The sequence below is a fragment of the Taudactylus pleione genome, unplaced genomic scaffold (assembly GCF_031769625.1).
Source record: "Taudactylus pleione unplaced genomic scaffold, aTauple2 ptg000012l, whole genome shotgun sequence".
Taxonomy (NCBI): domain Eukaryota; kingdom Metazoa; phylum Chordata; class Amphibia; order Anura; family Myobatrachidae; genus Taudactylus; species Taudactylus pleione.
The window spans coordinates 9,071,331-9,198,820 of record NW_028284415.1 but is presented as its reverse complement, the minus strand read 5'-3'; the positions used below and the strand labels follow the sequence as shown (position 1 = coordinate 9,198,820).

The following is a 127,490-nucleotide window of genomic DNA, read 5'->3' as shown; positions in this document are numbered from 1 at the left end:
GGAATGGGGAGAAGGGTGATATACTTATGGTATATCATTCCTGTCTCCTCGTCCAAGTTAAGTCCTGCAGCTTCAGGATTCTCCTCAAATCCACTATGAGCAGGAAAGATTGCCATCTGACTTCAGGCGCCTGTGAAGTGAGGTCTGCAATTCTATATGTTCCTCACACATATATGTATTATATACACACACCAAAGTGACAAAAATCATGGAATAGATATCTAGTATTGCGTAGGATCCACTCTAGCCCGGCAAAGCAACTCCAAGTGGCATCGATTCCACAAGTAGAAGGAAGATCTCTGGAGAGATATTGGGCCTGATTCAGACCCACTCGCGAGCGGCTGTCCGCTCGCAAGTGGGTCGATGGTATGCACTGAGCATGCGCACGACGGAGGGAGCTCCGTCGTGCGCATGCGCCAGACGCGACGAGCGAAGGAAAGTCCTTCGCTCGTTGTGTCCGATCAAAGGGGGCGTGCTGTCAATGTTGATTGACAGCACGCCCCCTTTGGTGGGCGTGCCGGGGGCGTGCCTCCCTGACGGGGGCGTTCCCACGGGAACGCCTCCCGTCAGAAGCCGGCCCACTGACATCACTAGTGATGTCAGTGGGAGTGATTTTGGCTCTGATAGAGCCAAAATCACTCCGGAGCTTGCGGTTGAAAACCTCAACCGCAGGCTCTGGCTCGCAGTTTCGATGGTCGCGATGGTCTCGACCATCGCGGCCATCAAAAAGCACGCTCGTATAGCCTGTGGGTGGTGACCCACAGCTATACGAGCGTCCAGGAGGACGCTCCATGAAAATGGAGCCCGGCCCTCATTCAGAGCGTGCGCTCTGCTCAGAGCGTACGGCTCTGAATGAGGGCCTTTGACCCATGCCAACTGGATAGCTTCCCACAGCTCCCTGATAGCTCTAGGTGCAGGATTTTGGGTGCAAATGGTCCTCTCCACCACATCCCCTAAATGCTTGTTTGGGTTCACATTTGGCAAACATGGTGGCCACACCATTCGTTGGAATGCTCCTCAATCCAATTCTGGACAACTTGGGACTGATGACATGGTGCATTATCCTGCTGGAATATTCCATCATTGGTACATGAATTCCACGAAGTGCTGTAAATAGTCATTAAGGAATGCATCGTAGCGGTTACCGATCAAATATATGTTCAGACAGACCAGTGAACCCAACCCATGTCATGTGAACACACCCCACACCATTATGGAACCACCACCAGCCTGTATGGTGCCTTGTTGGAAACTGGGGTCCATGCCACAACCAAACCCTACCATCAGCCAAAAACAACTGGAACCATGACTCATTGGACCACACCACATGTTGCCAGTCCTTCATGGTCCGATGTCATGAGCCCAGGTGAAGAGCTGCACACATGCCCCAGAACCAGACAGTAATGTGACGACTTTACTGAGGAACAAGCTCCTGTCCCTAGATGTGAACATTGGTAAGGCCTACAATCTTTAATGTCTTATTGCCCAGATAAGCAGCAATAATAAATTATAATTTTCTGAACTGTCTACCGCTAATATATATGCCACATAATCCTGGTTGAGACAAGGGAATGAAAAACCGGGAACATTTTCTTTTAGAAAATTGTCAAATGCCGTATTTTAAAAATCCACGGCTTCTTGTTTTTGTGTTCTTCTGAATTACATATCAAAAGGTATCAATCATCATGAGATCTCCTCAATCAGGGGTCATGCCAGATGTGGAGAAGTGTGATGGCATATAAAGAGAATATAAAGGATTGTGGTAGTTTACAGGACATGTGGGGATAGACCTTTGACATAAAGAGAAGCATGTGTAGCATAAGAGGGACATGTAGACTAATGTGGTGGCATACTAGGGGTCTCCAGCATAAAAGGGGCTTGTGGAGGAGTCTGGTGGCATGAAAGGATCATGTGGACGAGTGTGATAGCATACTAGGGGCATATGGAGGAGACTGGTGGCATAAAAGAGGCATATGAAGCAGTGTGATGGCAACCTAGGGGCATGTGGAAGAGAGTGATGGCATAAAAGAGGCATTTGGAGGAGTTTAATGGTACACTAGGTGTAGTGGCATAAATTAATATCCACTGTCTATTAAAGTGTTATGCTGTTATTCTATGATATATGCATTACAATTTAACCTATGTATGTTGTATAATAACATACAGTGGTATTCTCTTAGTCCAGTGGTTCTCTGTCCTCAGGACCCCACACAGGTCATGTTTTCCAGGTCACCCAGCAGGAGCACATGTGTAGTCATTACTCACTAACACATTTTAAGATCCACAGGTGGAGCTAATTATTTCTCTTGTATATCCCTGAGGAGACCTGGAAAACATGCACTGTTTGGGGTCCTGAGGACCGAGTTTGAGAACCTGTGTTCTAGTTAATAAGTGATACCTAGATTGTAACAAATCGTACACTATGTACAGGAAATGAACTACCAGCGGTGCAGCAAGAGTAACGCACCAATGCCTCAGGGATCTGTAACCTGGTATAACCATGAACTGAAAAGAGGGTCTGTAGAACATTTATCATTTCGTATTCCATTTAAAAGTAGCCTAACACGCCTGCAACACTGCCTTTGGTGAATTTAAGTACAGGAAAAGGTGCACTGCTGCATAGGTATGCTCCGGACACTACTGCTCCATGCTACATCTCTGGTACCAACACATACAGAGGAGACAGAAAAATGTACACGCATAAACACACATACTATGTGTGCGCTGTAACATGTCAACATCTGCCGAATATCAACAAAACGCAAATATTTTGCATGAACCGGCAGTGAAAGGTTTGGCAAACTTACCGCTGGAAGTCATCAGAATGTCACCGCCAGACCAAAATCACCAATAGACCACCAGAGTCGTTTTCGGCGACATTCTAATCATGTCAACATTTCATCAGTGTCGGCATTATGAATGTTGATGTGGTCAATGTTGACACTCATGTCAACATTACGAATGTTGACAAAATATATCACACCTGAACAGAAAACCTTATAAATATATCTAATATGTGTTCATTTTGGCATTAATAAGTAGCATTTCCTTAGGAATTATGATTAGTAGGGATGTGTGTCGCTGGAGGTACATTGAGAGACAGGCAAACATAAAGGACAGATAAAGACCAGGGGTAATAGATAGAGAAACGTAGGGGAGGGGGGGGAGAAGAGAGAGAGAGATTAAGGGATGCAAATAGCATCTATAAATAAAATAGCCTGTCGGCACCATGTGGCTACATGCACAGAACATTCATGCTCCACTGAGGCACCCCAGCAAGCTGCCCAAGAAGTACCTATCGAACTGGTGGAATGAGTCGTCACCACGGCCGGTGCAGGGAGGTCTGCCACCGCATACACGTGGAGGATGGTGAAACGCAGCGGACTAATGAATATCCCTAGTGCGGTCTACATAGATCTGGAGGGCCCTCACCATATCCAATGAGGCCTCCTCCAGAATTAGGTGACTCAAAAGCAGGAACCACAATCTCCTGGTTGATGTGGAACCGAGAAACTACCTTCGGATGGTAGCTTAAGTGTCCAGTGTCCAAAGAACAGCCCAGTCCAAGTAAAAGACCAGAAATGGAGAGCGACATGACATCGCACTCAAGTCCGACATTCTCCAGGCCAACGCATTGGCCAGGAGAAAGAGTTTTCCACGTGAGCCAGCAAATATCCACAGACTCTAAAGGCTCTAAAGGACTGAAGAGCCCTAAGCACTAAAGACAAGTCCCATGGAGCCACTGGAGAAACAAAGGGGGGTTGGCAACAACGCAATCAGTCTCTGAAACAGTACAGAGAGGGCTGAAACCTGAACCTTCAGGGACGAAAGGCAAAGATCCAAATCCAGGCCAGCTTGCAGGAAGGAGAGAATCCAGAAGGGACGAAAGGACCTAGTGTTAAGGCCCCTGACCGAACACCAAGAGAAGTAAATCCTCAAAACCCAGTGATAAATCTTAGCTGAAGTGGGTTTCCGGACACTGAAAATGGTACGAATGACTGACCTCAGGTAATGACTGACCTCAGGATGGATGTCTTAAGAGCCACCCAGTCAAAGCGAGATGGGCCAGACCCTCAAGGAAGCATGGGCCCTGAGACAGTAGATCCAGCCGCAGTGAAAGACGCAGAGGAGAGTCCTTGAAGATTCACATAACAAGCTCCATTCAGCCAAGCAGGAGCTGCTTTCAATTTGCGGAGCACATTCTGATTAAGCAAGATCGAGCTGCTAAGAAATCCACCAGAAGAGCTCGTGGATCCCTGGTGCAAGAACAGTATGTCGGCAGCTTGTGGTTGCGTCAAGACGTCATCAAGTCGACATCTGGTAGGTCCCAGCGATGATCCAGAAGATGAAAGACATCCGGATGAAGAGCCCACTCGCCCGAGTGAACGTCTTGGTGGCTTAGGAATTCCACTTTCCAATTCTGGACCCCTGGAATGAAGACCACCAACAGAGCCAGAACATGAAGCTCTGCCCAGCTGAGAATCAAACTCACCTCCTTCATGGCGCCACAACCGCCTCCCTGATGGTTGATGTTGGAAACTGCGGTTACATTGTTGGATTGATTATACCAATGGCTGTTTAGCCGCTGGTTTAAATCCCTACAAGGCTAGTCTGGCAGGACGTAATCCCAACAGTGGAGGTAAGTAACCCTAACCCTCCCCCCTAACCCACCCTTAGGGGTGCCTAACCCTAACCCCCCTCCCTGCTCCCTAAAACTATCCATCCTGGGTGGGTGCTTAACCATAACCTCCCCCCTAGTGCCTAAACCTAACCCCCCCTTCCCCTAGCCTAACACTAACCTTTGCCGGGGGTGCACATAAACCTAAATTCTCCCGGGGTGCCCTAAACCTAACCCCCCCATCCCTAGGCTAAGTGAATACTTACCCCGTCCACGAAAATCGAGATGGCGGGGGTCATGGCTCTGGCGTCGGGATGACAGGCGTCGGTATCTCAATGCCTGTCATGAATCCCTAGCTGGCATTCTGCCATCGAGATTGTGACCAGCGGCGCATCCCATGCTAGACACAGAGCCCGGAAGACCACACAGAGATTCAGAATGTTGATCAGAAGGCAGCTCTCCTGATCCATCCAGTGATCCTGAAAGGACTGCTGGCAGATCACTGTCCCCCACCCACGCAGACTGGCATCGGTGGTGAGCAGAACCCAATCCTGAATCCAAAAAGGGTAGCCCTTGTCCAAGTGGGACACCTGAAGCCACCACAAGAGGAAGAGCCGAACCTCCCAAGAGAGGATGATGGTCTGCGTCTTGATCTGGAGATTGCATCCAAGCAGGTCGGAACTTCCCTCTGAAGCGGCCGGATGTGAAACTGGGCATACTCCACCATGTCAAAGGTGGAGACAAGCCCAGGATTCGCATGCAGGAGTGAATGGACACTCAGCGGTGATGCAAGAATCTGTGCATCTTGTCCTGAAGTTTATGCGGGATGGTGGTCTAGCGCACCTTATGTAAATAACGTGGACTTCAATGGAAAAAGTGTGCTGCTGCCCTGGGGGATGTCTGACCTCATCCAATGAATAGCAATATAGAAAAAAAGCCAGAGGCTGCGCACAACCCTTATACTAAATTGACGTATGCTAATGAGATGTCAAAAAAACATGGAAATTCGTAAAGGAATCGTGTTTAATGTTGCTAACCACAAGGTCCTAAATATCAAAATGGTCTAATCAATCATTGATTACATAAATCAACGGTAATTTAGATCATGTATATAAAATGAAAAAATAGCAAAAATAGAAAAATAGATGTCCTGTTGAGGATATCCTGCATATAAATGAATGAAAAACGATAGTAGTGTTCAATAAACATAAATAAGTATAGGAACAAAAAAAGTCACATATGCCGTTTAAGCACCTATATCTTCCCACTGGCAGTCTGTATTCCAATAAGAAGGTAAAATGCTGGGGGAGTAGAGACTTATGAGATCTAGCGGCGTCCCGTTAGTCTCAAAACACAGTACCTTTGAATCAGTCTTTTTGCGCGTTGCCCGGGGGGATTCTTCTTATGGTCCGGGGACATCCAGCTGGAGCTGACAGCGGGGATCTCTCTGTGCTGCGGTGCACTGTGCCGCACACTCACGGACACTGTCCCTGCAACCAGGGTCAGGACCGCGAGCATGCCCAAAGTGCGCCAGCAAGCAGGGGGGACGCGGCATCGGTCTTGGCTCGTCCGAGGCCCCCAACATCTGTTGAGATGGGGTTAAAGTACTTTCTCCTATTGATGATCCACCCATGAGATTGGAGAAGATCTACTGCCAGACGATGTTCCCTGAAACATCCAGAGATAAGAAGATCGTCCAGGCAAGGGAGAATACTGACATTTCATGAAGACAGAAGGAGCCCTGGAAAGACCAAATGGCAAAGCCCAAAATTGGTAACAGTCCCCCCAAAACCGCAAACCAGAGGAAGCGCTGGTGACTGAGCCAGATAGGAACATGTAAGTAAGCATCCTGAATGTCCAGGGAGGTCATGAAATCCCCCAGTTCCAGCACCAGAATGATAGAATGCAGAGATTCCACGCGGAACTTGGGGATCCGCAAGAAATGTTTGAGTGCCTTAAGGTTGAGTATTGGCCAAAAAGGACCCGTTCGGCTTCTAAACCAAGAACAGTTTGCCATAGAAGCCAGTGCCTCTCTGAGCCCGGGGTACTGGAATAATTACCTAGGGGGCCAGAAGGGAGTGAATGGATGTCAGCAGTGTTTTTGCTTTTCCTGGATCCGCTGGAAGGCTTATGGAAAAAAAACGGCCCAGAGGACGCCTTCGGAAGGTTAGAGGGTAGCCCTGAGAAACCACCTCCTGTACCCAGGTGTCCGATGTGGTCGCCAACCAGGTCTCTGAGAAATACAGAAGCCAGCCATCCACGCTGGGGTCCCCCAGATGGAGGCCCACACAGTCAGGCTATTGGCAGGCTTGGTGGCAGTCTTGGTGGTAGGACATCTGGCATCCCAGGGTTGTTGGCTTCAGCGCTTGGGAGCTCTTGGAGGAAGAAACCTGGAACTTGGAGAAAGACTGGCCCATGGCCTTTCCTTGCGAACTAAAGGAGCGAAAATTAGATGCTCGTGACCTAGGGGCCGCCGCAGAAGGTAGAAGCGGAGTCTTTGATTCAGTTACCGTGGCAATAATCATGTCCAATTCCTGACCACAAAGAATGTCCCCAGAATAAGGAAGAGCCTCCAGAGCCTTCTTAGAATATGAGTCGGCGCACCAGGATTGAAGCCAGAGGGACAGAGGAAGCTGACATTTTGGAGGTTAGGATACTAGTGTCAAGGGCCACCTTGTCCAGTTAGGAGGCAGCCACTAGAGACAATAACTGGTTCCTGGTTCTTCTAGGGCATCCAACTGCCGATGGCCTTAGCCACTCAAGCGGAACCCATAACTGGATGTGCGATAGCAACTGCATGGGAATAAATAGTCTTAAGAAAGATTTTCAACTTTCTATCCCACGGATTATTAAGGGAAGCGATATTAGGGATAGGAAGGGTAGATTTCTTAACGAGGCGGGCAATATGTGCGTCAACCGGAGGAGGAAACTCCCATTTGTGACACTGCTCTGCGGGAAGCAGATAAAAGGCCGCAATGTGCTTAGATACCTGGAAGAGTCTATTAGGAATGGTCCCAGTCTCCTTTAAGAGATCCTCAAGTTCTGATTTATGGAGCTCTACTGAAATGCGCTTTTGCCGCTTGAAAACCAGAGCCTTTGATCTATGGGCCGATTCCTCATCCTTGATTTGCAGGACTAGTTTAACTGCCTTAATCAAGGCCGCTACATCTACCAGAGATGAGGATTCCTCCTGGACAGAGGTGATCTTCACATCTGAAGCAATGGATCCGATCTCAAGGTCTGAGGAAACCTCAGAGTCCGAAGCATAAGCAGACTGGCAAGGGTAGTGCCTTCCTGCCTGGATGGTCCACGTTTGGAAGCATGGACACATGCGCTAACCCCTGAACTGACTGGAAGGAGGAACTCATCCAAGTTGGTTCCAAAGCAGGTGTCTGCAGATTACACTGCAGACTGCTGAGGAGCACTGATTTCCATCCAATGAATCAGAACCAAAGAACGTGTGGCTGACAGCCACAATAACCAATTAGAAGACATGACCAGAAACCAATCAAACCAGGGACAAACCAGTGCTCATAACTTCACCATATCATTCACCTCATTACCATCTCTCCCAGAGGAAGACCCTAACGGGTTGAAACGCGTTGGGTACCCAAACTCAATATTTACACACTGAACCAACATAGACAAATAGTCAAACACTTCAGGATCTTCTGCGTCCCCCAAACCTATATCTTTTTCAAGATAACAGAGACCGGACCCGATCATGTGAGGACGAGATTGGAGAGTACTGAGAAGCCGGATCCCACACAGCAGGAGACACAGACAGCGGACAGGAGGAGGAGGGATCCAGCCACTTAGAGCGACGAGAGGCAAGTGAGTCTTTTGTAGTGGAGGGAGAGTTGGATAAGATCGCAAGCGGTCAACCCGGCGTTCCCCTCCCCAGACAGAGGATTGCATGACTGGATTGCCACAGTCACAGGGCACTAGATGGTGCTCGTGTCCAGGTACCAGCACACGTATATTCCGATCCAGAGCTCCTTAGTCCAAGTGGTCTCCTCTGACCTGATCTGAAGGTATCCCAGGCAACAATATTCATCTATACAACAACAATCAGGACTCTGCTGAGGCAACAGCGGGACGCTGCTCGCCACCTCTATGAGACCCAAGTGACTGAATTGGCAGCACAGCACCCTTACCCACGGAGCTGGACACAGACTCTATAGAGACTTAGAAATTAAGGATTGAAGGCATGGCCTTCATAGAGGACAAGGAAGTTGACGGCCTTACATTATCATGATGACTGCTGGCAGCAGCTACAACATGTGGTTCTTGGCCTTGCTCTCCTGTCATGTGGCAGCCCTCCATATTTTCTGCGGTCTTGAAGCAGTGTCACATGCACCAATAGCGTAGCCAAGGTGCGGTTACAAAATTCACACACATGCAGTCGTGCGCACACAGAAAAAAAATATACAAAAGACACTTTGACGCTATGTTTTTTTTTTGTCAGGTCCAGAACTTGGGCCCAGAGCACAGATTGGCGACGACTGGAGTCGGGCAGCACTAGGTTGCGTTGCTGTATCTTGTGTGGCTAAGCCTAACACGCACACACAGAGAAAATAGATAGACAAAAGACACTATTTTTTTTGGGGGGGGGGGGGTTCGGGTCCAGAACTTGGGCCCAGATCACAGATTGATCACGACTGGAGTCAGGTAGCACTAACTTGCAACTTGCGTTGCTGGCTGGATCTTGTGCGGTTACTGCGGTTAAGCCTAACACGCACGCACACACAGAAAAATATAAAAGACACTTTGATTGATTTTTTTTTTTTACTATATATTTTTTTTTATTGTTTTTTTTTTGGGGTCCAGAACTTGGGCCCAGATGGACACAGCAGACATGAAAAACACCAGCCCAGGACACAGCAGACAGCACAGACAGCCCAGATGGACAAAGCAGACAGCACAGTGACAGCTGTCAAAGGCACCAGCCCAAAATGGATCAGCAGTCACCAGCCCAGGACACAGCAGACAGCACCAGCACCTCTCCCAGCCCTACACTACCCACCCTCCCTGTTCAGTCTCCACAGGCAGAGTGAAATGGCGTCCGTCGCGTGGTCACTTATATACTACATTGATCATAGAGATGAAAGCTTGTGAACAGCGAGAATTCGTCTCTATTGTTTTGCCTCGATTTGAGAGAAAGGCGGGAACATCCGAGCCTGCTTGGATCCGACTCGGATATGTTAAATTCGGGTGGGTTCGGATCTCTGGAAACCGAACCCAATCATCTCTAGTTTGTAGGAAGAGGCATTCGTAGATGCAACATAGTGACATATTGTTTCATATGCATGCTTATTGATTTTATATTATTTGCAATAGTAAAGTTATGTTCTATACCTTTGCCCCAGCAGTCTGGTATAATGGGTTCGGAAGACCGGCAGCAGTGAAGGTCCCGACAGCTCTAAAGGAAAGTATTTACTAACCCTACTTCCCCCCCTTAACCCTTCTTTTCTTCCCTGCAGCATAAACCTAAGTCTCCCGGGGGAGTGCCTAACCCTAACCTCCCCCAGGGGGTGCCTAACCCTAGCCCCCCTTCCCTAGCCTAAACCTAACCCTCCCGGGGGGGTGCCTAACCCTAAGTCCCCCCGGGAGCCCTAAAACCTAAACCACGGCTGTCCGCGCCCGGCTTACCTTCGTTCGGTATGCCGGCGTCAGGCTCCCGGTGTAGGTCTAATGACAGGCGGGATTTGACAGTTGGGAAGCCAGTGGTCGGCATTTCTACCATCAGCTTCCTGACTGCATCCCGTTATAATCATTATCCAACATATAGACAATAGAGACACAATTACAGATCAGCACACACCTATTTATAGAGGTTTGAGCGATGAGTACAGTAGTATTTTCTATACTGTGTGTTTGGGAAGGGAGGACACCCTTCATACCCAGCAGCTCACTTCGCACCATTAGAGATTCCCAGTGCGCAGTGTTGAGCCTTTTAATTACCTGCGACAGAGAGGCAGCCCAAGCCGGTTGGAGGCTGTGGATGGGACCTCTGGCTGCACATCTGTGCAGCACCAGATAGAGAGAGTCCTCGACTGGATCCTGCAGGGAGACACCAACAGAACATGATACCACTACATGTGTGCACTGTAGGTGCTTTGCCTCTGGAAGACATGGTAGAATCCAAAGCATTCCCCACACACAAAGCTGTAGCAACAGATATGCGCAATAAGGGTACGGTGCAATAAATGTAAGGCAGCACAAGTGGGGTGTAATAAGAGGGGGGCACAGTGAACCCCTCACCCTGTTAACACAAGGGTTGACTGCCAAGTAAGCAAAGACTATATAGTGTTAAACAGGTCAGAAAAATTAACAGGCAGAAGGAAAGAAAATACCTTTCAATGAAGACAAGCACACAGTACATTCAATGTAATATAGATATAATGGGGAGTGCTCAACATTCCAAACCCCAGTCAGCTGGAAGGAGCTTAACTGTATAACCTAACCTGAGAGTGAGGGATACAGAGAGACCCAGTCACCGACATCGGGGGTTGGAGCGGCAACGCTGAGCATCCTATAGGACGCTCAGCACTGCTCACTCAAAACAAAAGTTTAAATAAAATAGATAAACATTGAGGCTGCATAAGCAGCTCCCTGTTAGAAGTATACCCAGCTCCTGCCAGTACCACACGAGAACGGGCCTGCCTGGGGATTGGTATAGGAGAGGAGGCTGGGCTGCTGTGATGTCAAAGATGTTAACTGTTTGGTGCCCAGTCCTTCCCAGCCCTATACCCAGCTTTCTCCCTGTGTCCCCTATGAAGAAGAAAAGGTGTTTGCACTACTTTATATATGCAAAGTATTAAGTCAGTGGCTTTCAAACTCGGTCCTCAGGACCCCCACACAGTTCATGTTTTCCAGGTTACCCAGCAGGTGCACAGGTGTAGTCATTACTCACTGACTCCGTTTAAAAGATTCACACGTGGAGCCAATTATTTCATTTGTGATTCCGTGGAGACTTGGAAAACATGGACTGTTTGGGGTCCTAAGGACCGAGTTTGAGAACCTGTGTATTAAGTAATAATCTGGTACAATGGGCCTGATCGCAGTTTCCCAATAATCGGGAATGCGCATGTGCGCAGGACCCATTCGGTGACAGTGCTGAATGCGTCCTACGTAGTCGCACGCAGACCCTTTGATGCCTCTGTCTGATTGACAGGCAGAGACATTTAAGGTGCGGTGCGGGGGTGGACAGCGTCAGGGCCGGCCCTAGCCCAAATTTGTTGGTAAGCGAGGTTTTTTGGCGCCCCCCCTATGCAGTGCCCGCGGTAGTGGTCCCCCCTGTGCAGTGCCCCTTGTGCCCCCATTAGTAAGCTTATACAGTGCCCCCAGTAGTAGTCCCCCCTCTTGTAGTGCCCCTAGTAGTCCCCCCTTGTAGTAGTCCCCTCATTGTTGTGCCCCCAGTGGAGGTTTCCCCCCCATGTAGTGCCCCCAGTAGTAGTCCCCCCCAGTAGTAATCCTCCCTTCAAGTGCCCCCAGTAGTAGTGCCCCCAATAGTAATCCCCCCTTCAAGTACCCCCAGTAGTAATCCCCCCTTCAAGTGCCCCAGTAGTAATCCCCCTTCATGTGCCCCCAGTAGTAATCCCCCTTCATGTGCCCCCAGTAGTAATCCCCCCTTCATGTGCCCCCAGTAGTAATCCCCCCTTCATGTGCCCCCAGTAGTAATCCCCCCTTCCTGTGCCCCCAGTAGTAATCCCCCCCTTCAAGTGCCCCAGTAGTAATCCCCCCTTCCTGTGCCCCCAGTAGTAATCCCCCCTTCAAGTGCCCCCAGTAGTAATCCCCCCTTCCTGTGCCCCCAGTAATAATCCCCCCCTTCAAGTGCCCCCAGTAGTAATCCCCCCTTCAAGTGCCCCCAGTAGTAATCCCCCCCAGTAGAGAGACACGTTATAAAAAACAAAACAAAACTGAATCAGCCAATGGTCCTGCTCTGGCACATTTTGTCAGAAACACTCTCCCCTCTCTACTTGGCATAGCAGATTCCTGCCGTGACTTGGTAAAGGAAAGGGTACCCAGGGTGGGCCCGAACCCTAAACCATCTGACACTCGTCCCAGAGTTATTATATTTAGATGTCTCAACTACCTGCACAAGGTTGCGTTTTGGACTGCCTCTAGATCTAACAAAACCATCATGTGGGAAGGAAAAAGATTATTCATATATTAGGATTATTCTGTAGAGCTGACAAGAGTCCGAAAGGCCTTTTCTCCCATATGCACCCAGCTCATTAAAGATAATCGCAAGTTTGCCTCATCTACCCGGCAAGACTTCGTCTTTTCAGCGGTGACTCCTATAAAGACTTCTTTACCCCAGTAGATGCCGCATGTTACCTGAAAGAAGAAACCTACTTCCTAGCAGCCGATATCTCAGATCCTCCATCAACATTTACCTGAGTATTACATAGAGTACCCACTACATTATTTGAGATACATGTTTTACCATGTTGGACTTAAGGTTTCTAACCTTTTTATTTGCCAACCTTCATTTAATTGCAAATTACTATGTTTTATATTATGACATTGTTTAAGCTCTCTGTCATATTAACTAATTATATTGTTAGAATATATATAACAAAATGACAATATGGTAATAATGCTAATAGCTTTTTTTGGAACTTCTCCTACTCCTTCACGGTTTTTAAAATATGCCTGTGTTTTATTTATTTAGAAATCTAGTTATGTGTTATGGTTCGGCCTGCACTTTCTATTCTGCTTTGTAGTGCAGACGGAGATCTAATCTGGATATTTAGGGTTTTTTTTGTGTATAATCTGTTTTTATTGAAATAAAAAAATAGCATAGTACATATATGGCCTACAACGGCCTGTATAAACACCAAATAAGTACAAATAACAATACAAATTCAATGGACCAATATAGTCACAAAACATGGAGTAAAAAAGAGAAAGAAAAAAGTCCCAGATCGACTAGAATTTAATCGTATTTTCGAACATTACTAAATAAAATAAAAAGAAACATAATTGATAAAGTAAAATATATAAAAATTGTGAAGGAAAAAGTATATAAAAAAAAAAAAAAAAAAAAGGGAGAAGTAAAGAGAAGAAGGTCGCTATGTCCTAAGAGGCGTTGAGATATATGTTTTGTATTCAGAAGACTCTTTAAAGTTCAGCCAATCATGCCAAGTAGTTGTAAAATCTGAGGGGGATGATTTCAAAGAGGAGAGATCTTCCATAAACATGTATTGATCTATTCTCTGAAACCATCGAGAGATAGGGGGACAAATCAAAGATCTCCAATAACATGGTACAGTAGCCCTTGCAGCATTCACCAGATGACATAACAAGGATTTTTTGTATATGGAAACAGGAAGGTCTGATAAAGTTAGTAACCAAAACTCCGGTTTATCAGACAAAGGAAGACCAGTGATCAACTCCGATATCTGTCGAACCTTCCTCCAAAAGTCAGCTATTATTGGGCATTGCCACCAAATATGGAAAGGAGTGCCTACTGCTTGATTACAACGCCAGCATAAATTAGATAGATTTGGGAACATCCGGTGAATGTGAACAGGGCACCTATACCACCTAGCCAAAATCTTGTATTGAGTTTCCAAAACTTGGAGTGAGGAGGAACTAGCGAAAGTAAAACTAAATATTCGTGACCACTGGTCTTCCGTTAGTTCTCTTCCCAATTCATCATGCCAAGCAGAAACATAGGAAGGTATAGATGGATTGGAACATTCAAGACATAATTGATATATTAAAGAAATATGATGTCATGGCAGATCTTCTGTCATACATAGAGCTTCAAACTTAGTCGGGATCCAGCGAGAACCACTAGTATTAAGAGAAGTAATATAGTGTCTTAATTGGAGATAAACCCAAAATGAACGGGATGGGAGTTGATACAGTTGTTGGAGATCTGTAAAGGATCGCATTCCATCAGTTGAAACTAAGTGGGATAGACGTGTAATACCCACTGTGGACCAACTAGATAAATTAGAGGCCGTAAGACCTGGGGGAAAATCCGGGTTACCTACCAGTGGAGTAGGTAATGAAGTGCATGGGCTAAACAAAGGGGAGTTCCTAAATTTGTTCCAACAACGAAGAGTGGGACCTAGTGTCGGGTGAAATAGGGACGGACATTTGACAATCCAAGGGAGTACATGGGAAGGTTTACCGACTGTATGACCCACTATAAGCGTCCATTGTTTAATGTCAGATATTCTATACATTTCAACAATCCTGGCCAGGTGTACCGCATAGTAATAATTAAGAAAATGAGGTAGCTGAAGACCACCTTTTGAGCGACTTTGAGTCAATACAGCTTGTGACAGTCTGGGGCAACCTGAACCCCAAACAAAGTGACCCACTAGGCTTTGTAATTCCTTAAAAAAGGAGACTGGTATTGTAATAGGTAACACTTGCAACAAATATAAGACCTTAGGTAAAATAGTCATCTTAACCGTGTTAATCCTACCCAACCAGGACAGTTTCAATTGAGACTATCTTTGAAAATCCGCCTTAAATTGTTTAATAAGAGGGGGAAAATTTAGTTGGTACAAATTATTATTTGAAGGGGATAGAAGAACACCCAAATATTTAAGACAAGAAGAAGTCCAAATAAAGGGAAATGCGTTCCTAAGACCTGTCACAGTACTGTCGGGGGATGATATATTCATGGCAATAGACTTGGAGTAATTGATTTTAAAATTAGAGACCTCACTGAATCTATTAAACTCATGCATGAGGGCAGGGAGAGAGGTCACCGGCGCAGAGATAGTAGCAAGGAGATCGTCGGCAAATAGTGCCAGTTTGTATTCATGGTCTCCAATCTGCACACCCTTAATATCCTTGTTACACCGGATAGCCCTCGCCAATGCCTCCATGCAGAGCACAAAAATAAGGGGAGATAGTGGGCATACTTGCCGCGTGCCATTGTTAATCGGAAAAGGATCTGAGAGGGCCCCATTGACCCGCACTCTGGCAGTAGGAAAATGATAAAGGGCCAAAATATGGTGGAGACAGTGAGAGCCTAACCCCATATACCGAAGAAGACCTTCCATGAACTGCCAATCCACCCTGTCAAAGGCATTCTCTGCATCCGTTGATAGAAGGATAACAGGGGACCCAGTACCTCAGACATGGTGGATTATATCAATGATCTTAGAGGTATTGTCTTTGGCTTCCCTACTCCGAACAAATCCCACTTAGTCTCCATGTATCAAACCAGGGAGAAGGAAACTCAACCTATTTGCCAGCATTTTAGCATATAATTTTGAGTCATTATTTAATAAAGAAATAGGCCTACAGCTTGCACATTGGGCTGGGTCTTTTCCCTCTTTGGGGATTATTGAAATATGGGCCTCAAGAGTCTGAGGAGAAAAACCCACCCCGTCGGACACCTCATTACAAGCTTTCAAAAAAAGTGGCAAAAGTATAGATTGAAACGCCTTATAATAGCTCACAGGGAAGCCATCTGGGCCAGGGCTTTTTCCAAGTGGGGTATTTTACAGAGCTAAATCTAGTTCCTCGTAAGTAAAGGGGCGATCAAGAGAGGTCAGATCACTCTCCTCAATTTGTGGAAAGTCGACCGAGGATAGATAGTTTCTGACCGCCTCCTGATGTGTTAAGGGATTATTAGGTGATTGTTCCTGTCGTAAATTATAAAGTTTCATGTAATAATTTTGAAAGGCGGCTGCAATTTGGGGAAATGTATGGACAGAGTTCCCCCCAGAGTCCCGTACAGTAGAGACATATGATTGTAACCTTTGAGTTTTTAGTGCTCTGGCAAGCATTTTGCCAGGTTTATTTCCCCATTGGTAAAATTTAAGTCTGCATTTCTGTCGATCTAATTTAGTTTCATCTTGGAGAAGCTGATTAAGGGCCTGTCTCGCATCAGTAAGATCTCGTAATGTAGACTCATCTAAAGAAGATTTATGGGATGTTTCCAGGGACTTAATATGGGCCAAAAGTTGTTGCCGTTGAGCCATCTTTTCCTTTTTTAGTCTGGAGCCTAACTAGATACAATGTCCTCTAATCACACACTTATGTGCCTCCCACACCATTATTTTCGATACATCTGGAGCATCATTGATAACATATTCAGTAATGGCTTTAAGATGATCTGTTTTGGTACGAGAATCACTAAGTAAATATTCATTGAAGCACCATGTCCATGGTCTAGGAGTCATGTTAGGAAAAAATATATTTGCAAAAATTGGGGCATGATCAGACCATGTGATATGACCTATTTGACTATGAGGAAAATATTGAAGGTTTCTATGATCTATAAGAAAGTAGTCAATACGTGAATATATAGAATGTGGGTTGGAATAGAACGTATAATCTTTAACCGTTGGGTGTTGAGTCCTCCATAAATCTATGAATTGATACTCAGAGAAAAGTTGACGTATTCTACGGTGGTCTCGCAATGAGACTCTGCGCGATCCCGAAGAACAATCTAACACAGGGTCTAAAGCCCAGTTGAAATCCCCACCTAATAATACGCATCCCTCCCTCAATGGTTCCAAAAGTTTCAAGATCTTATTAAAAAATTGCCTCTGTTTTCAATTAGGGGAATAAATATTCACAATAGTATATATTTGACTGTATATCTTGCATTTCAATATCCGACATCTACCTTTCACTAGAATGTGATGAGATATGTCTGAGACGGCAAGCCGACGAGAGAGGAATATAGCCACTCCTAGGGACTTACTCTGAGAATTATTACTGCAAAACACATGAGGATAATAGTAATTCCCAAGCTTAGGGGCAACTAATTGTTTAAAATGTGTTTCTTGCACAAAAGCCACATCTACCTTTTCTAAACGAAGTTCTCTCAACAAGGTGGAACGTTTCTCAGGAATATTAAGGCCCTTCACATTAAAGGAGCATAATTTTATATTTTCTGGTTTAAGGGGGGCCATGGGAGTATCGGTGTGGAAGGTTAGTTATGTATAAAGAGAAAAGCATTATAGGAGTCTTATAAAGATGTACAAGGGCAGTAAGGACATAGCGACTAGGAAAGGAGAAAATAAAAATAAAAAAATTAAAATAAAATAAAGTAGTAAAAAAAAAAAACTAATAATTTTGATAGAATATACAGAAAAATATATCCATAGGAAAAGATTACCGCTGTTGGAGCAGGTAGAAGACAACAGTCGACCCATGCTCCAAGGACAAAATGCGGAACGACCCAACTGGGGTAGGGCAGCTACAACCACACCCCGGGATTAAAGAAATTACATATATCTAGTAAACGGCAATATAAAAAAAAAAAAAAAAAAAAAAAAAAGTCATCTAGTTAATAAGAACAATAATACCATTCACATCGTTATCATAAATAGAAGAGGCATATTCATGAAACAACTTTGAAAAAATTTGTAAAAAAAACCACCTTACAAAATCTGCTGTGTGTCTAGAACATAAAAAATAAATTTTTTCCTCTGAAAATCGTTAGACAAGAACAATTATGTAAATCTCTGATCAGCACATGGTCAATAAACGAGCTAACCACCAACGATATGAAAAGGATACGCTTCCAGACAAAATCTATGTCCAAGCTCATAATAGATACAAATAGTCACGTCAAGAAATTTTAGTTGATCAAGTGCCAGAATCCATCCTCCCAACTCGCGGAGAGGTCGAACTACGTCTCTGCCCGCCCACTGTCGTCCAAGTAGCTCTTGCGGCAAGTGGATCAGGCGGATCTAGACGTGAGAACAATTGGATCCAAATCATTAAGAGGTGGTATAGGAATGGAGAGTGCGTCACAGAACTTATCCAGGTCCTCTGGTGTCTGTAAGATGAGTTGGCGACCGTCATGCATTACTTGGATACTGAAAGGAAATCCAACGGAAACGGACACCTTTCTGTTTGAGAATGTCAGTGAGCGGCTTAAGGAGGCGTCTCTGTAGGAGAGTGTTCCAAGAGAGATCAGGGAAAATTAGAATTTTATTGCCGTTGAATTCAATACCATCTAGTTTGCGTGCTTTGCTGAGGATCTCTTCTTTATTATGATGGTAGTGGAGACGACAAATAATGTCTCTGGGAGCCTCAGATTGGAGATCCTTTGGACGAAGGGCCCGGTGAGCACGATCAAAGAGAATTGTATTATCCGGCTCTGCATCTATAAGTTCATTAAACATTTTTGTAAGTGCACCAATGATACCCGGACCTTGAACGTCTTCCGGGATTCCCCGGATACATAGATTATTGCGACGACCTCTGTTATCGAGGTCGTCTAATCTTCGCTGCATCATTCTCATCTCTTGTGCATGCGTAGAGACAACGTCCCGGAGCTTTTGTTGGAAACAACTTACTTCTTCCATGTGTGTCTCCATGTCAGATAACCGGTGTGTGACGTGAGAAATGTCTTTTTGAAGGGTAGCAATTTCCGCTTTGACTGTAGCCCCAATTTTCCTATCGAGGTCTAGAAAGTCCTGTTTTGTGGGAAGAGAGCGCAAGTGCGCCAGGACGTCACCCATAGTGGTGTCTGCCATATCTCCTGTACTAGTATGAGTTGGTGACGCCATAAGTCCAGTATTATCAGATGATGTAGACGGGATAGAATCAGAACATGCGTTATCTCCAAAAGCACCACCGTCAGGAGTGAGGTAGCGAAAGAGGTTGGGTTGTGATGACGTATCTACGGTCTTCTTAATTTTTCCCATCAGAGAAATAAAGATAAGAGAAACAAAGGGAAAACCACACACAGAGAAAGGAAAAGGAGCAATCACAGCAGATATGTTGGTCAAAAATATTAATACATGTATAGCCTCAGGAGATACATTCCCGAGGTGTAATCACCACGTACCTCTCCCCATAGTATACGGGTGAGTCAGGGGATCATGGCCATCTTGCCACACATATGTCAGCCCATATAAACTAACAGTTATCCACACATAAATATGTGGGAGATTGAATAGTAATATTAGGCAATATAAAATATTAAAGCTGTTGTAAAATAAAGGAAAGTGACTTTTCTAAATAGGAAAGTGTGGAGTTACAAACGTGACCACATGGGGGAGCTCCAAGCCCAGAAATGTTAGAATATCAATATCCACTCACAGCAATGATGGGCAATATATTGTAAGAAAATAAAAATATATATATATTCCCCATAATACACTTTTAGCTATAGACAGTTGGTTATAGGAGTATAGGGTGTCAGAGGAAGCAGTAAGCGAAATAATTTTTATAAAGCAGACTGGCACTGTACTTTCTGTATATCTTCACTTGTGACAGTCAGTCACAGCCATTGAAGTGTTGACAGCGAGGGTGCAGATATCTCTTCACCTGTGAAGGATCATGCAGAGTTAATGTAGACAGCAGTCCCAGTGATCGGCGTTGGATGCAGAGACTGCGGGAGGGCAAAGGCGCGTGCCGACACCGCTACAGCGCTCCCGCCGGCAGACACCACCAGACAAGCAGAGAGGATGCGGTAAGTAAGGGTGAGCGTTTACAAGCTCTATAGGCTGTGGGTCACACAGGAGGGAGTACCTCAAGTGTTCAGCCACCGTCCGCGGCGATGGTACAGGCGGCGGCGGGTGACGGCCAAAATCGAGGCTGCGACTTTTTGGAGCAGACCAGGCCTCAGGTCTTTGTGAGCTGATTTTATGCCAGCGGGGTCCCCAACTACCCTATGGGAGGGTCCGTGAGGGACAGTGAGCTGGTGGCTAAGTGGTAAGTCGCCAATGTCCCTGTCTGGAGGCTATAATTGGGCTTTTTCTGGGCTATATAGCCGGAGCCCTCATGAGCCACGTCCTTCCTAGGTTGTAGTCAGGCCACGTACCCCGATATTTAGGGTTTAAGCTGTGTTATGCAGCTGTCACTTTTATTGTCTATATACTAATCGGAAGTCTCATATATACAAATATTTACCATGTTTCCCTCCTGGGACTCTTTACATTACATTCATTTTTCTTGTACTTTAACTTTCTGATCTTGAAAGTTATGAGGGGACATGCAAAGACAAAATAAACAATATATGTTTCCCTCATGTGTCTTCCTGCCCTTCCCCCACTCATATTTCTACAGTCACAGAACCTTGCTAATGATATGTATCATCACATTTCTATTGGAACATGACGTTTGGATCGTGGAACATTGGGAGGGGGGATCAACTCTCCTGCTAATAGACGTAAAGTACTCCTATATCTCACCAAACTAAATATTGACCTTGCTTTCCTCCAAGAGACCCATCTTGTTCCAACAGAAATGGCCAAACTCCAAAGAATTAATTGGTCTATTGTTGCTCTGCACCATACAACTCTAAAGCTAGAGGCGTAGTTATTCTTTGCAAAAAGTCCTTAAACATAGGTTTCTTCAAAGATTGCAGATCCAGAAGATAGATGTCATCGCCTCTATAACATATAACACAATTAACTTTATGTAATGTTTATGTCCCTAATAGGTACACTAAATCTTTCTTTTAATCTTGAATTGCTAAACTATCTTCGTATAATCCCTCCTACCTACTTGTTTGCGGAGACTTTAATTTAATCTCCTCAACCTTCCTTGACAGGGCCTACACCTCTCCGAACACCCCATCTCCCTAACCTAGGCATGCCGCTACTTGCCAAGTGTCTCCAGCTGATCGATGTGTGGACAGCATTACACCGTACAGAAAAAGACTACTTCTCTATCAGCTCACAAATCCCTGACAAGAATTGATTACTTACTAATATTCTTCCATTTCCCAAAGATCTCCAATGCCACCACCCAGCCAATATGGCTCTTGGACCATGCTCTGGTCTGGTTTACCCTCCACCTATCTACTGATCATGGCCCCTGTAAGCAATGGTGGTTCCCTTCCTTAAATTCCGACGTAAATTGGAATCTGTCTGGGATAAATATAAAATTCACAAGTCCTCTCACACTAACCCCCCCTTATCTTGCCAATCAGCTAAATCAGTCCTTAGAGGAGACGTACGAGATTATAGATCCCCTGTTACTAAGGAATATGCATCTACCTACATTACTCTTCAGAATAAACTTAATTCTTTTTAAAAAAATTAAACTCAAATGCATCTACTAAACAAAATTATTATGGTGCTACGATTCATTTTGACGAATATTTACAAGTATTAGGGGGACGGGTGGTGTTCTCACTAACCTTCTTAATGGAAATTGCCCCCCCCCCCCATGGTTTGCCCACCCTGCTGGTGACTTCAGATGGCTCTCTTATCAAGTCAAATACCCAGGTGGCTGAGGTCATTAAGACCTTTTATGAAATGCTCTATTCCAATGGTGATCCACTCCATGGATCCACTCCCCATCTAGATCATAATGAGCCAATCAATTGGGAATCCCTTTAATTTCCCCAGGTCCCATGTGACCTAATACCTATGTTGACTGCTCCCATTACGACTGAGGAAGTCATTAAGGTAATAACTCAACTTAAATCCATGAAAGCCCCAGGTGACTTGAGTGAAGATTTTTGCAAAATCCTTGCTCCTAGGATAAGTGAAACCCTAGCATTGGTCTTTAATCATGTAATTTCCCAGAAATCCCTCCCACTTTACTATAAGTCTGCTATTAAAATTCTCACAAAACCTGGGAGACACTTATCCCTGGCTGGTTCCTACAGACCTATTTCTTTGTTAATTCAGGATTATAAAATTTTGACAAATTTTAGCTGATAGACAAACTCATTTACCCCATATCTGTCACCCTGACCAGACTGGATTTATTATAGGTCGTCATTCTTCTATAAATGTCCGTAGGGTCTTCTCAGCTCTCCAGGCCAAACTACATAATTCAGATAATTTGAAAGTTATTCTTTCATTAGATGCCGAAAAGGCATTCGACCTGATCAAATGGTCTCACCTTTACCAAACGCTAAATAAATTCAGATTTCCATCCTCTTTTATGTCTATCATCCAAACTCTGTATACACACTCCCAATCTCAGATTTCCTGCAACGGCCATCTATCCAACCCTTTTTCTATTGAACGAGGAACCAGGCAGGGATGCCCCCTTTCCCCTCTCCTGTTTGCCATCGCCATTTAGCCATTGGCAATTGCTCTACGCCTTTCTCCCCATTTTAAAAAGGTATAGATGTTGGTCCTGTAACCCTCAAGGTAGCCCTATTTGCAGACGACATGCTGCTATTTCTGTCGAATTCAAAATCTTCCATTCCAAATGATTTTTATTAATTCTTTTGGCACCTTTTCAGGTTACAGGATCAACTTCAAAAAGTCGGAGATCTTGATCCCTGCTAATAAACTTATTCCCCATGATATTTCATCCACTCTCACAGTTTTCAAAAATACATCTTCACAAACCAAATACTCAAGGTGCCTACACACTTGGCGATTTTTTTTTAACGATCTGGCCAATTGCGACGCATTGGAACGACAGATCGTGTAAAATATGCCCAAATCGTGAGTCCCCACTCACAATCATGATGTGATGCACGTCCCCGCTGGTCGTACATCACAGTGAAATCTGCCATGCTGTAAGGCAGATCTGCCAATCAGGAACACAATGCACTGGAAAAAGTCTGGATGCACGATACATCATTTGTACATTGGACACTTTGACAGCAAATCTTGTGCAGAGCTACCGGGGAGGAGTTTCAAGGGAAAGCATACACATCATGGGATCGTTTGCAGATTGCCAAGTGTGTAGGTACCTTTAGGTATACAAATACCCTCTGACCTTTCCCTGCTATATAAATCCAATTTTTCCCAACATATTTCAAAAATCGCTTCCCCTTTCTTTACTGGGTCGCATAGCTATTCTAAAAAAGTATAATCTATCCAAAAATTTCATATTATTGCAAATGATCCCTATTGTAATATCTGCATCTGATGTTAAACATCTAAATACTATTTTCTCTCGTTTCTTATGGCAAAACAAAAAACCTTGCATAGCCTTAAAACAAATGATGTTGACCAGTGAGAGGGGTGGAATGGGCGTTCCAGATCTGACTTTCTACTCTCTAGCTATTTTCCACCGATATATACATGATTGGCTTTTGGTCTCCTCTACATACACGGACTTGGGTTTAAATGAAGCCATCTTTTCTCCTTATTTCCCTGGTGCCCTCCTGCACACAAAACTTTCTGATATTCCACAGCATATTTTATCTAACATTCTTTTCAAAGAGGTTTACAATACATAGATCAAAATAAATAAAAAAATTGTATAGAAATCAATCATACAGTATATTCCCCTCTGGGGCAATTCATCTTTCCCTCCCTCGTTATCCAATACACATTTTTTTTTACATGGAAAGACAAGGGGTTGCAAATTACATCTAAAGTCTTTGACCCTGGTGGTTGTATATTTCAATTCTCTGACCTCCAACAGACTTTTAACCTTCCTAATCAACATTTCTATATGTACCTCCAAACACGTCACTATATTTCATCACTCCCTTTCTGCAACAGACTACCTCGAAGCCTAACTTAAATTCGTTTCTCACAACCCTTACCGACTAAAATATATATACTGCGAGTTTGCAAACTCGTCCTCAGAGCCTCACAAAATCACACTCTTTACATCCTGAATAAAAGACATTCCTTCTTTCCCCTCACCTGATGACATTTTTGGACACCATGCAAAGATTATGAAGATTTTACAATCTTCATATCTCCAAGAGGTCCATTTGCGCACACTTTACAGAGCTTACATTTCACCAGCTCAATGTAAGTACTTTACTGTACTCAGAGCTACACTTTGGGCATCTGCCAGAATCAAACTCAGCAAAATTTTGACATTGCTTTTGGGAATGCGTCAAAAAACTTGGGCGCAAAATACTCTCATATTTAAATAATACTTTCTCTCTCCCTCCTCCTGGACCCCTTAGCTTGCCTATTAGCAAAGTTCAAAAATTGGCATCTAGACTTCACAGAAAAAACTCATCCCTTTTCTTAGAATATTAAATCACAGTTACAAAAAAGGTCATCCTAATACACTTCTTGTACTAGGACTTCTTGCTCTCCCCCCTCATTAAGAGAAGTTCATCACAAATCACTGTAATTGTTATATTTTGACAGAAGATTCACTCTACCTAATATTCATAAAAGGGGTTGAAAGATTTTATAAGAAATGGGGTCCTTACATAGAAAACTTAGATACTCCCACCCATTCGCATATATTTAAGCTATTCCAATCTACTGACTGGTACCTCCACAGACGTCTACTATCAAATACCTGAAATTTCAGACTAACTTAGCAGGGGAAATTCATCATAAGATTTGTTGTTTATACTCTGTTTATATAATACTTGGTATCCGCACTGTCGCTCGATCTGCTATGATGTGATGTACTCATGACATGTATTGACCCTATAATGTCCCTCCTCCTTTCCTATTGTATCTTTGTCCTTGTGATGTCTTAACCCTCTCACCATTATTATTCTGACATTGGCTTTTATTGTTAAACTTGCTCATTCTAGTGGTCATTTACACCTAGTCGTATGATATTTCTGTTAAACCACACTTGCTTATGTACAACTTGTACTTTGAACTTTTCATTTGTAAAAACCCAATAAAAATTAATATCAAAACAAAACAAAAAACAGTGAGATTAGTTATTAAATGGACATTAAAGCACTGGCTTTGGTGCTCTCCGCACATTAGAATGTCCTTTCAATTAGTGGCCCTAATAATGCACCTTTGCTACAGCAGGTCCATACCTGGTGCGGTTTGGGAATCAATTCCTAAGACAGTTTTTGCTTAGTATTTCTCTGCAAAATAACTCTTATAAATATCCCCTGGTGTGTTCTGTCCTGCAGCACGCTGCTTTGTGTGTCTACTTCATTCCAGTAACATCTACAATTTCAAGTGACAATATAAATCTGGCCAGGATTCAGCTTTTATCCAGCAAAATAAAAAAACACATGAAATGATGGCTTGCAAATGGTATACTGCTGCTTTGCTGTATTCAAAATTTCCTCCGATGTTCCTCAGTATGGGGCACAAAGAAAAACAAAAATGATGCAGGTATGAGTATTGGGATGATTGCATATTTATAGGTAAACCCCCTTTTATTTTTGAAGAAACACTGAAAAATCAAAGAGTCATTTATCGGAAGTCCTACAGGAATGACGTACAGCGTGAATAAGCACTGAAATTATTTCACAATTCAGTAAACACACAAACCACAAAGTTGCAACCAATATGTTATCTTTATTGCGCTTATTTGTGAGCAAGTTTCCAAATGCTTTTAGATTCAGGACCTCCACAAAAATTATATGAAGAATTTACATTATTCTGGAAAAATAAATGACTCTCTGCTGCTTATATAGGTCACTGGTTTGTACAAACACAATAAAATGTAACTTTATGGTACATCTGCTGGCTGTCCTTGCACTTCCATTCTGGAAAGAAATGACAGCAAGTGACAGGTGTGCTTTGTAATCTGACATTACAGTCACACAGAACTCAAAATTAAATTAAAATAAAAAGTTCTGGGGTTATGTGGGCATTGGGTTCACAATCATTGTGAAAATATATTAAATAGCTTTCAGAGCTGAATGAGCTTTAATAATTTCACTAGCTCCTTTTCTTTTAAATAAAGGGAGGAAATCATGTTTATAACTAATAATTTTTGCCCCCAGTTGCTAGAGACAATTATCAAAGCTCTCAAGTTTCTGTTGGTAAGACGTGTACTGCCATTAAAACAACTGGACTTCCCACAGTAGCCTCATTTAAGGAACCCTTGGCTCAGGGATCTCCTCACTGTTCTGCCCAGGAGGCATGCCCAGTCAGGTGTCTGACCATCCCACTGCATCAGAGTACTTAGTACTTGCTCAATTGGCTTTTAACCTCTTAACACTTTCGGCCTTGCTGGCATCTTCCAGGTCACTCTTGATGCATTGAGCTGCTTTGGCGTTGTCCTGTGGGGTCTCCGATTCCTGGTGACGCAGTTGCCTTTTCTCTCTCCGTTCCTCCAACTCTTCCAGATCTTCAGCAAACAGAGCTTTAATAGGGCCCATTAGCTTGGGGATGGTTTTGAAGTCACTCCACCGAACCTTATGAATGAGTAATAATAATTACCAGAGGAGCAAAGTCAACACATAACAGTGGAGCATATTTGAAGGGTTGTTTAAAATCTAATTTCAGCATACTGTAACTACTTTCTCAAGCATTTAGAATGATTACTAGTCAAAGACTATGCACATTACTATTAAACCAGACATTTTATTTGAGCACAAAATATGGTATCAAATTAGTTAGCTGAAAACTATCAATACTTCACTGAGAGAGCAAATATTTGATATAAGTTGTGGTCAGGGGGAAGATAGTTTCTGCTGCACAGTGGACTTCCCACTTCTACACCAATGCGTGGACATCAGTTATTTTAGTCTTAAAACAGCTGATCAAATAAAAATAAAATAACTTGCAGCCATCTGCACAAAGCACGAATTCATACCTTAGGTTTCTCATGGTAAGAAAATGTTCATTGAGAATTTCATACAACACTTAACTTTTTCCACCCAAAGCATATTTTTGTTAACGAATGTGAAATAAATATCACTTACCTGCAGACCCTGTGATGCCTCCAAGTCTGGATCACGTGCATGGACCATTTGAGCCAGAAAACATGATATTTACTTTCCATTGAAAACTAAAATTATCCTTAAAGTCACTTACACTAATATTGGCAAACTAGCAGATATGGGTGCACATTGATGATGACTGGTATACTCGACAACCATGTGATGGAAAATAACATATCGATTTGGTGGGCAAGTCTATAAATTGACAGTAGCTTACAAGATCTTGAGTAACCCAATTGGTTTGGCTCAAGTGCCACGATGGAAATGGTGTTCAGCTATTGTATGCCCAGCATTACCCATATATTTGTGAATAATTTAAACTTGCATTCAGAGAAAATTGTTACCCTATAATCTTGAGAAATGTACTATATACGACTATTACTAAGAAGGCCTGATGCGTTGGGTTCCAGTCTTAAGGAACACAAATTAGTGGCATTAGGTTAGTTGTTCTCACCATACAGGGTAATACAAGTCACCGCAGAGACCGCAGACATAACTTACCCTCATGTGATCAAATGAGATTCCAACCTTGTCACTGATAGCATTGTCCAGGATAGGCAGCTTGGAATATCTCTGGCTGAAATGATTCAGCATTGTGTATTTTGCATTCATGCTCATTCCAACAGCAATTGCTTGAGAGACTGTGCTATATATTCACAAACAAAAAAAAAGTTCATAATAAATACAATTATTATATACACTGGGTCAAACTACCTGAATTGCACAATCTATTTGGAGAAAAAGAAACTATACAAAATAAATTTTTTTGGTGTTTGCTTTTAATGCTTATCTTGTTAAGTATTTTAAATAATAATGTAGAAAAACACATTTGTTATGTTCACTCCAGGATCTCTCTCTTGCTCCTGGGCATGTCCTTAAGGTGCACTAGGGTGGCTGCCCCCCACCTCAGCCTTTTGCAAGACTATACACTGTATGTGAGTTTGGAACTGTGGATAAATTGTTCTTCTGCTTATGATGGAAGGCTGAGTGGTGATATCCTGATTGATATAATGCCCATGCCATATCTACTATGCTGAAGATATTGTTATGGAACATCCATAGCCTTAATGAGAAGGTTAAACGTTCCTTAGTCCTCAGACAAATTAAGGCCCAGTCTCCTGATGTTTGTTTTTGAGACTCATCTGATGAGTGGTAGAATATTGTGTACTGGACTTTTCACTCCACCTTTCATACCCATTATATAGGTTTTTACGGCATGTAGGGTACGAGTGGACCGTTTATGTTCATTAGTGGATTGATTCATGCCTCTCGCTTTGTCCTGTTGGCAGTTTATTACAATACCCACCTTACTCCTCTGGAATTCTTGCTAGGGCCTGTTATCTTTCCCCCTCAGTTCCAGTAATGTGTGTGGGTGACTTCAACAATGTATTAGATAATGATTTGAATAGGTGGCTGCATCTCTTGCCTCTTGGATTGGCCTAGTTCAGTGGTTTCCAAACTGTGCCAGGGATGCCGTGGCACTGTCACCAGGGTGCCGCGGGCTGGAGGAAAGCTGCTGGCAGTTTTTTCTCTAATCTGCATCGCACCTGGAGCCGGAGTGGAGGTGGGACGGCGATTAGGCGCTGTCATTGGGGGGGCGCAGTCGGAGGGAAGCGGTCATCACTATTTGTGCAGGAGGTGGGACGGAGCGGTGCGGGGGGGCGGCGGTTAGATGTGATTGGAAAGGAGCAGGCAGTGGGCTGGGCTGCCTGTTTTGACGCTTCGGCTGGAGGATCTGAGGGAACGGCTGCGGTGCTGGAGCTCTGTAGTAAAGGTAAGTAACTGTAGCTCCTGTGAAAACAGCTATTAGTGGCACTGGCTGTATACTAACTATAGTGAGGGGGAGGGGGGGACAGCTATGAGTGGTGCTGGCACTGTATACTGAGTACAGGGAGGGGATCAGGGGTGGGGGGGGGCAACTGTGAGTGGTACTGGCTGTATACTAACTATGGGGGGGGAGAACAGCTATGAGTGGCACTGTATACTAACTATAGGGAGGGGGGGAAACAGCTACGAGTGGCACTGGCACTGTCTGTATACTAACTATAGGTAGGGGGGTGGGGGAAACAGCCATAAGTGGCACTGGCTGTATACTAACTATAGGGAGGGAGAGTGTGTGTGTGTGTGGGGGGGGAAACAGCTATGAGTGGCACTGGCAGTATACTATATACTAATTACGTAATTTTGACCCAACTACTTGGGTCACAAAGGTACGGCTCGGTAAGTAATTTGGCTTAGGGATGCCTTGAAAAAAAATGAAGGCGACCCTAAGGGTGCCTTGAACTGACAAAGTTTGAGAACCACTGGCCTAGTTAATACAAGTGTGTCCCATGAGAAGCTTATATACACCAAAATGCACTTCTAAATATGATCATATATGGTGCCTCTGGCAGTCTACCAGGCAAGCTTTGGATCTAGACTCCTCTCCTGAGTAATTTTAATCTTGTGTGTCGTATGGGTGTTCCTGTCACCCTATTGTGTATGCTAATGATGTTATGTCCTGTATTAGATAGCTATACTGTGTTTTATCTAATACTATGCTTGCTCACAGTTCTGCTCTTGCCAAGCCTGTTCCTCTTATGCTCTCCTAAAAGGTGATGAGAGGCTGGAGTTTACAAAACCCAAGGAAGCTACTGTAAATATTCTGAAGATATCACCCAAAACCTGTGGGTTGCAAAATAATGTGCCAAACTCTGTTATTGAAGGACACATAAAAAGTCAGTTAGTACCTGTGTGCTTTCTCAACTGCATCTTTCTCTAAACCATCTTCAAGAGTGGCTTCATGGATGAGAAGAGTAGCATCTTTCCCTGATAAAATAAAATTCCACATTTGTAAAACTGTAAATCCATATAATAATCTGCTAAGGTCTGTTCCATCTCCAACAAGCATGTGCAGTAGGAGCCAGGGCACGTGTCCAAACTGCTAGGGAGACAGGACAGACCCAAGTCCTAGCAGGAAGAGGACGGAACAGAGTGGGGGTCGAGCATCGGGCAAACATTAAAGGTGACCCGGGTCCCTTCACTAGTACATAATACAACATTTTGTTTGCACTGGATTGTAAAAGTGTAAATATTAAAAGAGACCTGATACAATATCATTCAAGTAACCAAACACGGAGAAGCTGTGGAAATAAATTGGATGTGTGAACTTTATTTATAAGACGAGCACAATAATCTTTGCTGTGTGCTTAAACATATCTGAAAGTGAGAAGCGCAGGACACAAAAAAAAAAAAGGAGATATGGTAAGAACTTACCTTTGTTATCTCTCTTTCTACGAAGTCCATAGGGTCCACAGGATACCTTGGGGTATAAGCGATGATGGAAGTCATTGGACACCACACAGTTAAATCTGTCTTCCCAGGATGCACCGGGACACTCTCCTATACCCCACCCCCAGGCCAAGGCACCTCAGTTACGTAACAAGTCATAGGCCGGAGGAGAAAAAGAGAGAAGAAAGTCTGGAACACTCAAGAATCACATTCTCACACAGAAGACGACAGAAAACCGGTGACCAGAGCGAAGCCCATATGAAGCACAGGTGCGACAGGGTGGGGAGTCATGTGGACCCTATGGACTTCGTAGAAAGAGATAACAAAGGTAAGTTCTCACCATCTCTCTACTTTTCTACATCAGGGTCCATAGGGATCAACAGGATACCTTGGGGATGTCCCAAAGCAGTCCCTTTAAGGGTGGGGTTGTTCCTGTGCAAAAAGAATTTGCCGCCCGAAGGAAGCATCCTGAGAGGCGAAGGTATAAAAAGCATAATACCTCAAAGACCACGTGGCCGCCTTGCAAAGCTGAACAGCCGAAGCGCCAGGGCGAGCTGCTCATGAAGGACCCACAGACAGTAGAATGACCAGTAACAGAGGGCAGGACTGGGAAGCCCTCATGAGTGCAAACCTCAGAGATAGTCATGCAAATCAACCTAGCCAAAGTTTGCTTATTGGCTGGCCATCGCTTCTTGTGGAATCCATAAAGTACAAACAAGGAGTCTGACTTCCGAAGGGAACTGGTACGGTCCACATAACTTCTGAGAGCACGTACCACATCCAATGGAGAATTAAAGGCTAGTACTAGAATTTCCTCATTAATGTGGAAACTAGACACCACCTTAGAAAGGAACCCAGGGCGAGTTTGAAGCACCGCCCTGTCCTGGTGAAAAATCAGAAACTGAGGGCGACAAGAAAGAGCCCCTAAGTCTGACACCCTTCTGGTGGAAGCAATAGCCAGAAGAAATACAGTCTTAGTCGTAGGCCATTTGAAATCAACTGTGCTCAGGGGTTCAAATGGAGGTCCTTGGAGAGCCCTCAAGACCACAGCCAAATCCCAAGGAGCCACTGGAGGGACAAAGGGAGGCTGAATGCGAAGGACACCTTACATAAAAGAGTGGATATCAGGGAGAGGAACAATCCTACTCTGGAGCCACTGCGCCCCAACCGTGGAGACAGGCGTCCATTGTCAGGAGGACCCAGTCCGGAATCCAAAAGGGGCGCCCCTTGGTGAGATGACCCGTCTGAAGCCAAGCAAGAGACAGACGCACCTCCGGAGAGAGCTCCATCGTTTGTGCTTTTATCCGATGTGGTAATCCGTCCCACCTGGAGAGGATCAAGCTCTGCAGAGGCCGGGAGTGAACTGGGCAAACTCCACCATGTCGAACGTCGAAACAATGGAGCCCAGTAACTGCATTGCAGAGTGAATGGACACTCGGCGACTGTGTAGGCACTTGCGTACCCGCGTCTGCAAATTGGAGATCTTGTCTGTCGTTAGAACGATCCTCTGTTGAATCCAATAGAGCCCTGAGATGGAGCATCCTCTGGGAAGGAGTTAGGGAGGACTTCTTCCAGTTGATCAGCAGCACAGAGATCGTAAGCTGTAGATGGTGAAGTACCTCTGGAGACCCGGCTAGCAGCAGAAGGTCATCCAGGTAGGGTATCAGGCAGACCCCCTGCAGCCACAGATGGGCTGCCATTACCGCCATAATTTTCGTTAACACCCGAGGTGCAGTAGAAAGGCCAAACAACAGGGTCTGAAACTGGAAATGCTGTTTTAGTACGGCAAACCTGAGAAAACGTTTGTGAGCCGAAGTAATCGGAATATGCAGGTATGCATCCGAATATCCAGAGAGACTATAAAAATCCCCAGGTTACATAGCCAGTATAATTGATCGTAGGGTTTCCATCTTGAACCGAGGCACACTGAGGAATTTGTTCAGGGACTTGAGGTTGAGGATAGGTTGATATGAACTGTTCGGTTTTTGAACCAGAAAGAGGTTTGCATAACCCGTTCCTCTCTGGGGTAACGGGACAGGCACTATGACCCCTCCTTGGAGCATAGAACATACCACTTCCTGGATTGGGATGCCCTTGTCCTGGTTTGACTGGAGGCCTGTGCTGAAGAACTGATGGGGAGGACTTCTGCGAAAGGAGAGGGTGTATCCGTGAGAGACCACTTCTCTTACCCAAGTGTCTGTGGTGGTCTGACCCCAGCACTGGGCAAACTAAAGTCAGCCTCCCACCCTGGGGTCACCGTCCCGTCAGGCTGAGGGCTCATAGTTAGTCTTGGCAGCCGGACGTCTGGTACTCTAAGCCTGCTTCTTGGCGCCTGACGGTCTAGGGAAGGACTGAGCCTTAGGTTTGTCCTCAGGGCCGAGGTCCCAGACCTCGAAGGAGCAGGAGCCGAGGGGAAACAAGCAGATTTTGCACCTGCCAAAGTGTCCACAATTTTATCCAAATCCGGATCAAACAAGACTTGTTCGTTGGAAGGTAAACACTCCAGCCCTTTCTTAGATTCAGCATCCGCTCTCCAAGAGCGCAACCATAGGGAGCGACACGCTAAAATAGCCGCCACTGACATCCTGAAATGTGAACAGGCTGATGTCTAAAGCAGCCTCATTAATATAAGTAGCTGAATCCCTGAGATTGCCTACCAGCTCTACTTGCTCACTGGTAGCATCCAGGGGAAACAACGCCTCTTGAGAATCCACTCTGGCAACCAAGCAGATGGCCATGGCCGGCCTGGAGGCCCCTCCTGAAAGGGAATAAATGGACTTTAAGCATACTTCCCCTTTCCTGTCCGTAACATCTTTCAAAGAGGACATGGACAGCATGGGCAGAGTCGCACTCTTAACCAGGCGTGTCACATGCAAATCCACCTGAGGAGTAGTCTCCCATTTATTGAAAAAATCCCCCACAAAGGATAAGCGTGAGCCAGACGTCTTTGAGGCTGGAAGCGCTTCCCAGGAAATTTCCAAGTCTCCTCCAAATGATCCACTAGTTAATCAGACAGAGGAAATATGGCAGCGGTAACCTTTAATATCCTTGAAAAAGGCATGTTTGAACTTAGTTGCTGGAGGTTCCTCGTCCTCAATCACCATGGCCACACGTACCGCCCGTATTAGGCCGGAGACATATTTTTGACTTAGGGCTATTTCACACATGCCGGAGCAGGGACGGCACGGCACCGTCCTGCATAGTACTTTTTTCTGGCTATAACACGGCGACCGTGCCGTGACCTTGTCGTGTGAAAAGAGCCTGTCCTTTCCCTGCAGTACTATATTTCAGCTTTTTGCCGCCAGGTCAAAACCAGCATGTGTGAAATAGCTCTTAGGCTCTACATCCCGATGGGGGGGGGTTCAGTCAGACAAGACATTAATCTCACAGTCGTCCGACATCATGTCATCATCCTAATGAGTAGACTGAGATGACAGTGGTCTCTTGGCAGGCTGAAAAACGGTGATTCACCCTGTAAAATCTATGTCAGATTTTGCACCGTGGTAGACAGAGAATTTACCCAAATAGGCTCCGGAGAAACCTAAGGAGGTGCTGTCTGCTGAGGAAGGCCTTGCGCCACCATCATCTGCCGGGGAAACCCCTGTACGTGAGATGGGGCCAACACCTGCTGCGTGAACCCCAACTGGGGAAATGCAGGGGGAGCCGCCAAACATCCCACAATGGTTTGTAATGCCTGAGCAAAACAAGCTCAGGGAGGTTCCTGCGCAGAGGTAGAGACAGTAGGTGGACCCGAGAGGGCATAACATGTTGCGCATGTTAGCCCCCAGTAACCATATCCCCTTCCCCTATCCCTACCTTACATTTGGAGCAGGAAAGCAGGACAGGGGCAACAATTTGCACAGACTCCTCACTACCAGACATGGTAAGGATAGCGTGCACACTATGTGACCCACCACACAGAAACAAAGGTTGCAACTGTGAGGTAAATTCCCACCCTGACAGCACTGGTACCGTGAGGGTTGGTGAGAAGAGGAAGTATAGGGAAAGTAAAATGGCTGACAGAGAAAAGAAAGTACAGTCAGACAGTGCTAGCATAAGTCACACACAATGCAGAAGAATTCCACCTGCACTAATGGCCCTACCATCAACTACACAGTCTGGTAGGAATAGTGCTACATACACTGACCTTCTTGAGGAGAGGTATGCAGGGGGACCCAGGCACAGCACCACTGATGAGACCAGCCCTAGTGCCAGAGAAAATGGCCGCAGAAGAGCTCAGAGGAGGCGGACCCGGGGAAGGAGCGCTGTCACAGCCCACCAGACAGCGGGGGGAGTCTTCTGTAAGACAGGGAAGGCATCCCTGCTCTGGCCTGCAATTAACCCCTGGGACGCTGGAGCATTCCTGAAAACTCCAGCCGCGACATCCCTGGTGGTCTAGTGGAAGCGCAGGACTCAGTGCCTGGCTCCACTCGCGGCCGTCCCCAGAGAGCCCCCAACCCTGGGGACAAAATGGACTGCATCAGTGGGCACTCACCTCTTCCCTGAATCCCCGTCATGCCCGGCCACAGTCCAGGGATCCTCCGGGGTCCCTGCTAGCCGAGACCCCAGAAGCCCGCCGAGATCCCTGGATCAGTACTGGCATCTCGGCGCCGGCGGGGTGGTGGAGCAGCAGCACAGACGTCCGTTGGACTGTCCGCTACTGATGTAAATTTTAGTCATTCCAACATTTATGTGACATTTCCATTTAGGTCTCCAAGGTGGCAGTTATCCTATGAATGTGAAAATGTGGTATTTGTAATTAGGATAAATCTCTATCTGTATGCAATGGAATACTGGGGGTATAGAATGGAGAGGAGGAAGCGTGGGAATTTATTGGCAAAAGCTCAAGCTCCTCCCTCTCTATACCATGACTAACGGTCAGGGACTTGAGTCTTCTATAAAAGAGCCAACGGATAAAGCCAAGATTATAGTACAGGAGGCGAGAATCAGAATCTTACCAATGATAATTTTAAGAAAGCATGAACAAGAATAGAAATGCGAAAAAAAGCATAAAAAAGCAATGTGCCCTCCCACTGGATTCAGAGAAAAGGTTTTGGCTTAAGTACAAGATACAGTACCATTTTCTCATTCACCTTGTCCTAAACCGGCATTCAACGCAAAAGTAAGAAATCTGTAGAGTTCCATGAAGTTGTGCACCAAACGCCACGTGGCCACCTAACCACTGTTCAACAGGATTCAAAACTCCCTCACTGATCTCAAGTGACATTTTCTGGCTCCAATGTAAGTCAGCGAAGGAGCAGATTTATCCACCTGATAAAGGTCTGGTTAGAAGTTGGCCAGCCTCTTTTGTAAACATCTTGGAGGACCAACTGTTCATCCATCCTGTGCAATTCCTTGATCCTACAAACACAGATCACTATGTGCGAGCAATGTCCAGAGAGCAAATAGAACACTTCTGCCGGATGTTTATCCGGATGTTTAAGCCAAAATTAAAATGTCCTGATTCAGAAGGAACCTGGAAACCATTCTAGTCTGAAAAGACGACTTGAGGAGAATGCAGAATGTACTAGAAAAATGCCAACTAGAAGCCGATTGGTTTCTATGAGAAACTTCTGAACTCTTGGCTTGAAACATCTCCACCAATATTCTAAAAACAGACACTGTCCTCATCGTAGCTGAGGAAAGGAGGCCTACAAGAGAGGGGATGATTCAGAGTTAGACGCTATTTTGATATTTACACGGTTGGCCAATGGTTATGTATTTGTGCAAGAGCCGCACTACGCATGTGCAGATCTGGGTATGTGATGTCGCTCGCAGCGCCAAAAAAGCCGCAACATGATTGACAACAGGGGTGTGGGTCGGTTCAGTTTTCTGGGCGTGGCAAAGCTAGAGAATACATCCTGGGATGCAGCTTCACTGGACCCAGGAGTGTGATTTCACTGGACACTTTGAGGGTTACTCAGATGCCGGATGCTCACACAGTTGAACCGATGGCTGCGTCTTCAGACACAGCAGTGGCTCAGAGAAGCCGGCAGCTGGCGTCTTTTCAGTAAAGACGCCTCCTGCGGCTTTAGCATAATTTTGCACAGCTGCAGCATAGAAAGGCTGTGCTATAGCGTCCGCCTCTAAATCAGCTCCAGAGTCCCAAGTTCTGAAACTCGGAAAGGGAAATAGTCAACAGAAAAGTAGTTTTGCAGGTAAGGCACTAACTCCACTGAATCCAAAGTGTCGAAAGGAGGGTGCTGTAAGGCTGTCAGTATTAGACTGACACCCCAAAGAAACTGATATATAGCATCTACCAGAAACCACCACAGATTTCCTATGCTGGAACAGAAGCTTTCCATCATATAAAAATATCATTGCCCACAATCTACTGGAAGATCTTTGGCTGAAAGGATTATTCCCCGGGGTGAATATAGTGCCTGCATAAGAAATCTGCTGGCCAGTATCTTACCCCCCGGAATGATAACTGCTGCGATGGCTGAAACATTCTGCTTCACCCATTGCATGAGTTGCTCTCATGGCCAAGGCACTCTTGGTGACTCTATAGTAATTATGTACAGCTGTGGCACGACCCTACTGAATCACAAAATACTACACCCTCTGACTAGTGTTAAATAGCTTTCTGAGCTCCTCCAGAACGATGGACCCCCAAAGCCTTGCTTTGGAAAAATCAAATAACTGCACCTGTTGTCACAATAATTTTGTTTCAGATGACCTATACCTTGGTAGTCGCATCTATCAGCGGAGTAATATATGCACCTCTGAAAGCAGGCTGGCATGGTAATGGTAAAACTTGCTCCATTTAAAAATCAGCTCAATTTGGAAAAAATTAACAGAAAATAGAAGAAACTACAGAAACCATGTAGAACCTTAAAAATAAAATATTATAATAACTATCCAAATAGAATCACCTGGAAGGTGGAATTAATGGCAAGAATCTAAGTAAACATCCTTGGCCTTAAGCCAAATCAAAAGGCAGAGGCCAAAATGGAAAGAGAAATCTGAGGCGGCACTTTGGCTCCACATTTGGAACATGTACAGAGGTGTCCTCACTAACCTAGCGTTTTTGCATTATATGGTATTTGGTGCCTAGATGTCGCAGCACAGATATCCAATTTCTTACTTTCACACTTTTGCATCTTTTTCACTTTGCAGTCGCAAACCAACAGAGTTGCTGTGTAATGGGGACTTAGGATTTCTACTATTCGCACAATCGTGGCAGTGTAAATTCACATGATGCCATGTTTCAGGATGCATGGCATTGCTCAGAAGAAAGGCATGAGGTCAGGGACAGATATGACCAAGATTGGAGTCTTACAGGGTACATCAACCTTGTGCTTTTAAAGCATTAGTAGTATGAAAAAGATGCAAAGTAAACTATTGAGTACAAAAAGACGCATGTGTGTCTTGGTTGCCTATTTCATGAAACACCAAAACAGGCGTGATTTGAAGATCAGTGTAAGTGGACACATCTGTCTATACAAATCATTGCTGTGCATGGACACCATGACCATGCCCTGTTCCATATGGCGGTTACTGACCAAGGACTCCGTCTTGAGCCTGTCCGCACGCGGTTTGTATGCAAATTGGATCAAATTGATCTATTCTTCTGAGACAAGAAAGTATACCCAAAAAATTACTTCCTTTAGGGCAAAACAATGTTTTTGACTCCAGGAATACAAGAGAAAGAGTCGAGGTAGAAACTACAGGAGATTTAATAATAATCCCCCACTTAAAAGTAACTCTTATCAAGGTGACAATGGTTAAATTAACTACTCACTAGGGGACATCCCGGGTGGCAGCCTTCCAGTCATGCCAGCTGCTTCTGATAAGGTTTGGGAGCCGAACACTTCTAAAAGATTTTTCCTGCTGACCTCCATGAGGAGTGGAAAACTATACTCTGGGGCCTGAATCCATTTGCCTTGTCTGAGGGACTAAACAAGTGAACCCAAAGCCACTTGGTGTAGGAGCTTATACAGTTATAAACTAACTCTATTCTTGTGTGTATAGGTTAATCATCATCTAGATCTGGCCCTAAGAAACTCCTAGAGAGGAAACAAATATAGAGAATTGACTATGTAGATCTTTCAGGCCCCAAGCTTGAACACACGGTGTGTCGTTACTGCGGATGCTGAATAGGAGCCACTCTGAGCTCAGTATCCAGAGCAGTGTCTCTAAAGGTACCTAGATTCAACATGGATGTACTCAGCTAAAAAACAGCACCTCTGAACTGGGCCTCTGCATGCAAACAATCTACCAGTGCACAGACCAAAATCAGTCCAGGTTTACTAACCCAAACCAAAAGTTAAGATGTGTCTAAGGCTGAGGTGGGCAATAAGCGGCCCTCCAGCTGTTGTTGAACTACAAATCCCAGCATGACTTGCAATAGTTTTAGAATGGCAAAATAGCAAAACTGTGGCAGGGCATGATGGGTTGTGTAGTTCTACAATAGCTGGGGTGCCGATAATTGCCCACCCCTAGCTAAGGAATGATCCCACCACAAGAAAATCCAGACTTAAGGGCTCTTTCAACATAGCTAAACTTTCTGGAAATCACGTCTGTGTTCTTTGCAGGGGCAGAAAACACTGAGATTACCTCAGATACAGAAGAGGGAGGAGATTAAACAGTCTGAAGACATTTAAAAAGTACTAAGATAGTAATGGAGGCTTTAGTGAAGTTAGAGAAAAGGATTTAACTAAAGTCTAAAAAAAAAAAATCGCACTTTGCCTTCCATAATACCCTCTTAGTGCGATATACAGTGCATCTAGGTAAGCCAAAAAAGCTAGACAGGATGAAAGTTTTTTTTAATCATTTTATTCTAGATGTATAACTACGTTTCGGTTCCGAAGAACCTTCAAACTATGAAACATTATCGCTTGTCAGATTTTCTTCTTAGCAACATATACATACACACACACACACACACACACACACACACACACACTAGAATGCCACTAAATGGGAAGACAAAATGAGCAGAAAAAATTACCCCACCCACATAAAAAAAAGAAAAGAAAAACATAAAAATATACTCAAATCAATCTTACTTACCCATCTTAATGAGTGCATCACAAGGCATGGTGTCACCAGAAAATACCAGTTTCCAGCCAGATTTATGGACAATAGCACAACCAAAAGCGTTGTTACAATGCTTGACCAAACAGGTTTCAAACTAAGAGGAATAAAACAAACAGTCTTGAAATAAATGATTGCTTCTCAACTATATAGGCAAGTCTATGAATGTTTTTCACGTACCAAAACTTACCTTTTCCAGCTGGTAGGTCTTCAGAATGGAAGCAATGAGATCTTTAATATTGGGAGAGTCAACCTTTGAGTCTTCCATCAAAGCCCTTGATGGAATAAAGCTGAAACAGGACACAAAAAAGAATTAAGTATCAGATGTGCTAACAGCTTAAGGTTTAGCCTAAAAGTGGATGAATTGCTTAACCCAAGAATTTTGTATTATAAGTATGCTGTAGTGTTATATTGTTATCTTTTTTGTGGCTGTGATGTTCTGAAGCAACATCTTATATAGCAGTCAGCTGTTTCAGAAGATCCAAAATTCACAATTAATGGAGCGTACACACGGTCAGATTTGTCAGACTTGTCAGATTTGTCAGATGAACGATCGAACGATTAAACGATTTGAACGATTTTACCAAAGTTTTGAACGATTTGAACGATTGAACGATTTTTGACTGCATTAAAATGAATGGAATCGTCCAAGTCTGACTGCAAACCCATCAGATGTCAGATATCGTTATCTGACAAACGGGAACGCGCATCGTTGATCGTCCATCGTTCAGGCATGTCAGATATGAACGATTTTCCTTCAGATATGAACGACTGAACGATTTTTAAATCGTTATCGTCCATATCTGAAGAAAAAATCTGATCGTGTGTATGCACCATAAGTGACAATATAGTTTTAAAAAAATTGGATTTTTGTACTTACTGTTAAATCCTTTTCTCTGAATCCATCTGGTGGACACTGCTTACCATGGGTTGTCAGCGCAGTCCAAAGAAGCGGGCACTTATTAGACTACTATAACGTTAAGACAGAAGCTCCTCCCCTCGGTAATCACTAATCTACATTACAGATTAAAACTAGCCCAAAACCAAAACAAAACTGAGTACAAGGACAGGAACGCAGCGTCTCACAGATAAATTCAAAGGATTTAACAGAAAGTACAATAATCCCATTTTCACAGACATAAAACACCAGAGAGCTAGGAGAATAATAAAAAAATAAAAAAAGGGTTGAACCTGTAGGAACATGTAGTTGCCCAGTACAGCTAGACCACAGAAGAATCGTGCCACACAGTCCAAAAACAATCTGCCGTGGTAGAGCAGGCTGACCCACTTTCTGGAACCAGCCTACCCAAACCGGTAGAGGCTGGGATGATAACTGAGGAAACCCATCAAGCAACATACAGTGGCCCAACTAGTCAACCTCATACAGTAACAGACAACACAAGCAGAGAATTTGTGTGACGAACCAAGGCAGCACAAGCTAAATATCATACCATATCCACGATAGCCAAACCATCTTGGTTCCTGGAAGAGCCAAAAGACAAAACTGAAAGGAAAAAACTGAAGCCCAAAAGTTTCTAACTGCTAAAAGTAAGCCATCGAAAAAACAGACAGTACCAGAATAATATTCCACAGAGCACGGAAGGAACAAAAGGGGACTACCTCCAGTACTAGGGGTAACCGCCAGTAAAAGTAAAACCACAAAGGGCAGAACTGAGGCAGGACACTCCTGTCCCTCACACCACAATGCAAAAGTAAAGTATCCACACTCTAAGGTGTCTAGCTGAAATAGGGTTTCTTGAGTCCAACCTAGAACAAAGACATCTAGCATTCAATATATTGGCATTAACTGGCACGCCAAGAAAGCCAGGTGAAGACTATCAAAAGCCGCGGAATGGAGACTCCACACACTACCCCAGGATCACATTCTTGTGGAGTCCAGGTCACCATCGTCCAGTAGAAAGACACAGCCTAGGTCAAGAACTGTGCCACCGTATCCACCCTGGGCTCCTCACAGGTGGATGACATGCCACCGCTGGAGCATTGTCTTGGTGGATTACAACCAGGTAGCCCGCTAAAGACATGGCACCCAACAAAACGAGAATATGGACTTGAGAACCAGAATGTGTATAGAAAGAAGCCTCCTCTGGAGACCAGAACCATATAGATGGAGGAGCAAAATAACAGTGCCTTTAACGCAGAAGGCTTGCATTCGAGGCCACAATAATCCAGGACGAAGTGGCCGATACAGGTGTTGTCACAATGACCCAGAACAGAGCGGCCAAGGACCTGTACTGGAGATTCCACAGAAATCAGCCACTAGCACAGGAGCAGACAGCATGTGGCCATGGACAGAGCAGACAGGAGACTAGCTGATTATTGGACTTTACCAATCTGTCAGAAAATCTCACTGAAACACCCAAGAGTGGAACCTGGCCCACTGATTGGCTATGAAAGGGGAGAACTTCTTCCCAATCAACATCATACACAGCAATGCCAATGTACAACCAGGAACCCAAGCCTATAGAGATCAGACCCTGTAATCCAGAAGGAACACCTTCTGGATACTTGGGTAGATTAACAAACCCAGCAACAGCACGTGTTGAGTGGGTACGAGTGTGGATGTTGCGAAATTAAGGATCCAGCCACAATCTTCCGACAACTGAAATTTGAGGTATAACGTAACTGGGAAGTGAAGCCCAGCTGTATGAGGAAGTTCTCCAAAGAAGATATTATGGATATACATACCATGCACAACAAGACTACAGAACCAAATGGAAGATCTCTGAAAAGAAAATTTGTGGGACCAATGGCGAAACAGAGGAGTGAATAAAGCTCCTCCCAGAGAGGGGACCTGAAGATACTGACCTGGATATTCACGGAGGCTATGAATTCATAGACCTTAATATGGCAGATCACAAACCGTGAGGACACTATCCAGAGCCGATCCACCCATGGGCCTGGTGTGTTAAAGCTCTGAGAGTGGGGAGAAGATAAAATTGACTGGTCCAGTTTCCGTACAAGGAAGGCACATGACGGAAAAAACCCCTGGACCTCCGATCTGCTGGTACCGGCATCATTGCCCCATCTGCAAAGGAGAGAAGCTACGACCCTAACTAGGGCCACCCATCTATCCTCCTCTCTTAAAAGAATAGTGGAGAAAAAACACTCAGGGTGTGAGTTGCTAACAGAATCACATGCCCTAATTGCAGACATACAGTAAACTGGTCCACGAAGGACTTTATCTCCCTGTCCTCAAACTAGAACTGATAACTCTTCCATCTTGTCCCTGACAGGTGGGGATGTGCCCTGTAAGGCTGCGTACACACCTATAGATATATCTGTCTGGTGGGATGGAAAATCTAGTCCATATTTCAGTGTTTGGGAGCACATTTCTATTATTTGCTCCAATGCATTACCAGATTTTTCTTCCCACCAGACAGATATCTATAGGTGTGTACGAAGCCTTAGGCACTAGAAGGCCTACCAGATCAGGCAGCACTTACCCAGGGACTCAGTTTTCTTAGAGTGTCAGCCCCCTAGGAGCGCAGCTGAAAGCTCACCTGGTGGAGCTAGCCGTACAATACAAAAGCCTTGGAAGCCCACTTGGGCTCCCACCTGCTAGTACTCAGTCAACACAGATTGACTATGTAACATAAGATCGAGTACTGACTTCCTCATTCATGTGTTCGGTCATATTTTTCTGTCTACCCAGGTTAAAAGAGTAGAATGACATAATGTGACATAGAAAAGTCAGCACTCAATCTAATTTAGAGAAATAGTGACCTAACATATGAGAGAAAGAATAGTGTGACAGGATGTGTGAGCCAAGTAGACTTACCACGGAGCATGACAAAAGCTTAGCACTTATGCAAACAAAGTCATGACTTAACTACATAAATACAAGCTAAATTTTTTTTTTATGAGAACTCCATAAACAATACCCCATCTATAGTTAGAATAGTATGACAAAACCTGTGTGTAAAATATTTAAAACAGAGTATAATAAAATGGAGGGAGTAACTGACAAGCTTAAAAAGTCAGTAAACAAATCTACCACATAGGAAGGTGGTGAGATAGCACAGAAAAAAAAAAAACTTCTTGCCACTGTGTACTAACAACCATATGTTGCAGGGTCTAAACTGCAAAGACTAAAGTTGAAGAGCCACTAGTAAAACATCATCCATGGAGAATTATTATGGAAAACACTCCACCTGGTGGCAGCATAGAACAGCAGCAAGTCAATCACGGGTGAAAATTGGCTGCCAGAGGAAATTTGGCAGAGGACAGTTAGGAATACCACTTCCCCGTGGGTCTAAGCCAGACTGCAGGGATACAGCCGGGCACAACCAGTGTGTTGGTCCTGCACCGACCCTGGCATCCAAGTACCTACATCATGGTATAACACATGGGAGTTGGGAGGGTATGGGACAGCTGCTAGCCCCATTTCAATCTCAGTGAGAAAGACAGGGCTGCACTACAGTACAGTTCTGGTCGCTGCTCCCAACGCATTGTCTCTGGTGTGGGCAGCAGGCATGGCGGTCAGTGGCTGTAAACTGGAGGTGCTCAGTTACCAAAAGCAGCAGATTCTAAGACACCCCTCCACCTGAAGCCAGATAATACAGGTTAGGCACGGTGGAGGGGGCACAGATGAGCACCTCTGTCTCTCACTCAAGAGTTCTCAGAGAACTCTGCAAATTGCTAAATAAAAGAAAAGTAATGCTGCTTTTGCAGCCCACAGAAAAAGCACCCACTCCTGTGAGGCACAAAAGTAAAACTGAAGCCCCATGGCAGCTCTGGCCACTGGGAAACTCACATAAAAACCAAAACATTTTTTACTCCCTAGTCTGCACTTTATTCTGCCCTATGACGATTGATTTTTCGTATTCTTGCTACATATGGTGAGAAAAACAGTTGAGAGCGGTTCGCATTACTGCTTCACAGTGCTGAGGTCAGGAGTTCAATTTCTGACCAATGTCCTATGTGGAGTTTGTATGTTCTACTCTTGTTTGCATTGGTGTCCTCTAGGTTCTCCGGTTTCCTCCCACAATCCAAAAACATGATGTAGGTTAAATTGGATTCTGACAAAATAGAACCATAGTGTATATGTGTATCCATGTGATAGAGAATAGAGACTGTATGCTCCACTGGGACAGGGACTGATATGAGTGACTGACTGAAAGTAGCTCTGTAAAGCTCTGTATAAGATGTGGGAGCTATATAATTAACGGTTAATAAATATTGGCAAACTGTGATTGTGAATGTCGACTGGTATTTCAACGCACATACCTATATCTAAGCTGCAAATGTAAAGACAGAATATAAAAAGCCTAAGCACAGACAATGTGCACTGTAGGGAGCTTACTTGATGCTATGAAGAAACTCTTGGCAGTTGTTGTTGTATTGATATAACCAGGACATCAAAGTTGTTGGTCCAATAACCAGTAAAGGACTGAATGGCTTCCCCAGTGATATCTGATGTAAAACATAACATTAAACACATTGTGGCACCAAACAAAAAAATAACTAGATAATAGTGCATTACACTTGTACACTTACCAGTGCCCTTTCTCTTTCCAATACTATGCGGATGAGGCCCTGAATGGAAGCCAGAGACAGAATATCATCAGGTGTAATATAAGATAGAAAGCTCCTCATACAGATAAGATGTTTGGTACTTAAGGTACTGTAAATCCATTTCTTTAAATTAATCTGGAGGACGCTGCTAACTCTGGTGTATAGAGGTTTATGAAGTAGCACTAATACTGAACTACAAATGTATTTATTTGTACTCAAGCTCCTCACTTTTCCCTTCGTCTAAGCTGCTTAGATTTTAATTAACCACTTAACTGGCTAATATCTCCAAAAATGTCGCCAAAACTGTTGATATGATAATAAAAACATTGTAAATAATAAATATTTAAAACTTGTCCGGTATAATTTTTCAACACATATGCAGATTTGGTAACAGACAGACAAGCACGGTTATAAAGCTATAATTTACATTATTTAATAATTTAAAAAAATAATGAGAGTTATGGTAGAACTTACCTCTCTTACGCTCTTTCTTCGAAGCCCATAGAAGCCAGGTGCGTCAGGGCGGGTGCCCTGTGGACTTTGAAGAAAGAGTTAACAAAAGGTAAATGTTACCATAACTCATTTTCTTCTTCAGGGTCCATAGGTCTCCACAGGGAGACATTGGGGATGTCCCAAAGCAGCGTTTCAAGAGCAGGAACACTCCTGCGCTGATAGAAGAACCCTACGCCTGAAGGAAGAATCCTGAGAGGCAAATGTATCATAGGCATAAAACCTAAGAAAGGTGTGGACAGAAGACCAGGTGGCCATCTTGCATAGCTGTTCAGCTGAGGCGCCGCGCCGGGTTGCCCACGAGGGACCCACAGAGCGAGTAGAATGAGCAGAGACTGTAGTCGACACAGGAAGGCCCATCTGCATGTAAGCCTGTGAGATAGTCATGCGAATCCATCTGGCCAGAGTATGTTTGTTAGCTGGCCATCCCTCTTGTGGAATCCATATAGGACAAAGAGGGAGTCAGATTTCCTTATGGAAGTAGTACGGTCCATGTAGAACTTTAGAACACGGACCACATCCAAAAATGCCTCACCTGCTGAGAGGTCTAGTGAATTAAAGGGCGGAACCACAATTTCTGCATTCAGGTGGAAGATAGAAACCACCTTGGGAAGGAAGCCTGGGCGTGTTCGAAGAACAACCCTATCCTGATGAAATATCAAAAATAGGGCATGAAAGCGCCTCTCAATCAGATACCCTACGGGCAGATGCTATAGCCAGAACAAAGTCTTCGCAGTGAGCCATTTGATATCCACCGATTCCAGAGGTTCAAAAGGAGGTTTCTAAAATGCTTTGAGCACCACTGACATATCCCATGGAGCCACAGAAACAGAGATCACAGGTGCACAACTCCAAATTACTGATTATATATAAATACATTATGCAATAAAATTTTGCAATAAATAGAGGTTTTTAGCATAATCATGGCCAAGGTTATGGGCCTACCCACCATATCCAGGTAACCTCTAGGGTTCAAATCCAGAGTGCAGGACACCCCTAAACCACCTCAGCTGAGCCACCCCAGGGCATTTCTCTAATGACAAAAGTGAATAATAGTCTCAACAGGTAGCACCTCCCATTATATATATATTCAGGGTGTGCAGTCCAGGACCCTTTCTTATAAAATCCCATGGAGCCACAGGAGGGACAAAGGGAGGTTGTATCTGTAGAACACCTTGCATGAAGGTGTGGACATCCGGTATAGAAGTAATCTTGCACTGAAACCATATAGACAAAGCAGAAACATGCAGTTTGAGAGATCCAGTCCAGCCTGAAGAAAGGGAAGAAGAAACTTTAAAGACCTGAGGGTCATGGTTTTGTGGAGTACACCATTGGAAATATGAATGCCAAATTCTGTGGTAAATCCTGGCTGAGGCCGGTTTACGTGCTTTCAGCATGGTCTGGACCACAGAGTTGGAGAATCCCTTAGCCATTAGGAGGGATCTCTCAAGAGCCAAGCTGTTAAAAGACAGACGGGCTAGGTCCAGATGTACACATGGACCCTGAGACTACAGGTCTACACGTAGAGGAAGTTGAAGAGTAACGTCTAGAGAGAGTCTTCGAAGTTCCTAGTACGAATGACGTCTGGGCCAAGCTGAAGCTATTAACAGGACGGTGCCTCCCTCCTGCCTGAATTTCTGAAGCACTCGAGGAAGCAGGGCTATTGGAGGGAAGAGATATGCTAACTGGAATGTCCATGTCACAGACAAGGCGCATCGGGGTCCTTTGTTCATGCTCCGTAAACTGGAAGTTTGTTGTTGTGTCTTGGGGCCATGAGATCCACTTCTGGAAGACCCCATTTGTCCACCAGAAGCTGAAAGACTTCTGGATGTAGAGACGATTCTCCTGCAGGGAAACAATCGGGAAGCGTACGGTCGAAATCCCGACTGCTGGCTTCCCGACTGTCTAATACCGGCAAGGTACAAATGACAGGCGTCGAAATCCCGACGCCTGTCATTAGACCTATGCCGGGAGCCCAACACCCGACTCCGCGGAGGAGGGAGGGGTTCGGTTAGGGGCTCCCGGGGGGAACTTAGGGTTAGGCACCCCGGCCGGCGGTAAATCATACGGATTCCCTCCTGCATGCACATCGTGACGGCTGAGGAAATCCGGTTCCCAATTGAGAATCCCCAGGATGCGGGATGGGACACTTCTGTCATTGCCGATTGACTTCGAGTGCCCCCTTGATGATTTAGGTAGGCCACAGCCGTGGCATTGTCGGACTGTACTTGTACTGGCCTGTTTTTCAGAATATTCTGAGCCAGAGTGAGAGCTCTGTATATGGCTCGAAGTTCCAGGATGTTGATTGGCAACATTGCCTCGACTGGGGACCATCGGCCCTGGAAGGAGTATTGGCCGATTACTGCGCCCCTTCCTCGGAGGCTTGCGTCCATGGTGATGAGAGCTCAGTCCGGGATCCAAAAGGGACAACCCTGGCTCAAATGGGGAGTCTGTAGCCACCAGGCTAGGGACAGGCGAAACTGTGGGATTTGACCAGATTTGGTAGCCCGTTCCACCTGGAGAGGATCAGGTATTGTAGGGGCCTGGAATGAAACTGGGCGAACTCCACCACATCAAAGGTGGACACCATTGATCCCAAGGCCTGCATTGCAGAGTGAATAGACACTCTGATTGTGAAGCAGTCTGCATAGTATATACTGTATTGCTGAAATCTTGTTTGCGTCAGGAAGATTCTCTGAAAAATCGAGAGAGGGGAGCTTGCCAACAGCCAAAGATCGTCCAGGCATGGGAGTAGTCTGATCCCTTAATGACGGAGAGGCCGCCATAACTGCCATGATTTTGCTAAAGATACAAAGGGCCGTTGAGAGGCCAAACAGCAGAGCCTGAAATTGGTAATGTTGCTGTAGTATAGTATAATGTTGCGGTTGATGAGAAGGCGCTATAGGTACATGTAGGTAAGCGTCCTGAATGTCCAGGGATACCATAAAATTTCCAGGCTCCATAGTTAGGATAATAGAATGGAGAGCTTCCATACGAAACTTGGGCACCCTGATAAATTGGTTCAGAGATTTGAAATTGAGGAAAGGCCAATGAGACCCATTGGGCTTCTGAACTAAGAAAAGGGTAGAATAATAGCCCTTGTCCCATTGTGAGGAGGGGACCAGAATTTATACTCCCGAATTCAGTAAGGACTGAATGGCTTTGTGGAGTAGCAGGGCCTTGGTCGAGTCCAATGGAGGTCCTGTGCAAAAGAACTATTGGTGGGGTCGGCTCAGGAAGGAGATGGCGTATCCGTGGGAGACCAATTCTCTTACCCAGGTATCTGACATGGTTTGATGCCAAACCTGGGCGAATTGAAGTAGTCGGCCTCCCACCCTGGGAGCCCCCAAGGAGAGGCCCGCCCAGTCAGGCCGCAAGCTTGTCCGCAGACTTGGCATGTGGACGTCTAAGTAGCCAAGGTCAGTTTGGCCCTAGGCTTGGAGGCCTTGGCTGATGTCTGTTGCCGTGGAAAGAACAGACTCTTGGCTTTGCCTTGCGGGCGAAAGGAACGAAAGGATGACTTCCTAGGTTTTGTATTATAACTAGAAGGCAGGAACGCCAGCTAGGAAGCTACCAAAGTAGTCACAATTTTACCTAGCTCTTGAACAAATAGGATGTCTCCCGAATAAGGGAGACTCCTGAGCCGGTGTTGGGAGTCTGAATCTGCTTTCCAGGAACGGAGCTAAATAATAAGGCAGATATCCTGGAGGCCATATCCATAGCTTCCAATTTAGTGCAATCAATAGCTGGGAGAGGGTAAAAGTAACTAAACAGTTTTGGAATTTTAAACCTTTTACCAGGCATATTTCATGTTTCACTCATGTGATCAGATAGCTGGTCTGATAGAGGGAACTCCGGGAAAACTACCCTTTGTCGTTTAAAAAGTATTATTTTTCTTAGGAGCGGTACCGTAATTTTTTCCACCATCTGTGAAAAGGCCGTCCAGGGTGGCACCTGAGGGAGAGACACCGGGCTGAGGGACGTGGGGCTGTGTAACAATTAGTGAAAAGCCCATCCTAAATTAAGTCCTCTGGGGCTAAGCCCGCTGAGCAGGAGTTACAGGACAACAGAATAGGGGCAGGATCCTGAGGCTGCTTGTTATTCTTTCCTCTGCCAGCCATAGTAATGATACAGTGCAGTGCAGTATGTGAAATATGGCACAATGCAGTGTGCAGTCGCACTATATATGACCCAATATAATATGCAACAGCGCTATATATGGCATCATGTAATATGCAACAGCTCTATATATGGCACAATGTAATGTGCAACAGTGCAATATATTGAACAATATAGTGTGCAATTACACTACTGGTGGCCCCCCTGGAGCGACAGCGCTATATATGGCACAAGGTAGAGTGCAATAGCGCAACATACGACACAAGGGAGCGTGCAACCAAGTTCAATATGGCACAATGTAGTGTGCAACAAGGTACGACATATGTGATAGCCCTCACAAGTGTGAGGTACAATGATCCTCTATACCAGGGGAGGGGAACCTTTTTTCTGCCAAGGGCCATTTTGATATATATAACATTATTCGTGGGCCCAGTGCAGGCCATGCCCCCTCCGTGTGATGTCACACGGGGACGGGGCCACAATCGCCAGTGATTACAGCAATGCCTGGAGCATCCTGTGGTTCCACCTCCATGCTCTATACCTTAGTTTAGTGGTTCTCAAACTCATTCCTCAGGACCCCACACAGGTCACGTTTTCCAGGTCACCCAGCAGGTGCACAGGTGTAGTCATTACTTACTGACACATTTTAAAAGATCCACAGGTGGAGCCAATTATTTCACTTGTGATTCTGTGAGGAGACCTGGAAAACATGCACTGCTTGGGGTCATGAGGACCGAGTTTGAGGACCTGTGCCTTAGTATGATAGAGTATAGCAGAAGAAAGGTATAGTTATAACGGGCAGTATAGAAAAATGGAGATTAGCACTAGCACAAGTCACATACAAATCAGAAAAGAACATTACATGTCTGCAATAGGCACTATTATCAACTACACAGACCGCAGTGACTGGTAGGGTATAGCTCTGTATAAGCTGGCCCTTGGGAGAGGTATACAGGGAGACTGGTCCCAGCGATTCCCGGAGACTGCTTGCCTAAAATGGCAAGAGCGCGTCCCTGAGGGGGCGGAGCAGCTCAGTGATCACCAAGACTGTAGTGGAATGGCACCCTGAGCTGGGGGAGGGATTGCAGGGAGAGCGCATAATCCCCTGGAATTTATTTACCCATCTTCCCACTGTATGCCAAAAAGCTTGAAACACACAGAAATGCATGTTAAATTATTACATAGATTGTACCGGACACCCACTAGGCGACCAAGGCCTGTATTCAATTTGAAGCGAAAAGCCGAGATACGTGAAAAAGTATTGCCGATCGCAACTTTTCGCCAGGTGGAAACTTCTCTCCGTATTCAATTGCAAACACTTTCCGCGTACGCAAAAACGCAATGCAATGTAATAGGCAAAAGATTCGCCTCTGAATAGGTGGAGAAAAAAAAAAAGTGCAAAATCGCTATTTTGGGATGCAAAGGTGGGGAAACCACTCAGCACCCTTGGAACAGCCCCCAAAGGATAACTGCGTAAGAAAAAAAAAAAAGTGAGGAACTCCCCCAAAAAACAGGATTTTGGTACTTAGTTAAATCCATTTCTCCGATTCCACAGGGGACACTGGAGCTTCATGACAGTGGGGTATAGACGGTGGTAGAGTAGAGCCCTGGCACATTAAAAATCTAAAAGTGTGACTAGCTCCTCCCCCTCTATGCCCCACCAGCCCCAGTTTTAAGAACTGAGCCCAAGAGGAGACGGAGGACAGACAGGACGACAGAGAAGGAGAACAGGACAAAGAATACTCAGTTCAACATACCAACTCACTGCAGGAATATAATAGTCACACAATTATAACAGACCAAAAACTGCAACAGAAGTGAAGCAGAACTAAGAATTGGTAAGCAGGTAAGAAGCACTGGGCGGGAGAAATGGATTTAACGGTAAGTACCAAAATCCTGTTTTCTCCTTCATCCACTAGGGGACACTGGAGCTTCATGACAGTGGGGACATCCCAAAGCTACCCTCCTAGGGGGTAGAGTGCGGAACAACCTGCAACACACTGCGACCAAAACTAGAAGCAGATGCCGCAAAAGTATCAAACTTGTAGAAACGTACAAAAGGTATGTACCGAAGACCACGTAGCTGCCCTACAAAGCTGAGACACCCCTACGTGCCGCCCAAGAAGTACCCACAGAGTGCGTAGAGTGCGCGGAGATGGATACAGGCGGAGGCTGAGCAGAAGCAACATAAGCCTGACGAATGGCCAGACGAATCCACCTGGACAAAGTCTGCTTAGATGCTTGCTAGCCACTCCTATTGGAGTCAAAGGACGAACAAGGCCTCCGATTTACGTAGACCTTCAGTACGGGCCACATAAATTCTAAGTGCCCTTACCACATCCAGGGAGTGAGAACTCCCAGAAGAATCCAACAAGGCCGGCACCACAATCGGCTGATTCAGGTGAAAAGCCGAGACCACCTTAGGCAAAAAGGAAGAAAGTGTGCGCAGTCCCGCCCGATTATAGTGAAAAACTAAGTAAGGGGAACGGCAGGACAAGGCTCCAAGTTCCGACACTCGCCTAGCCGAAGCTAGGGCCAATAAAAGGACCAACTTCCAAGTTAAATATTTCAAATCCACGTCCTTCAATGGCTCAAACGTGGATGACTGCAAGAAGGATAAGACAAGGTTCAGGTCCCACGGAGCCGTGGGAGGCACAAAAGGTGGCTGAACCCTAAGCACCCCTTGGAAAAAAGGTTTGTACTTCCGGAATCAGAGCCAAGTGACGCTGGAAAAAATATGGAAAGAGCAGAAATCTGCATTTTAAGCGATCCCAGTCGTAATCCTGCGTCAAGCCCCTTTTTGAGAAAAAGACGACGATACGGCAAATGAAAGGAAGAAGTGGAATACCCACAACTTTCCGACCCGGAGATATAAGTCTTCCAAATGCGATAATGCGCAGCTGTAACTGGCTTCAGAGCTCTAAGCATGGTTGGAATGACCGCCCTCAGAACACCCTGGTGTCTTAGGATGGCGGTCTCAACAGCCACGCCGTCAAACGAAGCAGACTTAAATTCGGGTATACGAACGGGCCCTGCTGCAGAAGATCTGACCGCAGTGGAAGGAGCCAAGTTTTGTCTACTAGAAGGAGTAGGAGATCTGAATACAAAGTTCGACGAGGCCAATCCGGAGCCACTAGGATGACTGTGGACAACTCGCGTTTGCTCCGCTTGAGAACCCGAGGAAGAAATGGAAAAGGTGGAAACAGGTAGACAAGGCTGTACGGCCAAGGAATCAGTAAAGCATCCGCTCCCACCGCTGCTGGATCCCTGGTCCTTGAGCAGTATAGGGGTAGCTGTCGATTTGACCGGGACGCCATTAGATTGATCTGTGGTCTCCCCCATCGGTGAATTAGTTGAAGGAAGACCTCGGGGTGCAGAGACCACTCCCCGGGGTGAAGATCTTGACGACTGAGGTAGTCCGTTTCCCAGTTGTCGACTCCCGGAATAAAGACTGCGGAGATGGCCTCGACGTGTCTTTCGGCCCACTGAAGAATGCAGCTGACCTCTCATTGCCTGACGACTGCGAGTTCCTCCTTGTCGATTTATGTATGCCAGAAGGCCTTGTAGTAGAGGAGCAGCCTGTATTAAGGTCCTGTAGACTGCCCGCAGTTCGAGAATGCTGATCGGTAAGAGGGATTCTTGCCGCGACCAACGCCCCTGGAAGTGACTGTCCAAGACCACAGCTCTCCATCCGCGTAGGCTGGTATCTGTGGTGACCAGAGTCCAATTTCAAATTCCGAAGCGTCGACCCGCTATCAGATGGTCCGTCCGGAGCCACCAGAGTTAGGCTATGCGGGACTAAGGAGACAGACGCACCAGCCGATGCATCTGTAGGTGTGACCCTGACCATTGAGACAGAAGATCCAATTGAAAAGTTCTGGTGTGAAATCTGCCAAATTGGATGGCCTCAAAGGAGGCCACCATCTTCCCCAGGAAGCGAATGCAAAGATGCACCGACACTAGTCTGGGTCTGAGCACCGAACGAACCAGCTCCTGAATGGCTATGGCCTTGTCCATAGGCAGAAAGATCCGAAGTAGGGTTGTATCCAGAATCATACCCAGGAATTGAATTTTCTGCGACGGTATCAACTGAGACTTCTGGAAGTTGACAATCCAGCCGTGTTGTATGAGAATCTGATGCGTAAGACACATGGCGCAGAGGGACTTCTGCCGATGGAGCCTTGATAAGCAAGTCGTCCAGGTACGGGACAATCGTTACCCCTTGAGAGCGGTTGAGTCACCATTACGGCCATCACCTTGGTGAATACTCTGGGAGCAGACGAGAGACCCAATGGCAGGGCCTGAAACTGGTAGTGAGTCTCCCTGATGGCAAATCTGAGGAAAGCCTGGTGCGGCTCCCAAATCGGAACATGCAGATAGGCGTCCTTGATGTCTAATGACACCAAAAACTCTCCGGCTTCTAGTCCCGCAATCATAGAGTGAAGGGACTCCATCTTGAACCTGTGAAAGGAGAGATACTGGTTCAAGGACTTGAGATTTAGAATGGGTCTGACTGACCCATCTGGCTTCGGAACCACAAAAAGGTTTGAGTAAAACACCTGGTTTCTATGTGCCAACGGCACCAGAACCAGAACTTCGGCTAGCAGAAGTCTGTCGATCGCCTAACGCAAAACTAGATGTTTCAAAGGATCGACAGGGAACCCTGTTGTGAAAAATCGCACTGGAAGAGTGAAGGCAAACTCGATCTTGTATCCATAAGATACCAGATTCCGGACCCACTTGTCGGAACAAGTCTGCCTCCAAGCCTTGGAGAAGCGCTGGAGACGAGCACCCACCTTGGAATCCCCGAGGTGAGCTGGAAGCCCGTCAAGCCACAGGTTTATCTGCTGGCTTGGGATCCGAACGGCGGGCACTGGCCATCTGACGTCTTCTGGCGCGACCTCCTCAACCTGCTGAAGATTAACCTCGAGGTCGACATTGAATTCTCGCTGGAGCATAAAAGGAGCAAAAAGAAGGCCCTTTAAACGAGCGACGTGAAGGGGGTGCTGACGTAGGTAGGAAAGTACTCTTGCCTCCCGTGGCCAGCGAAATCCACTTGTACAACTCTAGACCAAATAAAATATCGCCTGTGAAGGGAAGAGCTTCCACGGCTCTTTTAGACTCAGAGTCCGCCTGCCAAGCACGAAGCCAAAGTGCTCGGCGAGCAGCGACGGCCGAGGCAGAGATTCTAGCTCCTACCTGGCCGATGTCTCTGGAGGCGTCTCCCAAGTATACTGCAGACTCCTGAATATGCTCCGCCAAGATAATCAGATCAGTCCACGGAGTGTTTGACTTTAAACCTTCCATCACTGTTCCGCCCACTTCTCCACTGCCTTGTTGACCCAAGAACCAACAAAGGCCGGTCTGAGAAGTGCACCTGCGGCAGTATAAATGGATTTTAACGTAGTTTCAAATTTTCGCTCTGAGCTTTCCCTTCAACGTAGTAGCTCCTGGGACTGGAAGTGTGGTCTTCTTCGATAGACGAGACACTGAAGAATGCACAGTTACTTCTGGTTCCTGCGAAGCAGTCTCTACATCAGATTCATCTAGCATCTCCCCTTCCTCCTGAGAATAGTGATTTGCCTAAGAATCCTCATCCGACTGGAGAACAGTTGGAAGTGTCCTCTTTTTGGACGGCCGACTTACCGCGGCCTCAGGAGTCTTAGACGTAGAACCCACAACCTGGGTAAGGCTATTCACAGAGTGGGCTAGTTCATGAGCCCACGCTGGTTGTGTATCAAAAAAGGAAGGGTGAGAGGTACCAGGACTATCTCTGGCAGCCTCCCGTTCCCTACGTGAAGCGGCTAATTCTGATGTAAGCTGTGCCATGACACCTGCCAAATTATCTATTAAGGAGGGCGTGACAGTATGTGCTGTGTTCGCACTATCCGCCCCACAAGCCTCGTACAGGGACGACCCATTAGTTTGAGCCTGGGTAAGTTTCTTTTTGAACCTAGTGCAGGCATACAGTTTTTGTGAAGCAACCTTGTCTGTGGCCTTGGAAGACATTCTCACAGACAGGCCACACTCACAGCCACACACAGTTCAGACAATGTGCAAACAGAGGCAGTTGGAGCCATAGAAGGGGAGGAGCAGAATTTCAATGATAATGCTAGTTGTTAATAGAGTGGAAAAACTCACTAAATACAGTACTAAAATCAGATGGGGAGGAGCAGAATTTCAATAATAATTCTACTCAATAATAGAGTGGAAAATCCCACTAATAGGGAGAAAATTCCCACCTATTCAATTTTAAAGGTGAAAAAACAGTTGGGCAGGAATTTATATAAACCCCACTGCAGACTCACGGTCCCTGGGCTTCACCCGGAGCGTCCTAGCAGAAGATGGGGCCGCTCCTTGTGAGCAGACTCAGCAGAGCGCACCAATATGCACAAGGAGGCGGCACATGGCTTGGATAGATTTAAGCTCTGCCCCCTATCTCCGGTATGCCGACCAAAGCGGCCATGCCGGAGAACAAGCTGGCGCCGATGTATTGTAAAGCACCGGCGCGGTTACTGACAGCCGTGCAAATTACAAACAGCCCCGACTAGGGACAGACGGAGCATGTGACAGGCAGCCGCGCTGAAGCGGCATCTGATGCCCTCACTGGCGCGGTGATCACTGACAGCCGCGCTGAGGCGGCTCTGCTAGGGCTTCCCAGAGCCTCCAACAATGCCGCCGCCGGTGTACTTTGTAAGCGGTGGCCACTGACAGCCGCGCTGAGGTGGCTCTGTTAGAGGCTTGCCATCGCCGGAGCTTCTATTACAAGCCCCGGCGCGTGTATACCAATAGTGACAATATGTCACTGCCCAGCTAACCATTAACACCTCTCCTGATTAGCGGGAGAGTGTATACTTACAGCTGTTGCGGCCAGGGTGCTGGGCAGCGAGGGGAGAGTGCGGGGACCCGGACACAAGCCGGTTTCAGTACCGCAGAGTCTGTGGACTCTCTTTGATGACCCCTCCATAAGAGTGACCGGACACAGGCTGCTGTAGCCGTGGCAGCTCCCACGGTGCAGGCAGACTGTCACAGCAGCAGTCTGCCTGTCCTGTCAATATAAAATAAATATATATATAAAAAATAACTTCAGGGCTGGAGACAGCCCCATGTGCACCGGCTCTTCTCGGGCACATTCTAAAAACTGGGGCTGGTGGGGCATAGAGGGGGAGGAGCCAGTCACACTTTTAGATTTTTAAAGTGCCATGGCTCTACTCTACCAGCGTCTATACCCCACTGTCATGAAGCTCCAGTGTCCCCTAGTGGATGAAGAAAAGCACTTTGAGAAAGGCGACGAAAAAGAGCAAAGTGGGGGTACAAACATAAAAAGTAGCGAAATATACTGTTGGGGGGTCTGCAAGTATGGGTGAGGTTTTTGAATGTAGGCGTTTGCTGAAGGGGCATTTTTTTTACCTTTCTTTTAACTTCACTTTAGTGACTTTTAAATATGCTAGCACCCATTTTCAAATACCCCAAATTGGACAGGACTATTTAATTTTCTCCAAAAAATACTGCTTTAAGCCATTCTTCACCACTTGTGCAAAGACGCTAATTAGAGGCAATTGTGCGAACTTAAGTACCCCAAACTGTTACAATAGGGCACTACTACATTGATCCCCAATGTTTTCACATCTTTTTAGGGGGTACAGGCTGATTTCCCCAATTCAGACACCACTTTTTGGCTATACTGACTTCACGTGTCTCCGTTTTCGCATCTTTTGGAATTGAATAAGGCGAATCGCAGCTACGCGTACAATAAGTTTCCACGGCTAAAATATGTGATGTAGGCGAAAACTCCGGCAGGCGAAACTTTATCACGTACGCGGAGCTAATTGGATACGGGCCATGGGAAGCAACATGCACATATCCTGAGACTGCCCACTTACACAACTATTATGGCGGGAGGTTTTTCATTTGTTATTTAGAATTGACTCCCCAGTTAACCTGGATCCACGTCTGAGACTTCTACACTCTATCCTCCGCTAAGCACCACCTATACATCCTTGGCTGTGCACATCTTGAAAGCCGTCACAGAAGCCACTGCCAAAACAGGAAATCAACTTATCCCACTTAAGGTCAAATCATTCTTCGGCATACTCCCCAATGATGAAATGGTTCTCATGACATGAAGATACAACTGATGGTGCTCTTCCTCCACCGGCATTGAGCAGTTTGATACTTCCTTCGCAGTCTGATTACTATTGAAATATATGCTCCTTTTTCTTATTTTATATTTATGCTGCCTGTTGTACCCTTTTTTAGCTTGCGGTGTCTTCCATTTGATTTTGTTCCTTCCTCTCCATTCTTTTTTCTGTACCTTATATACCTTGTTTATCACTTCAATAAAAATCTAAAGATTAAAAAAAAAAAAAAAAAAGTGCCCACTCTAAAGACACTAAATTAAAAATGGAGCACCTAAGATGGAGGTATAGAAGAGAAGAGCTAGAGTACAAACAAGGTTTATAATTTGGCATTAGTGCCTACTCCAGCATCCTCCATACCCCATGTTGGCATGGAGTGCCTACTCCAGCGCCCTCCATACCCTGGGAGACAGCAGTGTCTCCCAGGTACAGTTAAAGAGAAAACAAGAGATATGGTAAGAACTTACCTTTGTTATCTCTGTTTCTACGAAGTCCATAGGTCCACAGGGTGACCTTGGGGTATAGCTGGATCCTGGATCCTCGGGCACCACGGAGTTAAAGCTTTTAGCTGCTCCCAGGATGCACTTGGGTCCAACCTCCCCTATACCCCGCCCCCGAGCCACAGGCACCTCAGTTGGTAAGCAGCCCAGGCCGGAGGAGGAGACGAAACAGAGAGAAGGAAGACTGGAACACACAAGAACCATACTCACAGAAATGGGAGACGGAAAACCGGTGACCAGTCACAGAGCCCATATGAAGCCAGGTGCATCAGGGCGGGTGCCCTGTGGACCCTATGGACTTCGTAGAAACAGAGATAACAAAGGTAAGTTCTTACCATATCTCTTGTTTTCTACTTCAGGGTCCATAGGGGTCCACAGGGTGATCTTGGGGATGTCCCAAAGCAGTCCAACTAAGGGCGGGGACGCTCCTGTGCTGATAGGAGAACCCGGCGCCCAAAGGATGCATCCTGAGGAGGCAAAGGTGTCAAACGCATAGAACCTCAAAAAGGTCTGAATGGAAGACCAGGTGGCCGCCTTACAGAGCTGAACAGCAGAGGCGCCACGGCTAGCAGCCCAAGAAGGGCCCACGGACCGAGTGGAATGAGCCTTAACAGAGGCTGGAACAGGTAAACCCTCCTGCATATAAGCCTCAATAATAACAGAACGAAGCCAACGGGCTAGAGTCTGTTTGTTGGCAGGCCAACCCCTCTTGTGAAAACCAAAGAGGATAAACAAAGAATCCGACTTCCTCACAGAACTAGTCCGGTCCACATTAACCTGGAGTGCCTGGACAACGTCTAAGGAAGTCTCCCCAGCCGAAAGATCAGGTGACTGAAAGGCTGGTACAACAATTTCCTGATTAATGTGGAACCTGGAAACCACCTTAGGCAGGAAATCAGGACGAGTGCGAAGCACCGCTCTGTCCTGATGAAAAATCAGAAAAGGGGGACGACAAGAAAGCGCCCCCAAATCTGAAACCCTCCTGGCAGAAGCAATTGCCAAGAGGAAAACAGTTTTAAAAGTTAGCCACTTGAGCTCCACTGACTCCAAGGGCTCAAAAAGGAGGACCCTGTAAGGCCCGAAGAACCACCGCCAAATCCCACGGGGCCACAGGTGGCACAAAGGGAGGCTGGATTCTCAAAACACCCTGGAAAAAGGTGTGTACGTCCGGCATAGCAGCGATCCTGCGCTGGAATCACACCGACAGAGCAGACACGTGTACCTTCAGTGAAGAAAGACGTAATCCTAAGTCCAAACCCGACTGAAGGAAAGCCAGAATACGCGAAACCCGGAACACCTGGGGATCATTGTGTCTGGCCTCGCACCACTGAAAGTAAGTGTACCACACTCTGTGATAGATCCTCGCGGAAGCAGGCTTGCGCGCCCTCAGCATGGTGGTAATAACGGAGCTAGAAAAGCCCCGAGACCTCAGGACGGCTGTCTCAAGAGCCACGCCGTCAAAGATAGTCGACCCAGATCCGGGTGAAGACAGGGCCCCTGAGACAACAGGTCCCGCCGTTGAGGTAGGAGGTACGGAGCGTCGATGGACAGGTTCCGCAGATCGAAGTACCACGGCCTTCTGGGCCACGCTGGGGCCACCAGGATCAGTGTGCCTCCGTCCTGTTTGAACTTGCGCAGGACCGAGGCAGCAGAGATATCGGAGGGAACAAGTAAGCCAGTTGAAACAGCCATTTCACCGACAGCTCGTCTATCAGACTTGCGCCTGCGTCCCTTGTCCTTGACCCGTACACAGGCAGCTTGTGATTGTCAGGTCCAGCTCTGGCAGCCCCCACTTGTCCACGAGTAGTTGGAATACCTCTGGATGAAGCGACCATTCCCCGGGATGCACATCATAACGGCTGAGGAAGTCTGCCTCCCAATTGAGGACTCCTGGGATGAAAACTGGCGAGAGAGCTGGAAGATAGCGCTCCGCCCAAGCCAGGACGCGGGACACCTCCGACATCGCAGCTCGACTGCGAGTCCCTCCCTGGTGATTGATGTACGCCACCGTGGTGGCGTTGTCTGACTGCACCTGAACGGCCCTTCCGTGAAGAGCGGTGCCGGACGACTGCAGGGCTCTGTATACTGCCCGCAATTCCAGGATGTTGATGGGAAGAATCGCTTCCTCCGCCGACCAACGACCCTGAAGTGACAAGGAGCCTGTCACCGCCCCCCAACCCCGGAGACTGGCATCTGTCGTGAGCAGAACCCATTCCGGGATCCAAAAGGGGCGCCCCTCCAGGAGATGAGCTGTCTGCAGCCACCAGGCTAGGGACAGACGCACCTCCGAGGACAACACCAGCATCTGAGAGCGGATCCTGTGTGGCAATCCGTTCCATTCCGAAAGAATCAGCCCCTGCAGGGGCCTGGAATGGAACTGGGCAAACTCCACCATGTCGAATGCCGACACCATGGACCCCAAAACTCTCATCGCTGAGTGCACCGACACTCTGCCACTGCTCAGACAACTGTGAATCCGCAGCTGTAAGGAGGAGACCTTCTCTGGAGTCAGAAAAATCCGTTGCTGACGAGATTCCAGCAGGGCCCCCAAATGAACCATCCGTTGTGATGGGATGAGGGAGGATTTCTTCCAGTTGATCAACCAGCTGTGCGCCTGTAGACAAGCGACCGTCAGGAGGAGATGCTGGATCAGTACCTCCGGGGAGCTTGCCAGCAAGAGGAGGTCGTCTAGATACGGTAGCAACCATATCCCCTGGCTCCGAAGGTGAGCCGCCATGACCGCCATCACCTTGGTAAATACCCTTGGTGCCGTGGAGAGACCAAAGGGTAGAGCCCTGAATTGGTAGTGGTTGTGGAGAATAGCAAACCGCAGAAACCGTTGGTGCGATGTTGCTATAGGCACATGGAGGTAGGCGTCCTGGATATCCAGGGAGACCATATAATCCCCCGGTTCCATCGCCAGTATGATGGAACGCAAAGTTTCCATCCTGAATTTGGGAACCCTGAGAAACCTGTTCAGGGACTTCAAATTGAGGATGGGGCGATGAGAGCCATTGGGTTTCTGCACCAGAAACAGCGTAGAGTAATACCCCATCCCACGTTGAGACTGTGGTACGGGTATAATGACGCCCGCCGTCAGCAAGGCCTCTATGGCTTCCTGAACCTGCAAGGCCTTGGTTTTGTCCTGAGAAGGACTTGTGCAAAAAAACTGGCAAGGCGGCCTGTGCCGAAAAGACAGGGCGTACCCCTGGGAGACCACTTCTCGCACCCAGGCATCCGTGGTGGTATTGTGCCAGCACTGGGCGAATTGAAGAAGTCGGCCTCCCACCCTGGGGTCCCCCAGAGGGAGGCCCGTCCCATCACGCAGAAGGCTTATCTTCTGGCTTGGAAGAAGGGCGCCTAGCACTCCAGGCTTGCTTCTTTGGCTTTGAGGCGGTCTTGGGTGCGGACTGCCTCGGGAAGGACTGACCCTTTGCCTTGCCCTGAACCCGAAAGGAACGAAACGCCGAGCTCCGGACCTTAGCAGATGTAGTAGCTGAAGGGAGGAAGGCTGACTTGGATTTTGCCAGGGTATCTACTATTTTGTCCAGGTCCGGACCAAATAGTAATTCCCCATTAAAAGGTAAGGCCTCCAAGCCTTTCTTTGAATCCGCGTCTGCTCTCCAAGACCGCAACCACAAGGATCTACGAGCAGACACTGCTGCCGCCGAAACCCTAGAGGTCAACAGGCTAGCATCCAAAGATGCTTCTCCAATGTAGGAGGCGGCATCTCATCTGTCCTAACAACGCCCTCTGGACGTCCGGAGATTCATCCGTAAACGTGTCCTCCAAGGCGTTGGCCCACCCCTCAATGGCCTTGGCCACCCAGGAGATGGCCATGGACGGCCGGGCTACAGCCCCTGAGAGAGAATAAATAGACTTTAGACAAGTCTCCACCTTCCTGTCCGTAGGATCCTTCAGTGAGGATATAGACGGCAATGGCAAAGTAGCACTCCTGATGAGGCGTGTTACATGGGAATCGACTGCAGGCGGAGTTTCCCATTTCTTACAATGCGCTTCCGGGAATGGATAATTGGACGCCAAGCGTTTCTGTGGCAGGAAACGCTTACTGGGCGTCTGCCAGGCCACCGCCATGTGATCAGTCAACTGATCAGACAAGGGGAACGCTGTAGAAGTAACCTTAGCTTTTTTAAAACTAGGATACCTTGACTTGGGAGCGGGTGCCTCATCCTCAATCAGAAGAATGGCCCGCACCGCCTTAACCAGAGCCCGCACATTGATGGAAGACTTAGTGTCTACCTCCTGGACTGAGGCATCTGAGGCTGAGTCATCCTGCACCTCACCATCATCCGAGGACCCCTCAGAATCCGAAAGATGCGCAGCCTGTGCCATGACTGGAGCGTTTAGACGCCCTGGAGGGCACGTCACTGCGCAACATCGACTGAAAAGCCGAAGATGCTGACGCCAAATCTTGGACAGTGTGGGAAAGCGCATCCACCCAGGGTGGAGGAGCTGTCACAGGAGCCTGAAACGGCACCACAGCCGGCTGTGCCACAGGGGTGGACTGAATATACATTGGCAACCCCGCATAGGGACCAACAGGCTGAGACCCCGGGGGAGTCTGCAATAATTGTGGGACACCCGGGGAATGGGGGATGGAAGGCTGGGGCAACGCCCTAGTAGGGGCGGCAGTCGGGACCGACAGACGGTCCGCGATGGACACCAGCACCTGGGAAAACATCGCCCATGGTGGCTCCTGCGACATGGGAGGTTTAGACGTACCAGGGACCGCCTGGCACCGTCCGCACAGGCCGTCCTGTGACAAATCCTCCCTATCCACTCCTGCAGAACAGCGCCTGCAGGAGAACAATGCCGGAGCCCCGGAGTGCTCAATCTCCTCCTCAGACATGACTTAGGAAGAAAACGTGCGCACTCACCAGTGTGCTGAACAACAGCCCACAATATGGCACCGTGTAGCACACAACTGTATGTGACGGACCTCACAAGTACGTGATCTATATAGGTGAGGTCAGTAGAAACACCCTTCCCCCGCACACCTGTAGGGCTTGTAGGAGAAGGAAAGGGATAGGTACAGGCTGACAGTAAGTAGAAAAAAGACACAGACAGGCAGCACTAGCAAAAGTCACATACCATGCAGGAAGATATACTCACTGCACCTTTCCACTACAATCAACCTCCCAGATTCAGTGTCTGGGAGGGCTATAGCGCTGTGTACACTGTCCTTGTCGGGGGAGAGGTACACAGGGGGACCGGACCGCGTGCTCCCTGAAGATCTGCGCTGCCAGTAAGAAAATGGCCGCTGGAGACCTCAGAGGAGGAGTGGCCCGAGTAGCTGCAGCTCAGCGACGCCAGACTCCGAGCTGAAAGGCGCGCTGAGCTGAGGGGAGGAGCCGCTAGACAGGGAAGGTTTCCTCCCCTGGCTAGCATATTTAACCCCCAAGGTTGCGGCATCCCGCTTGCCGCTTAATTTACCCTGGTGGTCTAGTGGTCTGACAGGTTATGCCTCCGATAGAGGGGGGGGCCCGCCGCCACCGGTCTGTCCCCTAGACCGGGGGCATGGGACTGCATATAAAAGGCATTACCCGTGCACCGCCGCTAATCAGCGGTGCGCGGCTTACCTTAAGCTCCCCGGCGTCTTCCGGCAGCAGTCCCGGGGGAAACCAGAGTCCGGCTAGTACAGACTCTGGCTTCCCCCGCCGCGATCCCCAGTTCAGTGCTGGCATCGCGGCGCCAGCAGGGAGAAGGAGCGGCAGCGTGGGCGTCTGTACAGACAGCCCAGCGCTGCCGCTCTGGAGAACAAAACTATAGTAAAAATAAATTTAACCTAGTTAAATAAAAAGCTTTAGGGGGCTGCTCCTGCAGCCCCCCCCCGCAGGGTGACCCGACTCTGGCCGGGCACCATCTTAAACTGAGGTGCCTGTGGCTCGGGGGCGGGGTATAGGGGAGGTTGGACCCAAATGCATCCTGGGAGCAGCTAAAAGCTTTAACTCCGTGGTGCCCGAGGATCCAGGATCCAGCTATACCCCAAGGTCACCCTGTGGACCCCTATGGACCCTGAAGTAGAAAGGGACTATTCGAAATATACAACCCTCCCCACAAAAACACTTTCCCAATAAAAACACACTAATAGAAACAGGCCAAATTAACTAGGCGCTACGTTCTGCTCCTAATTCAGGATTTCTCATATAACAAAACTCTGACATGGTGCTAAATACCAGAGCACTTACAGTGTGGTGATCAGCATGTATGTGGGAAATGAACACCGCCGACAACTGGCTGAGAACATAATCCACACGGTCTCCATAATGACGGTGTAGTTGGCCAAACGTCCCCTCTCCGCTGTCCAGCAATAATGATTGGGAGGGACTGCAAAATAAAACAGACGGAAGGAAAAAAAAAAGTTTAATTGTCTAAGAGGTAGTCTGTACAGGAGGCCAACTTGGGACAAATGTAGAACATTTAGGAGTACACAGTGGTAATGCACTAGTGAAAACCCTAAAATGCTGAAGTGGGCTCTCGAAGGAGTGTGCCCGCAGCTCTGAGACTGACAGCACTACAGAAGTACACATAAACCATGGCTATGTGATTATATAGAAGGGTGGTATTATATAGGCAGGACACATCTGAGGATATAGCTAATATTATTTTACACTTATGAATAAGTTATTTCTCATAAAAAACAACTTTTACTATGATCAGAACGGTTAATGCACATACTATTTGATGGACTAATATCAACCACAAGTTAATGACAGGGCAACAGCATTCAAGAAAGCACAAGTCACCAAGTGACAATTAGAAATTGGTTAGATCTTATTAAAAGGATAGCATGCCGCAAAAAAAAAAAAAACACTTAACGGTATGCTGCAATAAATTGTGCTAAAGTAAAAAGTAAAAAGATAGAAATACTTTCACTCACTTCAGCAATTGTAGACAGGTAACTAGAACCTTCAACCACGCCTTTGCATCTCCATAGGATTGAACGGAGACACTTAGGCGATCGGGGACGCGCCATAGCGTATAGTGGCGCATAGCGCAAAGCGATTGCACATTTATGGCGCGATCAATCACAATAAACTTGTGCACATCTGTAGAGAATGTTTTGAATTCACTCACAACCGGCATGTCAATAAGCCCCGATTGTAATTTCACTTCCCACCCCATCAAAAAAAAACCCCCGCTGTCAAAAGATCCCCAGCAATATCAACTCCCAACACCCTTGGGGTAATAGGTCCCTGTGACAGAACCCCCCACCGTCATCACCAGGGACAACAGGTCCCCCAGTTAGGTGCCACCCCCCCGCCCCTCCCCATGTATTATAAAAACTTTTATTACATTATATTATAATATATATATATATATATATATATATATATATACATATACACACACACACACACACACACATATATATATATATATATATATATATATATATATATATATACACACACATATACATACATATACATACACACACACACTCAAAAACCTATAAAAAATCCATGTGAAAAACAGCTATATGTAGCAGCAGCCGGCTAGAGCTTAAGAACAATCTTTTAGGCTGGTCTCAGTGCAGCCTCAATAATATGACCGTACGAACATTTTAAAAAAATACATGGGTCCTATACTGATCCAAGAGTATCCCTGTTTTCACAGACTAAATTAAAGCAATAACTGGAAATAACAAGAGCATGTTCTGACTGGCTAGTTTTAGTTTAAGCTAAAAAGGTGCACCCGCCATACTGTATGACTGTAAGCTATAGTTTGCCCTTACCTGACATGTACCAGAGTAGCGCTGACATTACGAGTTTTCATGGGTACGGCTGAGCCCGTCCCTAGAAACACAACTTCAGGATACTGTATGTCACCTACAGAAAGAGAAAAGAAATCTACAACAGGCTACAGTGCATCATATAAACTAGTATTACTGTCTTACAATAGACACAGAAAACATCCTCTCTGAATGTTAGTGGTGGTTTAAAAGCCAACACTAATCATCTTTACAATATTACTCCTTTATAGAACCATGAACAACAAAATAAATTAAAAAATATGACTACACACATCAGAAGAAGTCCCTTTGTATTCAATAAGGACCTCATACAAGCATTACATATTAATGACAATGTAGTCTAGGAAGCATTTGTTGATGTCTCAGAGGTCACATGTGGTTTAGAAGATGGCTGCCTGTGTGTGCAACAGCAGTAACACGTGCTAAAGTCAGAGAAGTAGAAGATTAAAACATGGCTGCTGACCAGTTCGTTTATGGAAAATAACAAATATATCAAGTGAAGTCAGGTGGTCCTGTCACCTACAGACAGGCACCCATTTTGTGGACTGATCCAGTAGGCAGTCTAACCAATGACAACACTAAGGAACTATTAATATTCAGGAGGTAAGGATTCATAATCATGAGATTCTGGTTCCTACAGACCAAATAAATGACATGCTTAACAACAGACAAGGTGATGTTCACATGTAATTACCATTTGGCGCTGTGCTATCAGACTCCAAAAGCAGCTTGCATTCCTTCAGAGCGTCTTCAAAACCAGGGAGCTCAATGGCTTCCTTCACAAACTCTGCAGAACAGATTTCTGTAACTGCTTCTCTGAAACGTGAAATGCTAGAGTCACCATATGAAGAATCTAACAAATTATTCCCTATCCAATCTCATTCCAGTCACCAGCCGCAGCCTTCTGGACAGTGCTACTTCTGTACGCAGCCAAAAGGACATTGCCCCACCAATGGCAAACAAAGTCCCCAGCTCTGTGGAGCAATGGGCAGGCAGTGTCCAGGTCAAAAGCGTGCGACATGCTTGTATTGGACATTCATATTAATACACACCATATGATGGCTTATATACAGTGCATCCGGAAAGTATTCACAACGCTTCACTTTTTCCACATTTTGTTATGTTACAGCCTTATCCCAAAATGGAATAAATTCATTTTTGTCCTCAAAATTCTACACACAATACCACATAATGACAACGTGTAAAGTTTTTTTTTTGCGATTTTTGCTAATTTAATTAAAAAAAAAAAAAAACTAAGAAATCACATGTACATAAGTATTCACAGCCTTTGCTCAATACTTTGTTGATGCACCTTTGGCAGCAATTACAGCCTCAGGTCCTTTTGAATATGATGCCACAAGCTTGGCACACTTATCTTTGGGCAGTTTCACCCATACTCTTTGCAGCACCTCTCAAGCTCTATCAGGTTGGATGGGAAGCGTCGGTGCACAGCTATTTTCAGATCTCTCCAGAGATGTCCAATCGGATTCAAGTCTGGGCCACTCAAGGACATTCACAGAGCTGTCCTGAAGCCACTCCTTTGATATCTTGGCTGTGTGCTTAGGGTCGTTGTCCTGCTGAAAGATGAACAGTCGCCCCAGTCTGAGGTCAAGAGCGCTCTGGAGCAGGTTTTCATCCAGGAGGTCTCTGTACATTGCTGCATTCATCTTTCCCTCTAACCTGACTAGTCTCCCAGTTCCTGCTGTTGAAAAACATCCCCACAGCATGATGCTGCCACCACCATGCTTCACTGTAGGGATGGTATTGGCCTGGTGATGAGCGGTGCCGGGCTTCCTCCAAACAACGCCTGGCATTCACGCCAAAGAGTTCAATCTTTGTCTCATCATGGTCTGAGAGTCCTTCAGGTGCATTTTTGCAAAACTCCAGGCAGGCTGCCATGTGCTTTTTACTAAGGCAAGCTTCCATCAGGCCACTCTACCATACAGGCCTGATTGGTGGATTGCTGCAGAGATGGTTGTCCTTCTGGAAGGTTCTCCTCTCTCCACAGAGGAATGCTGTAGCTCTGACAAGAGTGACCATTGGGTTCTTGGTCACCTCCCTAAGGCACTTCTCCACCGATCGCTCAGTTTAGATGGCCAGCCATCTCTAGGAAGAGTCCTGGTGGTTCCGACCTTCTTCCATTTACGGATAATAGAGGCCACTGTGCTCATTGGGACCTTCAAAGCAGCAGATATATATCTGTACCCTTCCCCAGATTTATGCCTCAAGACAATCCTTTCTCAGAGGTCTACAGACAATTCCTTGGACTTCATACTTGGTTTGTGCTATGACATGCACTGTCAAGTGTGGGACCTTATATAGACAGGTTTATGCCTTTCAAAATCATGTCCAATCAACTGATTTTACCACAGGTGGACTCCAATTAAGCTGTAGGAACATCTCAAGGATGATCAGTGGAAACAGGATGCACCTGAGCTCAATTTTGAGCTTCAGGGAAAAGGTCGTGAATACTTATGTACATGTGATTTCTTAGCTTTTTTTTAAATTAAATTTGCAAAAAAAATGCAAAAATTTTTTTTACACATTGTCATTATGGGTTATTGTATGTAGAATTAGGAGAACAAAAATTAAATTATTCCATTTTGGAATAAGGCTGTAACATAACAAAATGTGGAAAAAGTGAAGCAGTGTGAATACTTTCCAGATGCACTGTAAGTGTGGTATACCCATATTCACCATGTTTTATTAACAACTCACCTCTGCCACTCGAGTTTAGGTCTCAGGCGATAACGGAGAAGACATTCTGCCCTCACCCCAAGCACACCAGAAACCTCCTCCTTTGCAGAAATAAGACATCAAGGTCCATTAATAATTCAGCAGACAAAGGCAACTTTGTTAAACTACAAACATCAACATGCTCTGGGATCCAATTACCTTCTTTTGGACAGCAGGGAGCTGCGGAAAGATTTTGGGATGGATAAGGTGCAGCTGGGTTTGAGTCTTGTAGCTTCTAAGGTTATGGACAGCGGAAGTGTTTTCATTCAGAAGCAGGTGCTCTGTTCCTGGGCCAAACCTGCATGTTAAAGGTTGTAAAAAGCTTAAATAGCACAAAATTAATCATCAGGTCAGTATGTTTAGGACAAATGGAAGTCTGATATATGTTCTATGGATTTAAACTTCACTTAAATAAATCAGTATGTGTACCAATAACAATCTGCCAATTGTCAAAACCAAATGCATTTTTATCACCTACATATACATGTCGTACTAGCTGATGTACCTGTGTACCCGGTTCAAACGGATAGACCTTAGATATTTACTGTTTCCAATTCCATATCACCACTCCAGTAACGCATTAATCCTTCACCTCTATAGTAATACATCACTGCTTTAGTAAGACATTATCCTCCCTCACCCGTGCTGTAACACATTTGACATTCCGCTACCTCACAGGTGTAGAAATAGAATCTCTCCCTCACACCTATAGAAAGACATTCCCATCACACACCTGTAGAAACTTATTCTCTTCCCTCGACTCTGGAGTAACACATTACCCCGCTAAGAGCTCTAGTAACAATTTTTCCTCTCACCTCTGTAGTAACACATTAATCGTCTCACCCCTGTGCTAACAAATTCCGTTCCCTCACCCAGTAGTAACATGTTTGACATTCGCCTCCCTCAGCTGTGTATCAACACATTCCCATCCCTCACCTCTGTAGTAACACATTTACATCCCTCATCTGAATAGTATCACATTCCCCCTCCCTCACCTCTATAGCGACAGATTCCCCTCTCACTGCTGTTGTAACACATTTTCCTCTCTCACCTCTGTAATAAAACATTCCCTTCTCTCAATATTCAAATAGGGGAGCCACACTAACCACCAGTGATGTTTGGCAGGACTTAAGAGGACAGTTGGGGGTCTAATCATAAAGACTTAAGTTCTTAGAGGTAATTATATGGCTTCACACATTAAAAAATTGATAGGTTAAGGAGTCATTTATGTACGATCACCCCTCCTGAGATATGACACGCCAAAAATCCTGTCCTCTGCGAAGTGGAGATGTGCTGTGCAGTTACTTATCACTCGCTCCTGAGTCTGCAGCCCCATAAAGATCCATCTGAGCTGCAGCCGGCATACCACTTGTCACTACTGAGAGACAATCTCCAGACATCGGAGAGGGGGCTGACCTTTTTCACCTTACACACCAATGAGCTGGTGGCTGCTGAATTACACTGCCAGAGCACTGCAGAGACGGGAGGCAGCCTGACCTGTGAGCAATAACCTGGGCTGTGCATTAGAGGAAGTAGCAGAGCCAAAAGGGGACCTTCCGAACACCTAAAGGGACTTAGGTGAGGAGGCTGTTGCACAGGACGACAGACGGAACACAGCCACATCGGGCTGATATTGGAGCATTTACATTCCCTTCCTGCCAGGGTAGCATGGGTATTCCTGGGGAGCAACCCGCCAGGGGGGTGAGGTAGGCACACAGAGAAGACTGTCGGGGGTGGTGGGGGAAGGGGAGAAGAGGGTACAGCAAGCAGACCATGGGGGGTGAAGGATATCAGATTGAGGTGACCCGGCGCCGGGTCACTTATCATATACATATAGTGGGTGTAGCGGCAGTCACCAGAGTGAGTGACCCAGCATATGAAGGGTCACAATATACTCTGGAACCTCTCTTTAGCAATGGGTCAAAGAGATCCATCAGATCTTACCCATTACTTCAATGGCAGTGCTGTTCAGTGCCACAGACACAGAGGGGCGAAGCGACTAGTGAGTAGGCACCTGATTGGCCGGCATTAGAAAACGGAGCAGAGTGTACAGGGAGGAGACGGGGACAAAGCTGTCTTCCCTGTTCTTCTCCCCTCAGGAGGCACATTACGCTAACCTGTGATGGAGAAAAAAAAAAAAAAATGTATAGAAGCAAAATGGAAAGCTGAGCTTCTATGAATCGCTCCCCCCATACTAGTGTATGGGGGAAGTGACGTGTATACTAATTACTAATCAGGGACACCTCTGGAGAATGTGAGATTTCTCCACGGTAACCCCTTCTATGAATTGGGTGAAGTGAAAAGCTCTGTTATCACTGATTAAGGGCTTTTCTGGCTACATGAATAGACCCCTTAGTGTTTGAGCATTCAACTGTGCTGCAGCCAGTATGAGTCAGTCAGTGAGGACATTGCACAGGGGGAGGAAACATTTTAGCTCTTTTCACCTCCTCAGGATTTGAATTTAAAAAAAAATCCCTGCTTAGTGGGTACCTACATCATGGAAGGAATATAGTCCTCAATTTTCAAGTTTCTAGGTCCAGGGGCATTTGATGAGTCAGCCAGCAAGTAAGTCATTCAGGACATTTGATTTCATAAGGAGAGTTATGGTAAAACATACCATTGTGAACTCTCTTTCTTCGAAGTCCATAGGGTCCACAGGGAGACAATGGGGTGTAGGTGGCACTTGGAGGACTGGACACCAATAGCAAAGCTTTTTCCTGTCCCAGGATGCTCCGGTCCTGCCCCCTATACCCCTCCCACAGCCTGAGGGTTAACTCAGTTTTGTTAACAAGCCCAAGGCAAGAACAGGATAGGAGAGAAGGAAGACTGGTACACTGAAGAATGATACTCTCACACAGAGAAGGAAACAAGTAACCAAGAGAAGGAACCCATAAGAGGCCAGGTGTGTCAGGGCGGGTGCCCTATGGACTTCGAAGAAAGAGTTAACAAGGGTAAATTTTACCATAACTCTCCTTTTCTTCTTCAGGGTCCATAGGGCTCCACAGGGAGACAATGGGGATGTCCCAAAGCAGTTGTTTGGGGATGCTCCTCAGCTGAGAGGAGAACCCAGCGCCCTAAGGAAGCATCCTGGACAGCAACGTGGAAGACAGAAGACCACGTTGCCGCCTTGCATAGCTGTTCGGCAGACGTGACACGGCGGGCTGCCCACGAGGGACCCACGGAGCGAGTAGAATGAGCAGATATTGTAGCCGGCACAGGAAGGCCAGTCTGCGCGTAAGCCTGCGAGATAGTCATGCGAATCCATCTGGCCAGAGTTTGTTTGTTAGCTGGCCATCCCTTCTTGTGGAATCAATATAGGATTAAGAGGGAGTCTGATTGCCTGATGGAACTAGTACAGTCCACGTAGATGTTCAGAGCACGGATCACATCCAAAGAGGCCTCACCTGCCGAGAAGTCTGGTGATTTAAAGGCCGGAGCCACAAATTCCTCATTAAGGTGGAAACGAGAGACCACCTTGGGAAGGAAGTCAGGGCATGGTCGAAGAACAGCCCTCTCCCTATGAAAGATTAGGAAAGGGGAGCAACAGGAAAGCGCCCCCTGGCTATAGCAGATGCTATAGCCAGAAGCAAACGGTGTCTTCGCAGCGAGCCATTTGATGTCTACTGAATCCAGGGGTTCGAATGGAGGTTCCTGAAGTGCGTGGAAAACTACTGACAAATCCCACGGAGCCCCAGGAGGGACAAAGGGAGGTTGCATACGTATAACACCTTGCAGAAAGGCATGAACATCCCGGTAGAGGAGCAATTCTGCGCTGGAACCAAATGGACATAGCAGAGACGTGCACTTAGAGAGGCTAGGCGGCATCCAATCCAGCTTGAAGAAAAGCTGGATTTTAGAAAGCCTAAAAACCTGAGGGTCATAGTTTCTAGTAGCACACCACTGGAAATATGTATGCTACACTCTGAGATAAAGCCTGGAAGAGGCCGGTTTATGCGCTCTGAGCATGGTCTGGAAAACCCTTTAGACCTTAGGAGGATTGTCTCAAGAGCAAAGCCGTTCCAGACAGACAGGCCAGGTCCGGATGTAGACAGGGACCCTGAGACAACAGGTCTGGTCGTAGAGGAAGTTGGAGAGGAAAGTTTATGGAGAGACCGGAGTACCAATGGCGTCTGGGCCAAGCCGGAGCTACCAACAGGACCATGCCCCCTTTCTGCTCAAAACTCCGAAGAACTCGAGGCAGAAGGGAGACCGGAGGAAAGAGGTGTGACAAATGGAAGGTCCACTTCACAGATAATGCGTCCATGAAGGCTGCGTCGGGGTCCCTTGTCCTGGCCCCGTACACTGGAAGCTTGTGATTGTGTCGTGAGACCATGAGGTCCACGTCCGGTAGACCCCATTTGTCCACCAGGATTTGAAGACTTCTGGATTGAGAGACCACTCCCCTGCATACACATTGTGATGGCTGAGGAAATCCGCCTCCCAATTGTGAATCCCCGGGATGAACACTGCAGAGATGGCTGGGAGATGGCGTTCGGGCCATGTGAGAATGTGGGACACTTCTGCCATTGCTGACAGTCTTCGAGTGCCTCCTTGGTGCAATGGACTGCTCTTTTCCACAAAGGGGTTTGCATATTTCCCCTTGAAAAGTTTTACTGGTAATACTAACCTCAAGACATTAAGACAGAACAGTCCATGCTTAGAGATGAAGAAGAAAAAAAATCTCCACTTTCATCTGGCTCTCAAACCTTGATCCAGAGACCACTGTAAATGAAATTCTAAAGCACAATTTGACCAGTATACAGAGCTGTATTCCCCACATACCCGGGTGCCTCCTGGATATGCTCGGTCAATAGTGTTGGCTTTATACAATCGCTCTATAGTGATGTCCATCCTAGATGGAACAACAAGAGATATGGTAATAACTTACCTTTGTTATTCTGTTTCTACGAAGTCCATAGGGTCCACAGGGTTGACCTTGGGGTATAGCTGGATCTGGATCCACGGGCACCACAAGGTTAAAGCTTTTGCTGCTCCCAGGATGCACTTGGGTCCATCCTCCTCTATACCCCGCCCCCGAGCCACAGGCACCTCAGTTGGTAAGCAGCCAAGGCCGGAGGAGGAGACTAAACAGAGAGAAGGAAGACTGGAACACACAAGAAATCATACTCACAGAAACGGGAGACTGAAAACCGGTGACCAGCCACACAGCCCATATGAAGCCAGGTGCGTCAGGGAGGGTGCCCTGTGGACCCTATGGACTTCGTAGAAACAGAGATAACAAAGGTAAGTTCTTACCATATCTCTTGTTTTCTACTTCAGGGTCCATATGGGGTCCACAGGGTTGACCTTGGGGATGTCCCAAAGCAGTTCAACTAAGGGCGGGGACGCTCCTGTGCAGAAAGGAGAACCCGGCGCCCGAAGGATGCATCCTGAGAGGCAAAAGGTGTCAAACGCATAGAACCTCAAAAATGTCTGAATGGAAGACCAGGTGGCCGCCTTACATAGCTGAACAGCAGAGGCGCCATGTCTAGCAGCCCAAAAAGGACCCACACAGACTGAGTGGAATGAGCCTTGAGGCTGGGACAGGTAAACCCTCCTGCGCATAAGCTTCACAAATAACAGAACAAAGCCAACGGGCTAAAGTTTGCTTGTTGGCAGGCCAACCCCTCCTGTGAAAACCAAAGAGGACAAACAAAGAATCAGACTTCCTAACGGAAGCAGTCCGGTCCACATAAACTCAGAGCACGGACTACAGCCAAGGAAGCCTTACCAGCTGACAGATCAGGTGACTGAAAGCTGGCACAAGTAGTTCCTGATTAATGTGGAACCACTTTAGGCAAAAACTCAGGACAAGTGCAAAGCACAGCCCTGTCCTGGTGAAAAATCAGAAAAGGGGGACGACAGGAAAGCGCCCCCAATTCAGACACCCTCCTGGCAGAAGCAATTGCCAGGAGAAAAACAAACAAACAGTCTTAAACGTTAACCACTTGAGTTCCACCGACTCAAGAGGCTCAAAAGGAGGATCCTGCAGGACCCGAAGAACCACCGCCAAGTCCCAAGGAGCCACAGGAGGCACGAAGGGAGGCTGGATTCGGAGAACACCTTGGAAAAAAGTGTGAACATCTGGCAACCACACAGACAGCGCGGACACATGAACCTTCAGAGATGTAAGGCGTAAGCCTAGGCCCAAACCTGACTGAAGAAATTCCAAGATCCTAGAAACTCGGAACACCTGAGGATCATAGTTTCTGGACTCACACCACTGAAAGTAAGTGCGCCACACCCTGTGGTAAATCAGTGCGGAAGCAGGCTTGCGTGCCCTGAGCATGGTACTAATAACCAAACCTGAGAAGCCCAGAGACCTTAAGAAGGCTGTCTCAAGAGCCACACCATCAAAGACAGCCGACCCAAATCCGGGTAAAGGCAGGACCCCTGAGACAATAGGTCCTGGCGCTGAGGAAGAAGGTACGGAGCGTCGATGGAGAGGCTCCTCAGATCGGAGTACCAAGGACGTCAGGCCACGCTGGAGCCACCAGCTTCAGCGTGCCGCCGTCCTGCTTAAATTTCTGCAGGACCCAAGGCAGCAGGGATATCGGAGGAAACAGGTACGCCAGTTGAAACGTCCATTTCACCGACAGCACGTCCACCAGACTTGCGCCTGCATCTCTTGTCCTTGACCCGTACACGGCCAACTTGTGATTGTGACGGGAGGCCATCAAGTCCAGCACCGGCAGCCCCCAATTGAGGACTCCGGGGATAAAGACCGCCGAGATTGCTGGAATGTGGCACTCCGCCCAAGCAAGGATGCGAGACACCTCCGACATCGCAGCCAGACTGCGAGTTCCTCCCTGGTGGTTGATGTACACCACCGTGGTGGCGTTGTCTGATTGAACTTGAACCACCCTTCCTTGAAGAGTGTTGCCGGACGACTGTACACGACCCTCAGTTCCAGAATGTTGATGGGGATAAGTGCTTCCTTCGCAGTCCAACATCCCTGAAGTGACAATGAGTCTGTCACTGCCCCCCAACCCCGGAGACTGGCATCTGTTGTTAGCAGGACCCAGTCCGGGATCCAAAAGGGACGCCCCTCGACCAGATGAGCTGTCTGAAGCCACAAAGCTAAAGACTGCCGAACCTCCGGGGACAACACCAGCATCTGAGACCGGATCCGGTGAGGTAACCCGTTCCATTCCGATAGAATCCAGGGGCCTGGAATGGAACTGGGCAAATTCCACCATGTCGAATGCCGACACCATGGACCCCAGAACTTTCATTGCCGAATGGACCGTCGGCAATTGCTCAGGCAACTATGTATTCGCAGCTGTAGGGAGGAGACCTTTTCCAGAGTCAGGAAGATCCTTTGCTGACGAGAATCTAGCAGGGCTCCCAAATGAACCATCCACTGTGATGTAATCAGGGTGGACTTTCTCCAATTTATCAACCACCCGTGCGCTTGCAGACAAGCGATCGTCAGGTGGAGATGTTGAAGCAGTACCTCAGGAGAGCTCGCCAGCAAAAGGAGGTCGTCTAGATACGGCAGCAGCCATGCATTCTGGCTCCGAAGATATACGGCCATGATCGCCATCACTTTGATGAATACCCTTTGTGCCGTGGAGAGACCAAAGGGTAGCGCCCGAAACTGGTAGTGATGTTGTAGGATAGCGAACCTCAGATACTGCTGGTGCGAAGGTGCTATCGGAACATGGAAGTAGGCGTCCTGGTATCCAGGGAGACAATGTAATCCCCCGGTTCCATCGCCAGAATAATGGAACGTAACGTTTCCATCCTGAATTTGGGAACTCTGAGGAATTTGTTCAAAGACTTCAAATTGAGGATAGGGCGATGAGAACCATTTGATTTCTGCACCAGAAACAGTAGAGTAGTACCCCATCCCTCGTTGTGACTGAGGAACGGGAACAATGACCCCTGCTTTCAGCAAGGACTCTATAGCTGCCCGAATCTGCAAAGCTTTGGTTTTGTCCTAAGAAGGACTCGTGCAGAAAAACTGGTGGGGCGGTCTGTGCCTAAAAGACAGGGCGTACCCCTAGGAGACCACTTCTCGAACCCAGGCATCCATGGTGGTATTGTGCCAGCACTGGGCAAATTGAAGAAGTCGGCATCCCACTCTGAGGTCCGTCCCATCAGGCAGAAAGTTTAAATTCCTGCTTGGAAGAAGGGCGCCTAGCACTCCAGGCCTGCTTCTTGGGCTTAGAGGCAGCCTTGGTCGCAGACTGCCTTGGGAAGGACTGACCTTTGGCCTTACCCTGAACCCAAAAAGGACCGAAAGGCGGACTTGGATTTAGCCAGAGTATCCACTATTTTGTCCAAGTCTGGACCAAATAGCAACTCCCCATTAAAAGGTAAGGCCTCCAGGCCCTTTTTAGAGCCTGCGTCTGCTCTCCAGGACCTCAGCCACAAGGACCGACTAGAAGACACGGCTGCAGCCGAAACCCTAGAGTATATAGACTTTAAACAAGTCTCCACTTTCCTGTCCGTGGCATCCTTCAGAGAGTAGATAGACGGTAATGGCAATGTAGCGCTTTTAATTAAGCGGGTGACATGGGAATCCACTGCAGGTGGGGTTTCCCATTTCCTGCAATGAGCCTCAGGAAAAGGATAGTTGGATGCCAACCGTTTCTGTTGTTGGAATCTCTTACCTGGCGACTGCCAGGCCCCCGCCATATGATCCGTCAATTGGTCAGACAGGGGAAAATAAATTCTAAGTTACCTTAGCCTTTTTAAAATTAGGATACTTCGACCTAGGAGCCGGTGTATCATCCTCTATGTGAAGGATGGCCCGCACCGCCCTAACCAATGCCGGCACAGTAATGGAGGACTTAGTCTCCGCCTCCTGGGCCATGGCATCCGAGTCAGTATCCTCATGTACTTCTCCGTTATCCGAAGACACGTCCGTGTCCATTAACTGCGCAGCCAGTGAAGATGTAACGGGGCGCTTGACGCCTTCGGGGGCATGTCACTTTGTAACATCGACTGAAAAGCTGAAGATGAGGCCGCCAGACTCTGAACAGAGCTGGAGAGTACATCCACCCAGGGTGGAGGAACCGCCTGAGGATACCCCTGAAAGGGAACCATGGACTGCTGAGTCACTGGGGGAGACTGCACATACACAGGCAACCCCGTATAAGGACCCACAGTCTGAGACCCGGGGGGAGACCGCAATAACTGCGGAACACCCAGGGAATGGGGATGGTAGGCTGGGGCAAAGCCCTAGTAGGGACTGCAGTCAGGACCGCTAAACGGTCCGCACCTGCGAAAACATTGCCCAAGGAGGATCCTGCGACGTAGGGGGTTTAGAGGTGCCAGGCACCGCCCGCACAGACCGTCCTGTGATAAATCCTCCCCATCAACCCCTGCAGAACACGTCTGCAGGAAAACAACACAGGAGCCACGGAGTGCTCAATCTCCTCATCAGACATGACAATAAATTTTCAATAAATATGTATCACAAAGAGGTGAGGCGTATAACACCTGCGCACTCACAAGTATGCAACACAAACAGCCCACAATATGGTACTGAGTAGCACACCACTGTATGTGACTGACCTCACAAATACTTTGTTTTATATAAGTGAGGTTCACTGAAAAACACCCCTCCCCCACACAGACAGGCGGCACATACCATGCAGGAAGAAAATACTCACTGCACCTTTCGCTACAATCAACCTCCAAGATTCAGTGTCTGGGAGGGCTATAGCGCTGTGTACACTGTCCTTTTGCAGGGGAAAGGTACACAGGGGGACCGGTCCATGCACCGCCTGGGAGATCTGCGTTTGCAGAGAAGATGGCCGCCGGAGAGCTCTGAGGAGGAGTGGCCGCAGGAGGAGCAGCTCAGCGACGCCAGCACGCATGAGAGAAGACGCGCTGAGCTGAGGGGATGAGCCGCTAAACCAGGGAAGACTGCCTCCCCTGGCTAGTGATTAACCCCAGGGAAGCTGGTTCCCTTCCAGGCATTACTCCCTGGTGGTCCACCGGTCACGCGGGGTATACCTGAAAAGGGGGAGCCCGCCGCCACTACTAGCGCCGCCGGTCCGTCCCCAGAGACCGGCGGTGAGAGACTGCCTTTTCCAAACGGGCAAAGCATTGTGCGGCTTACCTGTCCCCGTTGAATCCGGCAGCAGTTTGTGGGATGTCCCGGAGCCCTGCTAGTACTGACTCCGGGGTCCCGCTGCGATCCCCAGATCAGTACTGGCGTCGCAGCGCCAGCGGGGTTGTTGGAGTGGCAGCGTGGACGTCCAGATGCAGTCTGATGCTGCCGCTCTGAAGAAGTAAAAATAAATAAAATCTTCTTTTTAAAAATAAGCTTAGGGGGCTGCATATGCAGCCCCACCGTGCCAGGGTGACCAGACTCCGTCCGGGCACCAACTAAAACTGAGGTGCCCGTGGCTCGGGGGCAGGGTATAGAGGAGGATGGACCCAAGTGCATTCTGGGAGCAGCAAAAGCTTTAACTGCATGGTGCCCGTGGATCCAGATTCAGCTATACCCCAAGGTCAACTCTGAGGACCCTGAAGTAGAAATCCCATTTATCCATAATATCCTTTACTAAAGGGATAAAGGGTCAGCAACCTTATGTTATAGTTTTTTCTAGGAATCTCAGAACAAGTCTTCTAATTGCAAATAAGACATTTTCATCTTCTTAATCCGTGAATTGCGTAACTGTTGACTCCTCATTGTTCTGGATTTTTAGTACCTGATGAATCACAGGCAGTAAATTTTCCAACTCATGTCATCTTGCAGAACCCCTTGTCAAGCCATAAAAAATCTTCTTTAAAGGAGCACTCAGAATCAGACCCTCGATGGGACTGGACTAAGACAGAATGTTGATGCTTAAGTGACTTAGCTGGTGAGGAGTGATCTAGAATTCTCTGCACCGAACAGAGGCACCCAAACCAGCTGGTCTTGAGGCCTACTGACATCTGGCCAAACACAGATGCAAGGAGCAATTTGCTGAAAATTTAGGAAAACAGGTGGCAGGATGGGTACCTTCCACCTACAAAACTAGGTGATGAGTTGCAAGCTGCGAGGCCAGAAAAAACTAAGCTGGAATTTTGTAAATGCTACAAGAGGAAATATTTTATATAAAGTTGAATGTTGCCCTCTTGTGGAATATCCAGTATGTTACATTTTCATGATTGCAATGTCACCTTGTAATAGTCGCACTCACCTTTCCATCCACTCTCTATAACCACCATGGTTAAGAATGTGTTCGGGAGTCATATGTATTACTAGAGCAGCTGTATTTTCTGGCTTTAAATCTTGAAACCTGACGTGTAAATGAAAAAAGAAATCCAGCAATTATTATAGTTTACTTGTCTAACACCCCATATCATCAGATTACAAAGCACATTCCAGTGAATAATGTATCATTAAACATTAGTTCCTAGGTTGTGAACTCTACCCAGAGTTCCAGAATGGTTTACCCAGGAGTCTGTACTCCCTAGTGTCCAATGTCCTTGGAATTGGTGTTAGTTCATGTCCACCATCCAACCCCTGAGACTGTGTCCATGTTAAGGTTATCATCCCGTAACCAAAGGAGCGACTAGTGAACATTGGGTGACAACGTGATGCATTAGGTGGACATTTAGAGAGAAGCTAGATATATTACTCTCTCACATGAAAACAATATAACTGGACCGCCTCAAATCTGGAAACCATTTTGCCTAACACTCAAGTTTGATGACACCAGTGGCACCAGGAAAGACCTGCAGGGAGAAGATCTACAGTGTTGTTGGGCATCCAAGAGCAGCCCCAAGAAGACCATTCTCTGGGATAGAATCAGGGTAGACTAATTTATAATCTAACTGCGGTCCTGCAGTACAGCTGGGGAGGCCGCCTGTCTCATCAAGGAGGACCATCACCACCTGGTTCAGATTAAGGTGACCATGACTGTCAAGAGCTTTGAGTAAGCTCTCCGTATCTAAAGAAAGGGCCATGAACTGAAAATGCAGCAATTTTACATCAAATCTGAGGAGCCACTGATGTCCATGGACAACATAAGCTTTCTCTGTTCCATGCTGTAGAACGCGGTAATTAAAATTTCTACACTCAAAAGCAAAAATTAAGGAACTTCAGTTTAAGAATGTAGAAAAAAAAAAGGGGGGGGGGGTTTAACCCCCTATTGTTCCTCAGCACACTGAATTATACTTGCAACAATATATGAAGACTATATGGTAACAGAAATTCAGAGATATTAGTTGCATGCATTTGCAAATACATGGGAAGCTGCTAGGCCACGTCATGGCTTTTCGGTCACTAGCAGTCCCTAACACTAAATGGGTTCACGTCCGGTGCGCAGGGCACCCCAAAAATTCGCACACATCTATACTTTACATTCTACTGTCATCCTTTTTCCATTTTTCATGTGATGCCCTGGGGGGTCCTGGGCTGGACGTTTTCAGGGGTGCCCTGCGCCCCGGACGTGAACCCATTAGTGTTAGGGACTGCTAGTGACAGAGAAGCCGTGACGTGGCCTAGCAGCTTCCCATGTATTTGCAAATGCATGCAACCAATAACAAGAGATATGGTAAGAACTTACCTTTGTTATCTCTGTTTCTACGAAGTCCATAGGGTCCACAGGGTTGACCTTGGGGTATAGGTTGGGAACCAAATCCGGGCACCACGCAGTTAAAGCTTTTAGCTCCCAGGATGCACTGGGTCCACTCTCCCTATAACCCCACCCCCAAGCCAGAGGCACCTCAGTTTGTAAGTAGCCAAAAGCCGGAGGAGGAGAGAAAAAGAGAGAGAAAACTGGAACACTCAATAACCATACTCACAGAAATGGGAGACGGAAAACCGGTGACCAGCCACACAGCCCATATGAAGCCAGGTGCGTCAGGGCGGGCGCCCTGTGGACCCTATGGACTTCGTAGAAACAGAGATAACAAAGGTAAGTTCTTACCATATCTCTTGTTTTCTACTTCAGGGTCCATAGGGGGTCCACAGGGTTGACCTTGGGGATGTCCCAAAGCAGTTCAACCAAGGGTGGGGACGCTCCTGTGCTGAGAGGAGAATCCGTCGCCAAAAAGGAAGCATCCTGAGAGGCAAAGGAAACCAATGCCTAGAACCTTAAAAAGGTGTGGACAGAAGACCAAGTGGCCACCTAGTAAGGCAAAACAGCCGAGGCGCCACAGCGAGCCGCCCACGAGGGTTACATGGCCCGAGAAAAAACAAGCATCAACAACAGAAAGGCCTACCCATGGGTAGGCCCCTGAGGAAGACCTACGAGGCCATCCACCAACATTTGGTTATAGGCCGGCCATCCTTTACTGTGAAAACCAGAAATCTCAGACCACCAATAAGGAGTCCGATTTCCGTAAGGAACCTGAACGGATCACATAAATCCAAAGAGGCCGGACCACAGTCAATGAGGCCACACCAGCCGAGAGGACTGGGGACAGAATGGCCGTACCATAAGTTCCAGAATAATATGGAACCTGAAAACCACTAAGAAGAAACACAGGGCGAGAGCAAATCACACCCTGACATGATGCCCTCCAGAAGAGGGAGCCACATGAGAACGCTCCCAATTCAGACACTCTCCTGGTTGATATAAACACCCTGAGAGAAAGAGAGCCTAAGTAATAGACCATGTAATGGCTATCACAACCAGCGGTTCCATTGACTGTCCCCGGAGGGAACGAAGAACCACTACTAACTCCCAAGGAGTCCCTAGGGAGGACAAATGGAAGCATAATCCAGAAAACACTCCAAAGGATGAACTGGATACCAGAGTGGAGCAATTCCATATCTTAACCATACTGACAGTGTAAAGATCCGCACTGTCAGGAAGACCAGGCCAAGTGTGAAACCCAAGCCAGCCGGAAGGAATGCCAGAATATCTGGAAATCCTGGACACCGGAGGATTGTATCGACAGGTACAATACCATAAGATTTATGGTTGCCACAGTTTGTGGTAGGTCCCAGCAAAAGCTGATCCATGTGCTCTAATCATTCCAACGATGACAAAGCCAGGGAAGCCGTAAGACCACTGTAGGGACACAGTCAAAGACAAACGACCCAGGTCCAAGGCAAAACCAAGGACCCTGAGACAACAGGTCCGGGCATCGAAGCATCAGGAATGGAGTATCGATGGAGAGACTCCGAAAATCCAAGTACCCCTGACATCTGGGGCAATCAGAAGCCACCAGCAGGAAAGCATCTCCGTCTCAATTGAAACACTTCCAAAGACCTCGAGGAAGAAGGGAGACCGGAGAACAGAGGTACACAAAGTGAAAGGACCACTTCATCGACAAAGAGTTGCTGAAGGTTGCTTCAGAATCCCCAGAGCTGGACTGTAACACCATAGTGTGATAAAGTCAGAAGGCCCTGAGGGTCACCTCAGGGGGGCCCCCCGTGCTCACCAGGAGATGAAACCTCTCTTGGGGAAGAGACTAGTCCCCGGGATGCACGTCGTGACGGCTGAGGACTCCCGCTTCCCAATGGAGAGCTCCTGAAATGAACGCTGCCGAGATGGTCGGGAGGAGACCCTCGGACTATGTCCGAATATGTGACATACCTGTCATTGCCACCCAACGAACAGTGTTGCTAAAAAGGAATCCACTGTCCTGACCCTGTCGGACTGAACCTTTTCAGGTTCACCGGGAAACAAGAGTTATGCCAGAGTAAGTTAATTGACAGGGTGGAATCGACAGACGTCCAACTGCACTGAAAAAGGATGCGAACCAGACACTGTCCATAGCAAAGAAAACCCTGGACGAGATGGCCATAGCCACCCGGACAGGGACCGACTTGCCTCCTGAGAGAGCATCATCGTTTGAACAGTGATCCGACAGAAAAAACTCGTTCCATCTGGAGATGAGCCAATTATGGAAAGGTCTGGAATGGAACTGAGCCCATTCCACCATGCATCCCAGAGTGTAAAGACATATGTCGACTGCGAGACAACCACGTACTCCTAATGGAAGAGTGGAGATTCCGTCTTACGCCAGAAGAATTCTCAGATTCTGAGAATCCAGCAGGGATCCTAGATGAAAAATACCCAGAGAGGGATGCAGGGAGGACTTTTTCCCCGTTGATTAAACGTCTGCACCCTGAAGCCAGTGTCATCCTGACCTGGCTGTAAAGTACCCCGGTGATCCCGCTAAGAGCAGGAGGCCGTCCAGGTACAGGAGCATTGGGATATACTGAACAGGAGAACTGTCAGAAAATCCAAAACACTGGTAAACCCCTGTGGGGCTGAGGACAGTCCCAACAGGCAGAGCCCGAAAAATTGTAAGTGTTGCTGTGATACAGCAAACCTCAGCCCATGCTGAGGAAAGGTCTCTGTAAGTACCCGTAGGCACACGTCCTGTATATGATACCATAAAGTCCCCAGGTTCCAAACATTGTATGATGGAGCATAGGGATTTCCTCCTGAGCCCAGGTAGCTTTAGGAACTGGTTCAGGGAATTGAGACAGAGAATAGGCCAAAGAGGACCATTCAGCCACCGCACCAGAAAGAAAGCAGAACAACCAGTCCCTCACTGAGATAGTGGGGATGGCCTAATTAGCTCCGCTTACCGCAACAACTGCATAGCTTTCTGGATCTGTAAGGCCCTTGTAAAGAGGCCGCCTGAGCAAAGAGAGGGCGTACCCTCCTACCCACGTAGCCACGGCAACTTGACAATAGTACCGGGCGAACTGAGAAAATCGGTATCTCCCAGTTGTAGGCCTGTCCCGTCAGGCTGAAGAGATATCCGTAGGTTCAGAAGCAGGATCGGCTGGCAGTCCAGGCCTGCTCGGTACTGGATATGTCGGCCCTTGTAGATGCCGACAGTCTACGAAGAAACAACCTTTAGGCTGACCCAGAGGACAAAAAGACTTTACAGACTTAGTCTGAGGCCTTGTAGAGGGCATAGCTGAAAGCGGTAAACTTGTCGTTAGTAATACTGCCAATGTTACTACAATCTTGTCAAGGTCAGGACCAACCAAGATCAACCCTAAAGATGGTATCTGCACCTCTGCATTCCCAGAGCGCAGCCATAGGGTATTACGGAGGATACAGTCGCAGCCGGAACTCTGAAAGTTAGGAGACTGGTATCCAATATAGGCATTTCCACCTATGACAACTGCATATATTACGAGAGCGACCAAATACATTTGAACCCCCGACGTGTTGGAGGGGAAAAAATGTTACAAATGCATCAGCCCAATATGCAATAGTATTAACCAACCATGCTATAGCCATGGTAGGATGGGTAACAACCCCTGAAAGCAAGTATACCGATTTCAGGCAGAGTTACCACCTACGGACCACGCAGGAATGGGAGGCGTAGTAACGTCTGTAATCAGACGAGTAACACGCCCATCCACCCCAGGAGGGGCTCGTGATGACCCTCAGGGAATTTGGGACAGGAGGCCAAACACTGTTGTAACACCTCCTATCTGGCAACAGCCAGAGTCCCGCTATGCGATCCACCCACTAGTCAGCAACAGGGAACCCGAAGGCATGTAAGACTGAGGGTGTATGATACAGGTGAAGGTCAACATTCACTCTAACCAGAATGGACCTGCTACCAGCCCTAAAGCAGGGATAATAATACCTGAAATAGGCTTCCACCCATAAGAGGGAAAGAGCCCAAAACAGTATCCAGTACATGCAGAGCCAACTGGGAAGTAACCACAGGGCGTCAACCACGCCAATTTGCGTTTCGTAGAAAACGACACCACCCAGGGTGGCTGTTGTGGTAATCCCTGCAAGGGGCATGACAGACTATTGTGGCACCAGGGGGAATTCATATACTGCGAAAAACCCCTGCAGGGAGCGATAGTCTGTGTCACAGGGGAAGAGTGCAAGAAACTGCGAGATACCCTGAGATTAAAAGGGCAGTATAGTGGAGTAACCCCAAGTGAGGTACAACAATGGGGCCCACCCGGCGATCCGCAATTGAGAGGATCCCGAGAAAACAAACCGCCCAAGGGGGTCGTGAAAGGGGCCGGCACCAGATGACGCCACATACAGAACCCTTTATGAGTCAAATCCTCCGCACTAACACCTGCAGCACATGGCTTGCAGGATAGGAAAAATGGGTGTAGTATAATGCTCTATCTCCTGGTCAGACATATCTGACCAACCCTCTTGGCGGAAATATTAAGCAGCGCTATACTGGTCCTGACTGATGCCAAAAATTAGCTGCAGGGACCCATTTTCAGTGTATGCAACACACAGTTCCATCTAAAATATGGCAACGTGCAGCACGCAACAGTATGTGACAAACCTCACAAATATTAACAAGTATATAAATGTGAGGTCTCAGAACCACCCCAAGTACAGCTGTATTAGGGCAGATAAAGAAAAGGGATATACACTGACAGGTGAGAGAATTAAATACAGACAGTCAGCACTAGCATAAGTCACATACCATGCAGATATATACATAAACATGTCATATAATATACTGCACTATTACACTGCATTCAACTTACCCAGATTCAGTGTCTGGGAAGGCTACAGCGCTGTGTACACTGACCTGATGGTGAGGTACGCAGGGGGACTGGACTCACTGCCATCTCCGGAGCTCTGCTGCTGCACCACAAGAAAATGGCCGCTGGAGACCTCAGAAGAAGCGTGGCCCGCGGAGGAAGCAGCTCAGCGACGCCAGACTATACATACTGAAAGGCGCGCTGAGCTGAGGGGAGGAGCCGCTGTAACAGGGAAAGCTTCCTCCCCTGGCCGGCTATTAACCTCCCGGGACGCCGGCTCCCAGCGCCGATCAGTAAGTCCCTGGTGGTCTAGTGGACACACGGGGTATGGGGGGCCCGCCGCCACTGCCGGCGCCTCCGGTCTGTCCCCGGAGACCGGAGGCACAGGACTGCATATTAAATGCGCGGATAAGCGGTGATCCGCGACCTTACCTGCTCCCCGTGGATCCGGCAGCAGTCCTGGGCGCCCGCAGAGTCCGGCTAGTACAGACTCTGGGGTCCCGCTGAGATCCCCAGATCTGTACTGGCGTCTCAGCGCCGGCGGGGTGACGGAGCGGCAGCTTAAAACGTCCTATGGACAGTCCGACGCTGCCGCTCTGAAAGTCCAAAGTAAAAATAAAAAAACTAAAAAAAACTCTGTACTTAGAAAAAATAAAGCTTAGGGGCTGCTAATCAGCTCCCCACTGCACTAAACGGTGACCCGACTCCGGCCGGGCACAACTTAAACTGAGGTGCCTCTGGCTTGGGGGTGGGGTTATAGGGAGAGTGGACCCAGTGCATCCTGGAAGCTAAAAGCTTTAACTGCGTGGTGCCCGGATTTGGTTCCCAACCTATACCCCAAGGTCAACCCTGTGGACCCCCTATGGACCCTGAAGTAGAAATCTCTGAATATCTATTACCATATAGTCTTCATATATTGTTGCAAGTATAATTCAGTTGCTGAGGAACACTATTGGGTTAAACCCCCCCCCCCCCTTTTTTTCTACTTGGTATGCCCCTCCCTTTCATGCACCTGAAAAGTACTGCTAGATTGATTGAGCAGCTGCCATTTTTTAGTTTAAGAATGTGTCTGATGGAACGGTTTGGGTTCTGTACCAAAAATGTGAGGCAGTATGGAAAGGAAAATGCTGTAGACTGAAGCCCACATTTTACAGTCACATTTCTTAATCCTACCTTTTCAATGTTTCATTCTCTGTGATGGGTTTTATGAAGTCATCACTGGGACATTCAACCACGATAAATGTTGGGCCTGGCTCATCAGGACCCAGGACTTCAGATGCACATACCTGAAAAAAAGTGGCCAAGAAATAACCATCTATGTATAAAAATTAGGCAAAAGCAAATTCTTAGTCAATATCAAACACTGATAAAATATGGACTGAATGACCTGTACAGTCTTTCTGAGGAGAGGGGAAAAAAAAACTATATAACAAAAGGTAGAGCAGATAAGTAAAATATAGAGGACTTTAAAAACTAGGTCAATATTTTACCTCTTTCCCTTCATAGATGACACTTTTCCCAGCCTTAAGATCAGCTATGATCTGTCCAATAGCAGGAGTCCCACTGCGTAATGGAAACAATGGTAAGTCCACAAATAAGTTTTAAATACATAACTGGATAAGTGCAGTAAGAGTGAAAGTTTTTTCTGTTATTACGGAAAATAGAACATAATTTGAGAACCTCCATCCATCTGCTGATCACACAACACCTTTTCTAATACCAAAGTTAGAACATCCCTCCCACCCCCACAAAGCAATTACCCAGAGTTCCAACAAATATCTATCAGCACTGCAGAAATGGGAAGGTGGCTTAAACTGCATTTATTTAAGAATTCCTAAATCAATGTACATGCCATTTCATGTCAGGAATGAGTATCAAATACATCCTTATGCTGGGTACACACTAGACGATATGTTGTCTGATCGGAGCAACATAGTCTAGTGTGGACCCGCTATATCGCTGACGAAGCGTGCACACGCGCATAGTCATTCACATCCTCCGTCGGCCCTACATGCAGGGCCGACGGGGGATGTAGTTAGCGAAGGCCTTGCTGTCGAATGCAGCATGGCCCCCACCATCACTCCATTGCTGCCCGTATCGGCAAGTTTGTATGCACTTACCGATGCCGGCTCCCCCGCCGGGTCATGATGTTGAAGAGGTCAGGCTGGGTATACATCTTCTATTGGGTACACACAGCCTTACAGTCAATTCCAAGAAGCAACGCTTTTCCTCCTAGATGTTTCTTTTGCTGCTTGACAGTTGCAAATACCATGCTGGTGACAATTAAACACTTCCTTGGCCTCTATAATACATAACTATAATGGGATTTGTGTACTTCCTGTTTTCTCTGAATCCATTTGGGGAACACTGCTTACCATGGGTCGCTGGAGGGAATCTCAAGGATGACCAGCCAAAACAGAAATGGGCGCAAGCAGACCACTGCCAAGACAAATCCAAAGAGACACAATAGAACCTGACACGGGTGGTAATATGTCATGAGAATGAGACATCAGGGAGTCCCAAAACAGGGCTCAAAAGGTGAACGTACGCTTGGCAACACTCAACCTAGTGGGACTCGAACCAGTCCCAGTACAGCATAAGTTGATGATATGCACACTGAGCCATCAAGGCTCCATTGGACAACATAATGCAGTCAGAGGGCATGGACTCCCTGCAAAGGGAAGAAAGAAAAAACAAAACTGCAGAAAACCAAGGCTAGTGCCACCCCAGTCTCAGCAGACAGCAGCTGAGAGACAGAACTAGGAGAAAGAACACCAGAAGGACAGCTACCATCACTGCAGCTAGAGAGAAACCACAAAAAAACAAACCACTGTAAGCAGAGTGGAGCCAAAGTGTACCACAGAAAAGCAAGGTCAAAGCGGAAAAAGTATGCAGAGGAGCTGCAGGATAAACAGCTCTGTCATGGGCCAACAAAGAAACTGATATACTAACAGTGATATACCTGGTCCCTCTGTTCAGGCCCCCCAGAAGAAAGACCACCTTGAAGCCCGATGATAGAGACGTTCCAGGTCACTCATGTCAAAACCCATGGGAAACACTCCACAATACGTAGAGGAGCAGCGAGGCAGGTTAGAGTCCCCCCCCAAAAAAGTGTAGCAAAAAACACTGACACCATCCTGAAGGAGGGATCGACATGCAGTTACCCTGCTGAAACCAATTTGGACCCACTACATGTGTCATGACAGCAGGACCACAACTGAAGTTAAGATTACCGCAGGAATTATCGTACAGAACCATGACTCCCCCCAACATTGGAAGAAAACTCCCAAACCAAGGTTCAAAAATAAAAATCTAGGTAAGGAGCTCAACACCCGTAGCCCAGGAACAATGGTCCCCTAAGGACGTTAATAGCGAACAGCCCAGGCTACAGCACAAAGGATGTGGACATGGCTCGGCTCAAACCAGTCAAGTAAGACAGGTCACCCTGAAAGCGAGCCATTTCATGTCCAAGGCAGCCTCAACTCCATTGCTGGCTCCAGCTACAGAAACTGGGTAGTTGGTTTAAGCCTTGAGACACAATTTAGCCAAGGGGGAAAGGAGAGAAACACAGCTGTCTATACCTATGATTAATTAGATGATAAACTTACGCAGTGTGTCTGACCATGTACATGCCCCATATATAGGGATAAAAATACTAAGTCACATGTGTACCGAGAATACCTCATGGAAGGCAATACCACACATCGTGGACAGGGCAGTGGCCAACCACGAGTGCTTAATGATCGTGGCCTGCAGCATCAGGCCAGAATTGTCCGTGGTAACAGACAAGTGACACTGGCTCAAATCACATCCAATGCAGGAGGTACAAAACGCATAACCAGCAGATCAGTGCAGCGTTCATGGGATACGAAAGCAGAAGACCCACCAGAGTGCCTGTTAACACTATGATACCAGACACAGCACCTCATCTGGGCGTGAGATGTCACTAATTGGACCCTGGAGGACTGGCAACATGTGGATTGGTACGATGAGTTATGGGCGGATGGTAGGGTGAGGGTGTGGTGCAGACCACATGTGGCCATGGACCCCAATTGTCAACAAAACACCGTGCAGGATGGTGGTGGTTCCATATTGGTGTGGGACATGTTCACGTGGCATGGGTTGGGTCCATTTGAACAAGTCATTGACCGGTAACAGCTACGTTGTATTGGTTGATGACCATTTGCAGCCCTTCATGGACTTCATGTACCCCCACAATGATGGAATATTCCATCAGTATAATGCTCGTCATTGGTGCCAAGTTGTACAGAATTGGTTTGAGGAGCATTTAGGAGTGTTCTGACGAATGGTGTGGCCTCAACGTTTGCTCGACATGAATCCAATCGAGCATTTATGGGACGTCATACAGAGGTCGATTTGCAACAAAGATCCAGCATTTACAAATAACAAGGAGCTGTAGGAAGCTATCCAGACTGCATGTTTCAACATCTCTCCAGAGGTCTTCCATCCACTTGTGTTATCATTGCCATGTTAAGTTACTGCACTTCGCTGGGCTAGAGGGGGTCCTACACAATACTAGACATCTATCCCATGATTTTTGGCACTTCAGTGTATATTAGAAAGACAAAGCTAAAAGGTTGTAAGCATGCTGATGTGTCACCTACAGACTGATAGGATTGACCCTGCTGATGCTCCCACAGGTAGAACATAGCACGTTACACAGACTGCCTATACTAGAAAATTCCTGGACATGAATATGTAGTTTGAGAAGACTCAGTGACAATCCCCTCACTGTATTGGGGGAGCTTAGCTCAAAAACTGAGTCCTGTCAGTCTGCATGCTCAAAAGCATCTGCAGACAGCCTCCAAATAAAAGTAATACAATATGCTGTGCTAAAGACATCACAAACCAGTGTAACCTGATCCCTGAAGCTGGGTACACATTAGTCGATGCATAAACAGAGCGATATCACAGGCGATGGGACCCGGCATGCATCAAGTGCATACACACTTGCTGATGCTGGGTCCAAAGGGGGAAGGAGAAGGACATTTCATGCTGCAGCATGACATCGTAAGCGAAGTTGCTAATGACCTGCGGGAGCACGCATACCATGGGTACACACTAGACTATGTACCAGATATGTTGCTCCAATCCGCGGGATCGGACAACATATTGTCTAGTGTGAATCCACCTTGAGAGTTACCACAGGCTTTGACTGGGATTTAGTAATCAAATTACGTGGAGGGGGAAGAACTTGTTTCATACCTACCAACTTTTGTGAGGTAGAGTTTGGTACAAAAATGATGGTGGTGTGGCTCAGCAGCAAGGGGGAGTGACCACATGGGAAATGCTGCACCCGCAAGCCATGCCCCATTTTCGTCATGCAGGGAGCTTGCCTAGTGCTCCAGGAGCTGCTGGACAGCCCCCAGCCTCTCCCAGAGCCGGCACAGTGTGTGTAGACGGTGCGTACAGCACCTTTCGGTCCCCTCCAGCAACCCATGGTTGGCAGTGTCCCCAGATTGGATGAATGAGAAGATCTTCAAAATGTGAAAGAAACACTAAGAAAAATAGAAGTAAGACAGTCCACTTGGAAGTTCTCACCATGTCAATCATGGCGTGTACATTGTCCGGCTTGTACCCTGGACATATGAGTGAGTTGTACACAAACCTTCAGGAGGAAAAAGCATCTTCTCTATTCTTTCTTACATGCTTTCTCAAAGCAATAATTCTTCACTAACGTAATAACTTTCTAGACCTCAATGAAGCTTATTTTTTTCAAAGGGGTTGGTTAGAATGTGAAAAACAGACTAACCAAATCTATCAGGGGTCAATCCAATTAGGTGCGAGTTGGGTCCTGCGAGCCGTGCTCACTGCATTACATTTGCAAATAGATTCCAAACTTACATTGATTTTTCAGGGGAAATACCTGTTTTTTGTGCAAACCCACCTGAGCAGGTGAAAAGGTAAGGAAAAATCTTTATTTTAAGGTAACAATGTTGGGACAGTGCAGAACCTCTGGTACACATCTCCCACTGAGTAATCATGCACTTGGAGGGGTTTAAATAACAATTTGGACAATAAAAACATGTCAGTTTTTAAGTGAATTTATCTAAAAAGCTCAATAATGGGTTAAATGATGTGAGACAGAAACGTGGAGGTGTATCGATGGGAGAGGGGTTTTATAACTTGCAAATGCAAGTTAAGTGTTTATTCCAAGTTTTTACAAAATATGTACAGTGCATCCGGAAAGTATTCACAGCGCTTTACTTTCTCCACATTTTGGAATAAAGCTGTATTTGTCCTCAAAAAAAATCTACACACAATACCCCATAATGACGTGTAAAATTTATTATTTTTTTTTATTAGATTTTTGCAAATAAAAAAAAAAAAAAAAAACTAAGAAATCACATGTACATAAGTATTCACAGCCTTTGCTCAATACTTTGTTGATGCACCTTAGGCAGCAATTACAGAATCAAGTATTTTTGAATATGATGCCACAAGCTTGGCATACCTATGTTTGGGCAGTTTCGCCCATTTCTCTTTGCAGCACCTCTCAAGCTCCATCAGGTTGGATGGGAAGAGTCGGTGCACAGCCATTTTCAGATCTCTCCAGAGATGTTCAATTGGATTCAAGTCTGGGCTCTGGCTGGTCCACTCAAGGACATTCACAGAGTTGTCCTGAAGCCACTCCTTTGATATCATGGCTGTGCGCTTAGGGTCGTTGTCCTGCTGAAAGATGAACCGTCGTCCCAGTCTGAGGTCAAGAGCGCTCTGGAGCAGACTTTCATCCAGGATATCTCTGTACATTGCTGCATTCATCTTTCCCTCTATCCTGACTAGTCTCCCAGTTCCTCCCGCTGAAAAACATTCCCTCAGCATGATACTGCCACCATGCTTCACTGTAGGGATTCTACTGGCTTGGTGATGAGCGGTGCCTGGTTTCCTCCAAAAAGTACCCCTTTAAAGTCAGTACTTTGTCAAGCCACCTTTTGCTGCAATTACAGCCGCAAGTCGCTTTGGATAAGTCTCTATGAGCTTGCCACATCTTGTCTGTGGGATTTTTGGCCTTTCCAAAACTGCTCCAGTTCCTTCATGTTGGATGGTTTCCGCTTGTGAACAGCAATCTTCAAGTCTGACCAAGGGCGTATCTAGAATGGGTACAGGGTGTGCGGGGAACACGGGCCCCTGGGTCCAGAAGGGCCCCGTGCCGCACACCCTGCACCCATAATAATACTTACCTCTCCAGAGTCCCACGTCGGCGCGTGGCGGCCATTTTCCCGTCGTTTGCGCATGCGCAGTACAGGGAAAATGGCCGCTGCGGAGACTGCACACGGGCCCCCTCCTCCCTAGAAACGCCCCTGAGTCTGACCACAGATTCGCAATTTGATTGAGATCTGGGCTTTGACTAGGCCATTCCAACACATTTAAATGTTTGCCCTTAAACCACTCGAGTTGCTTTAGCAGTATGCTTCGCGTCATTGTCCTGCTGGAAGGTGAACCTCTGTCCTTCTCAAATCACAGGCAGACAAACAGGTTTTGCTCAAGAATATCCCTGTATTTAGCACCATCTATCTTTCCCTCGACTCGAATCACGTTTCCCAGTCCTTGCTGCTGAAAAACATCCCCACAGCATGATGCTGCCACCACCATGTTTCACTGTGGGGATGGGATGTGTTGGGTTTGCCCCAGACAGTTTCCTTGGTGGCTGAAAAGTAAAATTTTAGTCTCATCTGACCAGAGCACCTTCCTCCATACATTTGGGGAGTCACCAACATGCCTTTTGGCAAACTCAAATCTTATTTTCTTATTTTTATCACTAAGTAATGGCTGTTTTCTGGCCACTCTTCCATACAGCCCAGCTCCATGAAGTGTACGGCTTATTGTGGTAACATGCACAGATACACCAGTCTCTGCAGCTCCTTCAGGGTTACCTTTGGTCTCTGTGCTGCCTCTCTGATTAATGCCCTCCTTGCCCGGTCTGAGTTTTGGTGGGCGGCCCTCTCTTGGCAGGTTTGTTGTGGTACCATGTTCTTTCCATTTTATGATTATGGATTTATTGGTGTTCCAGGGGATCATCAAAGATTTGGATTTTTTTCTTTTTATAACCCAACCCAGAATTGTACTTCTCAACAACATTGTCCCTGACTTGTTTGGAGAGCTCCTTGGTCTTCATGGTGTGATGCCTCTTGCTTAGTGGTGTTGCAGCCTCTGGGGCCTTTCAGAAAAGGTGTGTTTATACTGACAGATCATGTGACACTTAGATTTCACACAGGTGGACTTCATTTCACTAATTATGTGACTTCTGAAGGTAATTGGTTGCACCAGAACTTTTGAGGGGCTTCATAGCAAAAGGGGTGATTACATATGCACATGCCAATTTTCAGAATTTTATTTATATTCTTTTTTTTATATATTTTTCTCATTTCACTTCACCAAATTAGACTATTTTGTGCAGATCCATCACATAAAATGCAGATTAAAAAAATAAATAAATTACAGGTTGTAATGTAACAAAAAAGGTAAGGGGGTGAATACTTTTGCAATGGCACTGTATACGCCTTTAAAAATCATGTCCAAACAACTGAATTTACCATAGGTAGACTCCAATTAAGCTGTAGGAACATCTTAAGGATAATTGGTGGAAACAGGATGCACCCGAGCTCAATTTTGAGCTTCATGGCAAAGGCTGTGAATGCCTATGTACATTTGATTTCTTAGTTTTGTTTTTTTGTTTTTTTTATTCAATTTGAAAAAATCTCCAAAAAAACTTTACACGTTGTCATTATGGGGTATTCTGAGGACAAAATTAATTTATTCCATTTTGGAATAAGGCTGTAACATAACAAAATGTGGAAAAAGTGAAGCGCTGTGAATACTTTCTCGAAGCACTGTGTGTACACATACATACACTAAGATAACTACAGACATTTTTCTGTACCTCAAAATGCTAGAAAAACCTTATTGCTGAAAGCACGCCTGTGTTTATATTTTTTTCTACCATTAATAAAGTACAAAACTCTTTTAAAACCCTCCGGTACATTTCTTATGGACACAAACAGCCTTCCATATGGTCCAGCTATCACTTTTTTGGATTCCAGGGTGGTTACCCCACTTTTTCATGCACTTCTCCCAGGTGGCATTTTGTAGTAAAGTTGCGCACCCCCACCACGACTACTGTGAATTGGAATTTCTAATTCATCTCATATTTTTCGGGTACACGCATTTGTGCGATATGAGAGTTTAATTTAATAAACTCACTTTTGCAGACAGTAGCTGCATCAGCTTCAGTTGGCATTACGGAGCACACATCAGTGGGTTTGAAACAAATCATATGAATAATTTTTTAAGAAGAACCTCTCACTTACTACACATGTGTATTACATTGTATACGATTCTAAAACCAGAGATTAGTGCAGCATATTACTCCATCCTCATTTAGGTCATCTGTCATATGATCACTTGTGATGGAGTAATGCGTAGCACGAATCACAATATAATCCAACACATTTGCATAGAGGTCCGCCTACTTTACCATTACACTTGACACACAAGGCACTATGCACTTAGTGAAAAGTGACAATGTAAATAAGTATAGAATGAAAACTTCATGTTAACTTAACATATTAACGTTAGCAAATTTAAAATATATACATACACTGGAAGCCCAATTTCCTTTGCTTTGAGCACCAAGAAACGCCCTTTCCGGTCATGAATCTTGAAGAGAAAAAAAAAAATTAAACAAATTCTACCCCAGCATCACTGACATCATTTCCAATGATCTGGCTACAAATTCTCCTATCCACGTGTTATAATATGTGGGCTCTACAATAGATCCTACAAATTGTCCAGTTCCTCTCATAATACAGTATCTCCTGCAAAAACTATTTAAACCTCACAACCATCTTTAATCTTATGAGACACATAAAACCTTTATTCACTAACTAGGAAAGTTTTAATGTGGATGTCTTGACCTGTGAAAAGAAGGTAACACAAGATCTCAATCATGGAAACTAATAAGGAGCAAGGAGACCCATTTACCTTCAATTTCATCCATACTTTCTAATCGCTACATGGAGAATGATAGCAAAGAATCCCTGTATGGACTCGGCCTATTATGTGGCTAGCACTGCATACAGAAAAACCTCTCTATATGCAGTTTGATGAAAATGCATCTCATACTATAGAACTAGTAGCCTTTTAATAATAATGAAAAGTCAAATAATGTAGATAATGCAATGACTAAGTTATTCACAACAATTTTTATCTGATTCAGTAATATAAGGATTCATTTTTTCCCCACTAATCCAGGCACTGAAAATATGTTTGATTTTTCCATTTTAAATAGGTGTTTAATCATATTTATGCCATGTTATTCTATGCAGAGCACTAAATTCAGCTATTTATTGTGTGTGGAAGCTGGCATTCAGTGTATGACACATTTATTGTCTATTTACTACAAGTAAGGTTTTGAATGCTACCCTGAAAGTACCATCTTTACCATCTCCTCTCCATTATGCACAGACAGATGAATTCCCACCTTGCATACATAGGCTATCACACAGGAAGGGTCTCCATCTGGTGTTCTAGTAGCTGAACCTATAACAAAATTGAGAGGAAAGAATAAAAGGTATCATTAGAATTATCCCAATTGAAGTTACAAGGTTATAAATAAAAGCGCCTGAATTTTCGTGATACTTTGATAATTGTGAAAATTCTAGACAGTTCTTTAACTCTATCATGGATATGTCAAGGTCTGAGTCATTTGAAAGGAAAGGCTGCTGGGTACCATCTTTTTAGAACACCTATTTCCTTGGTATTCATATCGTTCTGACCATAAAGACGCTTGAAAGTGGTAGCTACTTCAGTCAGGTGCATAAATATTGGGACATTGACAGAATTTTCATATTTTGGCCTCTATTCATCACCACAATGGCTTTGAAATGAAACAAACAAGATGTGCTTTAACTGCAGACTTTCAGATTTAATTTGAGGGTAATTACATCCAAATAGGTGAACGGTGTAGGAATTACAACAGTTTCTATACGTGCCTCCCACTTTTTAAGGGGCCAAAAGTAATGGGACTATCAACTCAAAAGCTATTTCATGGACAGGTGTGGGCTATTCCCTCGTTATTTCATTATCAATTAAGCAGGTAAAAGGTCTGGAGTTGATTCTAGGTGTGACATTTGCAATCAGTTGCTGTCGACTCTCAATATGAGATCCAAAGAGCTGTCACTATCAGCGAAGCAAGCCATCATTAGTCTGAAAAATCAAAAGAAACCCATCAGAGAGATATCAAAAACATTAGGTGTGGCCAAATCAACTGTTTGGAACATTCTTAAAAAGAAAGAACGCACCGGAGAGCTCAGCAACGCCAAAAGACCCGGAAGACCACAGAAAACAACTGTGGTGGATGACAGAAGAAATATTTCCCTGGTGAAGAAAAACCCCTTCACAACAGTTGGCCAAATCAAGAACACTCTCCAGGAGGTAGGTGTATATGTGTCAAAGTCAACAATCAAGAGAAGACTTCACAAGAGTGAATATAGAGGGTACACCACAAGATGTAAACCATTGGTGAGCCACAAAAACAGGAAGACCAGATTAGAGTTTGCCAAACAACATCTAAAAAAGCCATTACAGTTCTGGAACAACATCCTATGGACAGATGAGACAAAGATCAACTTGTACCAGAGTGATGGGAAGAGAAGGAACTGCTCATGATCCAAAACATACCACCTCATCAGTGAAGCATGGTGGTGGTAGTGTCATGGTGTGGGCATGTATGGCTGCCAATGGAACTGGTTCCCTTGTATTTATTGATGATGTGACTGCTGACAAAAGCAGTAGAATGAATTCTGAAGTGTTTCGGGCAATATTATATGCTCATATTCAGTCAAATGCTTCAGAACTCATTGGACGACGCTTCACAGTGCAGATGGACAATGACCCGAAGCATACTGCAAAAGCAACCAAAGAGGTTTTTAAAGGCTAAAAAGTGGAATGTTATGCAATGGCCAAGTCAATCCCCTGACCTGAATCCGATTGAGCATGCATTTCACTTGATGAAGACAAAACTGAAGGGAAAATGCCCCAAGAACAAGCAGGAACTGAAGACATTTGCAGTAGAGGCCTGGCAGAGCATCACCAGGGATGAAACCCAGCATCTGCTGATGTCTATGCGTTCCAGACTTCAGGCTGTAATTGCCTGCAAAGGATTTGCAACAAAGTACTAAAAAGTGAAAGTCAGATTTAGGATTGTTTAGTTTGTCCCATTACTTTTGGCCCCTTAAAAAGTGGGAGGCACATATAGAAACCGTTGTAATTCCTACACCGTTCACCTATTTGGATGTAATTACCCTCAAATTAAATCTGAAAGTCTGCAGTTAAAGCACATCTTGTTTGTTTCATTTCAAAGCCATTGTGGTGGTGAATAGAGGCCGAAATATGAAAATTCTGTCAATGTCCCAATATTTATGCACAATACTGTATGCCATGGCACCTTATATGATTAGGTGAGTATTGTAAACTGACAAAACGGCAGTTCTTTAATAGCTTCTTAAATCAATGTTTTAAAAGTGCGACTGTCCCTAAAATGTGGTCCATTTCTTTTAACATACATTTACCTGTAAATAGACACATAATGGTTCATTTTTTCTCAGAGCTTTGAATTATGCGGTTAGTAATGGGTTACAGCGTGACCAGTATCATGGAACTACCATGGCAACCACATTCACATGACAAATGATATAGCCAGCAGTAAGGCTTTGGCTATATTCATAGCATTACTTCCCTTCGTATGCCGTTTTATGATCACTGAGTAGCCTCCTGACTGATTAAATCAAGTTACACTCTCCTGGCAAACAGCAGCAAACAACTGTTTCCAGGAGAGTAAGATGCCTACACACTTGGCGATCTGCACACGATCACACATTGTGTACGATTTCCCTTGAAACATCTCCCCGGCAGCTCTGCACACGATGTGGTGTTTAAAGTGTCCATTTTATAAACGATCTATCGTGCATCCAGACTTTTTCCACTGCATTGTGTCCCAGCTTGGCAGATCTGCCCTACAGCACGGCAGATCTGAAGATACGATGTGCGACCAGCGGGGACGCACATCGTGGTCGTGAGTGGGGACTCACGATTTGGGCATATTTTACACGATCTGTTGTACCGATGCGTCGTAATCGGAAAGATCGGGTAAAATATCGCCAAGTGTGTAGGCACCTTAACTGTTTTGTAGTGAAAGTCATACAAATTATTCCCACAGAGCGATTTTGCTAATGTAGGAACACATCCTAGAAACAAATGACAGCTGTATGTTAAAAAGATAGTTAAAAACAAATTTAAAAATCAACTTAAGTGTGTGCATTGAGCGTTTTTTTTATAACTACTTTCAGGTCTAAAATATTACTGCATGTAATTTCCAGTTATATTGCAAAACTAGTTTGGGGAATATGAACACCCTGTTTATTCTCATCGGAAAGATTAGAAAAATGAGATTTTGGTTCTTACCCGATGAATCCTTTTCTTTGAATTCCATGGGGGACACTGGGTATAGGTGGTGCTGGAGAAGTATGGTAGTTAAAAGCTTGATAGCACAAGCTCTTCCTCCAATATAACACACTCCCTGCCCTGAACAATCAGTATTTACTAATAATGGACAGAACAGAAGGAGAAGAGGAGTCAAACCAGGCACACAACACGCAGACAGACTGGGGCAGTGGACTGGTTTGCCAAAATCCAAGAAACCACCCCAAGCAAAAGCCAGTATTGAAATGGTGGGCACCCAGTGTCAGCCATGGAATTCAGAATAAATGATTTTCAGGCAAGAACCAAAATCCAATTTTCTGTTTAATCTGTGGAGCATACTGGAATGTCCCAAAGCTGTCCCCTAAGGAAGGAAAACGCTTCTGAGCTGGGCAAAGCTGCTCCTCTGAGGCCCCACGATGAGCTGCCCAGGAAGTGCCAACTAAGAGTCGAGTAGACGATTGCTAAGTCCGGAACTGGCTTGACTGTCAAGAAGTAAGCCTGGCAGATGACCATTTTAATCCACCGAGCAATAGTCTGCGTGGAATTAGGCCAACCACACTTGTTGACATCATAGAGGAAGGCAAGGGACGAGAGCAAATATGCTGATCGTCTACCGAAAAAGAAGGCACCACAAACTCCTTATTGATATGACACTTAGAGACCACCTTCTGGAGAAAATCCATCCTGGTGCACAGGACCATTCGGGGTAAATTATCAATAGAGACTTGTGAGACAAGGCACTCAAGTCAGAAACGGAGAGAGGGCCAAGACCTGGACCTTGAGGTAAGAGAGACAGAGACCCAAGTCCAACCATTTCTGAAGAAAGCACATGAGTCGAAAAATCCCCAAGCCTTCAAAAGGCCTGTCTTAACTGCCACCCCGTCAAAAGCCAGGTAGGAAAGATCTGGCTTTGACCGGGAAGCTTGAGGGGTAGACAGAGGAGCCACGGACATACATCTGAGACTCTCCTACCAGACCCTGCGTGGCCAATCTGTAGCCACCAGGATGGCTGACTCGCCCTCTAGTTTCAGCTTGCTGAGAACCTAATGCAGCATGGACAGAGAGATATCAGAGGAGAATGTCCATGGGAATGACAGAGCATCCACCAGCATGGCTTCTAGATCCTGAGTCCTGGATCACTACCGGGCCAGTTTGAGATTGTGTCGGGAGGCCATCATATCTATGGATAGACGGCACCAGCATTTTACCAATACTTGGAATATTGCACGATTGAGGGACCACTACCCAGTATGAACATCGTGACAAATGAGGTAGTCTTCCTCTAAGTTGTCGACTTCCGGGATGTAAACCACCAACAGAGTTGGGAGGAAGGTTCTGCCCAACTGAGAATTTTGACGACTTCTTGCATGGTACCCGGCTCCTTGAACCGCCATGGAGGGGGGGAGATAGAGATATACACGTGAGAGCTTTGTAGATTGAGTCTCAGGAATTATGAACTCAATCTACTGTCTAAGTGGGAGGTCTGAAGCAACCACAGCAGGTAGTAATGTACTCCCTGTGACAATGAGAGGTGTTGAGATTGGAGCTGAAAGTATGAACGGTTCCAGTTGTTAAGGAGCTCCGTATGGAGTGAAACTGAGTGAATTGCACCATGTCGAAGGTGGAGACTAATTCAACTAGAAGTGGACTGACACCCACCACATCCATTGAAATAACTTTATAATCCTCTACAAGGAAAGAAAACTCACCAAGACTGGGTGTCCGACAGAACTCCCAAGTGGATCATCTGCTGAGACGGTGACTTGCGCCAATTTATGAGCCAACAACGTGACTGAAGGACCTGAACCATCAAAAGATGTCCCTGCAAGGAGACTGAAGACTGAGCCACAAACAGGAGATTAATAATCCTGACTCTCCAAATTCGCAGGGCAGCAGTCATCATGGACATTACCTGCAAGAACCGCCGAGGCACAGTTGACAATTCAAAGAGCAAGGTCCGAAACTGGTAATATTCCAAGAAAAATCCACAGAATGCGCTAATGATCCTCCAGGATGGGAATATGTGCAGTAATTAAGCGTACTTGCCATCCAAGGCTACCATGAAATCTAGAGGTTCCAAGACAAGGCAAGATTGATCAGAGAGATTCCATCCTCAACCTGGGAACTCTGACACATGAGCGACTTTAAGTTCAGGATATGACAGAAAGAGCAGTCTGGCTTCTGTACGAGGAAAAGATTGGTGTGGGCAGGGCCCTGTGCAGCCAGCCAGATTCCTCAAGACTGGTTTGGTACAATAGACAGACAATAATTAGATAGACAACAAATGTTAGACAGGCAAAAGGTCGACAGGGTCAAAAGGTCAACACAAAACTGGTTGACTTTTGTTTTTCCTACCATTAATCTTCACCCTAACCCTCCCCTTGGTGCCCAACCCTAACCGTCAGGGCAAGTGCCTAACAGTCCCTTCTAGTTCCTATCCCTAATTCTACAGTAAGTGCCAAACCCTAAACGTCTTTCCTAGTGTCTAACCCTAAACTTCCGGTGAGTACCCAACCTTAACCCTGTTTTTTTTTTTTTTTTTTAAAGTGTCAACCATTTTGTGTTGACCTTTTGACACGGTCAACCTTTAGCCATGTGAACCTTTTCTGTGTTGACCCTTTGTCCATGTCGACCTATTGCCTGTGTAACATTTGTGGTCTAATTTCTGTCTATATATTGACTGGAACCCCTTCAAGACACAGTGTCACTCATCGAGGGCAGGGGCTCCTCCCTCCAAATGGCGCATCATCTGCCCGGTGCGATTGAGTGTGGTTGTGGATTGATTGTGCCACTGAACCCCCTTCCCATGTGTGCCTCTGACCACCTCCCTCTCTCTTGCTGTGACTAGTGTTCCCGCTAGGCTATTTTAGCTGGGCGCCGCGACCTACCCGATTTTAAATGGGCAAAATGTGCCGTGCCCTTTTAGCAGCGCCCCGCTAAAACAGCTTCTCAAACCAGCTGCTGGCTAGCAGAGCCCTGCTGAAGATTTCCACCCAGAGTGTGACCTTTAACAGACTGCCTGTATAAGGGGGTGCACCAAACGGCAGGGGAGGAGAGAAAAGGAAATGCTCCTCCCACTGGCTTCACGGCATCCCATTAGAATTAACATGTCTGGTGCTCCAGTGAGGGCACGGAGCAACAGGTCCCCCCTAATGGCCTCCTCTACAGAGAACAGATCCACCTCTCACCAATTGGATCCCCACTGTGCCCCCTGTTCCAGCTTCACAACTAAACATAAAGATGGCATGTAAGCACAATTTTCCTTCTTTCTAAAAGCTTTGGCGGGCCCTGCAAAATGTTTTGTATGTGTATCTGGCTTTTTCAGTGAATATTATGTTCTGGCTTTTTCAATGGGCTGCTTGCTGTGCCCCCTGCTCCAGCTTCAGTCTCCACGTGTTGTGAGAGGATTGGTCAGAGCTAGTGACTGTTGCGCCAGGGGTCCAGCAGATGGGATGGTCGGCTGTCTCAAGATGTTGAAAATAAAATAAAAATCGCAGCTGCAAAGAAGAAAAAAAAAAAAAAAAGGGCCCAGCACCTATGAGCACTAAAAGAATTGGCTGGTTAGGGCAGGGGGAGGAGCACTTGCCATCAAGCTTTAACTATTTAGCATTACTCCTCCTGTAAATCCTATACCCAGTGCCCCCCCATAGATGAAAGAAAATAAAGTAAAATATATCTGGTTTATACAAGTATGCTCTTTAATCAGTATTGTTTTGTGGAAGGGCTGCCATGTATAATGAAAACACTGTTGAGAGTGAACTAGAGATTACAAATGCAATAACTTACTAAACACTGGCACATGGCTAACAGTCATTGTCTCGTCACTGTAAGTTGGATCAGTGTGTAGTTGCACATCTGTAATACACATAGGATAAACATTAATGTTCAATACTACACTCCATTTTCATGCAATCATTATTATATATATTGTAACTAGTTATGATAGTAGTTGTGCTCTTGCTATACAAGCCAGGATGACAAAGTACAATTTAATTCTCATTCTGATTCCTGGCTGACAGTACGATATTCTCAATATTTATATATTATTTGAGGGGAAACATCTCCACTGCATTTTTTAAATATGTGACACAGATGCATTTACTGATAGGGGCATATTGGGTGGAAGCACCCAAAGCGGATTTTCAGCTCCATCACACAGTATGTGACAAACCTTCTACCGTATAAGTAGGACCTTGATTTGTTTCTACAGGACAGGTACACTAGACAAACTAGCATCAATAAATTGGAAACAATTTTTTTTTTCCAAATAGTAATTCTAAAAAGATCTTACCAATTTTTAAGCCATCCATTGGACCGCAAAAACTTTTGATGGCTTGAATAAATTTTTCCTGTAAAAGATAAAAACAAAACAAATCAACTCAGTTCAGAAGAGCAGATGATGGCGAGGAATTTGGATAACGTGATTGACCAACTTGAAACTGGATTTGTAAGTATATAGAAGGCCACTGTATGGTTTGCAGAGTGATGATGTGGTTGTGGATAGAATAGGTCTACCCAAAGCATTTAGGACAGATTGTAGAAGGGATAGATGGGAGAGGGAAGGCCAGACAGAAGGAGCCATCAGCAAATAAAATAGGAGATAAATGAGAAAATAAGGGTTATGGAAATGTCCAGAGTGATAAAGGGACATATTATAGTAATGTTATGAAAAAAGCATCAACACGACAGCAGGTGGAATAAAAGAGAAAAAAAAAAAAGAAAAAAAAAGGAGGGCCAAGAACAGTGCTTTGAGTAACACCAATCTATAGACGGAGTAGGATGTGTCAGAAGTAGACACACTGAAGTAGCAATTAAAAGGTAGGTTGTGAAACAGGAGCCCTGCGAGGGCCAACGGAGTAAAGTAATGTTTTCCAAACTTGGCCCTCAAGGCACCCTAACAGCACAGGTTTTAAGAATATCTGTGCTTGAGCCAGGGGCATATTAACAGCAGAGGGTGCCTGTGTATAGCAGGCCCTCTCATACCAGTTCCTACCTGGTGCCAGCAAGTGGGTTCCCCCTCCAACATGGCACCACTCATAGTGATATTCAGGAAGATGGCTAAGGCTCTGGCACAGAGCCAGAGTCTATGCTTTCACTGCACGGCACCATCATTCTAAAGATGTTGCTGTGTAGGAGGGTGAATGTACTTGCTGGTACCAGGTAGATATGTATTGGGTTCAGGGTGTGCGGTGTGGGGACCCCCCTGGCTAGTGTGCACTGTACATAATGCACCCATTATGTAGGGGACCCCCCTGGCTAGTGTGCACTGTACATAATGCACCTACGGCGGGAGCATAGATCATCAAAATGACTGAGGTATTAAGTCATCTGATCAAGCATGAACATTCTTAAAGCCTGGACTGTTAGGGTAAATGGAGGACAGAGTTTTGTAAACAGCAGTCAGTAAAGGCTGCACAGAAGAGAGTTCAACCGTATTGAGAGCAGTAAAGATCAAGGAAGAGTAGAAAGAAATTACTGAGCAACTTAAGCTGGGTACACACTTTATGATATCGTCTGCGAAATGGTCTGCAATGGATCGGAACCACCATTGTATATACTGTAGTGTGTACCCTGAACCCCACCCAAGTCATTGTACAATAAATTGGGCGGTTGCATCTTCCCATCTGATGTGCAGCAGACTGTTAATAACAATGCGGTTCAGTTACATTAATAATGTAACAATAAACATCTTCTTACAGTGGATGATTCAGTTTGTATGGCGATGCAATATATCTGTACATCTCCTTGCTGGGTTGTCTGGTGGTCCAAGTGTGTACCCAGCTTTAGCCATCCGTACATTGTTGGTCACATTTGTTCCCAGAGTAGCATAGGGGGTAGATTTCATAGGGTTGTGTATGGAATGAGGAGAGAAACTGGGTTAGGCGGCTTTTTTTTGTAAACTAATCAAGTAGTTTGGAAGCAAGTGAAGAGAAATGTGCCATTATAGAAGAGAAAGAGGGTCTTGAGGAAAGGAAAGATGAAGATGGAGGCCAATTGCTAGTGTAGGATATATAAAGGCTGGAGAAAATATAGAATTCTAAAGCTGTCAGTCTACTCTAGCACTTTATGTATAGCTACTCATTAATCCAATCAAGTACACATCATACCAATCATTTGTTGTGGGAAAGCATATTTGTTATTTACCATGTCAAAATGCAATTCTTTTCTTACTATTTGTGCAGGTAATGTACATAATTAACAGGACAGTATGCACTGCTAACAAAGTACCTCTAAGTCCCCATACCAAAAGACAGAGCCTCTCTCAAACTGTAAGCTCTCTTCTTTCTAAGTTTACAAAACATGAGTCTCAGTTACCGGAAAATAGGGGATTTATGTTCTAACCTGGTTAAATACTTTACTTTGAAATTCACAGGGGATACAGGCTTAGACAGTGGGTATAGGCTGAAGTAGGATTCCGGGCATCTCTCCCCTATATCTTAACCCCAAGCCAGGCCAGTTAAGTTAGCAAGCCAAAGGCAGGAGCAAGAAAGAGGATAAGGAAAGACCAGCACACACACAGTTCTGCACACCAAGAGACTGACAGGGGAAACGGAAGCAGTGTAAAAACCCAGCAAGCCAGGTGAGTCAGGGTGGGCGCCCTGTGTCCCTTACAAATTTCAAAGAAAAGAATTTAACCAGGTAAGAACACATCCCCTTTTATGTACTGCACCCAAAAGCCGTGTCAGTGGAAGCGAAGGAGTCAAAAGAATAAAATCTGAGAAACGTGTGGGCAGATGACCATGTGGCAGCCTTACAAAGCTGCCCAAGAAATACCCACCAACCTTGTGAAATGAGCAGTCACCATGGCCTGGGCATGAAGGTACACCTCAGTTAAGCGTGGCGAAGGGTTAAACGGAGCCATCTGGCCAAAGTCTGCTTGTACCTGGCCAGCCCCATTTGTGAAAGTCAGAGGACAAAAAGAGACTTAGTCTTATGGAGATCCCTGGTCCTGCACATATATTTGTAGGGCCCTCACGAAATCCAAAGAGGCCTACTTCTGCGAAGAATTAGGTGCATGAAAGGTAGGGACTACGATTTCCTGGTTTATGTAAAACAGAGAAACTACCGTCGGAAGGTAGCCTAATTGTGTCCGAAGAACAGCCCGTCTGAGTGAAAGACCAGAAATGGGGAGCAACAGGATAAAGCGCTCAAGTCTAACACCTGCTAGGCCGTCGCTATGGCAAGTACGAAGACAGTCTTCCACATGAGCCAGCGAATGTCCACAGAGTCCAAAGGGTGACGATTGAAGAGCCCAAAGACAAGTTTCATGGGGCCACCGGAGGAAGAAATGGAGGCTGAACGTGGAGAACAACCTGCAGGAAAGTCCATACATCAGGCATAAGAGCAATCTGCCTCTGGATGAGGACAGAAAGAGGAAACCTGCATTCAAAAGTAGTGAGAAAGAGACCCAAGTCCAGACCTGCAGAGAAAAAAAAAGGATTCTTGCAAGTCAAAATAATCTGGGTTTAGCTGAACACCTAGCAAAGTAAATCCGCCAGATGCGGTAATAAATTCTGGCAGGTGGTGGTTTACAGGCATTCAGCATGGCACGCACGACCGATCTAGAAAACCCCTTAGCTCTCAAGATGGATGTCTCAAGAGCCACCCCGTCAAAGCGAGACAAGCCAGATGCGGATGGAAGCATAGGCCCTGAGACAGAAGACCTGGCCGCAGAGGAAGACACATCAAAGAGTCAATGAAGAGGCCTAAGAGATCTGCATAACGAGCTTACCTCGGCCAATCTGGAGCTACCAGGATCAAGGTGCCGCCTTCCAACTTCAACTTGCCGAGGACCAGCGGAATTAGCAAGATCAGAGGGAAGATGTACATGAGGTGGAAGGTCCACCGAACTGTTAAGGGATCACGGATTCCTGCTGCGAGAGCAGTACCTCGGTAACTTGTGGCAAAATGCCATTAAGTGGATGTCCGGCAAGCCCCAACAAAGAACTAGAAACTGAAAGGCATCTGGATGAAGCATCTACTCGCCTGAGTGAACGTCCTGTTGGCTGAGGAAGTCCACTTCCTAATTCTGGACCCAGAGGATGAAAACGGCAGACAGAGCCGGAAGATAACTCTCTGCCCAGTTGAAAATGCGACCCACCTTCATGGAGGTTCGACTGCGATTGCTGCCCTGATGGTTTATGATGTGTTGTCAGACTGCACTTGGACTTGACAATTCTGAAGGAGCGGCAAAACTGGCTCTCTTGAACCATCCACCAATCCTGAAAGGACTGCTGACAGGTTACTACCCCCAACCTGTGCAGACTTGTCGGTGGGGAGGAGAACCAATTCCTGAATCCAAAAGGGGCGACCCTTGCCCAAGTTGAGCCCTGGAGCCACCACAAGAGGGAGAGCAAAACCTCTTCAAAGAGTATGATCGTTTGCATACTGAGCTGCTGATGTGACTTGTTCCACCGGGACAGAATTTCCATTTGAAGAGGTCGGAACTGAAATTGAGCATACTTCACCATGTCGACGGTGGAGACAGGAGAGCCCAGGATCTGCAAGCTTGAGTGTATTGACACTCGGCGAAGACGCAAGTACCTGCACATTTTGGCCAGTAGGTCCCAACGCTTCTCTGCTGGGAGGAAGACCCGCTGCACCTTGGAATCCAACAAGGCCCCCAGATGGCACATCTCCTGCGACGGAGTCAAGGATTTCTTCCAAGGATCAGTAGGTCGTCCAGAAAAGGAAGAATCCAGATACCCCTGCGCCGCAATTTAGCTGTCATGATCTTCGTGAAGACACGAGGAGCAGTGGAAAGACCAAATGGCCGTGCCCGAAATGAGAAATTATGCTCTCGGACCGCAAACCTGTGGAAGCACTGTTGACTGAGGCGGATAGGAACATGCAAATAGGCATCCTGGATGTCCAGAGAAGCCATGAAATCCCCTGGCTCTAGGCCAGAATGATGGATCGCAGAGACTCCATGCGAAATCTGGGGTTCCGCAAGAACCTGTTGAGGTCCTTCAAATTGAGAATTGGTTTGAACTAGGGATGTGCAGGCTCGGATAGGTTCGAGTTTGCACGTGGAGTTCGGATTTTTCCCTCCAAAAAAACGGAACTCAGAACGAGGCAAAACGTCATCTTACATGGACGAACATCATCATTCCTGGTCTTTTGTCCAGGAATGATGATGTTCGTCCATGTAAGATGACGTTTTGCCTCGTTCTGAGTTCCGTTTTTTTGGAGGGAAAAATCCGAACTCCACGTGCAAACTCGAACCTATCCGAGCCTGCACATCCCTAGTTTGAACCAAGAAGAGGTTGGCATAAAACCCCTTGCCTCTCTGATACCGGGGAACTGGAAAAATTACTTTGGAGGCCAGCAGGGAGTGGATGGACTTCCGTAGTGCTTCTGCCTTGCCCGGATCCACCAAAAAAGCCTGTGGAAAAAAAACTGGATTGGAGGCCGCTCACAAAAAGTTTAGGGCGTAGCCCATGAAAACAACCCCTCGTACACAGGTGCCCAACATGGTCGCCATCCAGGACTTGGAGAAGAGCAGATATCCCACACTGGAATCCCCCCTAGTGGAGGCCCACCCCGTTAAGCTGCAGGCTTGGAGGCAGGGCATCTGGTAGACCAGGGTTGTTTCGTTTGGCGCTTGAAACCCTTGGATAAGTGCCCCTGGAACCTTGAGAACGGCTGACCCTTGGCTTTTCCCTGTGGATGAAAGAAGCGATAATTAGACCTAGGGGCTGCCTCTGAAGGAAAAAGGCCTTTGGATGCTGCCACCGTGGCCATGATTTTGTCCAAAGTTGCTGAACGAGGATATCACCTGAAAAAGATAGAGCAACAAGGGCTTTCTTAGAATCCTAGTAAGGGCACCAGGAACGAAGCCAGAGGGCTTCCCTAGCAGCAACGGAGGACACCGATACCTTGGATGTAAGGACACCTCTGTCTATCGCCGAGATAAGAGTCTCTCAAATATGTTCCACTAGAGACAACATCTCGGTGCTATGGGTACCCGGCTGAGGCCACTTTCGGAAATGCCAGACGGCCTGGTCAACTGCTGTCAGCACAGCTAGTGGTCTCCCACACTGGCGGTGACAGCCGCAGCAACGCGGCTCCCTGCAAGCCTCTCTTACCTCCTCCCCCCGACATCCGGCTATGGGTCCCAGTGTGCTCAGAGGGCCCAGCTGCAGACACTGACCCAGTCGCCAGTGCTGCGGCCGCCGGCGCAGAGGGTTGGTGGAGTGAAGGTGCGGGTGTCCTATAGGACCCCTAGTGTTGCCCACTCTGAATTAAAATAAAAAGGAGAGTTATGGTAAAACTTACCCTTGTTAACTCTCTTTCTTCGAAGTCCATAGGCTCCACAGGGAGACAATGGGGTGTAGGTGGGACCTGGGAGGACCAAACAGCAAAGCTTTTAAATCCCAGGATGGTCTGGTCCTTCCCCCTATACCCCACCCACAGCCTGAGGGCAACTCAGTTTTTTTTAACAAGCCCAAGGCAGGAGCAGGATGGGAGAGAAAGAAGAAGACTGGTATACTGAAGAATCACACTCTCACACAGAGAAGGAAACAAGTGACCAAGAGAAGAAACCCATAGGCGGCCAGGTGCCCTGTGGACCCTTTGGACTTCGAAGAAAGTTAACAGGGATAAGTTTTACCATAACTCTCCTTTTCTTCTTCAGGGTCCATAGGGCTCCACAGGGAGGCAATGCGGATGTACCAAAGCAGTTGTTCAAGGGCGGGGACACTCCTGAGCTGAGAGGAGGACCCTGCACCCAAAGGAAGCATCCCGAGAGGTATATGTAAGAAAGGTGTGGACAAAAGACCACGTAACCGCCTTGCATAGTTGTTCAGCAGAGCTGCCATGCCAGGCTGCCCACTAGGTACCCACAGAGTGAGTAGGAAGAGCGGATACTGTAGCTGGCACAGGAAGGCCAGTCTGTGCGTAAGCCTGTGAGATAGTCATGCTAATCCATCTGCCCAGAGTCTGCTTGTTAGCTGGCCATCCCTTCTTGTGGAATCCATAAAAGAAAGAGGGAGTCCGATTTCCTGATGGTAGATCTTCAGAGCACAGACCACATCCAAAGAGGCCTCACCTGCCGAGAGGTCTGGTGATTGAAAGGCCAGAACTACAATTTCCTCATTTAGGTGGAAACTAGAAACCACCTTGGGAAGGAAGCCCAGGCGCGTTCTAAGAACAGCCCTGTCTTGATGAAAGATTAAAAAGTGGGAGTGACATGAAAGCACCCCTAAATCTGATACCCAACAGGCAGATGCTATAGCCAGAAGAAACAGAGTCTTTGCAGTGAGCCACTTGACATCCACTGATTCCAAGGGCTTGAAAGGAGGTTCCTGAAGTGCGTGGATCACCACTGAGCCACAGGAGACACAAAGGGAGGTTTTATATGTAGAACACCCTGCAGGAAGGTGTGAACATCCGGTAGAGGAGCAATTCTGCACTGGAACCAGAAGGACAAAGCAGAGACCTGCACTTTCAGCAATGCTAGGAGGAGGCCTAGATCCAATCCAGCCTGAAGGCAAGTATTCTAGAAACTTTAAAAACATGAGGGTCATAGTTTCTCTGAGCATACCATTGGAAATATGCATGCTATATGTGGTCATAAATTCTGTCTGAGGCCGGTTTACGTGCTCTGAGCACAGTCTGGACCACAGAGCTGGAATATCCCTTAGCTGTTAGGAGGGATGTCTCAAGAATCAAAAGTTAAAGACAGGCGGGCTAGGTCCGGATGTAGACATGGACCCTGAGACAACAGGTCTACTCGTAGAGGAAGTTGAAGAGGAATGTCTATGGAGAGACTTTGAAGATCGGAGTACCAATGGCGTCTGGGCCAAGCCTGAGCTATCAACAGGACTTGAACTTTCGAAGAACTCGAGGAAGCAGGGATAGTGGAGAGAAAAGATACGCCAATTGGAAATTTCACTTCACGGACAATGCGTACGCGAAAGCTGCGTCGGGGTCCCTTGTCTTGGCTCCATATACTGGAAGTTTGTGGTTGTGTATTTTGGCCATGGGATCCACATCTGGTAGACTCAATTTGTTCAGCAGGAGCTGAAAGACTTCTGGATGTAGAGACCACTCTGCTGCATGCATGTCGTGACGGCTGAAGAAATCCTCTTACCAATTGAGAACTCCTGGGATGAATACTGCGGAGATGCTGGAAGATGGCGGTCGGTCCATGTGAGAATGTGGGACACTTCTGCCATTGCTGTCCGACTTAAAGAGTGCCTGCCGCGGCGCTGTCGGGACTGTACTTGTACTGCCCTGCCCTGAAGAATATTCTGAGCCAGAGTGAGAGTTATGTAGATGGCACGAAGCTCCAGGATATTGATTGGTAACACTGCCTCGACTGGAGACCAGCGGCCCTGGAAGGAGTGCTGGCCGGTCACTACGCCCCACCCGCGGAGGCTTGCGTCTGTGGTGAGGAGAACCCAGTCCGGGATCCAAAAAGGGCGACCCTTGTCTAAATGTGATGTCCGTAGCCACCAGCCTAGGGACAGGCAAACCTCCAGGGAGTGGCCCATCATCTGGGATCTGAGCAGATTGGGTAGCCCGTACCACATGGAAAGGATCAGGTTTTGTAGGGGCCTGGAGTGAAACTGAGTGAACTCCACCATGTAGAAAATGGACACCATTGATCCCAAGGTCTGCATTACTCAGCGCTATATTATTGAGATCTTGTCTGCTGTTAGGAAGATTCTCTGAACCTGATAGTCTAGGAGGGCTGCCAAATGTACCATTCTCTGAGAAGGTGTCAGGGAAGACTATTTCCAGTTGATCAGCCAACCATGCATTTGTAGAAAGGCAATGGTTACCTGCAACTGGCAGTGAAGAATCTCTGGGGACCTGGCCAACAGCAAGAGATCGTCCAAGTATGGGAGTAGTCTGATCCCTTGACGACGAAGAGAGGCCACCATAACAGCCATGATTTTGGTAAAGACCCGAGGGGCCTTTGAGAGGCCAAACGGCAGAGCCTGAAATTGGTAATGCTGCTGTAGTATAGCAAACCGGAGATCTTGTTGATGAGAAGGCACTATAGGTACATGTAGTTAAGCGACTTGAATATCCAGAGACACTATAAAATCCCCATGATCCATAGCTAGGATAATAGAGCAGAAACCTGGGCACCCTGATAAACTTGTTCAGAGATCTGAGGTTGAGGATAGGCCGTTGAGACCCGTTGGGCTTCTGAACTAAGAAAAGGGTAGAATAATAGTCCTTGCCCCGCTGTAAAGAGGGTAGTGGAAAAATTACTCCTGAGAGCAGTAAGGACTGAATGTCCTTCTGGAGTAGCAGGGCCCTGCTAGGATCCGACTGGGGGTCCTGTGCAAAAGAACTGCTGGGGGTGGGGAAGGGGAATCGCCTCAGGAAGGATAAGGCATATCCGTGGGAGATCACTTCTCTTACCCAGATGTCTGAAGTGGTCGGACGCCAAAAGTGGGCGAATTGAAGAAGTCGGCCTCCCACCCACGGGAGAGGCCCGTCCCGTCAGGTTGAAGGCTTGTCCTCAGATTTGGTAGGTGGACGTCTAGTAGCCCACGTCTGTTTGGTCTTCGGCTTGGAGGCCTTAGTTAATGTCCAATACCTTGGAAAGGACTGATCTTTAGCTTGTCCTTGAGAACGAAAGGACCGAAGGGATGATGTCCGAGGCTTTGCATTATATGCAGATGGCAGGAACACCATCTTGGAAGCTGCCAAGGTAGGTAGTCACAATTTTATCCAATTCTGGGCCAAACAGGATTCTCCCTAGAATAAGGCAGAGACTCCAGAGCCTTTTTAGAGTCTGTATCTGCCTTCCAAGAGTGGAGCAAAACAATACGGTGGGCCACTACAGAGGTGGCAGATGCCCTGGATGCTAGGAGAGCCGTATCCATAGCTGCTTCACCCAAGTAGGAGGCTTCATCTCTAATGTGAGATATGTAGGACAGCTGTTCCCTCGAAGCATCAGGGGGAAATGTCTCTTCTAGGGTCTCAATGGCTTTAGCCACCCAGGCCGTAGCCCTAGCAGGATGAGTAATAACTCCTGTAAGAGAGTATATAGATTTTTGACAAGCTTCTATCCTATTTGTAGTTTCCTTCAAGGAGGTGGCAGTATGGATGGGTAAGGTAGCATTTTTTACCAGACGTGTTAGGGGAACTTCCTATTTAGTGCAATCAGCGGGAAGATGGTAAACTTTAAACGTTTAGGCAGCTGAAACCTTTTACCGGGCATATTCCAAGCCTCGCTCATGTGATCAGATAGCTGGTCAGAGTGAGGAAACTCTGGTAAAACTACCTTTTGTCATTTAAAAAAGTGGCTGCTTTGCCTTAGGAGCAGGTTCTGCCTCTTCTATATGTAGAATAGATTTGACAGCTCTCTCCAGAGCAGGTATATTTAATTTAATTTAGAGGTGAGCTCCTCGTCTCCGAAGAAGGAGTCAGAGTGAGGGAGGTCTGCGTCTTCTGCCTCCCCAGATGATACATTAGAATCTGATATCTGGGTGGACTGGGAAGATAACACAGCACGCTTAGTAGGTTTACTAGGTAAAGGTCTCTATTTTTGCAGTATTTGCTGAAAAGCTGTAGAGGTATCCGCCAAACTCTGTACTGAGGTAGAAAGTACATCTACCCATGGGGGAGGCCAAGGATGTGCAGGGAGCACCGGCTGTGGCCATCCCATAGGGGAGCTACCACGCGGACCGCTAAGTGGTCCGCAATTTTTGCCAGCACCTGTGAAAATGTAGCCCAGGGTGGGTCCTGAGGAGAAGACACCGGGGATGATGGGTCCTGGGCGGTAGAACAAGTTGTACAAAGATCATCCTGAATTAGGTCCTCTGGAGCTAAGCCCACTGAGCAGGACTTACAAGACACCAGAGTAGGAGCCCGTTTGTTATTTTTTCCTCTGCTAGACAAACACAAGTATAATAAAATACACAATCTGACAGTGCAGTGAGCAACCCAGATGTATGTGTAATATGGCACAGTGTAGTGTTCAACCGCGCTATATAGTATGTGATAGCCCTCACAAATATAGGGAGATGTGAGGTACAATGAACCCCCTGTACCTTAGTGTGCCAGGGTATAGTAGAATAAAGGGAAAGGTATAGAAAGTAGAGATCAGCGCTAGCACAAGTCACATACAAAACGCAGGAAAAAAAAAACAAAGCTTCACAAAAATCAATTACACAGACCGCAGTGGCTGGTAGGATATAGCGCTGTATAACCTGGCCCTTGGGAGAGGTATACAAGGAGAATGGATCCAGCATTCCCGGATATCTGCTTGCAGAAAATGGCTGCCGTGCGTCTCTGCATGGGCTGAGGATGAGGGGGGAGCAGCAAGACCGCAGTGGAAGGGCACCCTGAGCTGGGGGGAGAGGCTGCAGGGAGAACGCCTTCTCCCCTTGCTGATGTTACCCACTGGATCCTCTGGCCTCCAAAATATGCCCTGCACCAGTGATATATGCACCCTAGTGGTTTAGTGGAGTCCTGGGCGAACCACATCAGCACCTCCGGTCTTTCTCCTGAAACCGGAGGAAAGACAGCGCAAAGACGCAGGTCCCCGCAAGCAAGGATCTGCCTTACTTGTCCCCTGGATTCTGGCCTGCAGTCTGGAGAACCTGCTAGCTAGCCCCCGTTAAGAGCCCGGCCAAGCGTACATAGCCGAGGGCTGGTGTCACAGCGCCGTGGAGGGGTGATGGAGCAGCAGTGCAGATGTCCAAGGGTCTGTCTCGCACTGCTGCTCAGTATTAAAATAAATAGAAATGAAAATAAATTTTAAAAAAATAAATCTGCAAGAGGAGAAGGCAATCTCCCTGCAGCTTCTCCCCCCAGCTTACAATTAAAAATTGTGATCCTGCTCCTGCCAAACACCAATGAAACTGAGTTGCCCTCAGGCTGTGGGCAGTGTATAGGGGGAAGGACCGGAGTATCCTGGGATTGAAAAGCTTTGCTTTTGGTGTCCAGTCCTCCAGGTCCCACCTACATCCCACTGTCTCCCTGTGGAGCCCTTTGGACCCTTAAGAAGAAAATGTGAGACTGCTTAAGCAGCCCTTATAACTAGTGCCAGCTCCTGGTAGCACCTTTGGTGCCTGGACTCCTACTCCAGCATATGCCCACTGTCTAAGCCTGTGTCCCCTATGATATGTAGAAGAAATAGAGTAATCCAGTGATTGAAGGAGGAAGTCCTTCATATGTAAGGAAGGGAGGATTGCACTTTGTGATTAGAGTAAAGCTGCCCATCCACTAGCAGACATGAAAACAACTGCAGGATTACGACATTGTAATCGTTTGTCAGTCTGTGATGAGCCTGCACTGAACGAGCAGTCATTCAGTGCAGGCTCATCAATCATCTGCAAACATGCTCAACCTGACGTTATCGTCAGGTTGACCAGCATGTTTGCACGATGATAGAGGTCTAAACGACCAGCGGGGACGTGCATTGCTGGTCGTTTTAGACATTTTTGCAAACGATTTATGAACGATTGTTATTAATTGCTCAACTTAGTTGTCTAGTGCAGGGATGGGGAACCTCAGGCCCGAAGGCCGTATAAGGCCGTATAAGGCCCGTGGAATAATTTGGTCTGGCCCTCTGAGCTTTTTTTCTGCTAGCCTCATCTGGCTAGCAGGGTGCCTAGAATGGCACCCTGCAGCCAGAATCTATGTAGTAGTGCCGCCTTCAGCGTCCTTAGGAAACTTCAGACAGTCACACCGCTGCCCTTACAGCTCCCCTGTAGCATCCTCAGGATGTTTCGGGCATTGCTGTAACCACCGGCGATTGTGGCCCCACCCCTGTGTGACGTCACCAGGGACACGAATAATGTTATATATATCAAATGGCCCTGGGCAGAAAAAAGGTTCCCCGCCCTTGGTCTAGTGGATGTGCACCTTATGATTGGCAGCTAACATGGATCAATAGGCTCTTTATTAGGAGTTTCAACATACTAATGAGGCCATTGAAGTGAACTGGCTTTCCTGAAAATGGGGAAAGGTAGTACCGAGAGTGATTAGAATTGTGTACCCACATAACACTATGGTGTTGAAAAGGCACATTATAATGCAACCAACTGGCCGAACAGTAAACCAGGTGATAGTTTTTTAAAGATGTCATACAAAAAATAACTGTACTGGATGCACATGACAAGTTTTTTAGGCCAGATTGTAAAGTAACAGGTTATAGAGCTCCTGTATTACAGGCTCACTAACTGATGAGAACAAGCAGAACGGGCCTTAAAAAAAAAAAAAAAAAATTGTACTTACCAGCTGAGGAGGTCCAGATATCACACAGTTAGGACGCCCCACATCTCTCAAAGTCAAAAGCAAACCTAGAGAGGAAACGTATCAAATTACCAATATTTACCAAAATGCAATGTACAAGTTTTCAGATAGTTGAGATATAATAGAAAAAAATATCTTTATATAGGGTAGTGTCCTGTAACTGATATTGGAAAATAAAAAGGTGTTTACTGTTTTTCTACAATTGATTTTGACTCATTTTGGGCGTTACTTAGTGTCAGACATACACGGACTCGTAAAATTATTTCTGATCGATTTAGAGACATAAGTCTCAAAGCTCCCTCCCCTTGTCGTAACTGGGTCTGATGTGGCTCGATTCTCACTACAACCTGGTTTCACTAAATTTAGAAAGTACTAAAAATTGCAGTACACAATAAGAGCAGATAACAAGTACACAATGGGGATTGGAGCCTGTAAAATGAAGAGTAGAAGGCAGCAAATAAGATTTTATTTAATGACAACACTAACAAATGTATGTCCAAGTTTCCTCCTCTGAAGCATTATTTTTTGCGCACGGCATCTATTCACCGGCGGTGATCGCTGCAACGCTATTTTTCCCACCCGAGGGACACATGCCAATACTTCCTCGCTGCGGTCCTGCTGTGCAGTGTCTACAACTGTGCCAGGCTGAGGGAGATGTTGGCTGGAGGGGAAAATGTGCAGCAGGTCCCAGGAGTGACTATTGATCCACAGGAGCCTTCCCCAGAGCCTCCAACAACCCAGGATCTATGGCTGGCCACCTCACTATAAGTAATTCCAGCTAAATAACTACCTTCAAACATGCTCCCATCAAATAAAAACAGTTAAAAAACACAAAGTAAAATGCTATGTCTATGCTGCCATGCTTGTAGCACTTAACTAAAAACTGAGAAGTAGGGAAGAAGCTTTTAAACAGAATTAGTCAGTCTTATAAAGTGCTAACTTCCTGATGTCCTTACCTAACCTCAAGGTGGGCAGTGTTCCCTAGATGGAACATGAATTCATGTATTCTCCTTCTCTACACTTGACCCAAGTACACAGCAGGTAGTGTGATATTAGCCAGAAATTTAATTTGTTATACTTCATTTATAATATAAAAACATTCAGCAAGCTGTGCAATCAGAGAACATCAGTCCATAACCCCAAAAGGCTTACAAATCAATTTTCCTACCACACACACACATGGTACCCAAGTGAAAAACCAACCAGTTTTTCTGGCCTGGGTGAGGAAACCAGAGCACCCAAAGAAAACACACACACACACACACACACACTCACTCTCACTCTGACCAGCAGTCCATTGGTTAGCAATGTTAATCACTATACGATCCGTGCCAAAGTCCTACATCCTAACTTGAGGAACATACCACAGGTTATTGAAAAAAGTTTTGTTAAAAAAAATACCTACCTGATAAGCCTCCAACATTTGCCCAATTCATTCGTGTCACGAACACGTTATCAAGATGTGATAACTTCAGCCTACGATTGAGAACACACAGATAGTGATAAAGCCCAATATTTCAGTTAATCTAAAGCGCTACATTAAAGTCTTACTTGTGCTCGGTCATAATTCTCTGCACCCCTTCGCCACAATTAAACAGATACCTTGAAGAAGAAAAAAATAAAGATATGGTAATGTCCACAGCACATACAAAAAATGAGGCCTCTTCTACATAAGCATTTGGCCTCACCACAAATGTGGGCCATGTAATGCAGAGTAAGCCAAAGAGCTTCCCATAGGGATCATTGATCCTTCTTTCAAAATTGACACAACCAAAATAAAGAAAACAAATAGATGCAGCAGTGCAGTATGCTGCATCCAGATTCCATTATCAGTCTTCTATTACATATATGCAATATTGGTTTAGCATAGGAATCAGAAATCTCTTTGCGAAGTTCAGCTTGAAGTCCATTCCAGCACAACCTTAAGAAATCAATGTATCTAAAACCGAACAGAATTGTTTTTCCTAAGCTGGCTTGTTCCCTGGAATCATGTGGGGTGTATCTTTTTCCCAGGGCACCTTCATTGCTCACTTCACCGCCTTAAAAGATTGCAACTCGTCATTGGTCCTCCCATTTTACCTCTCTGCAGCTGTTTAAACGTAGTTACAACTTAAAGTACTAGCAGGGCTCTGGTAAACAGGCTGTATGGAGCAGCTGTTATGTACTCTGTCTTTGGACCATCTAAAGAAATAAGTTCCTACAGTACAGATGTGTCCTGCTCCATCGTTGTTGTGTAAGCAGCAAATCGCGCCACGCATGGTGCGAGGCGTGTGCCTGCGAGCGGATACGCGCACTGCTTTCGCACCTATATAGGATTGCATGGTATCGTAGCATATGCTGCTGAGGGTAATCGCGTGGCACGATGCGTGCGCATGTTTGTAGCGCAATCGGCAAAGATGTAGCAGGACACATCTGTAGGTGATCGTCTAGCTTTAATAATTTAGCATGTCTGTGTGACCCATTTATAACACTAGCATTGCTCTGGTTTTTGAAATAGTGGTGTAAATAAGGAACTTTGGGCCTGATTCAATATGGATCGCAATTGCCATCACAACTGCGAATTCGCACGGAACACAACTGCTAAAATATGCTACTGCATGCCAAAGCTCAGCCGGGATAAAGACACCCAACTACTGCTTTCTCACATTCGTTAACTGTCGCTTTTGTACGTGAACATCGGTACCATTGACGCACATCGACCAGGTCTGACCTGCCGCCATCACAGTGGCTAATTTATGCACGCCCAAGCAATGGCGTTCAAATGGCCACGCACGCCTGCATTATTTTTACCACTCCCCCGTCACCACCCCCAAATGCTAACAGCCTGTCACTGACTCTGTGATGGATCCCTCTGTATGTCCATAATCGCAGTACGATCGCAGCGCACACACAGTGACTTATACGCAATGGCAAACAATCGCTCAATCTGCATACGTAGTTGCACTTGCGATCGGTACTGAATCAGGCCCTTTGTATATAAGGTTGCAGATTGGTCAGTTAGTAACAAATGTAACACACACATGCTGACTAACTATTATTAATCCACCTGATAATTGCGGGAGGAATTGGAGGCATATATGCAAACTAATTATACTGTACACAAACCTACAATGTTCATAAGAAATATGAATTAAAGTAATAACACGCTTCTTACTGCCACTTATTGATTTTAGTCCTGACCTCAGAAATCAGCAACTTGAAAGATCAATCTCTCCATCAGCCATAACATTAAAACCACATGCTTAATATTGTGTACGTCCCCATTGTGCCACCAAAACAACTTTAACCAGTCGAATCATGGACTCCACAAGACCTCTGAAGGTGTCCTATGGCATCTGGCACCAAGTTGTTAGCAGCAGATCCTTTAATGGTGGGTACACACTGGGCGATATTACTGAGCGACTGCACGATTACGACATCGTAATCGTGCAATCGCTCAGTAATCGTGCACTTTTATGTCAGTAACGACCAGCGATGCGCACTCCCGCTGGTCGTTTCCAACATTGTCCATCGCCTGAACATGCAGCACAATCTGACGACCTCGTCAGGTTGCTGCATGTTGGGGAATGGTGGAGAGGGCCCGGCGCTGAACGATATTTTAATTATATCGTTCAGCAGCTGTACTCAATGTCATGAACGACATTGAGCACAGCCTGCCGGGGACACACTAGACGATATCGCTCAGGGAGCATATCGTGTAGTGTGTACGCACCATAAGTCAGGGGTCTTCAACCTTTGGTCCTCCAGCTGCTATGGAACTACACATCCCAGCATGCACTGCCACCGTTTTGATATAACAGCATGCTAAAATTGTGGCAAGGCATCCTGGGATCTGTAGTGCCACAGCAGCTGGAGGGCCAAAGGTTGAATTCCCCTGCTTTAAGACATGTAAGTTGGGAGGTGTGGCCTCCATGGCTCTGACTTATTTTTCCAGCACATCCCACGGTCGCTTCATTGAATTGCAATCTCCCTAGTCCCACAGGTTACCTGTCACTGAGAACTGCCTTGGCACTAATACCTTATTGCCAGTGCACAGCATTAAGGATGAGGCCAGTCGTTCGCAGAACTGGGGGAGGCAACTAGTTACCTGTTGTACTCGGAGAAGACGTAGAATGAGGCCCCCGAGTCCCTGGCCCCGGCGGCCACCACTTGCACGAAGACATTGTACGGGGGGGACCGGGCAACCGCACCCTTCTGCTCCCGGATCTTGATGTGCCGCATGGTCTCCTTGGGCATCTTCCTCTTGCGGGTGCTGAGGCCCCGAACCTCGAGGTTGGCCATTCTGGAAGCCCAGGACAGGCGCCTCCACAGCAGGCCTGCAAACCCCATACACACGCCGCTTGAGCGTCTGACAGGAGGTCATAGAACCATGTGGCACTGCTGCAGCCAATCAACAGCCTTAACCCGGTTACGAAACATCCAGCTAGCCAGTCAGCGTGCTGTGAATGCTAGGAAACATTCCAATCAACGTAAGGTCTTCGGTTGCTCGGCAACAACTGGCCTATAGTAGTCACATTATTGCACACCGCAGAGCCAATCAGCTGTCAGTCTGCTTCCCTGCTCTCTATGCTGTAATGGTTAGGACTAGACTATACAGCGCAGATGGACCTGTGACGTCACACCCACGTGACCCGGCCTGAAAGGGGGAGGGGCGGGGATGTTAACGGGAAACCAAAATTGTCCCATCGCGGGCTCGCTGCGCTCACCACAATTATTTATTCCCCCACTATGCCCTAGTGGATGGTCCAGCCTCCTGCAGCGGTCACGTGGTGGATACGTCACAGAGGTCCTTTCTCCAACTTGGAAATAGCAGCAACCATGCTTTTGGTAATGGTTGGCTGTATTTCCCCTTCTTGCTAGGGACCTGGAAGTGACGTGAGTGAGGGCGGAAGTGCAGTTCCTGCCCATGACAGCCAGTTAAAGAAGTACTTTGTCCCGACTTAAACAAGTTTGTTGACCCCTCGCAGGCTCGCTGCGCTCGCCACGCTTCGGGTACGGTGGCTCGCTACGCTCGCCACATGGCTATATTCCCCCTCTATGCCCACTTGGATGGCAGGGAATGACGCTGGACACTGGCTGATTACATCAGTGTCCTCTCCGTGAAGGGGATTTAGACATTACCGTGCTGTAATGTCATTCATTTCTCATTCCTTTTATCGCCAAGGTGCCCAGACGCTGCCTATTACTCTCCATTCACTTAATGGAAAGTGCGTGATATAAATAAAGTGCCAAGGCATTAGGTTTTGATGTGATTTATGGACAATATTCCTCTTATCGCACACCTAGGTTAGTTATCATTGGAGGCTGGCTACAGAGTAGAGATTCATAAAGAAGTCACTCTGCTGTTTACCATGCTGGAGCTACTCTAATGCTGGCCACACACATAGCGATATTTTACCCGATCTGGCCGATTCCGACACATTGGAACAACAGATCGTGTAAAATGTGGCCAAATCCTGAGTAAATTAAGAGTCCACACTCACGATCACAATGCGATGCGCGTCCCCGCTGGTCGCACATCGCATCGTCATATCTGCCGTGCAGTAGGGCAGATCTGACAATCTAGGAGGCGATGCACTGTGAAAGTCTGGATGCAGGAGAGATCGTTTGAAGATTGGACACCAAATTATTGCAGATCGCGTGGAGATCGTGTGCAGAGCTACCAGGGAGAGTTTCAAGGGAAATCGTACACATCGGCTGATCGTGTGCAGATCGCCATATGTGTGGCCACCTTAAGGGGGGTATTCAATTTGGAGCGGAAAGTCCACCCTGGACTTTTCGCTCCATATCGGAGGTTTGGACGGGGATAAAGTATCGGGTGCGTGCCCGCTTATCTTCATATTCAATTTAAAAAGTGCGGAACCGGGACCCGGCGAAAAAGTCTCTTTCGAAAAGTCCTGTCAGTTTTCGGGATTTGATCCTGGCACACCCCAAAATATGTCCTGACATGGGGAATCACTATGGGTACACCAGTTTTGGCCTTCCGCATATTGTCAGGGTTTTTAAATAGCCGCTGCAGGTGCATAAATGCTGCTATGAAGAAGTGGTGAAGAATAGCACTTTGCTTTATTGGGGGGGGGGAATATCTTCCCACAAAATTTGGGGTACATAAAAACGGGTGCAAGCATATTTTTAAGTCCCTAAACTAATTTTTGAAAATTCTACAAAAATGCACCTGCTGCTACCAGCCGCAATGAAGAAAACACCTGCCGCTTAATTGGAAAACCCTCTGGAATTAATTTAGCTACTTTAGAAGTTTGTTCCCGATTTTTTAATATTTTTTTTACCCCCAAAATGAAAGTTAATTTTTTGGGGTGTCCCGATTTTTTATTTTAACTTTTTTTTAACAGTTTATTTTTAGCTGACACTCCCAGGGGTGAAGGCTATTTTTTTTAAACCTGCACCCCTAAACCCCAATTCTGCACATTTAATCGCCATGTAAAACATGGTGAAAACTTATCCTCGTTTTTTTACAGAGACTTTTTGCATCAGTGAAAAGTCTTTGTAATTGAATAAGGTGATAATTGAAACATGCAAAAATGACGTCAATGGCGATAATTTATCGCCGATTCCGACTTTCCGCAGCCAAATTGAATACTGCCCTAAGAAGTAAGAACCGTAGCAAAAATCCCTCCTCTAACACTGCCAGTGAAAGGCCGATACTGCTATGCCCCTGCCATGTTAGAGGTGAGGTAATTTGTAGGGAAATTCAGTGTCTATAGAGATAGCATTACGCACCATAAAATAGGTTAAGGATGGTGAAATGTCTGATATTTGGAGCATTGAGACTTAGGCCCGTATTCAATTAGAGGTGGTTTTCGACACTTTCCGAAGTATCGCCCTATTCAATTCCAGGACGTTTTCGCCTGTGCAAAAACTCCATAGGCTAAATAGGCGAAAGAGTTTCTCCACCCAAAGTGCAAAATCTTTATTTTGGGCTAAAAATGTTGGGACTTGGTTCAGAACCATTTGGACACCCCTCTAATGACTATTAAAGCAAAAAACCTAAAAAAAAATTAAATACCACCCTAAAAATGTAATGTAATTTTTGGGCTGAAAAAGTGATGGAAAATGTATCTAAAGTAATGGGACAGGTATTTTGGGGGGCTGTATGGATGGAACAGGTGTTTTTAGAATTTCAGGGAGCTGCATCAGCTGTTTTTTTATGAAGTTTTTTAAAATGCACTTAATTAATTCCAAAATAAACTAGTACCCATTTAATGTACCCCCAGTTTAACTACAACAATTATTTTTCACCAAAGAAATTTCTTTATATAATTTTTTCACAATAATGCAATAGTGCATATAACAGCCATTTGACTCAATTTAGGAACCCAAAATACTTTTATTACAGCTATTAATACACTTCTATATTGATTACCAGGGTCACTTATGCTTTTTTGGGGGTACAGACTGATTTCCCCCAAAAAAGCAGTCCTTTCCGCTAGTTTCACAACATTCGCACATCCGCGTTTTCGCCTGTTTTGCAATTGAATAGGGTGAAAAGCGGGAGCACGCATTGTGAAAGTACGTGATAACTTCGCCTCAAAACAAGCGAATGAGGCGAAAACATTGCGCTTTTCGCCGATCTCGTCTTTTCGCGGCTAATTCAATCCGGGTCTTCGGGGTATATTTACTTTTGCTAAGATTGCATACCTGTGAGAGTTTCCCCTGATTTTCAACCATGGAGATTTACTAAAGGCAAACACGGGTGTAAAAACACAATTCTATCTGCAAAACACAGCCCAACACACAAATAGAAGACAATACACCGCCGAACCAACTCGCAGGTACTTTGCAAACGCGATCAAACATGGAGCAAACTTGGGCCAAAATAGAAGTTTGAAATACTGTACACCACCTCAGGAGCACGTTGAGTTGAATCACTGCACAAATTAGTGTGATTTGTACAGGCTTCTGTGTGTTCTAGTTAAAATAAAGGCATAAAAATGGGGGGGGAACAGCGTGGGGTCCCCCCCTAAAAAGCAACCCAAGCCCTGGACCTCTGAGCCAATTCTGGGACAGGAAAATCAGGGAAAACCGTTGTGGGGTTCCCTCTATTTTCCTATAACCAGCACTGGGCTGAACCAGCCAGGGTGGTAATGCCACAGCAGCAGGGCCGGTGCAAGGTGGCAAACTTTTTAGCCTACCGCCCCTCACCCCGAGTTTTGAAAAAAAATTCTTACCTGCTTCTGGCTGGCATGGCTGCGGTCCAGATCCACGGATGTCTGATGCCAAACGCTGTCCATAATCCACTGCTGCAGTAAAATTTCTAGGTGGAGGTCAGGGGAGACTTCATGTTAGGACAAAGTGGAAGGCAGCAGTTAGAAGACACTTACCACATCTCTTGGGTCACTCAGCCGAATTGCACTGGAAGGGCACTGGGCGAAGAATACTGTGTGAAGTGGTTGTGCTGGATGTTTTAGTGTAACAGGTCTGGCACTCACAGTAAAAATACAATACAGTACTTTACCCAGTGCCCTCACATGAAGATAACATATTCCAACAGGAGGTGCGGAACTCGCGGCCTATGGTAAATGATCCATAACACAGCAGATGTATGCTGACGTTTTGGTGCTTGATAACAGTGCGAATATTAATAAAGCACTAAAAAGTACATCTGTGTTGTGGATCATTTACCGCAGACCACGAGTGCCGCTCTTCTTGCTGGAATATATTTGACACACATATATATGTGTGTAAACTATATATATATAGTTTAGTTGGACGATATCATGTAATCTTTTACATAAATATACCAACTTTTTTCACAAGTTTCCCGAGTGCCGCTGCTTGCTTGCCATCGTTTATATATATATATATATATATATATATATATATATATATATATATATGTGTGTATATATACAGTCAGGTGCATAAATATTGGGACATTGACAGAATTTTCATATTTTGGCCTCTATTCACCACCACAATGGCTTTGAAATGAAACAAACAATGTGTGCTTTAACTGCAGACTTTCAGATTTAATTTGAGGGTAATTACATTCAAATCAGGTGAACGGTGTAGGAATTAAAACGGTTTCTATATGTGCCTCCCACTTTTTAGGGGCCAAAAGTAATGGGACAAACTGAACAATCCTAAATCAAACTTTCACTTTTTTTTTTTTAAATCATGTAGATTTTTATTAGAAAATTTTCTACATATTATAAACAAAACAAAAAAACAGATAAACAAGTTAATAAGTGTTGCCAATAAAAAAGGAAAGTACAGTGGTACAATTAAATACCAAAATATACAATCAAAGAAGAATCAGCAGTAAACCTAACCTGAGATCACAAATATGACATATAAACAGCTCGCGCATGGAAGTAAAATAACATAATCGAACAATAAGGAAGCAAACAAAACAAAGAATGGGGCAAAAACAAAAAAAGGAAAGAAAAAGGAGAATAGAAGAGGCTAGATTACACGGAAGGATCCCCAATTGGTCTACGAAGGCCCAAAAAAGAAAGCCCATCTATCCCATAATTTGTGAAATTTAGAAAGGGCTTTACGACTAGTATAGACATACCTTTCATGATCAATGGTATCATTAACAAGTGCCCTCCATTTGTGTATATCAGGAGGATCTGGAGCACACCAAGAACGGGCAATAATTACTTTTGCTAAAGTGGATAAGCCTAAAACATAACGATAAATATTTGAATTAAACAATTCCTCAATATCCAATGCGAATAAACAAAGTTTTGCCTCTAAGGGAGGTAATGAGGGGAAAGTAAACTGTATATCAGACCATACCAAGGTCCAAACATCATTATCTCTAGGGCAATCTCATAACAAATGCCAAAAATCGCAACCAAGAGCATGACATTTGGGGCAATTAGTTGGAGCATTAATATCAATACGTGCAATAGAAACGGGACCGGTAAGACCTGTGCAAAATAAAATAATGGATTTGTTGGAAACGAACACAAGGGGAAGTGTATCTTACAGAGTCCAACAACTGAGACCATTGTTCATCCTGAAGAGAACCCAAATCTAGTTCCCATTTATTCCTAAGGGGGAGAAGGGCATCTGGCAAATTACGAGAGGTAAGATCACTATAAAGACAGGAGACTGTCTTACGAACAGGTAATTTGATAAGTGCAAGTTTAAGAAGAGAAGGTGATAATAAAACAGGGTCAGATCCAAACTGGGAGTGCAGGGCATGACGAAGTTGAAGGTATCTATAAAATGCAGTACGGGGAAGGCCAAACTCCATGCACAAATGATCAAAGGAGTGAAGCACCCCATTATGAAACATGGCCAAGGGATTTGATACCATATGAAATCCAGAAGGACTCCGATCCCAGCACTCCCAGCTCAGAAAAACCACCATTATACCACAGGGGGATCTCCGGATCCACACCCTCATCCCCAAATAATCCCTGAGCAAAATGCCAAACCAGTCAAGCCTGTCGAAGTAAGGGGGGAGATCTAACCGGCAATTTTACAGATAACAAAATTTGTAGAGGAGCCTGTTTGCACACTAAGAAATCCCGCCAAAGCGGTATCAGTACCAGCAGATAACCAGGGCACCAATTGTGACAGCTGTGAAGCCATATAATAAATACGTAAATTAGAAAGGGCCAGTCCACCTGAAGATTTAGATCTACAAAGTGTACGGAG

At 46.1% G+C, this 127,490-nt stretch overlaps 1 protein-coding gene across 1 annotated transcript; it reads right to left on the bottom strand.

The window, feature by feature from the left end:
• Positions 1–25,714: 25,714 nt before the first annotated feature.
• Positions 25,715–121,275, bottom strand: ELAC2 (elaC ribonuclease Z 2). Its single transcript, XM_088468613.1, has 23 exons — positions 120,946–121,275; positions 118,410–118,460; positions 118,264–118,334; positions 116,841–116,905; positions 103,924–103,981; positions 103,419–103,487; positions 96,634–96,692; positions 95,752–95,810; positions 87,623–87,695; positions 87,306–87,418; positions 79,876–79,974; positions 68,891–69,029; positions 68,714–68,793; positions 66,690–66,811; positions 65,978–66,071; positions 64,428–64,566; positions 44,934–44,972; positions 44,740–44,849; positions 39,607–39,706; positions 39,393–39,513; positions 29,837–29,915; positions 27,609–27,753; positions 25,715–26,579 (listed from the first exon to the last, which is right to left on the bottom strand). The coding sequence occupies exons 1-23, from the start codon at positions 121,185–121,187 to the stop codon at positions 26,358–26,360; spliced, it is 2,349 nt and encodes a 782-aa protein (XP_088324739.1). The 5' UTR covers positions 121,188–121,275; the 3' UTR covers positions 25,715–26,357.
• Between the last annotated feature and the right edge of the window lie 6,215 nt (positions 121,276–127,490).

Bases quoted from the DNA above. Each gene is read 5' to 3' on its own strand.
- ELAC2 (XM_088468613.1), bottom strand. From the start codon at position 121,187: ATGGGGTTTGCAGGCCTGCTGTGGAGGCGCCTGTCCTGGGCTTCCAGA. The intron at 118,335-118,409 runs GTAAGACTTTAA...TCTCAATCGTAG, and splicing joins AGAATTATGACCGAGCACAA to GCTGAAGTTATCACATCTTG. The intron at 87,419-87,622 runs GTAAAATATTGA...ACTTTTTTTCAG, and splicing joins TCATCTATGAAGGGAAAGAG to GTATGTGCATCTGAAGTCCT.